This window comes from Stigmatopora argus, chromosome 6 (assembly GCF_051989625.1).
Source record: "Stigmatopora argus isolate UIUO_Sarg chromosome 6, RoL_Sarg_1.0, whole genome shotgun sequence".
Lineage (NCBI taxonomy): Eukaryota > Metazoa > Chordata > Actinopteri > Syngnathiformes > Syngnathidae > Stigmatopora > Stigmatopora argus.
Genome location: NC_135392.1, coordinates 7,755,305 through 7,870,877, shown reverse-complemented (window position 1 = coordinate 7,870,877; position 115,573 = coordinate 7,755,305). Strand labels below are relative to the sequence as shown.

Sequence of the window (115,573 nt, the reverse complement as noted above, 5' to 3'; positions counted from 1 at the left end):
TGGCTTGGCAATAATGGGAGCGTTTTAATGATAGGTGTGTTTCATGGTCTGCGCACACACACAAGTACAGCGCACACCTACACACATGCGCGCACACAGCCAAAAGCTGTCCCTAGCATGTCTACTTTGGTTTGACTCCAGATTGCCTTTCTTTATATTTTGCCATTTCTCTTCATGTATATCTCTCATTTAATTCAATTAAAACTTTTAAACAATCTAATTGGAAACAACTGCCAGGAAAAATTAAATTACATAAACAAAACTATCCTGACAGATTACGTCTAATATTAAGCATCTGGGCCTTATTAGGCAGCAGTAATAATAGTGTCAGCCTGCAGGGAGGACAGGGAGCAAACAATTTTCTGCTATATTAGCTTTGAGTGACCATGCAAGTAGAAGGTAACCTCTTTGCCTATGTGTATGTGCACGTCCCGCTATAGGGACTATGCAGCCCACAACAGGGCAGTGTTTATTTATTCTCTATTAGGGCAGGGGCAGACATTAAACCCAAGCAGGCCCAGAATAGCACCCTCCCCTTCCCATGTAGACTTTTCCCCCCCTTCAAACCTCCCTCTGGCCCACCCGATTAAGAACATATGGAAATGGGGCACAATAGAGGTCAACATGTGAAGCACAGGTTTGTGTAGAAAGGTCCACAAATTTATTTTAGCGACTCTGCCATAATGTTTAGGGAAAATATTCATCTTACAATTAAGAATTAGACCAATACTCACATATTTTCTGCTGCCATTAATGGCATCAATTGAGAATTCAAGTAGTAAAGTTATAATTTGGTGAGTTGGCATTTTTTCCCTGGCCCGGCGACCAAGTGGTTAGCGCGTCGGCCTCACAATTCTGTGGGTGAGGGTTCGATCTGATGTGGGACCTCACTGTTTGGAGCTTGCATGTTCTCCCCGGGCTTGCGTGGGTTTTCTCCCAGTACTTTGGTATACTACCACATCCCAAAAACATGCAGGGTAGACCCGTTGAATACTCTGAATTGGTCCTGGATATGAGTGTGAGTGCGAATGTTTGTCCATCTGCTTGTGCCTGGCTGATCACTGATTCAGGGTGTACGTAGTTAGCTGGGATAGGTTCCAGCACCCCCCGCGACACTTGTGAGGATAAGCGATTCAGAAAATGAATTAATGAGAATGTCCTCGCCGTTTCCATGTTCACTTTAAGTTGGAATGAGTGTATAATAGTGTAAAAGTGAATAATATTACACAGTGACTCTCTCAGTCAACTGTTGTTATTTTGTCTTTGAGGTAAGACTTATGAGAAAATGTTGTGTAGTCATTAGATAGCTTCGTCATCAAACTCTGGCGTGATACATTATTTGCTGCATCCACCAGACTTTTGATTAGCTCGGTAATATCCATGTGAGCTGAGCCGGCAAATTGTTTTCATGCATATTGGTTAAATATTGGTTCTTGGCTGTACTTCCGTCTGAAAGGGACTTAATTTTAAAAGGACAGAGTCTCCAATGTGTTACTGACCTCCAGTAAGCATTGAGTGGGCACCTACACGGCATATGCCCACAGTCCAGTGTGGAACAACACTGCCAAGGTCAAACCTATTTCTCAAATCTTCTCCCCTCAAAAACGTTGTTTCCTCTGATCTCTGCCTGACCCTGGATCAGCCTCTTGCTGCGTGTCTTTTTCCCCCCCTACCATTCCTATGTGTCTCTCCCTTTCTCCCCTGCTGCGGTTTCAACCCATGTCATCACATCAGAGTCGACAGCTCTAATCACTGTGTAGCCTGTAAAACATGGCAGGGACTGACAGCCAGGCTCAACGTGTGCACGGCAACACACACACACACCTTTCCCCTTTCTTAACACACACACACACACACACACAAACAATTGGCGATGCAGACATTCATTGGTGGGCGCACCATTTGAGTGCCACAAATTTCTACTAATGCGGACGTGTGGAAAACATATTCAAGGAGACCTCATCTTTTATAACACGCGCTCCATATTGTCACATTAGTTACCTGTCTGTGTTCTTGTGCAACTCCAAACATGGTGTTCTTGGAGGTGGAGGAACAAAGGAAGACCTGCCAGTCAATGTCTGATCCACCTAATCCTGAGGTAAGACAAGAGCTTTACTATGTAAGACTGTCACAGGCCAAACAGAGGAAAACAGGTGAGCCAGTGTCCCAGCACAGTAACTCTTTTGTTAAAGTTACATTTACATTTGATGAATTACAAGTAATAAATAGAGGTTCTAAAAAGTCACGTTCATGGTAAAGACATCTTGACTGCTCGAGATGGAACAAACAACACCAAACAAAACCAAACAAAGAGAAACTAGGGAGACATTAGATGCATTTGTATTATTACTTTTGACGTGTCATTGGTAGTTTTAGAAAGCAAGTTATAATCCTGATACATTATTTAGAACACTGAAAACCTAAGGTGGCTGAATTAATTGCCTGAATTCTCCTGTAAAGGAGCATGTCACCAACACGGATTGAAATGGTAAATAGAGAGGACCAATATAAGCGCGAACAAGAGATATGAAAGCAGGGGCAGTAAAAAATAAAAAATAAATTACATTTTGTAAAAATTGGAGGTGCGGGTATTTGTGAGTTTTAGCAGTGAAAGCTAGAAAATCTGCAAGTTTTTTGTAGTCAAAATAATTTGAGTCAGCTCCAAGGAGGAGAAAGGACCAGTACCCTTCAAGGTTAGACTGTTTATAACTGAAGTGGGACTGGTGTCCTTGTGCGGTTCAATCTGTGTATTCTTTTTCCCCCCTCAATTCTTTGTGTTTGTAAAGCTATGTGCGTGTTGATGCATTATTGTTTGCATGTGTGTCCACGTCCATTAATAGAAAGGGAAAAAATGTTTTTTTGTATTGACAGCCACTGTGCACCTGATACAAATGAATCAGATTTCAGTGTTGGTAATTTATTAAGGACCTTTGTGAATTCATCATAGTCACAAGATCACATCCTCAATGAGGGATGTATGCTTGAAAGGTTTAAAAGGTTTTATTCACACAAACTCTGATAAGAAACATAAAAAAGGTTCAAGGCAAGTGACAATGTTGTCAAATTAAATCTCTGAATACAAATGGTCACCCAGCATATGCAGACCTTTCTCCTTAATTATGCAAAAATTATTTCTGAGGAGAAAAAAAACAAAGAATAACCATTGACAAAGAAGTCCTCTCAGATTGTTTGCCCTTGAGTTTTATTGTAATAACAAATACATCAATACACCGCCTTAAAAATATTGCCACAAGGAAAGATTGAGATCTTTTAAACACCTGAGCTCAAGACAGAATTTCACCAGTCAGTGAAAATACCTCAAACTTCCATTCAAGGAGAACAATGTGGAATGTCTGTGTGGTGCGGGTGATAAAGGAGCAAGGCTATATTTTTAAAAAGTTCCAAATACTGTGAATTGACAGCATCAGGATGTTTACTGTTAGGGTTGGTGAGCGGAGGGATTGCAGAGCAGACACACGGGACTGTAACTGGTGATACGTCAATTACTTAGTAATAGAGTCATGCGGGAGTGAAGCCAGGCGTAGTCGAAAGGGTTGGGTGTGGCGTGAAATGTTTTGGAAGGACTCAGGCCTGATGGTTGGAGGAGTGATGTGGGGTCTTGGAATCACAGGTCTTGGAAGAAGTGTAAATATCATAGGTGGGGAATAATAACAGGCCAGAAAGCCATATACACTCATCAAAAGAGCCACATATGGCTCCCGAGCCATAGGTTCCCTACCCCTGCACTAACAGTTTACTTCACCGAGTGTCCTTTAGGTGATTTAACGCATTGGTTTTATAGGAGAAAGATGGATTCCAATGATCTACCTCTAGTTTACATGAACTGAAATCTACAAGTATATGAAATAAATAGTTTCTTTACTTGTCTTCAAAACACAATATTTATCCTGTAAGATAAGGCACATTGCAGGCAGTGTAATTGATGCCCGTATCCTTTTCAATGAGGCCCTGAAGGCTGTGTGTCTGTGAGTGCGTGTGTCAAGAAACAGGATGGCTTCAGAAAATTTATCCCTGCTTGATCAGGTTGCAAATGAGTTACTGCCATCACCTTACACTCTGTCCCCCTCGGCCCAGGGGCTAGAGAGGTATGTCATCTTCTTGACACAAACACATACACAAGCATGCTTATGCACGCAAATGGTAAGCAGATTTTAGTTGCTCTGTGATGGTTTGCCCATCATCTTGCCATTAGACAGTAATAGCCACCAGGGTAGTGTAGGGTTTCCCTGTGGGCTCTATACAAGAGCATTTATTAGACACAACATACGCACCATCCTGCCTCTGTCATTCAGTGAATACACAGAGGAGGATGACGAGGCAGTGCAAACCTGCGGGGGGAATAGGAGGGGTTGTGTTGGGGCGGACAGATCATGTCAAAAGTTCAACTGCGTAGGCCATCGTCATTTATCTACAGTTGCAGGGGTGTATCCATTTTTTTCCCTCTGAGGGTCACTTGATTTCAGGGCCACTTTATTGTTTAACCTCAATTATTTAACATTTAAAACAACTTCATCAAGCAAAGACATCATTCATAATTTCTATATCACTTATCCTCACAAGGGTCACGAGGGGTCCTGGACCCTTTCCCAGCCAACTATAGACACCAAGCAGGGGATACCCTGAATTGGCGGCCAGCCAATCGCAGGGCACAAGGAGACAGACAACCATTCGCGCACACACTCATACCTAGGGGCCATTTAGACACAAACTCAAAACTTTATTGGAATTTAGGATGTAAATAAGTAGATCGTTCCTGAAGATATGTGTTGAGTTTCAAACGTTACGACCACTGTACCCCAAATGCCAAAGGGTTGATTTGTAGGTGTGGTCTGCACAGGTGTTGTGAGGAATGTTAATGATGTTCTATTCAAGGGTGTCAGTAAGCCATGACAGGGTGCCTGTCAGCCACCACAATGAAACCACAGTAGCAAAGTGGAATCCAGTCTTATATCATGGCAGTTGCTTCTGTCCTGTTTAGACACATTGCCTATGTTCATCTTATTTGCTGCACCTTCACAGCAAGTATTATATTTAGGGAAAATATGGGAAACCTTCAGATGGACACTAGAATCAAATACTATACACATACGTACAAATTCAAAAGAAAATGAGTGCTCCCATCCGGAATTTGAGATGGCATATAGAGCAATTTCATCACAAACTATAACAACACGACTGTGATAAATATCTCCGAAACCAACAGACCTGCTCAAAGCAAGGTAAAATAAGACCTTGCAACTACTTTATCTAAAAGAAAAAGAAAACCAGTCACTGAATGTTCAGTATTTACTGCTTCTAAAAAGTACTGTTAGAAAACTATGTGCTGACATGCACAAAAATGAGAACAATCCATTGTTATCATGCTGGTGACCCAAACAAAAAAAATGAAATTAAAAATAAAGAAATTAAATAAAAGTGACAGGAATGTTCCAACATCTGTACTGGCAGTTTGCAAGTAAAATAATTGATTTTATTGCAAAAACAGTGATTAGTCAACAACCAGCGTACCACGACTAGGTAAAATGGCCTCAGGTACCAGATTCACTGGTACTACTTTCTGCCCTTTTCCTTAAATGTTTTAGTTGCTATCCCTACACACTCAGTGGTTAAGATGCACATTGCCAATTTTCTGGGCCATTTTTTTTCTTTGTTTTCCATATTTAACTCTGAATCTATCTATGTATACAGTGAAGCTGTCATAGTGTTTTGTCTTAGGGTTATTTAAATGAAGCAGCTCCATGATGCTCCTGCAATTGCCCTAAATTGGAGAAGAGATCTAAAGTTCATTGGTGTAGTAAATGAAATTAAACGAAACAAATCTGTGAAATCATGAAACATAGCAGGTCTGATATCACATAATAGATTTCTTGTTCAAATTCTGCTGGTGAGCTTCTCCTATCCCCCCACTTCTCCTTTATCATGCAGGGACACCAGGACATACATTATGTCAGTTTCACACAAAATATATGTGAATGGGCTGTAATTCTGCCACTTTAAGTCCCTTATTTCCATTTTGTCATGTCTGAGCGCCTGTCATGCTTTTGAACAAACATTGACATCATTAAAATGCAAATGCAGTTTGGACGGTGGAGCGAGATCTACGGTTTGATATGCACACACGAAACACACGCACACACACAAGCAACTGCTAGTCGATATAGCAAACATTCACAAAGGTTTGAGGAAGCGATTGAGTACAGTGTGGGTGAATTTTTGTTCTCTGATTGTCTGAGCTTTGTGAATACTGCATGTCTCCTGTCCTTTATTAAGAAAGGGGTGTGGAGTAGGGGCCTTCACTCCTGCGCCCTGGCAGATGCCCAAGGAGTGGGTAAGTGGGTTAACCCAGAGGCCCAGTCAAAGTCTGTGGAATGGATAAGTGGGTCACCCACCCTCAACTCAACACTCCAAGGGTCCACTCTGACTCCTCTCTCTTTTTAATAGATGCGCTCTAATGTACAAGGGAGCCTCAGGAAGGAGCTTGGCACTCAACTCCAAAAGAATGTGGGAATATTGCCACCATGAGCACGGGTATGTACAGTATATTGTCCTATTAAAGAAAGGACATGTTAATTATCCCTTGAATATTGCTAATGTGTTGCTACAGTGGCTTATTTGGTCTAATATAAGAACAGTTCAACATACAGGAGAGGAATTCCAAACTCATAAAACTGGAATTCATTCATTTTCCATGCGGTTTATCCTCACGAGGGTCGCAGGGGTATTGGAGTCTATCTCTGTTAAGGGGGGTTACACCCTGAATTTGTTGCCAGCCACTCGCCAAACACAAGGAGACAAATAATGATTCATGCACACACTCATATCTATGGACAATATAGTGTTCAAAGGTGTCCACCTGACATGCATAATTTGGGATGTGGGAGGGAAAGTGGAGTACCCAGAGAAAACCCAAGCAGGCATGAAAAAATGTGCTAATTTCACCCTGGAAGGCCAGACCTCAGGATTGAACTGTTGATCTCAGAACTGTGAGGCGGACGTTTCCCCACACCGTGCCATGTGGTTTTAATATGCCCCTAATTGCATTTGCAGAGGGATCTTACGCCAAAATATCTTCTTTTCACAAGATACCTTGCTACGTGTGAACAAGGCCTTGGTCAAAGAGGGCAAATCATTGATGGTGAGGTCAAGTCCTTTTCTATTAAACCTGTTTATTTATTTATTTCTAAGGTTTGAATTATCTGTTCCTCAGACGTTCAGGGTCAGATTTATAAATATAAAATATGGTGAAATATTTGAATTGTATTTTCTTCTGAACTGGAAAATAAATCCTGATAATCACGGTTTGACTTGTCTTGTATTTAATCATTAGTCCAAAATATTTTATCCGAGGTTATTTAAATTTGTGATCTCTATTCCAAACAAATAGAAAAGAACATTTGAAATAATGTTACCAACCACCAGAATTAACATTGAATACACACAATACACATTTTTATATGTGAAAGGAAAGGACACCCCGTGAGGGTTGGATGCACCAGTCATTTAACAGGACTAGGTGAGGGAGGAAAAATACAGGGCTTGACAAGACAAAGTTAAGTCTGTCCTAAAGATGTACGAAAGTAAAGTTCTACTTACTTAGTCCCTCTCTCATTCTCCCTTGCTTCTGGAGCAACATTATTGTCCACAACCCTGTAAAATCCAAGGCGTTGATGTTATAATGCAGCCTACACAATTTTTAGTAGACCAAGAAAATGCAAAAAATACCAAATTTTGGCCAAAGTGTACCACATTATACTTGTATGGGAGACCAACTGTGCCCACAGGCATAAGTCTCCCCACTCCTGATATCAGTATTAGACTTTATCCACTAATAGGCAAAGTCCACAATACATCTGCAAACAAAGACACATGGCCTCTTGTGTCATAAAAAACACCTAAATTTCATATACATTTTCACGATGATCAGAATAATTATTTTTAACACAATAATGCTATGAGTTAGTAACTGTACAAATAATGGAATTTTCATTCTGAGTGGCACGCAACGTGGACAAATGCTTCCATGAAAACAAACAGTGCATCTTTCAATTCCACAGCACAACACTGCAGCACAGATGAACGGTCCCTGGGGTAGAATCAAAATAAAGCTCTTATTACTTAGTCTCTCTCTCTCATTCTCTCTCGCTCCTCAGCGCACACACAGTGGCCTGTCAGATGCTAGACCCTGACGTCTCCTTTCATGTCGGCCAGGCCTCCGAGAGGAGCTGAGAGATGCTGAGGGGCGCGCCAAGCAAGCCTCCCAGGGCTTTGAGCGGCGTTTGATTCCTGCTAGATAATAGCTGGTTCACTGTCAGCCTCCAGGATGATCAGTTAAAACCTTAATCACTGCCTGTCCACTTGCATGACAGTTATTTTGGGGCTCTTTTTTTCTGGACATTCTCTTTCCTGTCCTCACCCGCTGAGAAAAATATTCCCATGAGAGAAGCAACATGCAGCGGAAAAAAATAATAAAAATCATGTTGTTGAAGGAATCTGTGGTAGAGTGACAGCAAAAGGCAGGCAGATTTGGATGCAGCTGTATTTTGAACTGTGTTGTACAGTATGTGAAGCTTAGAAAAGACTTGGAAGTTTGTCAGCCTACTTTTGACTGTCAGCAATGCAAGAAGAAGGTTGACCGCTCTAGTTGGCTTCAACCTGTTTGAGGATATTCAAAGCTACTAAGAAGAAAATGGTAAAGCCATCATCTGTCAGCCTGTCCTGTAGACATGTGACAGGCAAAGTAGCATTGGGAGATGAGCGTTCCATGCCACGCGGACTTGATCAAGGCTGCTCCGAAGTAAGGTGCTGCCACAGCTGACAGCCTCTCAACCCCGACTGCCGCCTCCTCTCAGATGGGGGGGAAATGTCAATTCAAAAAAGATTTTTGGGCCTGTGTCTTATTGTTCAGTTCTTGAAGTAAAATTCAGGTTCAGAGAGTGTCAAATGAAGTTTTGGACACTTGGACATGAATGACTTTTGTCATAAATTATCTTTTAAGTTTTCATAAATTAAATACTGAACTTGAGTTGGCTGAGATGAAAAAAGTCACGATAATCATGGACCGGGGCACCTGTCAGATCTTTTCTTAAGCTTTTGGTTACACGTGGAGAAAAAGTTTGCTAATGATGAATCCATTCTCAAATGTTTTTGACACAACATGTATACTATCATTACAGAAATAGAAAATATTTCAAATTGCTTCCAATAATGATGCTACCTTATGGAATTCTCCTAAAAGTCATTATATTTAAAAAAAAAAAGAACATCACAAAAACATCGTGATGGGGACCTCGTCTTCATAATTTACTGAGCATTGATACATTATTTTAATAATTAAAAATCCAGTCTTATGCTATTTCTATGTGCATTATTACAACAATAGTTTCCTGGAGTTTGTTGCTACATGTTGCTGGAAATAAGACGTCTTCAAATATAGGGTTGACTTTTCATGGGATATCCTACTAAATTCTTTTGAGAACCCATGGGCTTACAAAGCTTACTTATTTTGCCTCCTGCTTGTACTTGTGCATCCCTCTCCTCCATCATCTGTTTCTCACAAGTGCCACCACGCACACAGAAAGATGCTATTGTGGGTTTGCTGTAAAAGACACCCCATACTCAATCGCCTCATTTCCACATCTTGACCTTTGGCTGCTGGATTCTAGCTAGCGGCACTCAGCTGCAAGGCACAGGGATTCATTCAGCCAATAGAATCAGAGCGCAGCTGAAGGTCAGAGGGCCACTGTCGAACTGTGTATGGAATTCCATAGAGCCGAAAGGTCAGGGATCACGTTCAATCACAGAGCGAAGAAAACATGACTCCTAAAGCCGCAACACAATGCCACGCACAACAAACAGCGATATATATACATGTATATATGTATATATATATATATATATATATATATATATATATATATATATATATATATATATATATATATATATATGTATATATGTATATATATGTATATATATATATACATACACATTTATATATATATAAATGAATGAATAAAAGAGGAATTTTAATTAATTTTTCTAGTCCTCATTATCACGGGAAGACCTTCAGCCAAAGTGAGCTCACTTTGAAAATCCAAAGAGTTAAAGAACATTAATAACATAAATACATGAATGTTTGGAACAGCTTTTATGAATGTTTTCCAGTGTAAACCAATATCCTTTATGTTCGCTCATGACCCATTAGGTCAACAACATTGCTATGCAGATATTCTTTTACAAAATAAGCATGGATATGTTTGTGCGCACAAGTGCATGTGTCAGTCATAAAGTCTCCAAGGTGCCATCTATAAATCTATGGAAAATTCTTCAAGAGACTACCAATCTGCGTGCGCAAATGTGCGTATGTGTGTGTTCGCGTGCCTCTCTGGGAGCATGCAGGCCACGTCTGCTGCTTAACACTTCCTTTCATCACGCACGCACTCAGAAGTGACAGTCCCCATCTACAAAGAGATTTAGAACATCACCAAGAGACCTGCCTGCTTTTTTCCCCTTGCTCTCTTACACACATGCAAACACACAAACATAGAGAAATACCCGCACTAAGCTTGCAACAAAAGACCCGATGATGTCACCCAGAGACATTTTAGTTCCACATAATTTCCCATTATTCCTCCTAATGAACAAGACTGAAGTTGTTAAATGACTCTTCTTTCCCAACACTCTCCCATAACCCTCCACATCCTCACTCCCTGCCATCCCTGCTAAATCTCCCCAGCACCCCGGTCCCTATCGGCGTATAGCCCCAGAACGAACCAGCAAACACAAGGCTGCCTACAAAAGGCCTCAGTTAACAACCGTTACACAAAAACACAACAACAAAGCAGTTGTTGTCAAGTTGTTAAATCCTTGCCACTGCATCCAAGGGTCGGGGAGACGGCAAGCAGACAGTTTCAGGGAGAATGGGATGAGATGGGTTTTAGAGAATAAAAGCCGGCTAATCCTCGCATTTGGATATGGGGAAACGCAGGCCCGCAGGAGAACGCATCAAAGCCGGAGCTAAATTAGCCTCCATCCAGTGAGGCAGAGGAGGAGAGAAGAGGCAGAGTGAGAGGAGCACGGAGAGCTTGTCTCCTATGGGCCCAGATTATCAACACACACTCATTCTTCTACAGCATTGCACACAAACACACATGGACACTGCCATGCCCACAGATTAGAAACATACACTCATTATTCTGTCTCAGTGGGACACTAAACCCCAAAATCCAGCACGCTTTCTGGGAGCACTTACACAGAGACCAGCTAACGGAATATCAGGGCCCATCACAACCTTTTGGCGCATTGTTAGCCATGCTGGGTTCTAGCAACTCAACTGAAGTATCTAAAGTGGGTGTATGTTTATGTGTGATATTTTTTTGTCAAGTTATACGCAGAAACTCTGCTCCTCAAATCAAGTAAAGACAAAGTTGTCTTCAAGATGCCACTGAATGCACTTCAACATTCCATTTGCTTTGCAAAAATCTTAATTAAAGAAAAATGAAAAGAATGTTCAAAACTTCAAAATCATTATTTTGTCTAATGTAACAAAATGTCTCTTGATTCTTGACAACTTTCACAAAGTGTGGCACAAAACAGTTATTATTTTTTTATACGTGGCATCAAAGTCACACAAAGTGTCATCATGCATAATAATAAGCATTCAACATGAATTCTCAGTCTGCTTGCAAGAGCTCAGTTCAGCGAAAGACTAACTGGGTGTCTGTTTTGTGCACTTTCACTTTTTGTGGCTTTTCCCAATAGGAAGAATGTGCAAGAAGTAAAAGCAGCACAGCGAAACAATGGCGAGTACTTCTACCTCACAGTTGAGAGGGTCTAAGTGCATTCACAACTTCGGCATTCCAGTGTGTTTGCAAGTTCTCTGCATGCTTGAGTGGCTTTTCTCTAGGTACTCAATAGATGTGAATGTGAACAATATTGTCTAAAAGTGCCTGACGATTAACTGCCAAGCGGTCCCATGTGAACCCCGCCTCTCGCCCAAAGTCAGTAGGCGTAGGTAACTCCCTTTGACCCTAATTAATAATTTCACATTTTACATTGTTTACTAATGTTCACAGTTTTAGGACAAGATTTAAAATGACATTTCTGGAAGCATTTGATGGAATCATGAGACAAGAATCAGGGTCTGATTCGCTAAGATCCCAAATAGCGAACATTAAAATGCCTTTTTACTCACTTTATAAAAGACAGCTTGTAGTATTTATTGATTTATAATTTTGGTCATATTTTTTAACAGGACACTACAATACAAATGGATGATAGAGTTTTCTTAGTTGTAGAATTTAATTGACACTTAATGGCTGAGTGTAATAGGATTTCAGCCGACACGCCTACAATGTTGGCTTATTTTACACCATTTGAAGCCTTTGATTTGGGAAAAATAGTTTTCAAACCGACCATTAAAAGTGTGCTTGAGGAGTGTCCCAAAATGGATTGTGTTTGACCTCCGAGGTTCTACTGAAACTTTAAATCATAAAACAGACAAAAACAACCATAGCGGTCTGTGGAGAGAGCTGCTATGTTACCAAGCAAGTCATTTGGCTCTGACTCACACACTCACACACACACACACACACACACACACACACACACACACACACACACACACACACACACACACACACACGTATACACCCACAAGCACACACAGTAGCAATTATGGCAATCAGCAAGCCGACCCAATTAGTGTTTCCTGCTTGTTAAGCCCTAGGGGTTGGCTGCTCGACCACCTCACTTTGCATAACTTAATCTGCAATGACAGGGTGTGACACCCAGACTTCTGACCCTAACTAGCTGCCTCAGTGTGTGTGTATGTGTGTGTGTGTGTGTATTTGTGTGGGTGTATATGTATGGGTGTTGATTTTACAGGACAATTTCCGTATCATAAAGGACTTTTGTAGGTCCTCAAAATGTCACACGGACATAGCAATTACAAATTGGTCCAGATTGGGAAAGTGTGATCTAGGTTTTAGTTTTTTGGGTATTAAGAAATGCTTCTTAGTGAGACCGTCAGCGTGTGAGTTTGCACACATACACAGTTGTCCGACCTATGTGTGGTTACAATTTACAATCGGCAAATTGCTCCCAGGCTGAGGAAGACGTGCAAGTTCACAGATCCAGGAGAGGACGACTCGATCTGGGCCAGCTTCTGCGGATACCTCCCCTTATCTCTCATGGGGTCTTTCCCCTCCCTCTTCTGCCCGTGCTACTTACAGGCTGATGGACAAGTCAGTTAATATGCAGCACGTGAGGCCAGGCAAAATAAAGTATTTTCTGCACATTGGCTGCACATGTCCCAAAACCTTCCACTCCCAATTGTGTCTTGGAAGGGACTGGAAGCTTTAAAGTTAGCTCACCTCTACGACACAAGTGCTATGATTGTTAAAATTAGTTTCATGGTTAAACACTTGTGCCGTTACAGAGTGAATGTGAGGCCCTCCCCTTTTTGGTGAGTGGTTGCCCCGTGACACATGTTGCCAGGCATTAAAGCTGACAGAAACCATGGTTACTGAAAACAAAAGACTTATTGTGGAGATGTGTTTGATCTTAGTGTGCATGCGTGCCCATGTGTGTGTGTGTTTGAACTCAGTGTGAACTGCATAGAGTCTACGGAAGCAGGAACAAAAGCACAGCAGCGCGCGAGAGTGTGGCCATCACCCTGATTGCAAAGAAAAGACGGAAAACAACAACTTGTATCTCCTTTGGCTCTCAACTTCCTCTGCTTTCTGTACTTTGAAAGTCTCCATTTTGTATTCATCCATTCCTTTAATTTTTTTTTTTAATGTTGTTTCTTTTTTGTCTCCTCCCTAGCTCCAAAGCGGGGAAAGCATAGCGGGAAGTGTTTTCTACAAGTATCTCTCTGGTGCCAATTCCATTAAAGGCAGGCTGATAAACAGGCTAGGATAATTAAAGGGGAGTGATAAATAGTGCTGCCTTAATTAAAGGGGAGTGATGAGGACACGTGTCGAAATGTTTTGTTAACAGGCCAACGGACAGATGAAGGAGGAGAGTAATTGCTTTGGATTAATTATTTGGATATGGGCAGCGAGAGGGTACACACATCTCTTGAGGGCTCTTTCAGTATGTTGGGATGCAGGGAAAGGAGGGGTGGCAGAAGGAAGCCGAATAGCTAGGTATCTAGGAAAAAAACTGGCTTGTATCACTTTTAGCCTTTAACACCTTACTGCTGTTCAGTGAAAACCCTACAGGAGCTGACCCTTAAAATATATATATATATATATATATATATATATATATATATATATATATATATATATATATATATATATATATATATATATATATATATATATATATATATATATATATATATATATATACACATATATATATATATGTATATATATATATATATATTTTTTTTTTTTTTCAATGCACCCCCTGAAACCCTGGTGAGGATAAGCTGTTCAAGAATGAATGGAAGAAAAATATTCAAAGTGTCATCTCATCTCATTAATCTGAACCGCTTTATCCTTATTAGGGTCGCGGGGGTGGTCGCGGGGGTGCTGGAGCCTATCCCAGCTGACTCCGGGCCAGAGGCGAGGGACACCCTGAATGGGTGGCCAGCCGATCGCAGGACACAAAGAGATGGACAACCATGCACACTCACACCCATACCCAGGGGCAATTTAGAGTGTCCAACCAGCCTACCATGCATGTTTTTGGTGTGTGGGAGTAAACTGGAGTTCCCAGAGGAAACCCACGCAGGCCCTCGGAAAACATGCAAACTCTACACAGGTGGACCGACCTGGATTTGAACCCAGGACCCCAGAGCTGTGAGGCCGACGCGCTAACCACTCGCCCCACCGTGCCGCTCAAACTGTCATTATATACTTAAATTGGGTATCATCACCTTAGAATTAAAAAACAATTGTAAAACAACTGGTATTTGATTATTAAATATCATTAATAATTCATTCATTTTCTGAACTGCTTAATCCTCATTAGAGTCGCGGGGGTTGCTGGAGCCTATCCCAGAACATGCAACATCCACACAAGTGGACCGACCTGGATTTGAACCCAGGACCCCAGAACTGTGAGGCTGACGCGCTAACCACTATCTTTTTCTTATTTGTTCAACTTTTTTTTCTTTACCACTTTAGAGCTACTAACAATTACAACAGCAAGCTATAACTCCTCCGATGCACTCATAAATGTTAACTCTCTACAGCAAGGAACGATTTACAACCCATTTACAGTAAGGAGCACACACAAAGACACAATTTGTGACCCACAAAACACATGCCTCACCTCTCCATCCTTGTGCTTGTGTTTGAGCAGGTAGAACCATCTGTGGCATAGATCACAGACAGATGTGCACAGCTGCGCCACCGTGCCAGATCAACTTACATAAATACTTTTACCATGTGAGGGATTCATTTGGCCGCATTAATTGACGGTAAACTTGCTCGGTAACGACGGCCCCACACTAATGCAAGCTCACACACGCATGCACAGCCCCCACACACACTAACATAGTCCTGCCTCACAGGTGGCTTCCTTCACTCACAGGGGCAATGAGTGGGTAACCGGTGGTAACTGGATGCTGATCAAAAGGAAGATTGACATAAATAAAGAGCCTGCAGGAATGCATTGTGCAAACAAAATATGAGCCGGGCCCCAAACATTCCCTGGAGGGTAGGGCCGAGGAGGGGTCGGCGAGGGGGTGAAAGAGGGGGGGTGGGGTTCAAAACTTCTCTTTCGCTCTCTTCACTCTTGTACTCCTGTCTTTCATTTGCCGCATGAGTTTTCATAGATAGAAGAAGAGGACTGCAGCAAAGTAACAGGAAAAAGAGGCAAAATGGGATTGATTCTCCTTTTTTGGCAGCCATCGTATTTAAGCAAGATATGAAAACAGAAGTTTTTAGGGCATATTGGTTTAGATTCCACCCCTCCAGTGACTGTCTAATGTTCTGCCACCTTTTGTTGTAACTTCCAAACCAGAGGTAACTATGGCAGGCTTGATATTTAATCCTCACTCAATGAACCTTTGATATGATAGCCGTCACCCGTAGGCCCCTGAGGTTTGTGTACACACCACATAGACAGAAAACTACCCCAGGGAGCTTCCATGTATCTTTTGGGTGCCTATTTGTCTCCATGTAAGGCTTTAAATCTCTAGAGGAAAACAAAGTGGCATAGTCCATGTAGCCACACACACGCACACACGTGAATGACCATAACACTACCATATGAGGAGTTTGCTGTTGGCACTGCATGATCAACCAGAACTAGGACATTTTTAGTTTTTCTTTCCAAAACAGAACCAAACAAAGCATTACTAATACTAGAAAGGGAGTTGCAAGTAGACCTCCACAAAGGTAATCTGTGTGTACATCAACAGAAAAAAACCCTAAAAAAATCTCTTCTTTAAACTTAGTAGTGTAAAGTGAGGGTTAGTAGATCTCCATAAAAGTGAGTATTAAAAAAAAGGTATTATTACGCAAAAAGTGCAAAGTAGTATAACCAAAAACAAAAGGGATAGCAAGGTGAGTACAACACTAGCACCTACAGGTATAATACCCCTATTTCTCTGATCATGCCCTTGGCAAAAAAGTAGAAAAATAAAGGACTATTAAGATTAGCAACCAACAAATATGCAAAATGGAAGTGCCTCTGAGGAAGATAACGAATTTAACTTTTTGAGACATTATAATTTATACTTGGACGGTCTAAACCCATTGGGGAACAACTGGTGAGAGGAAGGAAGGGATTTTGAAGGAGTTGATAAAAGACAATAAAAAAAAAATCAACTGAAAGTCTACAGGGATAACACACGTCTTTATCTCTCGACACACTGTCAGCAAGGGACCAACAAAAAAAAACTGTCAAGCACCTGTTCACCTTGGATTCTGTTTACTTGTGTTTGGCTGTTTGGGTGTGTGATTGCCCTGGAGCAAGGTATGGCACCCCCCCTAGGAAAGGGTGGGAAGCCCCTCAGGTGGCTATGGCAGTCTTGAGAGGCAGCAGAGCAGGGGGTAAATCCCTACAGGGGGTCTCTCTGTTTTAAAACAACTGAATATAATGCGCAGTATCTCTGGGGTGACTGGACACAGGGGATAGATGAAAAATGAAAACAAAGATATAAATCAAAAATTGAGGGGAGTCTGGGATTCTCACCTTATTCCCTCTCTTGCACATTGCACACATAGAGGTGGAAGAAAAAAACAGCTCTGATGAAGGAAGAGAAGGCAAAAGGTAGAAAAGAACTTGGAAGAGAGTGAAGAAAAACAAGGAAAGGTAAATCTAATTACAGGGGCCAGATATGGCAGCAACGTCAGTTAACACTGAGACAATAAACAACTGCCAGGCAAGCACGTTGTGTCTGTTCACGTGTGTTTGTTCTTGTGTACGTGTGTGTGTGTGTGTGTGTGTGTGTGTGTGTGTGTACGTGTGTGTACGTGTGTGTACGTGTGTGTGTGTGTGCAACAGGCACGGGAGGAGGGCAGGAGGGAAAGACGAGCCCATGTTTGTTTGTACTTGACTGTTTCTCAGGCCCTGAACGCTGGCATTCCAGAGCCACACAAAACACTCACAAGCGCTGAAATTTCATCATAAGTGAGGTACGGTCTCACCACACGCCGTGTGGCAAATATACAGTACTTCACCCATGTGCCACATTTAAAATGAAACATCTAGCAATAAAGTGCTCAGTTCTAAGGGCATTCAACACACCTATGTGACCTTATGTCTGAGTAATAATTTATGTTGACCTCTCTGGTAGAATATAGCAAAATCTGAATTCAAATTCTGCTCAAACAATTTGAAACTAGTACTCAAAATGTGTGTTTTCTCAGGCATTTTTGAATGTTATTTTGTGGTCTGGTTTTGTTACAGTATATGAAAGTTGACTAAACAATAAAACAATACTATTGGCGTTCACACATTGTGACACAACCACTGGCTATAAACACAGGCAAAAAAAATTGTTTTTTAATAGTAATTTTCGCAATATTTTACACTTAGTCCATTTTGTGTTTACGTTATCCGCCACAGTCATGCTTTCTGAGCCAAAACTGCAAGTGCATTTTCATGAAATAATTTGTGTATACAAACAGTAAAGGGGTATACATTAATCCAAATTCTGAATCATTACCTCTACTCTCTCAATGTACATGATATCAGGTTAAATAGAAGAAATCGCTAGTCCTGGCATCCAACTCAACCAACCAGGACACTCAGCAATAACATTCAAGATGAAGTAGTTGAAGTAGTAAAAAGAGGACCCACATGAGAAGATTTCCATGCAAAGTCAAACAACTTGGTTGTGTTTTCTAAAATGTACATTTACACTGACCCTAAAATCTGGTTCATGTAACGATTGAGGAGCCAAAGCAGCAAAATAAATAAAGCGTGGATGTTGTCTTCACTTCATCAATAGCGCTTTAAATGACATGACATTTCATTCTATGTCATTCTTCCTTTCGTAATTCTAGTTCCAACTGTAGGTTTCACTTGTTTGCACCCGCCTGTTTTGCATGCAGCAGTAGTGGGTCAGTGTATCCTAATAAGAGGAGCTTTTTACAGAGCAGGCACTCAAAACAAAATGCTACTCGTGCCACTCTCTATTGGTGAATTGTGAGGATTGCTCTTTGCTGAAACTAAATGCTTTGTAGAAAACAATACAGTCTGTGCACATACACACTTAGTCCATTCCAGTGGGTCAGATTTAAGAAAGGGCAGGTGGGAAACATGATGTCATATTAGAGAGCTTTCAGCATGGATGAAAAATGGCCTTAAAAGGAAAAAACATCACGCTCAGAAAATCTTACTGTAAACAAGCGGCAAGGAAGTGGAAAGGGTGAGCGATGCCATCTGCAAAGATGAAGGGAAAAAAAGAGAGCAAGGAAGGGCGAATATGACTGGACTGACATTGAGTGTTCATATATGTTTATTTGAACATAGTGGCGCTTTTGACATACAAAGTCAATATTAGAAATTTCTAACAAACTGATTTTTTTCATCACCACGCAGTGGATGTGGTAAGTGGTTAAGCACGTGGTCTCTTAGCGAGGCTTGATTTCCCCAAAGGCACAAGGTTACGTCTGGCGCATCCAACTGCCATTCGTGTCCCGTAAACATTGAGTCCAAATTCTCTCAATAATAGTGCTTTATTATTTTAGAATCTAATTTGATTAATGTGGCAAATTGAAGCTTTAGAGCACATGTGTCAAAGTGGCGGCCCGGGGGCCAAATCTGGCCCGCCCCATCATTTTGTGTGGCCCGGGAAAGTAAATCATGAGTGCCGACTTTCTGTTTTAGGATCAAATTAAAATGAAGAGTATATTTCCTGATTTTCCCCCTTTTAAATCAATAATTGTAATTTTTCAATCAATTTTTTCTGTGTTTTTAGTTCAAAAATCATTTTGTAAAATAAAAAAATATATATATAAAAAAAGGTAAAATAAACTTTGTTTTAGATCTATAAAAACTGAATATTTAGGGCTTTTAATCCAGTTCTTTTGATCCATTTATACAAAAAATATCTAAATATTATATCTAAAATGGTCCGGCCCACGTGAAACCCAGTTGACGTTAAAGCGGCCCGTGAACCAACCCGAGTCTGACACCCTTGCTTTAGAGGATCGAGAGAAGACCAGAAATTTACAAATAGGTGAGGAACCAAATGTTTAATTCATTTATACCTATTTTATTATCGTTAGGCTTTCTAAGAAGGCACCAATGAAAAATGTGATAACTACTGTATAAGAGGAATTAGAACTTGCTGAACTGTAGCAGAAGCTTAGTAGTACTGGTAATGCACGTCGGTTTTGGCAGCAACCACAACACATGGTTGAAAGTCAGCTGTATAGTTAGTTGCGTATATACACAACATACGTCAATGATGGCAGAGGCCTGCTGTTTGCTGATGTATCGCTAATATACGAATGCTTTTAAGTTTTTTATTTTCTTTTTCCTTCTTAATTTTATTCCTGTTCACACAGCGTAATTGGACTGGACTAGTAAAGCATACAGAGAGGTTGCATGTGCATGCACACGCACACAAACTATTACAATGCATAGTGGAAAAAAATGAGTCAGGCCGGTACTACGTGTAAAAGTAGACATCTACCAATGAAGAGAGTAAACCACAGCAAATGAAGAGATGCATCAGGATAGAGAAGTACAAAAGGAGGCAGAAATGCAAAAGGTGGGTGTGATTTGTGTAATCCCATTGTGGAAATAGTCTTTTAAGTGCAATATTCAATTTACTGCTCTCATGGAAAAAGACGCTTGAGGGTTTATCTGTTTTATTTACTTAATGAGAATAACAAAATAATGTACTTGAGATGTAAAAGAAAATCGAGGAGTGCAGAGCTTTCTGAGGCATACAAACAAAGTCTGGCAGGCTTCACTAACAAGCATAAGAGTTTTACTTACAACTTTGTATTTCAGGTGGAGACTTGCTGAATGGGAAGAGGAACCCAATGTAATGTTAATGTGCAGGGGACTATTTTGTATTTAAAACAAGAGAATTATACAGTAGCTGTTTTGCATCCAATTCAAGGTTACTCTCGGTTGATAGAGGAAACACCAAGATGTATATAAGATGAAATCATTCTAGACTTCTAGAAATGTATTTGACTATTAAAGCAATTAAATAATGACAATTGTATTGTAGACGAGTGTTGAAGTGTTAATTTCATTCATCATGCTTTTCCCATTTCTAAGTGCCCTTGCCATAACTGACATGGTGACAAACATGGAAGCATGTGCCTGGGAGGTACATATATTCATAAGAAGACAAAAAAGCATGATAACAAATGCACTATCATTTTTTTAAATTGTTGTCTCTTTATATTTGCTGTAGTTGTATTGTACGAGCATCTAGCAAGCACAACGATGCTTGTTCAGCTTTCTCAAATTTCAATACTAAATGAGGCAAAATCATCTCACAAGGTATTTCTGTATTTACAGGTGCTTTCCAAACGTTCAAATTTTAAGGTTCTTTTGTAGGTTCTTTACAGGCCAAAGACGTGCACAATAAGCAAACCGTTTAGCATGCATCTCCTATCATCTGCTGAAAAGAAGAATTTAATATTCATAGGACCAAAGCAAAGGTAACGGGGTCACAGGTCCAGATTTTGTTATTTTTTTCTTTAGTTCTCCATTGAAACTAAGTGCTAGTTCCCAAGCCTGTTAATGGATAGTACAAAATCAGTGTGTATATGTTGTCATTAACTGTGAAAAATTTACTTTTTACACGATACTGCAATCACATTAAGTAAAGTAATTAGATTTGGACAATGTGTTGTTTTTGCATGTAAAAAGACTGAAAAGATATATGTTTTGAATTAAATAAGATTTGAACTGAATGTTTAAACTTAAGAGAAGCACAAAATGCATAAAAATGATTGCTTTAGAAGCAGTTGGCAAAGTAAATACTAGAGTACCCGGAGGAAACCCACGCAGGCCGCGAGAACATGCAAACTCCACACAGGTGGACCAACATGGATTTGAACCCAGGACCCCAGAGCTGTGAGGCCGACTCCACTTTTAAAACATTAAGCAGTCACTATTACAGAACAGATACGATGTTCTCAGAGTTGGATTCTATTGAGAATTTGTAATCATATTCACATACAGTTAATAATGATGAATAAATAACAATTTCATCATGATATAGTTCACCACACCTGGCTGTGTACTCTAAATGAACCCCACATTTTCAGCACGTGTATTTTTTCTCCTAGCAGCTGTGACTCTACTTGCAAATAATTCAAGTTACAAAACCACTTCTGGAACGAATTACTTCATTGATCCACAAAAGATTTTAGTGTCAACCTCCATGGATGAAAATAATGCACCTTTCAAATTCAAATGTCGCTAAGAGAATTGGGAAAAGCTACTCCAAAAGCTACTCCAAAAGTTACTCCAAAAGCATCCCCAAACTGGTGTTTGACTTTTCACTTTTACTTTTAGTTATGTGATTAATACAAACGCATTTTCCTGCTATATCTGAAAATTGAGATTTTTAATACATTATTGAAAACAATACATTTACAGGTGGTGTATATTAAGGAAGCGTTTTGATTCAATTTATTCCAGACTGAAATTGAAATAAAATGATGTAATAGCAAAAACATGATGTGTTTCTAAGTAAAATTCTTGAAAATACACCTCCTGATCTCTATATATTTTTTTACTTTTCTGTCCAAAAGCTGCGTAACAAATATTTCTTAAATATATGGCTTCCTGATGTTTCAGGGCTTACACTGAAATACAGGTGCATTTTGGGCTGCAACCACACATGCCTGTGCACACACACACACACACAGTCCCAGAGCACCAGTACAATCAGCATGTTTACATAAAATGTCACAAAAAGCTGGCTCGTCCTGACAAAAAACACCGGGTAAAATGAGGAATTCCAGAACGATGCACTAAATGATGTTAATCTCATCATCCTCCTCCTCTAAATTACACACGTACGTACAGCATTGTCCTTCACTAGTCACTGACGACGACTGATGATAGAGCGAGCGGAGACGAGGACAGAGGAGTCAAACAAAGAGGAGAAATATTAAGACAGGAGGAAAGTGAGAGCCAAAATAAGCGAGGAGGAAGCAGAGCGATAGCGCACAGGATGAAACTGACACATATTAGAACAACCAGGACACACAGAAAGAGCTTTCCCTTCCTGAGAGCTCATATACAGAGATTAGTGTGGGCGGGAGAGAAAAATGAAGTGTTGCCTTAAAAAAAAAACTTTATAAACCCCCAAACCTTTCTTATCATTCAGGCTTCACCCATAAATTTACATTACATTATTAACTTACAAGATGTGACTGAAATGCAATATTTTGCTGGTTATTGGTGTGTCTCATTTTAAAGGGTTTAAATATTATTTGGACTAGTGTCTCACTGAGAGTTTGAAAGATCACTGTGTGCCCTACCAGTTCAAATGGTCTAATATCAGATCCAACAAGTCTGTGCCAACCAATGAGCACATTTAGGCATATAGTTAGTTTAAGACAAGGGAAATCTTTCAGGTACTGATCCTGGATTGACTGGATGTACCAATAGGAAGTCAGTCTTGAATAAGCTAAAATTGCTCACTATTTATGATTGCAAATCAGACAACAGCATATTACTCACACTTACATGATAATGACAAATATTCTTATGTCTGTGCACTCTTCGTGAGGCTATGACATTACTAGGCACTGTTCATGCAAATGACATAAACTCACACACATTTTTGCTTGAGCAAATTGGAACTGTCATCCTTAAAAGAGGTGTCCTTCTTCCTCCTAGTTGCCTTTCTTATGTTCACATTTTTCAGTTCGCCTGACCGCAGTGTTTAACTTGCACACATCCACAACGAAAGACTTTCAAGGCTTTGGCCAAAATAGTTCTGGTATTTAAAAAATGTCTGTTAACAGCAAATTTGTCTATTGTCTGGAAATATTGTCTTTTATCTGCCTTTTTCTGCAATAAAAACACAGCAGATTCAGGTTGTTTTTGTTTTTTTCATATTGTTAAACAAGATTCTTTCAGTTTGCCTTGCATTTTTCTCTCGCTTTAAGAATCACATAGAATTTCAGGAGGGCCTTTACAACACATGCCCAGGTACTAGAAATGTGTCATTTTACATTTGACGAATGTTTACGCTTTGGCAGAGGTCGACAATGTCCGCTTTACTTTCCACCATCCCCTATTTCCCTCTTCGGCTGTGAAAACGTGTGATTTATTGAGTGTGGATTTTATTTTAAGATGCTATAACCATTTAAACAAGCAACATTTAAACTGCTGTGAAAACAAGGCCACTCTCACCTTACCTTCTGCTCAGAAATAGAAGTGTAATTGATGTGCAGTCAGCTCCCAGTTCGACATTTTGTTTTATGCTTCGCTGGAACATTGTGACATTGGAATCTCACTGAATATTTTTGTGAAGCTCCTGTGGGATTGAAAGAAAATTTTAGACAAACAGAATAATGTATTTTCTTTTTTCAGTCCATGCGCACAAAGCACTATGTCGTTAGTAGGTGTGCGTGATTTAGTTCTGGGGTGTTTTAAGGTGATGGAAAGTAATATTTCTCCTGAGAAAGATTGATGTGATCTGTTCACAACTGCCATTGTTTGCGAATGATTTGAAGGAACAGGCTGCTTTCAAAAGACATGTCTAGTGGTCTGCACGTCTGATGTGTGTGTAGGTGTATGCGAGTGTGTCAACAGCAGAGCATGAACATCAAGGAAAGAAATTGCTCTATTATTTTAGCGATTGCAACAAATCAGTCACTTCACCTTTGTCCCTCTCACTTGCTGGAGCGAACACGGACAAACGACGCCGGCGCACATGGGAGCGGCTGCTCGTTCGTGCACTGCATAAGCCCGCCAGAGTGAATAGACCCTTTCACATCCACAGATAAAGGAATGAAGGGCAATAAACTGTGTATACTTTAGACACTAATACACTTGAGCTGTCCTTTCATGCTATTCACCCAAAGCATCTCTAAAGGGAAACATGGTCACACACTACTGAATATGAATAGGAAATAAATTGTTAGAAATGTTTATTTAGTGATGCTACTTTCCAAATGGACATCCACGAGCTCATCATGCATGGCCAGTACTGTTAATGTTTCTCTGAGTGTCAACATTATTGTGAAATACAATGTAACCTCCAAAGTAGAACATGACCCATTCTGTAACAATTGTTGCTATGTAAAATGTTCATTAGACTTTGTCCACCTTACACTTGCACATTTCAAAGTACCCTTTGTTTTTTGGCCAGCAACCTGTGCAATATTCATGCTGTCTAATCAGCATCTTGATACCCAAAACCTGTGAGAATGGACAAATGCTCACTCATGCTACGTTCACATTGTATATCTGTTTTTTTTTCATTTGTTGAACAGTCAAATTCAAATCTGACCTGGGTTTATTCATATGTTGACATAAATCTGACATATCTGCAGTAGTAAATTGAACTGTATGAATCCATCCTATGTCACCACTGTTTGACAACATTTAAAAAAAAAACAGACACAGACGAGAAATGTTATTTGAGCGAAAATGACTGATTGAGTGTGTAAGAACTTTTAGATGTTCTAGACCAGTTCACAAAAAATGGCAGCAAAACAAAAGTGTTATATTCATGTTTCTGTTCAGTGTAATATATAGCTGAATGCTTAAAAATGTAAATTTCCAATGGACCATATTGTTGTATGTGCATGAGCACTAGAGGAGGACGCCAAAACAGCGTTCAGTAGCTTAGCAGGTTGCATTTCGGAGAAGAAGCAGAAACATATGGCATCACATCTGTTCGCCAGCAAATTAGGTTGGCTGAAGCACATTTGAATGAGACAGATGCTTGCAAGAGAGTTGCTTCTGGCACAAAACTCCAAAGGGTTTAGATGTTTCAAGATAATTAAAGATGATGTGTGACTACAGTGCAGGATTATATCAACATATTAAAGGTTTGATCATTTTATTCTTTTAAATTTGATATTCATAAGAGTTATATCCAAATCTGTCAGGAATCTGACCAAGCATATTGCATGTATCATATGAAATGTACATCAGTAAAGAATTGTGGTGGTAGCGTGGACATTATTTGGCTACCCAAGTAACTGGTTCCCTTGTGTTTTTTTTATTACTATATGACTGTTGAAAAAAGCAGGAAGCTGAATTATTAAGTTTCTTTTGGCAATAATATCTGTTCATATTCAGAAATCATACAATCAACAATTGCACAGTTGGACAATGACTCGTAGCACACTACAAAAACAACTAATTTGTCTTCTAATGCAAAAACAATAATAATAAAGTTAAGTGTTATGCTCTGGCTGAGTTAATTACCTGACTTGAATCTGATTAAGCATGCATCTCACTTACTTGGGAAGATTGGCGGTAAAGATAAAAAAAGCAGGAACGGAAGTTGTGTTGCGGGCACAGAGCAGGTACAAAATTCCAGCATCAGTTGATTTCTGTGTTCCAGAATTCAGGCTGTAATTGAGGGAAAAAAATTGAAGAGATGATCAGGATAGAGATTTTTAAAACAGCACTTTTATTTCAATAATATACAAAGATAGTTATGTATGTATGTATTGATTTTTCTTTTGCCTGGGGGTAGATATGTGTTACGGACACTGTGGAATAGGAAAATAACTAATTTAATATCGAACAAAAAGCAAGCGTCATTTTTCCTTAGATGCTGCATTTTGTTTGTTTCTGCTCCTTTTCTTTCCCAGTAAAAAGGGGACGCATTTATCTTTGTCTCTCTATTCTATCAAAGCACATTGCGTGTGATCACAATGGTCTCTGTGGCACCCCCACTGAATGAGAAAGAACCATATAAAAGCTTCATTAACTCCAAACAATTAATAGAACATTCATTTAACAAATCAGTAATCAAGGCTTGTGATAAGACAGGGACTAATACAATGTGGCACACATCACCTTGGCTGCATTGACTTCAAAATGTATTCACACAGGCAAAGTACAATGCTTGGTCTTTTAATACCCGCTATTTCATTTGCATGGGATAATGTAAGTTAACTAACCATCTAACTAGCTCATCTCTATCAATTTAATACTAAATACTATTAAGAACACAAAGCATTTAGGAAATATACAAAACGTGTGACCTGAGTCTTGCCACAAAATGATTAAACATAAATAAATCAATCAATAAATAAATAAATAAAGAAAGATTACCAAGTGATAAGCAAGGTGTTCATTACAAGTTCATCTTAAGGAAGTTAGCACTTTTTTTACCTCCCCAAATGGAGCAACGATTGATCGTTTGTCTCTCTGTGTGCCCTACGGCTGACTGGCAACTAGTCTAGAGTGTACTCTGACTTTCGCCCGAAGTTGGCTGGGATGTGCGGTTATAGAAAATGAATGAATGGTTGTTGAATGCTTGATCCTGGTCTATAAATTCCCCAAATTGGTAACATTCACTTTACAGTGCAGCATCATCTATCATGTGACAAATAGGTGGTGGCCTAATAGATTTGTCAATGGCTGCAGATTTACATAAACTTTTGCTTAGTCCAACACAGGCATTTTTACAAAGAAATTTAACCTTTAGATCAGATTATGATGATCTTCTAAAAAACAAAAAAAGGAAGATGGTAGTTTGGAAGTGTTAAATTAATGATGAGGTTTAAGGACTGTGCAGACTTCAGATAAACATAATATATGTGAGAAATGCCCCTTTTTTTACACTTGGAAGGTCAAACATCTGAAAGAGTTATTAGTTAAGAGAAAACCTGCCTGAAGTTGAAAGAGAATGTTAAACATTTGATCGGAGTGGTAACTTCTTCTTCATAAGTAACCTAGCATTTGCTAGAACTTACAAAGCAATCTTAAAAGTGAGAGTGTCACTTCAAGTAATGTCTTCATGAATTGCTCTTACAATTTTTCATTAGGCTTGATAGGCCGCACTTGGAGAAAAGTGTTGGTACTTTGTTCTTTTTCTTCTTTTTTCTTTTTCAGATGTGTCACCATAATTAGAAGTGTCAGGTTCCATCAAGCAGAGGGGGCCCGGTCCACATTACAGATGCATACATCACTGCCCTCATTTCAATGTAATAACACCTGTCAAGCCTGATGAGGACTACCCGTGATGGCTTAGTCCCAGACCCACGTGTGCCCTCTCACATCACACACCTGCGTGCACATGATTATCAAATCAACAAAACATATGTATCGTGCAACGTGGAAAAAGCAAAACAAATTGCCGTAAATATGCTTTGATATTTAGGTGAGATCATTTGACGTTTACAAGGTTTTTAAGGCGCATTGTATTCACAAACATTTGTTTAAACTCCAATTTGGGGAGTTAGTTGCATTAGTATAAACATTTGACTAAAATAGTCATTCTTTTCACTGAATATTGCTTCACACACCCACACACATTTCCAAAGTCATTTTTTTTCTTTTGTTGTGTTAAATTCCCCCACAAATCACTTATTTTTTAAACATATAACCTCAACTTTATTACTAAGACATGGTATCTTGCTGTGTGCCGTTCAACAGTGGAGAAAGGAATAAAATAAGCTTGTTCGCTAATGGATTTCATAGTGAGCTCTGTACATTCACAAGACAATTGATGTTGGCTGCTGTCACCAGCTTTTTACATTTAACCAGCAATTGGACGTAGAAAGTCTTTCATTCACATCAGAAAACAGGAGAACATGTTACAGTATGCGCTGGAGCGATTGTCTTGATAGGGAGAGGCACACATACTTACACACAAGAGCAGGAGCAGTAGAACAAGGCATTACCATAAATTCATTAGAGTGGTTGGGCAGAATTTATAAACATGTAGAAATGTTGTTTACAATGTGTGACTGGATGGATTACACAAGTACACAGACTAGTGAGGGGAGCACTCCCATATATACACACTGTTTACACTGAATGAGGAGGAGGGAGAGTGGGTTTGGAGCACATTGCTGCACAAAAAGTCCCAGAGTGGCATGTTTTACACAGCGAAATAAACATTCAATAAAATAAACACCACTCCATTGAGTTGGGTCGTCATGCGCACTGCGTATGCTCACATGAGCTTGCTTGCAGGCAGAGATGCTCCAACACATCCTTATGAAACTCCAATAGTAATGACATTTAGATCAGGGTCTCTGACGTCAGCCACCACTCTGTATTTGCTGTTGGGTTTAGGCTCCCAAAAAATAAACATGCTTGTTTTAGAGACAGGGAAAAAAGCAACAAGGAAGCTAGGTTGCCACAGTTACGATAATAACAGTAGCTAAAAACAAAAGGAACTTGCTGTTTTAGATTGTTGTGATTAAACATGTACAGAAATAAAGCAGGTTGAGTAGTGGAAGGCAGTATGTAAACAAACAGTGGTCATGTGAGTTGGACCTCATTGTTTAAATATAAGAAAATGTAATATATTAAAGGGGCGACCCTTTGGAGAGAGGGGTTAGCGCGTCGGCCTCACAGCTCTGGGGTCCTGGGTTCAAATCCAGGTCGGTCCACCTGTGTGGCGCTTGCATGTTCTTCCCGGGCCTGTATGGGTTTTCTCCGGGTACTCCGGTTTCCTCCCACATTCCAAAAACATGCATGGTAGGCTGATTGGACACTCTAAATTGCCCCAAGGTATGAGTGTGAGTGTGAATGGCTATTTGTCTCCTTGTGCCCTGCGATTGGCTGGCCACCAATTCAGGGTGTCCCCCGCCTCTGGCCCAGAGACAGCTAGGATTGGCCCTAGCACCCCCTCGGCCCTAATGTGAATAAAGCGGTTCAGAAAATGAGATGAGAGAATATATTAAAGGTTGCAAATTTAGTAACCTAAAGTGCAAGTGAAAACTTATAAATATAAATATAAATCCCACTCATTCATTCATTTTCCGACCCGCAAATCCGCACAAGGGTCGTGTAGGGTGAATCAATCATCAAACATGTGCAGCAATGATTGCAAGATCCACAGTGTCTCACATTTTAACGCAAATGTGCTACCAAAAAACAAACTAAAAAGTTAAACTATCACAATACAGGCCAGCCAGAGTAAGAAATTTAAAAAAGCAATTATGGATCCAAGTCACACTGGTGGAAGATAACATTGCATTGAAAAAAGTTTGTTATTTTTTAAATAGTTTATGGTGGAGGTCTACAATGTTCTAAAAATATATAAATAGTTTTATCTATTATTTTATTGTACTGGATTAAGATTGTGTTGCTATGCTTAATGTTTTGGCAAGTGAATTTCCACGGGGAATCTTTAGGTGATTTAATGCCATAACCTATCGTTGCCTTTGGGAGGACAAGCTTCCCTCTGAGGGACTTAAATACAACCATTTTATTTGAATTACTGGTGGTGGCGGCTTTGACATTAAGCATATGAGGTTGAAGAGAGGATGTGCAGAAAAGGTGACAGGTGTTGATACAAAAGAAAGACAAAGAGATTCAGAGAAGAGGATGAATTTATTGCTCCTTGGAGAAGTGAATCTTGACGTGATGTGAAGAGGAGGAAGAGGAGCAAGGGCAATCAGACAGGTTGGACAAGGAGAGCACACACAGACGCGTCCTGTTTAATGTCTCGCTGACATTTGTGCTCTCCATCGCCTTCCCCGCCGACCTGTTCCCGATGGAGACGAATGATCCGAGGGGAAAAGGCAGAGCAGAGGGCGGGGCAGATGGAGTCGCACCTCTCTGCCTTGTGCTTCACTCAAGGTCACAAGTCCCAGACAAGGTCACAGGTCAAGGTTCATAGTAAGGCCGGCCTATCAGGTGGTGAGTATTTCTAGGCGGGAGCAGTCTTCAGATCTTTGATATTTTCTAATGCGTGTGCGCATTTTGTTGTATTTAGGGTTGATACGTCTAGTATCGTGCTTCATATATTGAGCTGGGTTAAAGATGGTTTAAAGATTTCTAAATCTTGAGAATGCTCTTAGTAGTTTAGAAGCTACCTTGTACTTTCCTGCCTAAGTCTTCGAGTAAAATTCCTTCTGGATGCCGTCACTCCGTCAACCCATGCTGCCTGGTTGTGTGCGTGCGCGTGTGTAGTGAGGCTCACACTGTCACTGTTCTGTGTCTGTTACTGATTTCAATGCACTAAACCAAACCATATGCATGTTCATGTGAATTTTTGCAAACACACACACACACACACACTCCTCACACGCTCCTCACGCCTCATCTATTGACCTCTAAATACCGGTGTCCATATCAGCTGGTGAAAGATGTTAGCTACCAGCTTCTTCAACGACCCTCATTCCGCACATTAGCTTCAAACTGTTACTTATCCCTGTAAATGGCTGAAGTTAAAAGGCTGTTCTTCACCATCTGGAAAGGCACGATTGATGATGTTTTTAAGATGAACTGCATTGGAACTATAAATCAAATTTTTACAGTAAGAGCACATGGGCCAAAGTACTATGTACCAGATATGTACAATTTAATATCTATTTTTTAAATTGACATTGTAATTGACATTACACAGCGTGGCGGCTTAAAAGCTAAAAAAAAGAATTGTGCATTTGAATCTATCACAGTTACTCTAGTGTGGGGGGTTAACACATTCTCCGTTTTTGTGTTTACATTTTTTTAGAGGTAAGATAGCCCAGAGAGCTAAAGAGATTCAAAAGTGATTTAAGATTTCTCCGCAACAGTTAAGTTTATAATTGTTATACTAACACTACTAAGGATAAATCATACTATTAATGTAGCAGCTATAACTCACATCATCTCGACTATGACCACCACGTACTTCCATAATTTGGTGCCATTATAATTGACTGTGTTTTAAAATTAAGTTACGTAATGTACGTAAATGGATGACTTGTCTTTAGTCAGTGTCGCAAGGTAGGGATGGACTAGTGAAGTGAAGCAACACTGAAGTACTGTAAGTAAACTAAAAGAGGATGTCCGATATCTGTGCTATCTCATATATAAGATCTGTGAAATGCAAAGATGAATTGATCGAGCCTTTTTAAAAGCATTTTCCTTCTTGCAGGGGTGAGCGGAAGCCAAACCCACACAAGCCTACAACATGCAACTCCACACAGGAAGTAAAAAGCTCGCTTTGATCGCTGTACCTCAGGACTGTGAGAAACATGTGGATCACTAGTCCACCATGATGGATAATGTGTGACTTCAATCAACAAATGTCCTTCATAAGAAAGAGCCCAGCTTCATGGATCCATGAAGGTGCAGAATTTGGTGTTGATTCAAACATTGGGCCTCGATAGGGTTCTACTCTCCACTGAGCGTCATCTGAGCTTTCCCCTTCCCATTGAGTCACCAGTTGTCCAGAAGCTGCCGTGAGCGACAGAGACAACAGGCAGCGCTGAGCCTGAGAACACTTCACTAACCCGAGTGGTACCAAGACAAATAGAACGGTGATTGCTTCCCTGTGGCCCATCTGGCTTCTTTTAAAGGGAGCCGAGGAGAGAAACGGGTGGGTGTAGCATGTGTGCGAACGTTTTAAAGACTGCCACTTTACGTGGGGTAGTTCAAATACGTCGCTGACTTGCCGACCAATTACAGTCAATCGCCACTGTCGACCCTACTGCCTTTGCCCGTCAATAAAAAAAACATTTTGTTTGGGATCGTTTAGGCCTCACTTGGATGGAAGCCCAGCAGCTCAGTGGAATAAAGATCAGGGTGATTCAACAGAGGAAACTAAAGGGGTGAGTTTAGTCACCGGGGAGGGGGACACAGTCTGACCCTTTGAGTATGACTGTGTGTAGACACGTAAGGATGTTTTCCATCGCGTGGGCGTATTACTTTCCTATAGCATGGCATTTATTTTAAGTGTTTGGACGAGATCCCGAGTGAAACCTTGAGGCCGCCACCTCGGAGCTAAAACCCAAGCACTCAGGACCGCAGATTTATTTCAACTCCAGTGGAACAGACAGGAAGTCCACTGCTTCGCATTTGGGGGCAAGCATGGGTCAAATAAAGGGCCTGCACTGTGATCGCTTTGCTGACGCATCTCCACCTGCTGGATTCCTGGTGAACCACACCATAAGCATATTTAGTCAGACTTCAATTCATTTTGTACTCAAAACAAACATGCCGCTCACTTCCTGTACGTTCGCATCTCTGTTTTTAATCCTGGGCAGTGATCAGAGTTGCTCCTGGCAGGGAGCAGGCCAACAACGGGGAAATAATAACTTAGTTGTCACCAGAGATACACACACTTTTATTACTGCCAAAGTACAATCACTTGGCATCTGGCTTCTGTTAAGTGTAGCCCAGCATTCCAGTTGTGTTTGCAGTAAATCACTAGAAAATGAATGTAAGTCACTTTATATCTACGCAAACAAATGGATGCACTCTTTAAAGATAGTGGCCTTTGCATTACATATGGAAAATATATTTAATTTAGCAACACACACTTTTCAAAGATTTTATATTTCAGTGTCATTCAATTGTTGTTGTGAATGCAGTGTGGGATGCCCCTCCCAGCTAGAATGCACGGGGCCCAGCCCGGGGGCTTTCGAGAGGGGCCGTGTTTGTGTGTGTGGGGGGGTTATGGTTATGAGGGCGTATGTGTGCGTGCACGCTGGGGGAGGGGTTGAAAGAGCCTGGTAGAAAAACTCTAATCCGGGTGCTGTCAGGTCCAAACCTGGCTTGATGTCCCATTGATGTGGAACAGAACAAAACAGAGTGGGCCCCTTACTAAGCTCTCTTGGTTGCTCTCTCTCGCTAGCACACACACACAGACACACACACGTGTGCATACGTACAAACACACTCCACACACAAGGAATGGTCAGAAACAGATAATCCTAACTTGAGTGCTAAATTGTAATTTGCGAGAGGCTCCAAGCAGAGGGACAGTCGTTCTAAATAACGATGATGTGTGTATGTGTGTATTATCTTCCCCCAATCCTTTCCTCAAAATGTTTTTCAACCATAAATGACACCAGTAAAATTCTCAACAACTTGAGTAATAAACTTTTAGGGATATAACTTATTTTTTCAATTAAAATCAAACATACTGTGCATAGCAGAAGGAATTCAGAAGTTCACAATATGAAGTAATGACCAATTAACATTTTTTTAGAATTCTGATTATACTTTTTTTTCTTGTGAATGAGGATTTTAATGTAATGACATTTTTCTTTCAGATTTGGTAGACCATTATTGACGTGTATCCCTCCTCATCAACATTAAAAGACTGGAATAATTGTGGTTTAAATGTGTGGTCCACATATGTGGGAGTATTTGGTTGGATAGAATGCCGTAGAAAATATTGATTCTGAACAGAAACTCAAGGTTTTCCAACAAACCTGCTGCTTTTATATTGAGCACATTATTCTGATAAGTAATGAAATACTGGAGCCTATTCTGCATCACCCTGAGGGTCGGAATTTATATTTGGACTCATATGTCGGTCAGAAATGAACCATATCATCCTTTGTATGACATCAATAATGAAAATAATTTTAAGTCAATACTTCTAAGAAAGATTTAAAAAGAACTGCTGATTATAAAAAAAATGTGGTTATAATCTCGAGACTTTCGGGTCATGCTTGTTTATTGGATATTAATCGATTTTGCAGGGAAATCAATTGCTGATTACTGAAGGCTAACAAGATATGCGTCTCTATTCTATTCTACTCTATTTTATTCTATTCTATTCTATTTTATTACATTCTGTTAACTTAATACTAAAAATGTGATAAAGTAACGATTGCTTACATGAGTATGAACTCGTTTTAATACCTACTGTATATCAATTAGATAAAATTAGATTGAATTTTTATATTAACATTGAAGGCAGTGAACGGAAATGCTGCAATCCTTTAAATTGTCTGACATCACATTAAAGCCATATTGCGCAAATGGAGTGCTTGAGGTCTTTTTGATACACAAAGCACAGGATTTTCATATGGAATAACTATAGGGGCTTTTTGTTGGGGGGAGTAAACTCGTTGGAACTGTTCCCTTGTGAATGTACACATGCAACAGTTCATACCTCAACTGGACCTTCAGCTGACAACAACCGCGTTTGATGCCGACTACTGTTGGCCTGTGAAGTTCCCACTGAAGCAATCCCCTCTTCCCCTCCTCTGTCGGTCTGGGCTTTGGGGAACACATCCATGTCGGCTCCCTCTGGTTCCCCCATGACTTAATTAGAGCTCTCTGATTCTGCACATTAGTTTACTGTATAGGAACAACTTTTATCCCTTGCTGTAATCAGCTTGCCCAAAAGAAAAGACCACAATAAAAAGAAGCTTGTTTGAAGTTTTCTTTTGTGTGATCTTGAGCACTTGAGCAACAAAAGCCCAGTGTAGCAGATTTCACATTGGCATGTGGCATGGACGAGTAGGCACAGAACCAGCAACCCTAATGTAATACCTGTATGATTTTGTTGCCACGGTACTCACTCATACACGCTTCATTCAAAGTGGTCATATTCCACATGAAATTCATGTGGATACATTATTTAAAACATGTCTCCCTGATGAAGTGTGTCCCTAAAGGGAGAAAATCTAGTCATTTATTACCATTTGCCCTCCTCACCCATTGTAAAAAGATTTTTGTGATGAATTCTTGAGGTGTCATTAATATGCATAATCAGGCAATAGCAGACATTAGCCCTTTTAGGTCTATTATCAGGAGATGGCCATGACAGACTGCCTCATTTTTATGAACCTCCTTGTGTTTCTTGTGTGAAGTATATTCTCTTCTGTTTAATAGTCAAGGTGACCTCCAAACTGATGGCTAGCCAACACGATCTGCCCACAAGGAAGTCGTTTATGGAAGCGTTTTCTATATTAATGTCAAAACTTTAAATACCAATTATAAAAAGAATATGCTCATGATTTTTGGAGGGGAAATAAATATTAATAAAACTATTTTTTTAAACATATTGAACACAAAAAAATAGATATACTTAAACTTATTAAAAAGGACACTGTGGCGGTCTTTACTTTTGACAAACGGATTCTGTAGTTTTCACACACGTATGTCATTTGGCTCTCTTTCCCTCTACCTCTAGTATTCTGGTAAGGCTTCTGGTTGCTTACATTTATGGTACGACCCCACCACCTACTGTCAGAAGACAAAGACACATTTACCCAACCTTGCTCACTTGCAAATTTATAAATGTATTTGTTTTATTTCCCACAAATTATGGGGTTTTGTTTGTTTGTTTGTTTTCTTTGTCTATAATGCACCAATGTAGTTCCTGATCATTGATATTTTTTCTGTTTCTGGACATATACATATATATTTGAAGCAGATGTTAATCATATTATGTTCAAAGAACTTCTAAAATGATGATAGACAATGTCTACTATATATACATCATGGGTAATAACAAGATTAACTCACAGTTTCTGTCTCTACAGTTCCAATTGGCTAGATCTCGTCAGAACAAATGGTTATTAAACAAGCAAAAATAAAATAGAGGCATGAAATGATAAGACGGGAAGGACTGGTGTAATAATATTCTGTTGGTAGGTCACACGAAAATGTTTTTTTAAAGCATTATTTAGTTTTGAAAGAAATCACTACAAATTTGCATTTTACTTTGCAATTATTTTGCCACTGAATTAATTCCCAATTTTTAAAGTTCTATTAAAATGCAGTAAACACAAATTGAGTATGTGTTTTGGCCCAAGGCCATTAAGTGTTTTGTAGACCTGCAGTAGGATTACAGTACTATAGTGTAAGAAAGTGCAGTGATTTCATGACTAATGCAATATGGTCCATTTGTCTCATCTTTGTGAGGACTCTGGCAGCAGTGCGAATAATTAGCTGCCACATCCTCATTAATGTCGCCACTTCAATACAATCTGCTAAATATGAATACATGGATAAACTTATCTACAGTTGTACCTCTACTTAAGAAATTAATTGGTTCCAGAACTTTTCTCATAAATTGAAAAATCCATAAGTAGAGCAGTATTTTATATGTGAATACTCTAATTCATTCCACAGTCCCCACAAAACTAACAAAATTCATCCAAGTGTCCCAATTTTGTAGGAAAAGTGTGAAGGCACACAAAATGAGAGAAAATGATCGTAAAATTATTTAATAAGCTATGAAAATGAATAAATATGCAAAATCTATTCGTGTTGGAGACAAAAATGAACATTGTTTTCCTGCAATTAGCTTTTAAACTCTCAATTTTTTGGGCCAAAAATAAACATTAATGTTTTTTCATGCATTTAGCTGGAGAAAGGTTTGATGCATCCATCCATCGGTTTCAGGAATGTATTTATTCAATGACACGGACACAGAACTAATGTAGTCATAAGGGGAAACTGAAAGCTATATATGTATATGTTGAATATAAACAGAAAAAGTATGGACCCTTGAATAACCCGAAATTATTTTGGTCTAGTATTCAGATTTATGGTTTGCAATGGACAGAAAGAAATCTCGACTTTGTAAATAAGATTTGATTTACTGAAGCAGTGTCAGTGGGTCATATCCACTGTTCCAGTCTGTTGAATATGTTATGATGAAATGTGTCACATGTGGCACTGAGATCACACCTTAGTGTAGGAATCAGTGAATCACTCTTTCTGTAATTGCAAATTGCCACTGTTGTAGACTGTAGACTTGACAGGTGTGCAGGCCACTCAATGTCATAAAAAATCTGACAGAGCTGGTTTCTGCTTAATGCATGTCTGGAGATATAATGCTTCAACTTTGCACCAAAGTTTTGCAGGGAGGCTTGGTTGTTTACTGCCATTGGCTTAAACAGTTCCCATTACATTTTGGTGGTGTTTCTTGGCATTCTGTAAGGCTGTTCGCACTCACTTTTGGGGGGAAATCAGAGGAGTAAATGAACATTTATCTCCATATCCATTTCAATCAGGTGAATGTGTTTCCAATATTGCTGTCTATTGGACCACATAGCAGATGGCAATGAGAAAATGAAAAATGAGATGAAAAATCCAAGACTTTCTGATTAAAAGACTGAGGCAGGAGGAGCAAGCTAAGAGACATTTGTACACTAGAAGCATTGGATAGCTTCACAAATAAATTAAACTCTGAAGACTATTAATGTGCTTCATGTCTTTATTCAATAATGTTTTCAAATGATGCTTATTAAAAAAATCAGACTATAATACATGCTGAAGAACACAAATGCGTTTGAAATAAGACACATTCCTGAGAACTGTTGAGACCCATTTAGATGAAATGCACCAACTTTATAATTAACTATTGCTTTAAGACTTCCAATTTTAAAGATTGTCCCTTTACTATGTTGTTGAAATACTTTGCAATTCAGGTCCAAGATTTATTTGTCAGGGGATGCTCGCTTCAGCTTCACTTGTATAAATTGACTTTATCCAGAAGAGGGCAGCAGAACTTTGAGAAAAGGATTAGGGCGTAAAGCAATTGCTTTGACGCCTTAATACAATACAGGTACACTAATCTTGGATGCACAGCCAGGCCTCTAAACGATCAGAAAGGTCCGTTGGTATGTTGACCATTGGTTAAGCTGTTTGTCCAATAAGCAGTGGAGGTGCTGGAGCCTTATCCCAACCAACCATGAGCAGGAGGCAGGGTACACCATGGACAGGTTACCAACCAATGGTGGCGCACATATAGACACTCGATAACATTCATTCGAATCTATAGAAAACTCATGTTTTGGGGAGGAAACTGGATAACCCTGAGAACCAGTCCACATAAGGGGAATTATGCACATTTCACACAGGTGCCTGGGAATTAACCCTTCTTCTTAGAACTGTGAGACAGATATGCTAAGCACTTATCCATGAAGTCAAACTGTGACATGAGGCGACTCAACTTATTTTTACTTGGAAAAACTTGTCACTTGGCAAACTTGTCCCTTGACAAACTTGTCACTTGACAAACTTGTGACTGGGATTGACTTGATGCAACAATCTTGTGACATGACCTGACTGGGCTTGGCAAACTTGTGACTTGGCTTTTCTTGACATAACCTAGTGACCCCGACACATGAGGAAAAACTTGGAACTTGCTTGAGACTCAAACCAAAGGACTTCCAGAACGATTGTGACTGTAGTCAGAGCCACCCACACGCAATTGTCTGGTAGACTCTCACAAGGTGTTTAGGTCTACCAGGTCCAATACAAAATAGCATTTGATTTCTTGTCAGGTGATAGTGCCCCTTCTAATAGCAGATGTATTTAAAAAGAAATACGAAATGTAATGAGCTATCTAGAAAAAGTTTATTCATAATTTAACACGCATACAAAACAACAATCATCATTTTCAAACTGGAAATAGTGCAATTTCAAAATATATATTTTCAGCAGGGCAAGTCAGTTATTCATTCTTTTTTTTTTTAATTATCATGTTATTTTTGTCCAAACCAGGGGAAGTGATACCTTCTTGTGGTAAAACTATACAATACCAACCATTAAAACATAAATAAAAAATAATGCACAAAGTATATATAGAATGCAATAAAGCCTACATATTTATATGTAAACAAAAATTGTAAACAAACATTAAATGTGGTTGAACATATTTCGTTTGAGAAGTTCGGGTAATAAACTCTCATATGCCCATATCAGAGAAGGCAAACCATTGCTCTTTTCTGCTTTACTATTAACTGAAGTTCCCAGTTGGTAAATATAGTACATAGGGAGAAGCAACCCTAAAATCTGGGTGTTCTGTCAAGTTGGGTGTGTGGGCATTCTTTCACACACTTAAGCGCCGCTGCACTTTCTGACATTTGTGCAAATTTCAAGTATTCTTTTTTTTTTACTTCAAGAAAACTCAAAGTTCTCTAATTCCAGCCATTCTTAGAATCCAATTGAGTTACACCATGTTGTTTATAGGGCAAAAAGTCCCAGATAACACACTGTGGGTGTCTCACAAGTCTGGATTCAGAAAAATGAACGCAGATGAAACTGTACAAGACAGGCATGTTTATAAAAGTTTTTAAAAACAGTGATTTAGGTGCAAACGAGAGAATATGGGCCTCAATAACAGTTTTTGTGGTTTTCTACCAACAATGGCATGACAGTTATAAGGATGTATTGCCTTCCCACACTCCAAACATACTAAAACAACTGCAGAACAACATTCTTGCATTTGCATTAATACAGACAGAGGACACGGAGGACGCTAAGTTTAGCATGGTTTCAGGGTCCAAAAGACCATTAAAGGTGTAAAAAAACTAAAAATGTAAACATCACAATAAGTCGGAATTACAAAACATCTTTCATCATAAATAAAATTAATTCCAAATTCTAGCTGCTGAATGGTCAGTTTTTGCAAGGGAAAATTGGTTCATTATTTTAACACAATTACTACAATACACCAGTAGTTGAGGGAGAAAAAGGATGCACACACGTGACAGTTTCATTATACTCTCTACAGTCATTAGTGTGTTATTGTTTATATATTAGTAGTAAATGTCAACATGGTAATGTTAAAGGGTTCAAATGTTACCATTAGTCAAAGGTTTAGTTATGATGACAATTTTGTTTTGTTTTGTTAGCTAAAACTGGAGTATGTTAAAATCTTACTTGCCACTAAATTAATGAATTATATCCCCAACATATCCTATGAGAAATCCTGTGAAATTCTTTCTGAATTCAGCCTTTAAGAGCTTTACCAGTATGATATTTCACATGCATAATTAAAAAAATATGTATATTGTCCACCCTTCACGTTCAAGTGAGCTGCTACATTACAAAAAGAAAAAAGAAAACAAAAACAGGCCACTTCCAAATGTGCTAGATAGTTCAGGCAGTGTCACAGCATTACATATCCAGTGATACATTGGGCATATATATATGTGTACATTTATCAATGCATCACACAGTCTATAATATCACCTAGTGTAGGTATCGATTGCCCTTTAAGGCAACTGTGCTATTTTTAATCTCAAATAAACACACTTGGTTAGCTGCAGTGCCATTCTCAAAAATGTCAAAGTTGATGCTCACACCCACACTATGTTTGGTTTAATTATGTAAGAAAGCCAGGCTTAATGTAAGCACAGTATACCACATGAGGAGTGGTTGAAATAGTTGATAAGGGTGTACCTCTGTTTGAGAGCAGATGCTGGTTATGCTAATGACAGCATGGTTTAGTCAGAATATATTAGAATAGTCAATCTGCCTTTTTGTTTTTTAAAGAATCATATTGTGAATCCAGTACCACCATTGAACTGATGGCTACTGCAAACCCTCTTTGCCCGTCCATGTTAATCGCTACCTGATGCACTCCACCACCGAAGGACTTTCTAGCTCGTCGTCACTGTCATCCAGTTCGGGTAGATCTCCCCACAGAAGCAAATTAAGACCTGCACAAATGATGGACCAGGTTAGGTTCCAACAACTAATGTTTCTAGGCGGTGTGAAATTCTGGGAGGAAAAGACTGCAGAGGGTCATCAACACAGCCCAAAAGATCATCAGTTCCCCTACCTACCCTGACCTGCATCTACAAATCCCAGTGCTGAAGAAGGACAGAGAGCATCATAAAAGACAACACACATCCCGGTTGACCAATCACTCATAAACGGCAGAACCAATCAATGAGCATGTGAGTGATCTAAACAGTCTTCAACTTTAATGGCTGTTTCTGCTTGGTCATAGTGCCTAACGTATCTCTGTTTGATATAAGCTAACATCGTTTTTGGACATTAAACACCGCATTTTTTAAAAAGTACATGTAAAAGACATGTCCAGTTCAGGGTGTCCTCAGCCTGGTGCCTGTAGTTAGCTGGGATAGGCTCCGGCACCCCCCGCGACCCTTATGAGGATAAAACGATCATTGTTTTTAATTCATGTATAGTTTGACTGAAGCATGTTAAACATGATGTTGACATGTGCAAACTTTTAAATTGTGAACAAACTACTTGTATCCCATGATACAAGTACTGTATTGAGACTACAATATCACAACCTTTTCTTTCATATTAACATTCAATTTGAACCATACTGTGCCAACAGACCTGTTGAATCCAATCTGTTCAGAGTGGAAACAGCATCACTGTTGAACATCCAGAAGTGTCCGTTATTACAGGAGAGCAGGCAGGGTTTACATGGAGCCACAACATGATATCCTACCACATTACCACTGTGATGGGAAACAAAGCAGAAACATAAGTCAGCATTTTAATGATGAGCACAACTAAAAAGTGCAAACTCCACTATCGTCAGTGAGGCACATGTTTGTTTTCATCCTGCATCCAACAACAAAGGAAAGGCACACAAAAGAAAACACATGATTTGTCAATGTAACACTACTCTTTGTAAAAGAGAATGTTTTTTACTGCAATAGTTGAAAATATTGAATGCATACACACACCAAGCATTATCAGAAGATGCGTACCTGCTGTCTGTTATTGGATGCAAATATTTCATTTGAATAAAACGAAGATGTACAACAGGAAGAAAAAAAAATACCTACCAGTTAAGACATGCAATGTCTCTCAATTTGCACTTGCAGCTTTCAGTCGAGTAGCAGCTGGCCACAAAGTCAACAGTTCTGTTAATAAATAACATTTTTTTAGAGATCAGGCACCCATTCAAACACCATTTTATTGATCATCCAGCCGGATGTTGGAGGGACCAAACAAGTTATTGTCAGGGACACAGTGTTATGGCAACAATTGCATTATGTAAACAAACACTAGCTGCATTGCTAACTTGACTAGCACTTACCTATTTGGAGGTATATCAGTCGAAAACAGCTCAACCTCAGTGTCTGCAAGAAGCACTGCTTTCATGCCTCTCATGCAGAGCACGCTGCCACAAAATATGCAGTTGACTTGGGCGACACATTTGTTTTTAAAATTAGCGTTGGACGTTGACATCGTGGTCCTGTTTTGAAGTGACGCGATGGAGTTCGCGATCCACGCCGTGTTGTTGAATTACAACAGATCCCACAATCTAGAATAATGTCGTCTTCTCTGCATTCAAGCAAATGACGGGAGTGCCTTTTTTAAATTCTGTTTACAGGCGACAGTGATCCTATTTTACGTTATCGGGGAAACGCAGATAATGTTAGCTTTTCAACTCGGTACACACTCGATGATATATTGAAATTAATATCTTAACGTTTAAAAAAAAACACCGACAAAACACGATTGTTTACACAAGAAGTTCGGCGTCCGTACAGCGGCAGTAGACAGCTAAATGAATAGCTGACGGCTTTGTTTATAACTTCCTGGTATTAAAAACTACTTCCTGAAACAATCTTTGAAAAGAATGTATGCTCGGCTCCGATTGGACGAAAAACGCAGTGATTGTGACAATTGGTCAGGCTTTATCATCAAGTCTAAGTTTAATTGGCTATTTCTTCCACGAGGTTTCAGACATCTGCTACGCTGATTGGTTCTTTCTATGTCATTTTTGAGCACTGCAGCCAACTGCCGTGTGTAAACCCACTGCTTTGTGTTCCATAAAATTAGGCGGGGCTTGCATTACTGTGTAAAAAGTTTTTTTCCATTACCAGAAATATTCAGCAATACTTTGGTTTTAGTTCACTATTTACATACTGCGTTTGTTAGTGAAATTCAGACTACTCGTGGCGGAACGTATCCGATAGATGATTTTTATGCCGTCTTTTTCATGTTGTTTAATAGTTGAACAGCATTGCATGCACTACTTCCGGTTAGTTCCAGTGCGCAAGTAGTGCTAGTGCGTGCCACATTGTTATATTTCTCATTTATAGATTAAAAAATATATATACAAATACATATGGATGCCAACAAGCGGTAAGAACGTGAATTACTGTTATGATAAGAAAATGGAAATCCACGTTGTATTGCCCTTTTACGACTTTGAGACACAGAATCACAAGTTGACGTGTTAAACTAAACAATACATTTAAAAAATAGTGTTAGTTGTACTCATTTGCTGTTAAAAAGCTTAAAAGAACATCGTGCAATCCGTGCATCCTCATGTGTGTCCTGCGCAGTGGGATCGACCAAAATCCAGCCCCTCCACCGGTTCCTCCTCTCTCACTTCACCGCAGGGTGAGCAGTCACTTCAGATAGCACCAAAGACGCGAATGGACGTTTTTTTTTTGATTGCATACTAACTATTATCGCTGGTTTTAAATGAGGATGCATCCCCCTTTTGACTCCAAAGTGCTCACATCTCAGCCGCTTGGTCGGAGGAGGCGCGCATGAAAATTGTGCAGCGGCAAACTCGCAATGCGCCCCGAGTGAAAACACACAGGGAGACAATACGGACCCGCGGACTCACCAAGCGAGGATCAACATATTCTCATCTGGATCCCCCTTTTTTTTCAATCCTCTTTTCATTCCCATTGAATCTAGCCGCAGCGTGGACACTCCAAAGCTCAGCAAGCTTGATCTATTGTCGAATTGAGAGCAGATTGACTTCGCAGCCAAGTGGTTCGATCTGAAAACTCCAGCCATGACGTCTCCGGCCAAATTCCGTAAGGACAAGGAGATCGTAGCCGAATATGAAACTCAAGTAAAAGGTAAAACTTTTTTTAAATGTTTTTTTAATCACCAAACGAAAAAAAAAATCATAATTGATGATATGCATTTTTTTCATGGTTATCGCGGGCTTACGCCACCATCTCCTGTTTGAATGTCGGCTATAATTGGCAATTCGCCGTGTTATCTCATTATTTATGTGGAATCAATGGTCATCGCTCTATGACCCGGCATCGGTCGCCTTCAACGTTGTGCGCTAATCACGATCAAACACGAAAAGGGGGGCAAAACGCCTATGCCTCAGTGTCAGTAACCTCCGACAGCTTGCACGAGGTGTTAAAACACACGCTTTCTCGTCGTGTGTCCGCAATGTGCCACAAGCAAAAGGCTTGCCGTGTCGACATGAACAAGGCAGGGCGTTTTCTCTTCCCCGATGCCTCCCGCATGTTTGCTGCAGGCTGTGGAGCTCTGCATACCGCCCGAGTTTAGTGCCCAAAAACAGAAGCATTAGGACTAAACGCGTATTGTTTCTGATCGTCCACTATAATGTTTTTAACATTTTTCTTCTTCCTATTTGCATGCGATGCAGTGAAGTGAGTTAAGGCCTGATTGGTTGCATTTGTGGATGCATCTGTCGTCAGGCAGGCAGCCACACTGGTCGTGGCTGCTGTCATGAGCCATTTAAAAAGGTACACCTGCACCACCATCTGTTGAGGGTGACATAAGAACTAAAGATGATCAAAATTACCACTTAGTGTAAAGCCTTTATATTGGAGTGGGCCATTGGGAGGAGCTGAGATGTGTTTGAGTATTTTGGGGAGCTCATAAAAACAAAGGAGGGAAAAGTGAAAACAAACTTCTTAAAGGCCCTACTTTATCAAGATGGTCCATCTCCAGTAGCTTGCCATCAGTGCAATGCAGTTAAACTGACCCAAAAACTTGGTAACCTGAATCCTTGTTCTGATAATCTGCTGTATTTTTCAAACCAGCATTACATTATTGAGGTTGTTCTCTATTGGTTACCAATATTTTGGGTGACAGTGACATCCAAGTCAGCAGCTCTCCAGTTGTTGAGCATGTGATGAGGCATCTATGCCATCCCCAGTTAGATCGTGTGATGCTATTCATTCCAGTATGTCTCTATTTGCCCCTATAGTTATTGCACGTTACAGGAATGTACTGTTTTCCAGTGGTTGGAGATGTTGCCCGAGATGGTTCTTCCGGTGAATTTGTCTCAAAGTAAATTCATTTAAATGGGGGTTAAGAAAATCCCCAAATATTTTAAACTAAAGTATGGTAAGTAGTTTGGTGAAAGTGATGCAGGGGTCATTCAGGCAAGAGGATAAAGAGAAGATATGACTACTGCTGCAAATAGTCTTGATCACAAAATAAAATGGGTTATCACCATCTTCTCTGTCACACTGGCTTTTCCATGTTCCCATTTTGAGTAAAGGTTAATGCTATTGTCCTCCGAAATTCATCTCTTCCCTTTTGTTGTATTGAGAACAAACCAAAATATGGTCACAAGAAAAAAATGCATTCCTCTGATCAATAGAACCATCCACAGGAAGATACCCTGGCTATTGTGTTTTCACCATAGTATGGCATTAAGCTGCCTTGCAAAAAACTCCTCTTCGGACATATTTGTCCATCGACCAACCCTGTCGGATACTTTAGAACTACACAGTAAATGGTGGCGGTGGTTTTTCCAGATCAAACCTATAATTATACCCATGCATGATTGCTTTGATGATTTTGGTGTCTGCAAATAGTGCAACGTTCCCGGAATTTTCACAAAAGTGTGTGCTCGCACACACACGGTCTGTCATTATCTTGCAAGCTGTTAATGAAGAGCGCTGGGATGCTTCCTTGAATATGTGATAACATGAGTATGCTCACTTCCCATATCTGGAATCAGTCAAATTATGTCTGCCTGTAAATTTGGGAGCAAAAATAATCTTTTTTTGTGCCACATCATGAAAGGTAAATAAATGTAAATCCTACCACATGGCTTAACTTGATAAGGCTCAGCAGCATGATGGTGAATGACCTTGCACACACAGACAGGGAATACATCAACTAATTCGAAAAGTCCCAATTTTCACTAGGCCAAATTTTCAAATATTTCTGTCCTAAAACACAACGAGGCTCGCAGTGTTAAAGCATACTCGGTTAAAAAAGTGGGGACGGAAGAGCAAGCCTTCAGGATACTGGACGTGGCAAGAATGTTCCCTGCACAGATGCAAATGGTTATACATGGAGTTTAGGAATGAGCTTATCATCTCACGTTAGGACTGCGTGGAGCATTTATTTGGAATTGAATCCAGAGGTTGACTTGCTTTTCAGAGGGGATGTGGATCGCTTGGGATTTTGGTACAGTGGCAGTCTCCATGTGACTGCTTTTATTCAGCCAGAGTAGGGCTCCTGGTTTACCAATCAGCCAACACGCCGCAGTATTAAAAAGAAAAGAACAGGAAGCATTTTAGTCCACATGATAGCCCTTCAGAATATTTAGTACATTTTAAAAAGATTTCTTTGGCCCTCCATCTGTTGCTGTTCCACGAAGCCTATTAATAAGCGTCTGCCCCTCTGACCGAAATTCCCACCACCACAACCATTAATAAACCCTATTGATTTGGGGGGTTTTGTAGTCTGTCTGAGACACACTTAGAAATATTAACAGCTGGCCGATCTGATGTTGTGCTTGAATAACCCTTATTGATCGTTTACCCAGAACAATATATAGATGGCCCAAAGAGGCATTTGGGAGCAGCATCTGTTATAATTTCGGAGCAGCAGTTATGATGACCTTTTACCCTTAAAGGGGACGCGTGTCTCTTCATGCCACGAGTTATCAACTGAAATTCTGTCTGCACATTAGTCAGTTGCATGCTTGCTTGGCAACCAGTGAAACATGATTTGGGTTAAATAGCTGCTTTCACTAACTCACAATAGGAAAGGTGTTGACACAGCAGTGGGTTTGTCTGCAAACAGGCGTTTGTGTATGTCCATGTATTGGAATTAGTATGGGCCCATTTAAGTTGTATTTGATTGATGTATTGTTGATTGAGACTGTGCAGAAGAATGACAAATTCCCACAATGCTTAGTTTTCTGTGTTATGGCAAAAGAGATAGAATAGAGGCCTTGTTAGAGTATGCCCATTTAGACAACACTCATCACTCTTATATTTGACTGTGAGAAAATGTGAAGTTTGATGAGTGACACATTTGAAGGTGTATTTATTTGTTGGTTAAATGTTTTGGCATCTGACTATGATTTGAAAACCAGGTCTTTTGATGCCGTTAAACAGTAAAAAGTCATCCATCACACTTGGATGAAAGGGCTCATATGATCCTGCTTTATATGGATATATGTAGAGGTTTAATAGATTTGACTATTACAGAAGTGATCATTTAGAGTGAGGAAAAGTGTGCATGTGCATGTGTGTATTCGTTTTGGTCCAAATTGAGAGTTTGCTGACACTGCTTAAAATAATCAGGTGGGAAGGATGTTAGTGTGGAGTTAGGCTTGAATACACACTGATTGTGCTGGGACGCTTCCGAGCAGTGGACACACACATGTGCACACACAAACACAATTTAACTCTGCATTTGAGCAGCACCATTGGAGATTTTCTGATATCTTGTACTTTAACAAGTCCATTCAATATTTTCCTCTTGTTAAATACCAACAACACCAGCTACACCACCTTTGGGTCAGGCACATTTGTAATCTGCTCAGTTGGCAAAATAACCTAGCATGGGAGAAAAAATGATTTTCACTATCACTTGTCCTATCTCCTACTTCCTCATTCTTCAATAGTGGGAATTGTATAATTGTTCACTACAGAGTTGAACAGTGTGTTGTAAAAATGTGTGTGTTACTTGTAGATGTAAATGACAGCCACAAATAGCTTAATCTAACTGCAGGTGCTCTTTCCTCCAGAATGCTTTTGCAAAATGCGATTATATGAGGAATGTCCGCCATCAGGGCGACACCGTACGACACGGTATGTCAAAGAAGCTGTACAGGTGAGTGACAACATCTGGCATATCAGATGCTATACACGGTTGCCTGATTCCTTTTGGCACCAGTAATGGATCTGGAGGAATAGTCAGTTGAAATGAGAGAGAGAAATAAACACGTTGAGAAGAAAAATGCACACAGCCGAGTCAACCCGGTAAGGTCGGAGTTCAACTGCGAGATGACTGCTGTTCATTTGTGCCAGATGTTCCCCATGCTCTGATTGGGTGACAGATGTTCAACCTACACTGGTTGGCTGATGTGATTCCACTCTCCCTCCATTTCAGGTGTTCTGGCTTTGACTTCGAAAGTATGAGGATCCATCACAGTTACAAATTACTTTTGGTAGAGAATTTTGTGCTTCTGTTTTGGATGATGTCCACTGAGAGATAGCCTTGTTTTACCCATTACCTTAAAAGGAGACATCTGTTTCGGTTCCTTTTCATATCTTCATTCTGGTAGTCCTTGCTCGTACTGCAAAGTGATGTTAAAGAAGTGTCCCCCCTAATTTATAATTATTATTTTTTATTGTAAACTAAATAATTTAAGGTCAAATCATAAAAAAAGACTTGATCCCCTTCACCCACTGCAACAGCACAACAACCAGTCAGCATGGACAAGAATGTGAAAAGCTGTCGATCCCTTCCTCCCTCTTGTTCAATTTCAATCTTTTTCTTTCTCTCAGCCCACATTCAGTGAACAATCGCATCATTGTTAAATGAACCATTGGTTCTCCACTTATACTTTTGTTTTTCTCCCCCTCCCTTGCTCCTCCACCCCCTTTCTGTCACGTTGTCTCTGACCTATCCACTCTTCATGTTTGACAGCAGTGATGTATGACACACACTCCTGTAGTCCAAACTAGCCATTGCGTTTCTGTAGTCTCAACATGTGCCAACCACATTGGTGGCGCACAACCTGATGTGGATGTGTGTGAGTTGATGCGAGTATCTTTAAGAACAGATGAATCTATCTAAGGACCGTGGAGCAAGTGATGAAGACTGATTCTATCCTCTATAAAACAATCAGTATTGGAGCAGGCCGCTGTAAATAAATCCGAAAGTGGCCAAGCAAGGTAGCAGTTAAAACAAGTGCAAAAAAGGCTGGACAAATGTTTCCGCAGGACACAGGTTTTATTTGACCAGCCCTTGTACATGGCCAAAAACAAAGAGGTAGCAAGGAAAGAGCAGGACTATGCAAACTTGGAGATGAAGGAAAAACCTGTGGGGGAAAAAACTCGAAGAACGAAATGGAGACCTGAATTAAGTGTACGTTTTTTGCCTATGAAAGTGGAGAGAAGAAATGTTGCCTTCAATATTGATTGCACATTTTTTCAACCCACTTATTAATTGGATGAGAGTGGGAATGATTTTAACACACACACAGGAGTGGTAAGTTTTGCATGTCGTAAATTCCCAACAGTCTTAAGTAACTGCAGAACAGACAAAATGAAGACAGGCATTCTTTTTTACCACAGTTAGCATCAGGCAACTGTAGGCGTCTGCATTCACTCTTGTCATGATGATGCACTTACCATGTTAAACATTTGAATGTTCAGTTCAATAGAATTCTATTGCCAATCAATAAAATCATTCCCCCATCTGTGATTAATGTGTGTATATATATGGGTAAATCTATTTTCATGTTTATGTCTGTGTTAATAATGCACTGAATAATATCAAAGATGAAAAAACCCTAAATCTGTGGAACCCCTGGTGTATGCATTTGTTTTAGGTCTTTTGCTCATTATCTCTGTCTCCCCCACTTGGTCCCGCCTTTCCTCTCTATCAGCAGACTCTCTATGCACGTAGGCACACTTGGTTGCTAGGGTTACTGAATTGCCCCCATTTTCCTGGGTTTGGAAGGTGCAAGGAGAAAAATGCGAAAGAATAATGTAAATGTTTCTTCCCCGTAGGTTTTCTGACTAATCAGGGTGGCCACTGAGACTGCATGCCCAATTCTAGTTTGAACCCTCTAGGTTAGAGTTCTTTCATCTTTCCAGACCCGAGTTGAAACATATTTCATGTTGAGATAAATATTAAGCTTGATTGTACAGCTATTAAAGAGAGAATGTCTGTATTGAGCTGTTTATATGCTGTGAAAGTAAGCTAATCACTGCACCCCCACTATTCACCTCACCTCTTTTAATACTGTTTTAATGAAGCCATTCATCAGCTCGTCTTAGTTGAATCTGTATTGCACACACACTGCCTTGTACTTTCCTCTTTTCTTCTGCATAAAGTGAGGACACAGTGTTCTCCCACTGGTTGCCATGTGGATGCACCAGTTCTGCTGTTCCCAGCATCCATGCTACTCTAAAGGGAGTATGAGTCTTTCCCTCTACTCTGTTTTTGCCACACATGCAGTTTTTTTTAATGTACTGAGAACAAGATTTGCTACTAACCCTATTTATATATTAGAATCATGTTGTAGTTTTCTTTCCCAGAAGCTTTACAATTGCACGTCTGTTCATAAGTGACATTTGTGTGCATCATTTTCGTAATATTTTGAAGGGAATACAACAGCAAACAGCCCATCGATACTTAAAGTCAGGTTGGAGGCGGGGCAAACAGAGCCAACCCGGCCGGAAGAATGGTATAAAAATGTAAAACAAAATTAGAATTAAGTTAAGTGTAAGGTTAGATTAAACTTATTTTTGAGTGTGTCTGTATTGTAATCCAAGCTCATTTAATTTTGTTTATGTTATATTACGATTCACTGGTGCAAAAAGTTAGGGTAGGGTAGGATATGTGATATTAAATATTACTTTATCTTTGTTCATGCCATTTCTTCCATAACTGTTGAATGAATGTGGTCAAACACGCTTGCAGAGGAAGCATTTCATGTGCACACTTGTCGTGGCTTTCATGTTTTACTATGGGTGTGTTAAGCATGTTTTACCAGGGTTTGTTTGTTGTTGTAGCTCATCAGTGCAGTTGTTAGGAGTACTGTCAAAGAACTCACACTACACATACCTGTGGCCTGATATTTATCTTGCTGAATTTGCAGATGCTTGTTTGCATCTGTTCTCTCTTGTTCTCTCTGCTTTCTTGCAAATTTTGCCATGAGCGAAAGGTGTGTATGTGTCTAATTTGTGAAGGACATATTGAGAAATTCTGTTGTTCTCATACATGTTTAAATGCTTCCTGAGGCAGTGAAATATGTTCTGACAAAGTCTTTGGGTGAATTTTCGGTGTGATACTCATCATCCCTAATAAAAAAATGCTAACTATATTTAATAAGGGGCGGCTCGGTGGAGGGAGTGGTTAGCGCGGCGGAGCGAGTGGTTAGCGTGGCGGCCTCGTAGCTCTGGGGTCCTGGGTTCAAATCCAGGTCATGTCCATCTGTGTGGAGTTTGCATTTTCTCCCCGGGCCTGCGTGGGTTTCCTCCAGGGACTCCGGTTTCCTCCCACATTCCAAAAACATGCACGATAGGCTGATTGGATACTCTAAATTGCTCCTAGGTATGGGTTTGAGTGTGCATGGTTGTCCGTCTCCTTGTGCCCTGCAATTGGCTGGCCACAGATTCAGGGTGTCCCCCGTCTCCGGCCCGGAGACAGCTGGGATTGGCACCAGCACCCCCATGACCCTAATGAGGATAAAGCGGTTCAGAAAATGAGATGAGAGAGATATTTATTTAATAAGGCCAACCCACCAGGTCTCAGACTTAATGTTTTATGTGGCCTGTGAACCACAGTGAGTTTGACATAGCGATATCATTTCATGTATTACAACCCAATCAAGTCTGAAGTCACTTTTTGTCCATACCGCTTCTCACAGCAGGAGCTTTTAAATATAATAACCTCTTCTCTTGCCGGTTCATTAGATACACCTGAACAACTTGAGCGTTAGAACAAATGTTGTGTCCATATCATTCTTAGATCAAACCAGTCAAATGACCTACATAGCTCTTTTGCATGATGTAATTAGTCTGGTATTTGTGCAGGGATACCTTTCTACCAAATCTTTTCAACTTTTTATGTTGCAAATATTTAAAAATGCTTTAGACTGAGTTCCTCAGTGCCTGTAAAACCACTACCAACTGAATTTCGGAGACACTCCTTACTTAACTGCATTTAATCTCTTTAATCTCTGCTTCTATCATAAACTATGCATAACTGATATTCATTAGCCCAGAGTCGTTTGAAGTTGGTAAATACTGCATCATGTGTTGCTGTGCCTCATTCAGCCCTCGCAGATTTTGATTACGTGACATTTGGTCATCTTTAAAGCGATACAAACCATTTACGCTGCTACAAATTTGGATACAACTTTATTTACATATATTATGTGTACATAATGAACGAAAAGCCCCCAAAAAATCTTTCATTTTGTGTGAAAATTTTATCATTTGCTGTGGAAGTTTTGTGTAACTGTGTTAAATCTCATTTTAATTACATTGTTATGAACAGATCTGTCACAATAAAACAAAGAAATTACTTTAAATGCATATGAATTCAATAATACTGCACATGTACAGTGAAACAATCTGCCCCCTATTCCATCATCCCTAACAGCGGAATTATGTTGTTTACACGAATAATTGTGCTCTGAATCCTAATAGCTAGACCAAATGATACCAGTATGTCATCATTATATTATGTATCGGGGAAAACTGTTTGCACTATTCATCAACCCCACTGTGTTGGGTAGGGACCATGTGCCTGCTCATGCTGTGGGACTCCCCTCTCGAGTTACGGTGATCGCCTCTCCCATCACTCTCCCTCTGGTGCCGACCCAACCCCCCCAATGCACACACACTGTTCCCTTTTCCATTCCAACTCAATCCCTGTGCTTCAAACAGAGTGGAAATGGGAACATCCCTCCCCTTTATACATGCACTCACACATGCTCATTCCTTCTGTGCAGTGGCCCATGCAGGGCAGGAGTTGAATGAGCTATAGGTGACATAGTGTCTAACTCATTGGGCAATAGAACACTGCAGTTATAACTAATGCTTCAACATTTTCTATTTAATTAAATTTCATGCATTTCCAAGTGAAGGTGGGTAATAAAGTGCACTGCACACTTTGGACCAATCCAAATTAGGGTTGTTGGAGCTTGGAAGACAACTGTTTTTTTTTTCATTGTCTTGTTTAATGACATATACTCTATTTGTATTGGATCTCTTGGTGAAATATTCAAAAGTACAGTTGCTTCATTTCAGGTGTCCTTTCTAGCAGTGACTTGACTACTAGAATGAAAGGAGCACTTGGTTTCAGAAGGGCTGCCATAAAAAAAATGTTGCCATCAATCACTTCGTTTCATTTATTTTGGCAGAATTCAGAGGTGAAATTTTTTTACTAGATTTGTCAATAATCGCAATCAAGATAGATGTGCTGTTTTTAAATTATGGAGTAATGTAATTACATTTAAAGGATATTATTGGGGGGAAAAGACCATATGGCATGACTTTTTATTATATATAATGAGAGGTCTTTGTCTGCCTGGAGTAAAAGGCATGAAATTCTTTTGTAATGTTTTTTTCGTTCATGTTCCGTATTGAATTGACCAAAAATATAATCGTTGAAAAGTGCCGACATATTGGTTTTGTTTATACAATCTCTGGATTCTACAATAATTCCAAAACAAGTTTTAAATTGATGAGTTTGCATGTCAAAACATTGCTGTTAAAGTCAATGAGAAACTAATTAAACTTTTAACACTTTTCTAATTCACAGTTTAAGGCATACGTAATGCTGCAATTGTTTAGCTGTACAACACGCTGACGCTTACTGCCTATTGTTTCCCATGTCTTTGTCAGCTCTAATGGTCATGGGGGCTTACAATATGTGTGAGTCATGTCCATGCCTGTATCCCTCTCCATTGTATCCCATTGTGGTGGACAATGATGGCTACTATCCCCATGGTGTCATAGCTCACAAATTACATGGTTCATATGCACACAGCATACAGTAGCTGCCATCAGTCCAACTTGTACAGCAACGAGGCCATTTTGAGTTCATTTTGTATCTGATCTTGTTACAAGAGAGAGAATGTGTTCCGTTTTCAGCAGCGGGAGGGACTAAAGGGAAAGAATAGGATGATGGGTTGTTTTTTGTGGGCAGGGGGGCTACTTTGCGATTGAAAAATAAAAGAGGCAAGCTTTTGCCTGAAGTGAGAGAGTGTATGCCTGATGTCTGTGAGCTTGGAGAGGAGGAACAGCAGGAGTTTCCAAGATCAAACAGGCTTCCTCTGTGTATAACAAAGAATGCTTGGCTAACTAAGAGTGGAAAAAAACACTGGCTGCAGAGAAATAAAGCAAAATAACATAAGAGCCCTTTCAAGTCTCTCGCTGTTTAACAATAAATTCTACTAATGACTGACTAATTTATCCCCTCTACCTTCTTTTTGTCTGTAATAATGGCATTTTGAGGTATCTTTGAACAGGTGTTAGCCACATGTCTCACTCGGTCTGCGAATTTAAACTTTGACCTCATTAATCCCAGCTTCGAACAGACTGACTGTGGTCAGAAACATGCTACATTCTCATTTATTAAGTGTGACACAGTGTCTCCCTAAATGAACTCCAAAAAGCATTTCATTACTCCTCTGTTACTATTTTTATTTGTTTGACTGAAAGGTTATGAAATAAGTTAACCGCACACTTAAAATTACTATTCCTTCTATTCTAATTCAATATCAAATTCTTATTCCTGACTAATGGGCAGATCCCCCCCCAAAAATTGGTACGTATATTTTTGGGTTGTGCATGAATTGATCAATTTTTTTTTATCTGAGAGCAAATTAGATGAATTGCGGAATTAAAATTGATACTTTTTCGTTATTCGTGGAGAGATTACAATGAAATGTGTCAGTGAGCGGCCAAGCCAGGGACCTGACCACACATTGGTTGCACACTGTTGATCTATCTCTGGATCTTTTTTCCTCATTTGTTGGGTGAATTCCAATTTTTTCAACGTAAGAGCTATTTCCCAGTCCACATTCTCCACTAGTCTGCAGTGGTCTGTTTTCCTCCTTCCCTGTCACCTGGTGAATTAAATGTGTCTCCTGCTTAGCAAACTGCCATATGTAATAAGTAATTACCATATAAATATATACCTTTTTGATCGATGTTTTAAGTGTCCCATGATTTCCACAGTTTTCAACTGCACTAATTTGAAGTGGAAATCTGTTTTATAGGCATGTCAGGTTGAGCTGTGTCAAACCTTTACTATTCTGTACAATAGCAGCATACTGTACCTAGATTTATAAAATTAGTCATATGGGTAATGGAAACCCGCAAATTGTCATCAGCCTATGCAATAATCTTGTTTTTGTAAGCATGAGACAGTTAAATAACTATCTGTATATGCATTGTTTTGATGCTGAAACTACCCCATGCTTATAAAATTCCTTTCTCACCTCCACTGATCCAACTTTAATAATTTACACCCACATTGCCGAACGCAAACCAACAGACATGTTTTCCATTCTTTCCCTCGGTATGTATCTGCCCCATTTTCCCATCTGCTTGTCTGATATCTCAGCTGCCTGTCCAGAATCTGTCACACCTCTCAGCCTTTCTCGCACTTCCTGTATTCTTAAGACTCATGCTCTGTTTTTATAAGGATTTCATTCCCCGTGTCCACTATCCCCTCCCTCTTTTTTTGTTTTTAAGTCTCTTCAGGGTCAGTCAGAGTCTTGCATTTAAAGGGTGTGGCAGCCCATGATAGAGCACCCAATTGTGTTCTTGCGATTGAGATGTGTCCTGTCTTTGATACAGCACACACATTACTTACTGTTTCACTCGTTTCTCTGCTAGATAGATTTTGTGGTATCAAACTGTCCATGACTGAGCGTTTGAAAGGGAGGGGACTCAAGATTGAGCTTCTGTTTCAAATGGATAAAACTTGTCACAAAGTTTTCACTGGGTTGACCGTTTGTTTATTATCAAGGAGGTTGGACTCAGGATGAGTGCAGCAGTTGAAATGAATACAAACGGATGTCTTGCTGGTGTAGTATAATCCAGGACCCACTTGGATGACACATCCGTGAGCTGCTATGATGAGCAGAAGTCAGAAAAAAGTGGTCAAGCAGGTTATACTTAATTTACGGAAAAATGTTAAACACAATATGATCGACTTATGTTGAATGACACATCTAATTGATCAATGCATTTGTCAGTCTAGTGCTAATCTTATAATTTATCTTGCATCTTAACTCTTTTAAAAAGTCAGCACTTCTCATTTGGAAGTGCCTTTTCCGCTTACTATGACTTTCCCCGAAACTAGGTTTTTAAAGATATTGTGTAAATGGATGAGTTTAGTGTAGGACAGAGTTCTGACCTCAACTATCTGATCATACAACTTTTCTTCTGGTGTTATTTCCATAAATATTTTCCTAAAGGCCAGCGATGATAACCATTTTCTGTTTCCATAAGTGTAATGTCTATAAGCTACAAGTTCCACAATTTTTGCATTTGGCTCTGCAAAGCATTGATTTGCCACTAGGCCATTATACACATTTTAATTGAACAGCAATATGTCTTTCTGAGTCGGGCAACTCAACAAAAAGGTGGCATGCTGTTATGCATGATGAGTCACAACATTAGCACAGATATGTTTGTGCAAATTATGTTTTCTCTGTGCAAGGTCATTGTCATAATCACCAGAGGTGAGTGTTAGTCAACCTGCATCAGTTTACAAACCTATTAATAGTGGGAGAAAGATTTATTTATGTCTCCTCATTAGCATTGGACTACTTTCTAAGCAAGGGGAGATGTTGCTCACAGCTAATTTATGTCATGTATGTCGTGGAAATCTGAGTAGTGCAGAAAGCTCAAAATTGATGACTTTATTTATGCGTATGTGATCATAGTATTAACACAGCATTATTTTAATGCTATGAAAATTCCCCAGAAAAAAAGGAAGAAATCCCAGCCGGGCTTTTGTCCGATACTTCTGTTGCAGCGCTTGTTTTTGCTGAGGTGTAGAGTTCTCATCTTTTCTCAGAGCCTCTTCATGCAGCTTGGCCCACTTTCTCTTTCCCCTATCAATGCACCACTTCGAAAGATGCTCGGGTGGAACTGGGGAAAAAAGAAGCATTTAAGATTTATATATTTTATCAAAATGCTAAATGTGATAATCATCAAAGTACTTTAAAAAAATCTTTATCTCTTAGCAAAATCAAGTATATACTGTAACAGCCAGATTTTGATGATTGCTCCAATAGTCATTCTATTTTTTCCTCCTTCTTTAAAATGCAAAGGGAACAATTTCTCCCTCATATGCCACGCCTATGCCAGTGTCTGTAAAGGAATTTGTAACAGAAGGAAGCTGTGATATGTTCTGTGTCAGAGCAGATTCCCTTCCCTTATTGTCTTCCCATGGCATGCAGGATACGAATCCCCACTTGACAGCCATCAGCAGAAATGACCCTTTGGGTCACTTTGCCTCACACACCATCGTCTATACCCATTTCCAGCCTCACTTCCCCTGGAATGCCGCACTAAGATTTCACCCATATGAGTACAGTGCATGATGTTTTCTATTTGATTAAAAAGATTCTTCACAAATGTCTAATTATCGATGTAGATGTGTAGTTTTGTATTTATACAGCTATTAATGTCATTTAGGAGATTGTTGCTGACAAATCAATTTCTGGGGGGAAAATAAGAACATGACAAATTTATATTTAATCTCCAGCCTAGATGTTGCACGCATTCAGCAAAAATATGACAAATATTAAACAGTATATGGAAAAAGGACTGAGCCTTTGCCAGTCAGACGATACCTCTCCACTTGATAGGTGTCTGCTCTCGCCCTTCACTACTGTCATTTAGTACCATCTCTTGCCAGATCAACACTGTCATGCTTGATTTCACAAAAAAGTTAAGCTTGACACACACAGAGACAGGCAGACACCCTCAGTAAGCTTCTTCACATGCTTGTGTTGTGGATTAGTCAAATCCCGTGACTGGCTGTTAAGATGATTAAGGAAAGTGTTATGCACTAGCCATTTGGAAACACTGTAAAGAGTGTATACATCAACATTCACATGCACGCACACACAGTAAGACAGCTCCGCTTAAATATTTTCTGCCATGCTGATCCAGGATATAATACATTTAAGTAGGTTTCATTAGGTTTTGATACTTGGTCGAACATTCTTTGACAGATGGCGCAGATCACTGCATGATTTAGGTTTGCAGCCCTTCCGAAAAGTGTGTGCGTGATTGTGAGTTAGCATGACTGAGATGGCCCCCGTTGGAAAGAAATTGAAGCCCAGATGGCTGTGTTCATCAGAGAGTGTAAATAGAGGTGACACCAGGTGGAAGGTCATCCAAACAAAATGGAAAATCATTATGGTGCTCTATTATGACGAACCTAAACTATACTCAATACCATGATAACAGCTGTTTTACTGTATTTTCTTGAAGTTGTTTTCCTATAAGGCAATAATTGCTGTTGATTGTAGTACTTGACAACTTTGGCCATGTCTACAAATTGATGACAGCAGAGACTCAATAAGTTGGCAGGTTGCCCTAAATTAATTTTGGAATAGAGTGAGGCCAAAATCAAGACTTACCCAATCATGCTCTGGCACAAATTAAGCCTTGGTGATAGCACAACAAAAATGGTTCACTAGACAATTCTAGTATTATTTCCATATATCTGTGAGTATCTCTGAATGAACAGTATGTGATCTGGTTGCACACTATTTTGCGTTTTTTTCCTTTTTCTCTCATTTGCTTGTAAATGTGTTCATGCAATCTGTTACACAGATTCTTATCAATCATTGTTTGGCACATTCCTAATTACAGCCAGTTTCGCCAACATAATTGTGAGAAGGTGGGCATATTTATTTGAATTCCTATCTTAGTCTTTTTGTGTCAGATGCACCACTCGACTCTAAAACCCAAATCTCAGAATAGGTTAGTGGAGCAGACATGCACTGTAAGTGGGTGAGGGGTTCCTTAACATTTTATAAGCAATCCTTTTTCATTATGTATAGAAAACCCCCAATCCCAACCCCTTTCTGCTACTGTAAAGGGAGAATCAGAGCGTGCAACAGCATAGAGGAGAAGAGTATGCATCCAGTAAGTTGCACTACTACTGCCTGGGTTGAAAGTGATCTGAAATTAATTTCCTTTGTCCCTAAGTTTTTGTACAAGTTGGTTGACATGGTAGACTATCCCCTCTCTTAGTAGCACTGCGACCTCTGAGCCCCTGACCTGTCATCCGATCTGGGGATTGGGGTAGGGAACCACGGCTGGGAGCCAATCGGACTCCTAGCTTGGCCTGCGGAAGCATCAGCACTTCCTAGTGCAAACATCTCATCTTCCACTCTGCTGACTAAACCTTGTGGTCTTTAAAAGATTTAATGACTTCCGTTACTGGTCACTAAGGTGAAGAGAAGTGTAGAGGAATTTACTCCTATTGATAGTGCACTCCTTTCTCTCTTTTACTCTATCCTCATGATCTCATCCAGTTGCTCACTCTGCCCTTTAAATGTTGTTCTTATTTGATCATCAAAGTCTTGTAATTTGATCAACATTTACAGTTGAATGGCTGCAAGACTGAAATTGTGTTCCATCACCATTATTTTTCATTGCCCTCGGTCATCAGCGGTGTAATTATTGCATAGGGGTGATTGTTTATGAGTCAGACCTTTGTTTCCGTAAGTGGCCAAAACAAAGCCTCTTCATTCCCAGTTCTCCATTTCAACAAATTCTAAATAACAAAAGCACCAAAAAGTACAAATTCTTACATTCTCCTCTTATAGTTATTTTTTTGGTCTTGGCACATACAAAAAATTCCCATTTCTTCGTTGTCCACATCTGCTTCGCACACACTTGTCAGGTTTGCTCTGGTTTTGATACTTTGGCAAGTTGTCCATGTCTAGAAATCACTTGACTTGGTAACTTGCCTTATTAAGACAACATTGCGTTTTCTAAATTTGCTGGGATTTTGGTGACACATAGCCTTTCACCCGTTGGGTGGATGTCCAGGTGTGTGTATTTTTGAAGGAAATCAGTACGACCAATAAAGATAGGTTGGAATCTTTCCATTCCAACAATACTTTCCACCTCTAACACTTGCTATACTGAAATTCTATCTTTTCTTCTACTCCCCCTCCATACATACTGTGTGTGGATCTAAAATGAAGTAGTATTAGTAAGGCATGTCTGGAACTAATAGATTCCACCCTGCTTAAGAATCCTTTTAGAAAATTCTACCTGCAACCTGAGACTACTGACCCATTCAGATTTCTTTAAATCACACCCCATAGGCTAACCAAGCACTCATCCCGAATAAACAATATAATATAGACTAACCAGAAAACCTCAAGTTAAGTTGCTGTTTTTTACCTCCCCTAAAAGTGACGAACACCACAGTTGCCTCCATTACATTATCTTTTTCATTTAAACCTACACATGGCTCCGGCCTCTTTGTACAGGCTTCCTGTAGTTGTTTTAGTATAAACCTTGCATGTGTTCCCTATGGGCTATGAACTGCTCCTGACTTCCTGTCTCTCTTTCGTCGCTTCCTGAACATAGAGGACCGAATTAACTTTTTTTCTCCATTGTCAAAGCATTTGAGGCTTTAATTTGCTTTGACCAACTGAGATATGTTGATTCAGTATGAGCTCCGATTGTTTTCTGTCTAAAAAAGTCCAACATAATGTCAGCATTTGGAAGTTGGCTACAGGCAATTCCTCCAGGCATCACTGCTCTGCACAATATGACACGCCAGCCATCTATAGTCCATTAAATCTGTGTACATGACATTTATTGCTGCCATAACCTGGTCTGTCGTCCACTTGTTGTATGTCAACACCACTTTGCATAAACTACGGAAATTGTCACTCAAGGTGCTTATTTGGAAAGCGGCTCACAGTCGTGCATGATTACAAGAATATTATACTGTATCGTTTTGATGTCATGATAGTGAACTAGGATACGAAAACGTCCTGAGCAATCTCGTTGGGCAGCAAGTCACCCATTTTCCTTCACATTTTCATCATCTGTATGTTGAATGTGTCACACTGTTAAACATCTGAAGGAAAAAAAACTACATCATATGGCTGCAGGAAATCAATGTTTTAAAACCCACTCACACAGAGTCGAAATTGGCCCAGAGGTAGTGTCGCATTGCTGTTGGAGAGTGTGTGTGTGTGTGTGTGTGTGTGTGTGTGTGTGTGTGTGTGTGTGTGTGTGTGTGTGTGTGTGTGTGTGTGTGTGTGTTTAGTCCAAGCCCAGGTTGTCTTCAGGAATCCTTGAGGCAGTAAATGTGTGTCTTATGTTTGTGCCAGCTCGGGACATCCATCACATTGCTGCAGTCTCAAAATTAAATTCAGTTTCCCTAAAACAAGCATTTCTATTATGAAATACATGTTCGTTCAGTGTGATCCTTTTTTTTTGTACCACAGAAATGAATAAAGCCCTGGACTGGAAAATATGGTGGACAAATTGGTCATCAATGATGAGAAGCCTTTTTCTAAATCCGTGTCATATAAAGAATAATCACCACTCTGAGCTCCACCCAGACAGAGTCTATGCGACATGCCCTTTGGCAGTGCCTTTATTTCTTCAAAATCTCTCACTGTGTGCTTGCATGCGGCATGTCTGATTGATTTGTGGTACCAGCCTCAAGTCATAGACCATAGCTACTAGTAAATTTCCACGAAGTACAATACACATCTTTGAACTCCATGCATTTGCTCAAAAGATAAAAAGGTCATTGTTGTGCCCTGATAGCAATAAATGACAATTTTATATATATTTTTTATCTCTTGCTGAATCAAACTTTCAACAAATGCACCAAACTCCCGACTATTTTTAAAATACATTTACTGGGCCACAACTTATCAATAATGTACGGTTATTTCAGTCACGTTTTTGAGTGAAAAGATTGCACTGTGTATTTTGAATGAATGAAAGATTTGTTGGTTATGGCTTATACTCAAGTGTGCCTGAGAGTCTGTAATATATGATAATGTCCTCTTACAGACTCCCAGTTAAATGTATATTTTAGGGGAAGAAATGGCCTAAACAAAATTTTCAATATTTTCTCACCAACAGATTTTTTTTCAGATAGTTTTTTTTCCCTTTAACATACTTTTTTAAAGGACATGATGAAAACAAAAAATGGAGAAATCTCAAAAATTAGTACCGAGTCCCCAGTAACTAGAGGAGATAGTGAATCAAAGGAAATGCAATGAACATCAGTAAAGCAAAATTCCAGATCTAGTTTGCAAGACTTGCTCTCATCTGTCTGGAAAATGTGACTGGACTTTCTGGAAGGGTGGAAGTAACACATTCCAATTCACATCCCACTTCTTTCTGGCTAAGGAGATGATGACCATTACAGAGGGGAGGCATCGACCTGCACATAGAGCGCCTCGCCTTTACTCTTTTGTAAGAGACCTCTCTTACAAAAATTATTTAAAAACAATTTAAATATATATATTGGACTTTTTACACATCTTTTATTAATAAATCTTATTTATCTCGGTGGATAAGTGCTGCCATGGTGTTGCAGCCTGGTTGTCTGACTACAAACACGGATTTCCAGCTGCTGTGTTTATCCAGTATGGTATGTGTTGTTTTTGTCCTATGACAGTTAATTACAAGGCTGTCACCTTGTGGTTTTCTGGTCTCAGTCATACTAGGCAGGACGCTGACTTATTACCCATCATTGACAGCATTTCACTGTGTGCAAATTGGTCACAAGTATGCACAAATGCACACACTGTAACATATGTTGGCAGAGCCAAATGCCCCAACGTGTCATTGGCTCAGGCACTGACTGTGTTTATATATTTCGGCTGTGTATTCGTGTTTGAGCATTCACTGGTTGGTGACACTGCGTTAGGACAGTGCAGGAGAGCGGGACTGCAGATATCATGTGCTTGGGTATTTTTAAAGATAGCACTTCTCTTTGTTTCAATGAGGAACTGCACTCTCAGCTATAAAGCACAAAAGCAGAATCAAGCGTCTCTTGGCTCAACTAAGTAGTCTAGTCTGTCCTTGTGTGTCACGGAACTTGATGCTGAACAGGAGCCAGGATGGAGGGCAGAGCACGTTGCTTCCTCTTCAGCCAGCAATGTCGAGGTAGGGACAGCTGTAATCAATAGCCCAACTTGTGTGTATGCCAGGGGAGGGGGTCTTATTTTATTATAAGGATGCACGTGCAGCACGCATTCAAACTGTTGGCAGGCGGCTCGGAGAGCAAAGCATTATTTTGACAGCTGTCAGCACGGATCCATTTATCATTGATGTGTGTTTGTGTGTGCACATTGAATCTTCCTGTACAAAGCTGCATTATACACCCCTCCCTGTCCATGGGAGTTTTCTGTGTGATCGGATACATAAACTGATTGCACCCTATTAATTAGAATCCAGACTTGGCATTGAATGAAAGATAAGGTAGTCAGGAGGGAGAGGGGAAATGGAAAGTGATGAGTTACGATGAACGGCCGCCTATAGAAATGCAGCTATCTAGTAGATGATAATAGCTATATTTGGTTCAAGTACTATATCAGGTTTTAAATGACAACCCATTCTTAACTTTAATGAGAAATAATGTTTTATTGTGAAATTATCGTGCATTACAATTTTAACATGCTATCTTGACAAATACTCTAAATCACAGGTGTCAAAGTGGCGGCCCGGAGGCCAAATCTGGCCCGCCGCATCATTTTGTGTGGCCCGGGAAAGTAAATCATGAGTGCTGACTTTCTGTTTTAGGATCAAATTAAAATGAAGAGTATAGATGTATATTAAATTTCCTGATTTTCCCCCTTTTAAATCAATAATTGTAATTTTTTAATAATTGTTTTCTGTTTTTAGTTCAAAAATCCTTTTGTGAAATCTAAAAATATATTTAAAAAAAAAAGCTAAAATAAACATTGTTTTAGATCTATAAAAAATAAATATTCAGGGCTTTTAATCCAGTTCTTTTAATCCATTTATTTAAAAAAATTCTAAATATTATATCTAAAATGGTCCGGCCCACATGAAATCGAGTTGACGTTAATGCGGCTCGCGAACCAACCCGAGTTTGACACCCTTGCTCTAAATCATTTATTCATAACTGAATTTTGGGGGAAAAAAACCGATTTGCTTGTCATGTATTGATCATCTTAAAAATGTCGACCAACTTGTCTCTCCCTTTCACAGAGATTCGTGCCCAGCTGGTGGAGCAGCTGAAGTGTCTGGACCAGCAGTGTGAGCTGCGAGTGCAGCTGCTCCAGGACCTGCAGGATTTCTTCAGGAAGAAGGCGGAGATTGAGATGGACTACAGCCGCAACATGGAAAAGCTGGCAGAGCGCTTCCTGACCAAGACACGCAGTACCAAGGACCATCTGCTGAAGTACGAAACAGCTACACACTTATCTTAAAGACTACGATTAAAATGGAGTCATTCTGTGTTTAAACAAATTACACCGACAAAATGGGTATTTGCTAAAAATGAGTGACGCTACGATGTTCTGAAGGTTGTAATTATCATGCTCTGACTAATCCCAAATGACTTGGAAGCAAACTAGCTTTCCCCATATATATATTTGAGCTACTATCTTATGACCAGTTTCAAACCTTGGCTTAATAGTTTACATTTCCACCCTCATTTGTTATCAAGTTAATTTTTCCGAACTGTACCAATTTGTGGTTTGTTTCTAAACTTCCCCCTAACCATGAAACACACTTTCTCTTGTAGGTGGGCAGATATTGGCAGTAAATTTACTGTAGCTGGCTGTTTCATTTTATTGCGATCATGTGGAGTTCAGTTCCTATCAGGAAATGACATGCTTTTTTAACTATATATTTTTTTTTAAAGTCTACACACGCAGACTTCCTATCAAACATTCCCGCCCCCTAAGTCATGTGAGTTTCCTCTTCTGTCTTCCTTTTTTTTTTTTTGTTGTTCTTTTGCTTTCCACTTTTCATTGTTCTCATTGTTCACTTTTTAATATCTCCCTCCATCACACACCTGGTATTCTTTAGTAAATGAACACACACAAACAACCCCATAGAGCAATTCTGCCCACATTCTGTCAATTAAAAGGCGTAAAACTTTGAGTAAACTGACACCAAATCAAATTAGTTGTGCAATGAAGGAATGATTTCTCAAATTGTCAGTCTATCAGTTCAGACAAAGTCTAACTATAATATTCAGTGGGTGGGTGAGGGTGTAGAAAGTCAGTCTTTTCACAGATTTTTTATAGTCCTTGTAATGCTTTAATTATGTTTGTACTGGTTAACATATTTGCCCTCATTTCATGTTGATTTACTCCTTCAACATTTCACATTTTCCACACAGCTGCTGGTGTCGTTTTGACTGAATGCCTAGGTGGAATTTCAACTATTTTCCGGCTAAATGCGCTTCTTTTATTTTATTTTTTTTCCTTACTCCAAAATTGTGTCATTTTGTAATGACCATTGGCGTTCACAAACTTAGCTGTAGGTTTTGAAGAGGCGTTAGAGTTATCAAACAATATTTTTAACTGCTTCTGGACAAGCCAGATGAGTGATGCCAACATTTGAAACATTCAACAGGAAATGGGAAAAAAAACCTTTGTTATGTATTTTTGCTGCCTGAAGAAGGGCGTCCGGTTTCCCATAGTACAGTGCAGTATGGTTGGAGGCTGACTGTTTCAGTTCGCTGTCTTCTGCCAGGTTTCCACATTTTTTCCTTGACCTTAAAAATAGCATCATTGACTGCATGCTGCCTACTACTTGGGCTTCAAGTGATGTTTTCCATAGAACATAAAAAGAGATGATTCACATGTAAAAGAATATAAATTAATATGTAACGTAGCCCTTTTAAAAATATAAATCAAATCAATAAGATAAGAACATCCTACAATTGAGGCAGCCCGGTGTTGAGTGGTTGGCATTTCACCCTCACAATTCTGGGGTTGAGGGTTCGATCCCATGAGGTATGGTAGGCTGGATGAACATGGTTTAAGAAAACTATTCTGATTGTGTTTCTATCCAGGGAATGACAGTATAGAATGATTAAAAGCTCAAAAAAGTGAAATTTAAAGTCTTTTTTCTCTGAATTTTCAGGAAACACAAAAATAGCCTTTTTTATTTTGATTTTTACAAAACATTTTAATCTCAATTTTTGTAAACAATTTGAATTTAGTCAATTAGTTTGAGAGGGTGACATTATTTCAAGTCAATCTTCTGTGGAAGTACTGTAATCTTTATTTCAGATTTATGGTTTATGTGAGCATGGCTAGTCAGATAGAAATTATTTTTGGTTGAAGTCATACAGAAAAAAGTGCCAGCAGCAAATGCTCCATCTAATGCTATGCGTTTTGACCCTGACTGTAAATGACCATTTCGCATTTCCTTTTCATATGACTCACTGTCATCACCTGACCTGAACCCTCGCAATGATCCACAAAGTGCACCATGTGACCTTCGAAAGAAGGCAGTGACATTTTAGTATTTACATTGTAATAACCAACCCGCTTCAAAGAGCTGCTGTTACACCCTTAGTGCTACACTGCCATGGTGATTAGGAATTAGTTCAGGTTGCCATGATGTGGCGCAAGAAGGCTTAGCCTTAGCAAATAGTGAAACTGGTTTTGTGCAAGAAAATGTTACAAAATGTGGAAAGTCTGAATACCCAAAAGTGAACAGATTTTATCAAGACTTTCTATCCAAGACGAACTCAAGAATTTAAGATTGTTCTGAAAAAGTATGTCATTAGAATTCTGCAGATGACACTATACCACATCACATTACAAGTATTTATTCTTTTGACCAGTGACAGTTGGTACCAGCATATCACATCACTGTCTATGACTCAACTCACTGACAACATTCCCACTCACGGCCTCTGTCAAAGATTTCCTGTGTCAGAGTGACTAAGTTCATGCTGTGACCCTTTTGTTTTCATCATTGTGTCTGCTATTTTCCTTGGAATTTTTACTGCTCCTCTTCACCCTCAAATCTTTTCCATCATCCACTTAAATTATTTAATCAATGTTTCCTTTTAGAATCCTCATTGATCATTTAACCCCCAGGCTGCATTGGTAATCACACACATACTCTTTGAGATTGGCCTTTAACTTTAGATGCACTGGAATTTTACAGCACCGCAAACTACAAGTGCACTATTGTAATCCTCATCACAAGGAGTCATTTTTAAAGGGCTAGATTTATTGTAGACAAATTTTTTGAGGCGAAATTGGGGCTCTGGGCAAACATGTTTAATTTTAGAGATTTTATTTCACTTAGGCACGATTGCTGGAATAAGTGAAGTTTTATGCTGATGTATAAGAATCATTTAAGGAGTATTAAAATACCTCAAAAGAGGCAACAAATTAAATTGTTTAATGCTATCTTAATGTTTTTTAAATTTGACTTAACATGACAGAGGCAGAAAATATGGTAAAATATTTTTTTTGACTGCATCTACTGATTGGGATTTTGTAAAGTAAAATGTGTAAAGTAGCCCATTCAGCTCTTTGGACTTTTCGAAATAGGCTTAATCAGGAAAAATCAGTGCAAAAACTTCATTTTAAAGGCAGATGAGTATGAAAGGAACTTCCGACTCTTTTTCTCATCTCATTCTCACTTTTTTTTTCTTTTTTTTTCTAATGAGTGCTTTCTTCGCAGTAACAGCTGTGCTTTTGGGGGAGCCTTACCACTTCCTGCTGGGTTTTGTACCCTGGCTGAATCCCCTGTTTGGGTTGGCAAACTGACCCGCTCTGTGTGTGTGTGCGTATGTGGGTAATCGTATAAGTGTATGTGTGGAATAGACAGAGGGTGGCTGTTTTCTGTATAAATCTGACTGGGCGTTCTCTCCCTCCATGCCTGTTATTTCAGTGTTTCATCTTGATGTAAAACAGTGTGCTGTACGGTGAACTTGCTTCTACCTTTTAACCAGCAGTGTTGCTGCATATGCATCCATCAAATAGAATAAAAAAGGAATCAAAAGAAAGAAAAAAAGATAAAAGACAATGCTTGCTTATCCGAATTATGCTTCCAGAGTGCCTTAATTAAATTGTTAAGGGCAATTTTTCCATTCTTGTTATCATGTGCAGGAAGGAGCAAAGCATCTTATCACCAGTGAACTGTTGGAACCTGTTGCTGCTTCAAGTGAAGAGGGAAAGCCGTGACCACGCCACACTGTCTGACCTCTACCTCAACAATATCATTCCCCGTTTCGCCCAGATCAGCGAGGACTCTGGACGTCTTTTCAAAAAGGCAATGCTCACTCACACATGCAGACAATGTGTCACATTAGGCTGTAAACACGCACCATGGCAGCTGCATTTAATATTTTTTTTATTCATTTTTAGATTCCATCACTGCACTACATAAGTTTTTAATGTGTTGGAATCAGCAACAAATTAACAATAATATAGAGGCCTTCTTTAACCTTTTGGTTGAATTTTGTTAATTCACACAAAGCAAATATCTAAGCTTTAAGAAAGGATTCCTGAATCTTCACCAAAAAAATGTAACATTTAAAAATACTATCTGTCTGAAGGTCACTCTCTTTTTTTCGAAACTTTGAGTCACATTTCAACCTCATGTTTTCGCCTCTACTTTTTCCATTGTTGAAAAAGGGAACCTTCTTGTGTCTTGATTTTAACCAAAATTCTCTGTTTCAGTGTAAGAGCTTTTGTGTGTTCAAATTTTAGAATTGTATACTCTTCAGCTTAGACATCCAATTAACCTTAAAAATTCCAAATATTGACAGAATTTTCCCCGTCTTAGAGATTTTAGGGTGGAGCCATTCAAATTGCACTTTCAAAGTCAGTTCCACAGAGTTTCAAATTACAAAAGAAAAAACATTGCGATAGTTTCGAGGGGTTGACAATCTGGGTGAGGGATCAAAGTGGAGCAGGGTTGATGAACTGGCTTTCGTAAAAGAATGTCGCATCTAGAAAGGCATTTGCAAAGTAGAGTGAAACATTCTGTATGTCAGTTACCACCTGATAGAAAACTGGATACTTCCCCACACTAATTTAACTGCCCACAGGGTGTGCGTCCTGATCTGACTTCATTTGTCTCAACTCCTAATGAAGTGTTAATACTTTAACCAAGGCCATTTAAAAAAGTGAACTCGGATGGGGTTCAGTTATTTTATCTCAGGTGTGAAAACTGCACATGTTGAACTAAGACACTGTCAGTCGCATGGATGTGTGGGAGAAAACTCCAACGATTTCCATCAAGACACAAGTTGTCTTACTGTTTTTTTGTCCTGATCTTACCGAGGCAGACAGGCGAGCTGGGGAAAAGTTCATGGGTCAAGATTCACAGTTGACAGATAGGACGGCTCAGCCATGGCTGATTGCTTTTAGATTGCTGTAGTCCGGTTCTTGAGCACTTTAAAGCCAGAAGGCGGGGCAACCTCGCTTGTCCCGTTACCTCGTTTGTCTGCTGAATAACCCTAAATCTTGTCCCAGTCGCTTACTTTCACCACACACATTCATCCCTCTCATCCTTATCCTGACCTTTTAACTGTCTGGGATTTTATGTTCCCCTCTCATTTGATTTTTCTTAGGCTGGATTTAGATTGCGAGATTGTTTGTCAATTTAATGCTCATACCCAATCCAAATCTGTTTCCAAATGACATCGGGTATGTATGTAGAGAGTAGGCACCAGATCATATGATTTTCTGAAGATCAGAATCAGGTGAAAAAGATCTTTTAGTTTTATTTCTACATTTGAAGGGTGACAAGGCAAAAAAGCAGAAGTATACTCGTCAGAAGGCAGATATTTGGATAGCTGTCAGGGGAAGCTAATGCTAAGACAAGAATGAACATGTCTAGAGTAGGGAAATATTTAACATTGGATACCCTTTTCCCCCTTCAGTGATTTTGGGTCAGGAATCGGTATTTCCAGATCCTCAAAAGTGAGGTGCAAAACTATGTGATTTTTAACTGTGTTATTTACTGTATGTCCGGCAACACCTTCTAATAATGTTTATCTTAAATGTTGCCATTCCTATATTATTAACCGAGTAATGGACCTAAAATATGGCCCCAAAACAGTATACGGGTGTCCTACACTGCAAACAACAATGGAAAAACTGTTTCTACATCAGGTCCATCAAGTTCACTAAGGTATATGGGACTATAATTATGAATCTTTTCTATTATGCTTCCTTGATACTTTAGTTTAGACTAGACGGCTGAGGCGCAAGCTGTTTCTCAACATCAAGGCTATGTTGCCTTGAAGGTTTACCAGATAGACAATATATTATGACTGCACATTATCTTCCTAATGCCAGGAGGATAATTGTTAAGATCTTTGTTTAGTGACTGTTTAATGTCTCATTTCTTTAGAGCAAAGAGGTTGGCGTGCAGCTGCAAGAGGACTTGATGAAGGTCCTGAATGAGCTTTATTCGGTAAGACAAATCACTGGTTTGCACCTTACGGCTGAAAAATGGACCAGTAGTGCTGATCATTTCTACCTAAAATGTAAAGCTAGTAAATCTGACTAAATTGCAGACTTGTCACTTTGTTTCAATGAGCATGTTTACAATCAGTCATTTTAGCAGTCACGAAAGGAGCAATACAACCTTTGTTTTTTTATGTCAGCCAAATTTCTCTTGGATGTTTGTGTGCGCAACCAATGTTGTGCTCTAGCTCAAGCCATCAATTACACTTTGGAGTTATAAATAAATTTGGTTTAAATGACATGCACATTTCATCTTATAAACAAACTGGTGACTCTGAAGTGCTGGGTGCTCAACTAAGCCTGACCTAGCTTGACGGAACAACACTTTCATGTTTTGACAACTAACGGAGTTGTGACTCCTTTTATGAAAAACGGAGGAATCCCTCGTCATTTTTTTAATGCCACAAAGTGGAAAAACTTTCTGAAAACTGTGTCGTGCTTTCTAGGTGATGAAGACGTACCACATGTACAACACGGACAGCATCAACGCAGAGTCCAAGCTGAAAGAGGCCGAAAAGCAAGAGGAGAAACAGATGGGGCGCTCCGGTCGCCAAGACGACCGCCAGACGCCTCGCTCGCCAGACACCCTTGCTAGCATTAAGGCTGAGGACAAACCCATCCGTCGCTCCAGTGTGAAAAAAATTGAGAAAATGAAAGAGAAGGTGAGTAGGCAAACTAGACAAGACAATACATTATGTGAACCTTTCTCATCTAAGATTTATAAGAAGTCTTTGTGTTAACATTCATCACATGACTCTTGTTCTTTCCTTGTCCCATCTTGTTTTCAGAGACAAGCTAAGTACACAGAAAGCAAGCTAAAGGCCATTAAGGCTAGAAATGAATACCTCCTTGCTCTTGAAGCTACCAATGGCTGCGTCTTCAAGTATTACATCCATGATCTCTCTGACATTATTGATGTGAGTATGAAAACTCTGATTTGCTGAAAGTTTGTGCATGTAACCTCAGCAAATCTGAAAGCAATTCTACTACCAGTTATCAACAATTCAATCTGGAGGTCTTTTTTTTCTTTTCATGATTGTTGTATAGCTATGTTATGTCATGTCACTTAACAATTACAGAAGACTCCAAGCTTAAAATTGAACCTATAGGTAGAGTTGCGAGGTTGAGGGACAGTGGTGCAATTACCATGGGTAGTAGTGTTGGAAACGGACAGAATACCACATTAAAAAATGATGCAATCATTATTTCAGCATCTACATGTACTGTTATTCTTTTGTAATGAGTTGAACCTTTTTTCTTGCCGCCCTGTTACCTATCTGGCCCAATGGAGCACACAGCCATGAATACCATCTGTTCCACTGAACACAATTTAAGATCACTGCTTGGGATCCTAGTCAACCAAGCATTTGGGCTAAATTGACACTGCAAGGATTTTTTAAATATGATGTTTTCCTCTTCCTATTCACATAAACTCAAAGTGTCTGCCAAGTGGCACATGCTGTCTAAATTGGCAAACAAAAATACAAGTTGCATTAAATGGTTTCTTTCAACTCAAGTTTATATCTCCAAAATGGTTACTAATTAAAGCATATTTATGTATAAATGCAGTGCTGTGACCTTGGCTACCATGCCAGCCTCCACCGAGCCCTGAGGACCTACTTGTCAGCGGAACAGAATGTAGAAGTGTCTAAGCACACTGGTCTGGAGACAATGGAGGGTGCCGCTGAAATTCTTGAGCCCAATGGAGACAAACAGAAGCTAATGGAGACTTACAACAACGTCTTTTGCCCCCCTGCACGCTTTGACTTCCAGTCACACATGGGAGACACGGTACAATGTTTGATTATATGTCACTGGCTGAAATTGTAACTAAATATGGCAACCATTATTATATATATTTTTTAAACACTTTTCAGTAATATGTAGGGCAGTTCTACACCGCCTGAAGTGACAACCTGTGTATATGTGGGTGTGTGTCTAGATGGGAGTTGTGTGCGCTCAGCAGCCACTGGAAGGTGAACTTCTCCAGAGGTGTCAGCAGCTTCAGTCACGCCTCTCCACACTGAAGATAGAGAACGAAGAGGTTCAGAGATGTTACGTCTTATTTTCCCTCCGATAATTGTAATCAATATCTTGCTTGACATGCCTCTTTTTTTATTTTGTCGGTCTTCAGGTAAAAAAGACCATGGAAGCCACTCTCTCCACCATCCAGGACATGGTGACAATGGAAGACTACGACGTGTCCGAGTGCTTCCACCACAGCAACAGCATGGAATCTGTCAAGTCGACATTCAGTGAGTCTTATCTCAGCAAGCCCAGCCTCGCCAAGAGGCGGGCCAATCAACAGGAAACAGAACAGTTTTACTTTACGGTCAGTGGCAGGTTTGAATAATCGATTACCATATTAAGGGTGAATTCCAAGAGCATTGGGATTTACTGAACATGTTCGTATACCTTCACGACACTTTCTGATACTATGTGTTGTGTAGAAACTGAAGGAGTTTCTTGAAGGAAGGAATCTGATCACCAAGCTCGAGGCCAAGCATGACCTAATTCAAAAGACCATAGGAGAGAGTGAGTGTCCTTCACACCTTTTAGATATGTGTATGTGAAGGTCACAGTGACTGCGACCATATGTGGACACAGATGTCCTGGTGTGAGCTGTAATGTGGGTGAGGGGGTTGATTGGGGGTCTTCCTCAGGAAATGTCAGCATTTCCTCTACTGAGCAGGAAAGACTTTGTATGTGCACGCTGACATTTTATCCCACTTTTTTTCTACTATACGTATTACTGACACCCCCACCCTTGTCCTGTCTCTTCTCCTTTTAGGTCAGAAGACCGACTGTTGCCTTGCCAGGTATGTTTGGTGAAGGAAGTACACACACGTACACTATCCCGGCCGGATACATATGCCAAAGTAGGGTTTTCTTAATTTCTTGGCTCTCAGGGGTATCATTTTCCTTGTCGCCATTTAAAGATATTCTCAACATATGTGTCTATTTGCGCAAATAGAGCGTTACCAGACTTGTATGAACATAAATAGTCACTCTGTTTTGACTTAATAACAGAGCACTGTTTCTCTCTTTCTTTCTCTGTACATAGTGGACGGCGAAACTCTGCATTACGGAAACAGGTAATTATCTGGTGTGTGTATGAGCATTTGCAGTTTTGCTTTTAATATATTTTCCTACTGTTGCCACCCATAACGTGCAAGGGCACATAGGAAGCGCATACGCTTGGACAGATGTGTACTTACTGTGGAATTGGTGCAATCCAATGAGCTAACTAGTGCATTAAGACAGACTCAAACATGGGCCCTTATGTGTGAGGTGCCCTCTTGTGGAAATGTATAATCTTCACCGTAATCATTCAATAGTGCAGGGATTTCTAACAAAGGTGTCATGAAAGATAACCGGAATGTTTTGTAAAATGTAAAAAAAAAAAACCAATTTGAGTCAAAATGGTTGTATTTAAATCGTTCATGCAAGCACCATATACTGGGAGGCAGAAAAATCAAAGGTGCTGGGATTAAAAGGTAAAATAAACGCAGATATACAACAAAATAAATCATGGCTTCCTGCAAGTAGTTCACCTTTGTGTTCAACTAAATGAACCCAAAGTTCGGGCTATGTGACTACATTGAGATAATGTCATTTTATATATGTATACTCTTTGTGACGTTTGTGAGATTTTCCCAACTTAAATTTTAGAAGTGAAAATTTACTAGAAATGTATACTTATTTAAAATAACTATCGATTTTCTTTTTATTTAGTGACTAAATGAATCCCTATGATTCCAATGTTAATTTGCTAGAAAAGCCAAAACAAAGGGGAAAATGTAGTCTCCTAGCAACAGCAGTCCCTCCCCTCCATATCTGCCACTCGTTCCTCCTGAATGTGTAGCAAGCATGTGAAGGGGGAAGTCCTAATAACCTGGTTACCATTGTTTTATATCCTTATCAGTTTCTATTTGTCATCTAAAATGTAATTATTGTAATATTTTAGGACGCAGGTGAAGCCATTCCTCTGATCGTTGAGAGCTGCATCCGTTTCATCAGTCGCCATGGTGAGAAATATCTTCCGTCAAGTGATAGGTTTAACACCAGCCCTGGCTTAGCCCTGATTGGTTGCATTGTTGTCATGTGAGGCATTCTGAATGAACTAACTCAATATCCACTATACCAAACATCTCCATCTATGGAATCCTGTGAATGAAATACAAATGTAATAAATGCAACTCTGTGGTTTTGTTTTATTTTTAGGTCTGCAACATGAGGGCATTTTCCGAGTGTCCGGCTCCCAAGTAGAGGTTAACGACATTAAGAATGCATTTGAGCGAGGTAGCACTACCATGTACTGAAAATTTGACGCATTTTTCCACCACATTTGACCACTTAGTTTTTTTCCCATCATCTCTGGTCCCAGGCGAAGACCCGCTGGCAGGAGACCAAAATGACCATGACATGGACTCAATTGCTGGTGTTCTCAAGCTTTACTTCAGAGGATTGGACCATGCCCTTTTTCCAAAGGAAGTGTTCCATGATCTCATATCCTGTGTCTGTAAGAATCACCTCCACCATCACTTTGTGCGCTCAGTTTTTTTTTTCAAACTCACTATTGTGTGACTAATCTCCTGGGTGTATTTACATTTAAGCAATGGAGAGCCTCCAGGAGCGCGCTGTTCACATCAAGAAAGTGCTGCAATCTTTGCCAAGCAAAACCCTCATCATCATGAGATACCTGTTTGCCTTTCTACATCAGTAAGTAGCAGGGCGCACTACACGCAGTCACACGATAGGGGTGTACTGATATTTTTGTTGTTATGGGATTTTATGCTTATCGTTGAGGATTTTCTTCACAAGTCTATTTACTAAATAAACAATCTCATATAACAGACCTAAGAAATATGCCTTGTTTAAAACTATCAAGTATCCACAAATTAAACACTACTTATGACACTTGGTAACTATTCCAGGGTTTACCTCCCCTTTCACTCAGTAGATAATAGATGGATAATGCCCCATGAAATTATTCTAATAGAGGTTTATTCAATTGAATCAATGCCTCATTTCTTTTCATCCAGTTTGTCCCAGTACAGCGAGGACAACATGATGGATCCGTATAACCTCGCCATCTGCTTTGGCCCCACCCTGATGTCTGTACCGGAGGGTCACGACCAGGTCTCCTGCCAGGCTCATGTCAACGAACTCATTAAAACTATCATTATCCACCATGACACCATCTTCCCAAGACTGCAGGACTTGCAGGGTCCAATCTACACGATCCCTGGAGCCGGTGATGAATTCTGGTAAGGCCGGAGGAGGGGCTACATACTTAAGCAGTTTGGGTTACATGAAATTGTAAATGACAAGAGGAAGCTCTGTGATAATAATGAGGCCAGAAAGAGGTCATTGGTAGATTTCAGAGCTGACGAGGAATGATTTAGGGAGGACGCCTCAGTTTTTCTTAGTTGTTCGAGGTCATGGGGCCATGAGGATCAGCTTACTCACCATCACAGGACTTAGGCTGGAGCCTAACTACACCTCACCTCACATGCACACAACGTAGACACATAGTTATACTGTAAGTTTCAACATTTTTCAGTCTGACGCAGCCTCTTCTATGTACTTTCTCCATTCATTCCAGTGACATTCCACACTGTGAGCTCCCCCTTGTGCAAGAGCCAGCCCCTGACACTGGATCCGTCAGCCGCAACAGCGAAGATGGTGTGTAACCAACACGTTAAATATTGCAGGAATGTTCTCAAAGCACAATTCATCCTTACTAGAACCCCTCTAGCTCTTCACGGCTGAAATCGTTTCATCCTGCTGCCTGATTGCGCTGCATTGTCACGAATTGTGTAATGTTTGTGCTATCATCAAACATGGCACCACTAACTTGCTCTTCATCTCTCTGGCTTCCCTTGTCTCCTCTCTTGTTTCGCACCACCTACTCTGCCGCTTCCTGTGTCTGTCAATCATCCTCCCAACATCAGGCACCTTGGCTGTTTCAGAGTCTGACCCAGTTGAAGCCATTGCTCGGTTCGACTATTCTGGCCGGACCAGTCGTGAGTTGTCATTCAAGAAGGGTGCCTCATTGCTTCTGTATCAGCGAGCATCTGATGACTGGTGGGAGGGGCGACACAATGGAATGGATGGATTGGTGCCACATCAGTATATTGTTGTCCAAGACATGTAAGATGCGTACACTCACTATGCTTATGTTTACTCACTGTCCTATGGAAATCCCCTAATGCTCTATCAGGCAGGAAATGAGCATTACAGTTCAACATCTGGTTACATATTCATGCAGCCGTGGTGGTATGTTTTTATTTGTGTTGGGTTGTCAGAGTTAACCTTCATGTTGAGCAAGTGGTAGTGTATAACATTTACTGTGTTGACAGTTTATTTTTCAGGGAGATTCCACTTGTGGCTAGTTGCTGACAACCTAGTACTCAGTGAACTTTCCAGGGAAAATATTCATGAGTCAGCCCTTAATTAAACAAAATGCCCATCATAATCAATCCTATAAAGAAGATTGTTGCACAGAGCATACAAAGATTGTCATTCCTCTTGATTAAATTTGGGGTTAAATATGCTAGAGTTAATGATAAAATTAATAAGATGAGAAGCATAATTTCCTGTTACTGCCTATCAATCATTTCATCTCCCATTCAAAGAGCAAAGCTAGTTTTTCCCAAGTTGTATTTTTTTCTAGGCTATTGAAGTTGGTCAATTTTTACATTACATTAATAATGCAAGTAAAAGAGGGAGGTTTGTCTTGAATGTACTTTTTTTATTTGTTAGGAGAAAACTTCTAAAGTAAAAAAGCATTTTTTTAGGGCTGATAGTGGTCGTGGGAGCCCAAAATCTGATGTGGATACCAGGGACCAGCTTGAGGAGAGGGTCTCAACGAGAGGCAGTGCTGCATCTCCTACAGGCGCTCATGTGGCTGACATTTACCTGGCCAACCTCAACAAGTGAGTCTAGATATTTACACACAAAATCGATGTCGCAACAATACGCTCTGATTCGGCTGATGTCTCCCGAACGCTTGTTAGTACAGTGAACCATATCAATATGAGCAGGAGCCTTGAAAGAATAAATTTAAAAACAAATAAATACATTGATTAAAGAATCAAAGGGATTTTGATTAATGTTGTAGTGATTTCTTTTATTTTTAGTGTTTTGAGAGACATCCCAAAAAGTCAAATACTGTTTTGCCATCTACACTATGTATGATACTCTAATGTTGACCATCACCTTTACCATTCTGTCTTCAAGTAGTCATTTTTTGGCAGTTTGAGGCTTACGAACTTTGGATGTTCGCACTCGCATACCAAAGGAATCGCCCCGACAGATTTTGTTTTAACTGCACCTAACATGACATGACATGTGAACACATCCATATTAAACCAAAAAAGCCACTCATTATTTCTCTCATTCAGGATGAGGAAACGCCCAGAGTCTGGGAGCATCAGAAGAACATTCCGTAGCTCAGACAGTGATAGTCCAGGAGCAAGTGGAGGCGGCGTGGGATCAGTGAGAACTGCGTCGCTTCCTGTGGGTAGCGTTCTGGTGAAGGAGTCTACAGACAAACGGCCGGTTAGCGCTCATAGTATCCTCAACTCTATTACGCGCCACTCCTCGCTAAAGACCAAGGTACTGTGACTTTAAGGCTTTGAGAAACGAATGTTTTCTTTCACTGAAATGTTAAATGGATATTTCATTTTTGAATACATAGGTGGAAAGCCCCCAGCTGCGAAAGTCAACTCCGGCAGGACGTTCCAAGAGCTTCAGCAACCATAAACCTCTGGAACCCGAGGTCATAGCCCACGTGGATCATAGTTCACAGGCAAGCAATACTGAAGAGAAAGGAATGAATAAATATAAGTTAATATCAATTGTCAATTGTATTATGTTACGAATACTGTATGACACTCATGGTTAATCATTTGTTTGTAATTTGGGGGGTTAGGTTAGGATAGGCAAAGGGGTGCATAAATTGAGCTGTTCCCATTTAAAAAAATGTAATCTTTCTTTCCTCTTTGTGTTGCAGGACATCGAAGCAGCAATGAGCTGTGCTCTAAATGAGCTGAGAGAGTTGGAGCGACAGAGCACCTCAAAGCATACTCCTGATGTAGTGCTCGACACTCTAGAGCAGCTGAAAGGCGTGAGTGGTGGCGGTGGAGGAGGGGCGTCGGAACCTTCCAGTCCCCTCCACTCCCGACTGTTGCGGGACAGCGAGGGGGGTTCCTCACAAGCCCACCCACTTCAGCGCAGCGCCTCGTCGGCCAGCGACGTGCCCTCCTCCTTCCGAGCAACCAAAAGCCAGCCCAGGAGTCCCCTCCCTTCTGCCACGTCACCTTCCTTGTCCTCTTCTTCGCTGTCCTCGTCGGTTCCTTCCTTCAGAGAGCTGCGTCCGCCGGCGACGAGGCCAAAGCCAGTGGTTTTCCCCAAGGGCGGCGGAGGGAACGGCAGTCCCGCCACCGGGTCCCCGACCTCCACCGTGCCCCCGACACCTCCGCTTCCACCTACAGGGCATACACAGTCCCTCCCTCACGCGCCTCCTCCACCTCCTTCATCCCAGTCCAATGACAAATCCTGCCCGGCTTAGCACCTGCTCACGCCAACGCAAGCCCAGTTCAAATCTGATCCCAATGCTTAAACCAGAAGATCCTCAAGCAGGTGTTGGAAGCAATTAGTTTGTTATATATATACAGTACATACTTTCAATCACACACATTACACACTGTAGCATTAAGATATCACAATTCGTCTTAGAGTGTTACACTGTTGCACTGCAGGCAACTTTTCAATGATCACAGCATGGAAAGGATTTTCAAGTCTTTCACAAGTGAACAGGTCAGGCATGCTGGCCAATGGGCACTTGCAGCTTTTATACACTTGCTATTTTTAGGGGCTGGGCCAAAGTGTTTATCTTCATTCACAGATTTACATGAGGAAGACACGATTTTTTTTCCTTGAATAATTTTTAAGACCATGCAACGATCACAAGTTTGATTCCTGAGACTGTGAAACATTTTAAGCTCTCAAGAAATGAAACACTGTCTTGCTGCTTCACAGGTTGAAGACTGGAGATGAACATATGTATTTAGAAAATGGGCCAAGTATCACTACGAGTGATTGAGAGCTCTCTCTCTCTTTTTTTTCTTCTTATCAATAATGTTCAGGATTTTGATCCAATAAAATGTGGCCAAAAGAAATTGTGAATTAGGGGTGGAAAAGAGAAAGAAACGGCATTTTATTTTGGAAAACAAATAAATTAAACCTCAATTTCAACTTTAAAAAATCTCTTAAACATTGAAATTGTGAGTATAAATAATCATTTATTTAAATCTTACATCATATTGTTCTATGAAGTTAATGTGGCTATCAGAGATGACCCCTAATTACTCTCAAGGTTCCTTATCCCTAAAACGGAGCAATAAGATTAACGGAACGCTGGTAGTTTGAGGCATTATGCTGCTTTTCTCCTGCAGCTCTTTTATGTGTAGGGGACCACTGAAAGCCAGCATCTTTCTTTGTAATGTTGGACTGCACACACATACATTCTCCACAGATGTGTGGTGGGTTTTGTTGTTGTTGTTGTTGTTGTTTTTTGGGGGCAGCTAAACACCTTTCAGGTTGCATGCTGTGGCTATTTGACAACAGCTTACAGTTTCTAGATGGCTTGACAATATTCTTTTATGTACTATCTACAATAACTGAAAGGGTAACTACAAAAAAAATGAAAGCTTGCTCATGTAATTATACTTCACATTTTGCAGTAAAAAAAAAGTTGAAATATTCTAATGGTGTTTATATATGTTTAATATTCATCAAGGTTAAGGTAACTGGAAGCATGCCGCTGAGGGTCTTGTGTGTTTAGAGCACAAACAACCACCTCATCTAATCAAGTTTTCAACACCCCTTTATTCTGGCTTTTTCACTGTTACTATTAAGGTCAAATGTGGCTACGTGTAGCCGTATGATTGTGTGCATGTGCGGTATGTGAGCATGCCTGGATCAGGGGATGGATGACCATTGCAAGGGCATGGCCAAGTTATGATAAGGAAAACGCCTGTTATCAGCTTCACCCATGTCCTTTTATTTACAGGATTTTGCAATAACGCTTTAAAACCTTTAGTCGATCGATCAAAACCACAAAAGTGGCCAAAGAAGTAGTAGTATCCGTACAGGGAGGAGCTCATTTTAATGTTCAAAGTTCTCCCACAAGGATGTAAAGGAATAATAATAATAATATACATTTTCAAAAGGGGGGAAATATGGCATCTCATATCAGACAGTGCTTCACATGCTAATTTTTGTGGATTTTCTTTATCTCTGTATTATGATTGTGTATTACGGTGTATTTTTGTTGCTCTTACCTCATCAACAGCAACTGGAGGGGTGGTGACTTTGTGTTTGAGTACACAGAAGCATTGGTGTCGGTGGTTGGTGCATTTGATCTCAAATCAATCATCTTGCACTTGAACAAAGTTTGCTTTTTGTGTGAACTAACTGTGCGGGTGACTTATCAGATTTTTCAAATATGCATTTGTGTCCATTTGGAGAAAAAAAAAGCAAGAGACTGTAATGTCAAATTTATTTATAGTCTTTGTATTACTGGAGAATCCTGTGTTCAGATGTACTATGTATATACAATGTTGTACATTACAGAGGTACACTCTTCTTTTTGGTACAATATTGTACAGTAATATCAATAGTGGTTTAATCGAATAGGCCTTATATAATTCTATGTGTAGTTCTTGTTGTAGATTTTTCTTTTTTAATAAACATTGCTTGCTCTGTATTTTGACTTGTCATCTTTCTGCCAAACTGATACATGATCTCGGAACAGCTCAAATGTAGAGAAAAGTGAAAAGTAAATTTCTACAGTACACAATGGTAGTTACAACCCCTTTGTTTTTAATTTGAATATGTCAAATTCAATCTTTAAATTGATTTGCAGAAATGGAACAACCTTTTAAGGATATTCTGAGTAATACTAGATATTTCTTTTGAGATTTTTCTCATTTCTAAAATACAAAGTCACTTTGATTCATTTTGAATTATATGAAGTGTATATATACTACAACAGGCAGATGAATCAGTCATGACTACAACTCCCACAAACCACCTTCGCACCGATTTGGACATCTTGGCACTTCCTTTTCAAATGTATAATAATTACTTTGTAAATAAAGTATTTATGAGTAGGTGTTTTAGGCTATTATTATACTTTTTTTTCTTTTATATATATATACGCTCGATATAAGTAGACGCGCAGTACTTGATCACGTGATCGGCTTGAAAATAGTTACTATATTTACCGAATCAAATAAACATCTCTAATTATTCCGTCTAAACCCCCCATAAGATGACAATGAGCAAAACATAACCATTCCCCTTGAAAAAAACATTACTATCGGTATTAGTATCAAATGAACTGCTGACGATCGCACATTTTGCTGTCGTTTCCGCAATCAAAATCCAGTAACAGCAGCGACCAAACTTTTCTTTCATTAGTCGAAATTCTCCAGTGTTGTTGCTCCGAGACCTTAAAATATGTTGTTTTTGGCTCCCCAAACCGAAGAAAAATAACCATAAACATTCAACGTCAGGTTTGGCTTATTTTGCTACTATTTTTTTAATGAGGATGTAAATCATTTCATTTCCTAAAAAGGAGTTTGAACTACGCCTGACTCGTGTTCAACCTGCCAACTTTATTCGTTCGTCACGCGGTTGTTGAACTTTTACTTTAACGAGAAGAAAGTAAGATTCTTGAATTAATTTGGATCTGCCGTAATGTCAGAGATGACGGCGAGTACCCCGAGCTACCTGTGGTCCTTACAGGATGTTCTGGGTCAGGGGGCTACTGCTTGTGTCTACAAGGGTCGAAATAAGGTAACATAACCCTCCCTACTCAAAAATGTCAGTCCATATGCTGACATCTTGCTTTTTTGTGTGTATCTGACGTTTAGAGATCAGGTGAGTTGGTCGCTGTCAAGGTGTTCAACCTGGCAAGCTACAACCGCACTCATGAGGTGCAGATGAGGGAGTTTGACATGCTGAGGAAGCTCAACCATAAGAATATTGTGGAACTTTTCGACGTGGAGGAAGTAAGGCTCCACTTCCATTGACACTGAGAGACATCAAATCCATTTTCACTGGCGTTTAATGGTAAAATGAGTCGAACGTCTATGGCCGTCAATGGCAGCCACTAAGTGAATTTATGAAGTAACATCAAAATCGTTTGAACTGGAGGAAATGTGTTCCTATGTTTCCTTAATTTTAGTGGTGCACGTGTTAAAAACGTTAAAGGTGTGGTCACAATGTAAAAACAGTATATTTTAGTGTTTTCTGCATCTCTATAAATCAATGAGTTCTCATGACTTAAATCCCTATAATGTGCACCACATTGAAGATAGTAAACTGAATTATTTATCAAATGCCTTTGTTTGAGTAAATAAGCATATTAATATTTCCCTTTTGCAGCTGCCTTCTAAGCAGAAAGTGCTTGTCATGGAATTTTGTTCAGGAGGAAGTTTGCTCAATCTGCTTGAACAGCCAGAAAATGCTTTTGGCTTGGCCGAAACAGAGTTTCTCACTGTATTGCAATGTGTTGGTATGTTCAAGTTCAATCTTTAATCTTTTATAGGGCAAGTGACAATTTTTGGTAACTTAACGTAATACATTTTGGTATACAAGTGTGGCTTACATGACCCAAAATGTGATGCCCACATATGTGCATGCCAGGTCTCAATTATATGCTATATTTTATTATTAATTGTATTTTATGTTGTTTGTATACAATTTTGTATAAATTAATTTCTAAAGCTTAATGAAAACAAAATGTATAATATTTAAAACTGAATAACATTATGAAGGTCATGGAGGTGCTGGAGCCTTGATTAAAAATAATAATAATAATTGTATTATTTAACCCATTGCCTGTCATTAACAGCAATAGATGTCCAATTTACTTAATGGAGCAACAATGAATACTTAACAGGTCAAAGCGTGTAGTTTCTCTGAATAATCTCAATTGTGTAATGGTGCATTTGGGGATAACAATATTTAAAAAGAAAACTAAACCATGAGTGCCGACTTTCTGTTTTAGGATCAAATTAAAATGAAGAGTATAGATGTATATTAAATTTCCTGATTTTCCCCCTTTTAAATCAATAATTGTAATTTTTTAATCATTTTTTTCTGTTTTTGTTTGTTTTTAGTTCAAAAATCATTTTGTAAAATCTAAAAATATATTTAAAAAAACTAAAATAAACATTGTTTTAGATCTATAAAAAATGAATATTCAGGGATTTTAATCCAGTTCTTTTAATCCATTTATTTAAAAAAAATCTAAATATTATATCTAAAATGGTCAATCGAATCAAGTTGACGTTAATGCGGCCCGCGAATCAACCCGAGTGTGACACCCCTGAACTAAGCAGTCTCATGATGATACCCTCAGTTAATAAAAGATTGCCAACTTAAGTTTCCTGCTTATTGCAGTAACCACAATTAGTTCTTCCCATTCCATTCTATTTCAGTACAGGGAATGAACCACCTACGAGAGAACGGTGTAGTTCACCGCGACATCAAGCCAGGCAACATAATGAGGCAGATGGGCGAGGACGGCAGGTCCATTTACAAGCTGACTGACTTTGGAGCAGCCAGAGAGTTGGAGGATGACGAGAAGTTTATGTCCATCTACGGAACTGAAGAATATCTGGTAAAATATTTTGTCAACCCAGAATGTTATTATTAATCCTAAAGGAACAATTAATTAATCTTCCCTTCCACTTATCCTCACAAGAGTTTTCTTTATTATTTAGATTTTCATTATTGACTTTGAGCAGACTATTGGCCTCACATTTCTGGGGTCAAGGGTTCTTTTGTTAATATATATTTTTGGGTCAGATCATCCAGTTTATGCTTCCCAGTCATTTTATGGACAGTGTCCATATTAAAGGTGTATTCAGATTGATGTATTTTTGTATAGCACCCCGACATGTATGAGCGTGTGATGCTCCGGAAGCCTCAGCAGAAGTCCTATGGGGTGAGTGTGGACTTGTGGAGCGTTGGGGTGACATTTTACCACACTGCCACGGGCTCCCTTCCCTTCATGCCATTCAGAGGGCCCCGCAAGGATAAGCAGACTATGTAATTCATCAAACTTTATATAAACATAGCAACATCAATACATGTTTATTGTCGTTATCGTCTCTATTTACATGTGTTTTGATCTTCAGGTACAAAATTACCACAGAGAAACCAGCGGGGGCAATTTGTGGATTACAGCGCGTTGCTAACGGACCAATCGAGTGGAGCACTTACCTGCCTGACAGCTGCCAACTGTCACAGTAAGTGTCTGCGCACTGGAGTATTCTCCCTCAAAAGGTGGTCTTGAGACCGCTCTTGACAGTTCTAACACTAAGATAAGGAAATATACATCTTGTATTGGAATTGTCATATTTGATTGTCTCGTTAGGGGTCTCCAGATGCATCTAGTGCCTGTACTTGCCGGCATACTTGAAGCAGATCAGGAGAGGTGTTGGGGTTTCGAGCAGTTTTTCACAGCCACAACAGACATCTTGCAACGGCAGCCAGTGCACTTGTTTGCTCTCCAGCAAGCCATGGCACACTCTATATACATACATCATTACAGCACGTGAGCGGCATTTTTTTTTAAACAGCATTTGCTTCGTATCACCAGATATTTCATTTTTTTCCTTATCTGCCAAGGGTGTCTGTCTTCTTTGAGGAGGTGGCGATGCAGACAGGAATTGATGTGCAGCACCAACAGCTGCTATACTTGGGCCATGAACTCCCACTAGAGGGCAGCATGAAGGTGGTTAACCTTCCTCACACGACAGCTTCCCGGCCTCTCATCCTGCTGAGTCACAGACCAGAAACAAACAACAGCCTACCCGTCCGAGAACGTAAGGAACATTGTAATTTAACATGTGTAATATCATATATTTTCCGCTGCACATAGGGAGTTACAAAATCTGACTCCCATGACAGCGACTTACAAAGTGACAGTCCCACCGTGAAACAGTCGATCACATGATAGACATGGCACAATATTATATTGGCCATCAAGTGCCCTGTGAGTCTAACACCCATATGTCACATTTGTAGCAGAGACCCCAATTATGCCAGCGAAGTTTGATGTATTCGCAGACTACAACTTTACCAAGGTACTTGTGATTTATGTCATTCTTGCTGCATGAGAAAAGGAAACTCGCATCATTATTACTTTTCTCATTTTGTTGTCATTGCAGATTGTGGTGGGAGTTGTCCACCAGTATCAGAGAATAGTACAACTTCTGCATCTGCACAGAGAGCTGTTACTGGAAGGATATTACAGTTACATGTGAGGAGCATCGTTGTGTTGTTATTTTCCCTGCAGACTTGAAGTCTACCAAAGAATCAAATGGCTATCCTTTTTAATAATTTCTTGCGATTTCCATACACGTGAAAGTTTTTTTTTTCTCTCTGATGTTTTACAGGATGATCTTGCACAGGGCATGTGGGGAAGCTATGGACAGTATTGCTCGGATCAGCATTAGACTCAAGGCCTGCCTCAGCTTACAACACAGGATATTCACTCTGTGAGTCCGGTTGCTCTTATTCCGAGTAAAATATACTGAATTTTAGAAATACCCTCATCCTAAATGTTTCCTCCCATGTCAATTACATTAAGAAGAGGTCGCCATGCTTCAGAAAATCAGGGTGCAGCGGATAAAAATGACAGGTTGCAGCAGGTAAGTGATGACTTTGTTTTTGCAGAACTGAAAACATTGGCATGCATTCTGTATATAATTCAAATTGGCTCGCTGGAAATGTTTTACTAAAAATCAGCAAATATGGGTTCAATTAGTATAACCTCTTTTGGTTTAGCTTGCAAGGAATAGATTATTAAATGCAACCGCACTTGAGCCTCCCGCCTTCTGGTGCTTTTGTTAATGATAGTGGTCATCAGAAACATTTGTCCGTGCAGGTCACTGAGCACCTACCTGGGTACACTGCAGCGATTCAAGAATTTCAGAACCGCCTTGATCACTTGCAGATAGAGCAGGCCAAGCTAGCAGAGATACTGCCTAGTGACAAAAGGTAGAAGGCAGGAAGATCCCAATTCCTGGTCATATGGTTTCTGATCTCTTGTTCTCTTCCAGCTGTCAAAAAATGCAAATGCTCCTTCAAAAGATTGTAGCGATTCATCAACTTTACCATAAAGACAGACTCTTGGGCAGTATGTGTGCATAACTTTACATTTATAGTTGCTATTGCCTTATCTAACGTCTTCTTTTCTTCGTAGAATTGTCATATAATGACGAACAAATCCACAAGTTTGAAAAGTATGTGTCCCACTTATTGGCTGGGCTGTTATCGCAGCCTTAAAAGTTATCTCATTCTGTTTGTTTGTTTTTTCTTCATGTTTCGTAGAATACACCTGTCCTCACACATCAAACGGGTCAAATCTCTTATCCGAGAAAACTGCATGCAAAAGTACAAAGATCTTCTGGACACCACTAGGACATGGAGCAGGTCTGAGCATGTTTAAATCACTAAAAAGTAAATCATTTCAGACAAAACCCTATAGTAGATACACATTTGTGAAGGTTATCTCCCCTCAACTAAGCAACTCCACATACAACAGTTCTCAGTCTTTGCACATTTGTTTTACAATTCTCTTCAAAATTGTATCATGTTTAGGCAAACACATTTCAAAATTTACTTCACAGAGTTTTGGTTTAGAAAATAGCAGAGTTAACAAAATGTCTCTACTGTACCTCAGAATTTTACTAGAGATGCAGAACCATATGCAAGACTTCAATTCCTTCTCTACGGGCTTGTTGGCTGACCTTGAAATGTCTGAGCAACATCAAAACAAAGTAAGATAGTGTTTGTTGCTCTTAGTCATTCTAAAAAGAAACAATTTTGTTAGGCATGTCTTAACTCTATTTTAATTGGTATTTTGGCAGATCTGCTTTGCGTGTTCATACTGAGGGTTACTAGGGCCACACTGAAAATATAGATTAAATCCATAGAGAGTTCATGTTTATTATTATTTTTCTTGACAAATGAAAACCTTTGTTTAAAAGCCAAAAAAACGTCCAGTAAAATGTTCGTCCGGATTCGTCTTTTGTTTACATTTGGCCGACTGTTTTTCATAGGCTGCTAACTTCACAACACATTTTTGCATCTAGTGCATTTTTCCTATTTAGGCCTGTCATGCGACTGTTTTAAAATTCCCAAAAATGTGCTTTAGGCGGTCAAAGGGTTAAACAGCCTATATTATTGGAATATATTGATGCTTTTTGTTGATTTTGTTTTTTGTGCAACTTGAACTAAAACCTTGCAAACAAATGCGGATACATTTTTACAAGTGAAACAGTAACTTTGTTCTTGTAATGCTATTTATCTATGCATTTATGCATCCATTATATAGTACATTATATTAAATTAAACTTTATTCATCCTGTACTATTTTTTTACCAAATCTGATTTCAATGGAACATGTTATCTACCCAACTCAGGCTCTGGACAGAATCTTAGTCACACTGCAACCAAGCGGAGCAGGACAGCAGCACGGGGAAATAGAACTTAGGGACAAAGAGCTTATGTTGTCTAGGTTTGTGTTGGTGTATCTTCTTGTCCACATTGAAAAGTCAAACAATTGTCATGTTAGAGTATGCCTTTCTATATTGTAGGATGTATCATTTAAAGGAAGAAATGGAAATTCTGGGACAAGAACTACAGTGTAGTAACAGCATTATAGAGAGGTGTGTACGTTCAAATTGACTGTTTTTCATAATCTTGGCATGACACTAAATCAACCGATTGATTTTACTGTTCTGCATACCCTTATTTTCCTGCAGTCTCGAAGCAGTCCATTCTGCAGTGGCTGTGAGGCCAAGCATGGCGCGGCCCGCCACACTGTGATAGGTGCATCGTTTTAATTGCCTGCTGTACACTTCCTGGACAACCACTGTGTTGCTGTCAAAGACTGCTTGCTGCAAGAGTGATTTGAAAACAGCAGATTGTGAACCAATTAAGAGATAAGACTCACAGTAGGAGACAAAACATCACTGAGGGATTTGTGTAAGGTTCGGCAGCGAGATCCTCAATGCTAACCTCAACAATACATTTTATCTATCTATATTGTATACTGTTCACCCTATTCCAGGTTTTGGGAAGGTGAAATTTTGCAACCAATAGAATTTAGCAGCTGTCAAAAGGCAGACTGCATCCTAAACTGCATGTACATTTGTCTAATACAGAGCATCATGGATTTTGCGTTTGTCTAACAGACTCATTTTCTTGTCATAGTGGTGCCTCTGCTTACGAAATTAATTGCTTCCTGAGCTTGTTTCGTAGCTTGGATTTTTCGTAAGTAGAGCAGTACTTTATGTGCAAATTCTAATTCGTTCCACAGTCGGATACAGGAAGGGTGTTCGATTTAGAACTGCGGAGTTGTATATCATCACAGATTTAGCTGGACTCGGCACCACACTGAGGTTTTCTAAAGTCCTTGTTAACCTTTTTTTACCATATCCTTAAGGTCTCCCATGAAATGTTGTTTACTTCAGACACAGTGATTAAACTGATCAAAGGCCCCTCATCACAGTATGTTTTGAAACTATCTGCACTTGATGAACACAGTCCAACTCCACAATACAAGTTGTACTGAGGTGGGGAAATTCCACTGTTGTTTTTATCTAGTGGTTTCAAAAAGATAAGCAATAAGGCACTTTCAAATGTTACACTTATTGTATAATTGCTTGACCTTCAACTTTTTTTTTGGTTCACTGTGGTGACCTGTGAAGGGATAAGCCAAAAATGTTAATTCCATTCTGTTTAAGGAAGGAATGCTTTTATCGCAAATAATTGCAAAAGTGAAAGTAAAAGGTTACATTATGAACCCAAACCACCCAAGTTTCCAGAAACAATGCATCTGTGTAAATGACTCATTTCTGAGTTGTTAAGCTTAAAAAATGTTGGCGTGGTGGTTTGTACTACAGGAAAATGTCACGAGTTTCACACTAGGTCTATAATTATTATGTAAATATCCTAACTATACGTCACTGTATTGCTTTTGTGAGTTTGTCAGTTTGGAGATGGAGAAAAATATAATATACTAACCATTATGTAGGGTATAATGGAAAAACTGCACATGTTTGATAGTAAAGAATAGATGTAGATAGTCAATTTATTTTATTTGTATTGGTACAAAATTTTCTTGTTTCTAAAAACTCAAAGGCCATGGATAGGAAATATTTTGCTTCACTAAATTTGTTGAATTAGTCGTTAATGCTTCCTGGTTTATGTTCATCCATGCCTTAACTGTTCCTGCATTTCCACATTCCTAGAACTGTGTACATTTATAATCAACATTTAAATCGCTGTTTACTATGACTCATAATTATATTTTAACGATGTGTCATTGGATGACAAAGACCCAAAACAACGGGTTTAATAAAGTATGGAGTAGAAAGTACAATGCTTTGAAATTTTAGGGAGAAATAAACATAATTCAGAGGGGGGAATAATAAATTACACTTATATAAGGCTCCCTATGAAGTATACTTAATTTTAACTTTATTTGGCACTCTTTGACTGCCTTTGATGATGCTAGATACCCAATACATTTTGACTGGGAGGGACTGGCAGTAAATGATCTCTGAAGTTTGAAATAATAATAAAACCACAACATATTAATTGATGTTTGGTTCTCTCATATGTTGATATCACTCTATACCAGATTGCCTTCATGAGTTCGAAGTATTTGGACACCTGGTCTTTATGGGTGAGGTTTTTGTTAAATCACCAAATTCGTCACTTTCCCTAAAAAGGGTTAATTATAACATCAATGACATCAGAGGCAACTGTCACTCATCGTCGGTGCGTGAGAAGCATCCAGGTCCTACACACATTCAGTTCTTTACCCTGCGGCGATGTTTCATTCGAATTGTGTTTATTAATGATGTCGAGTATAATGTACGGCTGGTAGTTCGTTTGGATTTTCTTTTGGGTTCAGGATCCGAGCGCGTTCACGTCGCTTTGAAGCGAGCGTGCCCGCGGGTTTCCAAGCATGTTGACGTCACAATGGCACGCCGGTGTCAGCCGCGAGTTGAGTTGACATTCAAGGCACGGAGGGAAGCACGCACAACACAGCAGACACTAGCACCGCGAGCAGATCGGCGCCCCGGGTCAGGACGCGATGGCTTCTGCGAGTGTTGTGGGCCAACACCCGGTCCAGCACGGGATGGACTCCGAACCGCTGCTGCGGGTCTTCAAACCGGCCGCCGCCAGGAAGAAAATCACCCTTCCGAGGAAGTCCTCCTGGGAGAAAATGATGTTGAGGAGATGCGGTTCCGTCAGCACTCCGAGTCCGAACCGAGCCGGGACGTGCCATTTGCCTGCAAGCCCTGCGGACGATACGACAATTGCAAAAGGTGGGTGCCGAGGAGCCTCGTCTACCCCCGCTTCGCCACGTAGCCCGGAGCGTTCCAGGCAACAGGCAAGCGGGCGCTCGGAGTGGCGCTCGGAGTGGCGCTCCCCGGCCGGGGGGAGAACGGACTGCACCGTGGAGACTGCGCTCCCGAGTCCCCCTGCCCATGTCACGAACGATACCCCGCATTCACTCAATGGAAGGGACTCAAACAACAAAAGCGTGGGGCACCAGAGCTTTTTTAGATCGGTTTCCCCTCGGGACCGGGACCGGGGCAGGGGTCTGCCTCTGGAGCGTCTCACGCAGGGCAGGACCGGAGTGGTGAAGTTGAGCCGCGCAGAGCCTCCCCGCCGTGAGGCCTGGGCCATCTTCCCACCTCGGGGGGCAGAACACCGGCTGACGTCTGACAAGGGTGCGGGACACCGGTTCGAGACCAAGGCCGTTACGCAAGACTGGTGTGATGCTTGCAGCCATCAAATCACCGCACAAGCCCTCCAGTGCCAAAGTGAGTACAGTATATATCCAATTACTACCATGCTGTGTGTCACCAATACAGTAGTATTGATGGTAAGAAATGGTCAACTAGTGCACTCTTTTGCTTCTAAAACAGGGGTGGCGAATAAGTTAAAAACAAAGCTCAAATATTCTAAACTGTGAGGATTAAAGCAATAACTTGCCAAAACAGACACATAACACACACACACACACACACACACACACACACACACACACACAAAACACAATCAAAACCATATTATTCAACATAACACTTTCTCCCCCTCACAAAACAACACTGTGTTCATTTCAAGGTAAGTGTCCACCCTCAACGCACACATCAAATGCAAATTAGCCAGAGTTAACACATCAACTACGAGGCAAAGAGCCACAGTATAAACAAAATATGATAGATAAGAAGCAAAGAGCGTGTTCCATTCGGAAACCAAAGTTGTCTATCTTGTGAGGACAAACAGTACCATACCACCACACTACATGTGCTTGTAGCTGGAAATGGTGGCACTTCAACCTTGTTCTGTGGTCTATGCATTTTGAAGTCAAGTAAGATCCAAAATACCAATGATATGCCCTAATTACTACGAGTTGGCCAAACGAGGCACTAACGGTGAAAAATAGGCGTGCTATAGTTGGTACTCTAGTCACTAGAATATTACACTTAACAAATACAGTGCAACGCACTAGAATTTAGTGTATTCTATTGTATTTGTGATTATGTGTAGTAGTAGCCAACCCTCCACCAGGATGTGAAGAATATTGGTAGTCTATATTTTCAAATGGCTTTCCATATACTGCACCAGTATAGTGTTGGGAGTGCAAGACAATGCAATTGCTTTGCTAGCACTTCTGGTAATTCCACTCCTGTGCTGAATTGTTTTTGCAAAGGAGGATTACTAAATGTTTACTAATACGTGAACCATAAACTGGATTTTTAAAATACAAAATAAATGGTAACATTCTTTTTCCATGATACCACTTGGCATTAGAGTGATCTAAATATGTGTTAATAGTTCCCCTTATGTGCCAGGTCATTGCTGAACTTAGCCAAAGTCAGCTGGGCTGGTTACAAACGTACTGTTGCTTCAAGGGGTAATAGATTTTTGATGAATTGACGAATGACGAATTTAGCAACACAATATTCAATGTCTGCTGGAATAGCCTCAAATCCCATGAATGGAATACAAAAAGTCAGTTGTTGTTTTGCTTGCTGACATTTTGCTCCATAGATGCTGCCAACATTTACCCACGGAAATGTCATTATCTTGTCCTTACAGCTTTGCCTCCTTGTTTTCTCTCTGGGATTTACAGCCCGTGTGTAAAGAGAAAGGGGGGAAAATGCTGGTTTTGGTTTGTGATCTTGTACGATGTGCTCTCCTTTGAATTCCAGAAACAACAATTTAAAGTTGGCATATTTATTTTCAGTCCAGCACAGATGCTCAAAGCTCTTTGGTGGGGTCACGTGATTACGGGTGCTTAATGACATCACAAACACCTGTACTTCCTTGGTCACGCAAAAAGGGTCAGTTTCTGTATGTGTAGAGGCAGACTGCTTTGGTTAGTGCATCACTAGCACAGTAATAGTAATCATAGATTGAGATTGGGAACGAAGGACATGGCTTTAAAATGTATCCAGATGTGCTCATGTTACGCAGGCTCTATGCTTTGGTAGCATTATGGTTGTAGCGGAAGAGACAAAAAAGGAAATGAAGACAAAGAAGATATAAGATATGATGACTAGAAGTCGTGAGAGATGCGATTGGGAAGTGATGCAATATAAAGGGCCAGTAAAACCTAGCAAGAGAACTGCGCAGCACTGCAGGGCTGTCTGATTTAATGTCCTATCAGTAAGTGGCCGCCCAGTGAAGCGAGAGCAAAGATTACAGTCGTCATGTATTTCTTTCGAATACAAAAAAAAGTTCTCTTTCGTACCTTTGAAGTGATCATATTTGAAATCCCAACTGCTGAGTCAAACAATACATTTAGCCAACTGTGAACTGTTCTTCCAAAATACATCAGATGTGTAGGTGGAAAAACATGGCAGAGCATCGAATGTAGGCATTTCTGTGTCTTTTTGTGGTTTTAAGGAACCAAAATAGAAATTGTCCATGCATGCACATAATCCAGTTCCAACTGCACCCATGAAATAACAGGGATCAACTCGACACGTCTTACTACCAAAAACAATCATTTTGCAACGTCCATATGTCAGACATTGTTTTTGTTTTTTTCATTATTATTGCAGCCTGCCCTTGTTCTGCCTGTATTCAATTTAAATACTCCCATCCATGCATTGCAGTATGTTTGGTTTCACAGCAGTTTCTTATCAATTGCTACCTAAACTATTCTTTAAATTGCATTCCCCTGCATACACAAAAGGTAGTCATTTGTTTTTAACATAAGTTCAAAGTGTATCTGTACATGTGGTGGGGGAAATAGGGGGTTGGCAGCCAGTTTAATCCCTCCTATGTGCCTGGGATTATGTCTGATAGATGGAGAGGCTGGGATTACAGGCATGGCAGACGAGTCAGATGTCACGTTTGTATTTAATTAATTCTTTGCGAGGGCCATGCTGTCGTGCACCATGTAGCACCTGTAATTCTTAATTAACCGTAAATACACACTAACAACCTGTAGTCAACGCATTTCCTGACAGCTGTCCGAAGGTTATACTGTATATTCATCAACATGATACTGATATGCACAGGAACGCGAACACAAAAGTCTATAATATTTTCTTTTTTACAAATCTACCTTCTCAATATTCCATTCTCATCACACACAAAAGTATTGTACTCCATGGCCATGATTGTATTCATATGTATCCATAACCATGTGGCGCCCCTCACAGTCTTTTTAGTTGGTTCCCGACATAAACCCCACTGCCCCACAAGGTGAATGCCCTGGTGAGCACTTGCCTGAACTGACTGTTAATAAGCACAATGAACTCTGGCCTGTAAATGTTGGTTCTCATTCACAAGCGCTTACAATGGGAAATTGAATTAGTTCTTGAAAAAAAAAAAATTGGAAATACAAATTGAACTACTATTGCGTTGTTGAGCTGCCATATTATGAAACATTAACTTGAAAAGGTCGATTCGTTCTTTATGGAGTATCTGAAATATTGTTGGAGTTCTCTCCATTTTCTGTCCATCTCTGTCTTGGTCTCTCCTGGTCTAACAGTAGGGGCCTTGTGTTCGTCAAGCCTCTCATCTGTTCCATATTGGGTTCTCCACAATATGCCATTCACTGTGAATGAAACCCCCAAATGGGTCTTGTTTTCAATGGCTCACAAACGTCTTGTCCCAATGTATTGCTGCCAAGCGTGTGATGAAATGTTCTTTTTAAAAAGATTCTGCTTGAAGTGACGGGTTTTGAGTCGGAAAGAAAACACTGAATACAGACGCAATGTATCTTGTGTTTTTTTGCCAATGTTAAACACTACGTGTGAAGAATTTCTATCATGCAATAACAATTGGTGACAAGTTGAAGTTAGATTTGTTATATGGAAAAAGACATGAAAGCCATTCAGGCATTCTATCTTTAAATTGCCCTTGGTGGTTGGCTACTGGGACAGTGGAAGGACAAGGAAAAGCCACTCCTGAAAAGGAGTACTATAATTAATGCTTTGTGATTAATATAAACAGTAATTCACAAACAAATTAGCATACAATAGAACCTCTAATGCTTAAAACATGATTCCACACAATTTTTCTACTTTGAGAGATTGTCAGGTTTGTTGTAATAATTAATGCTCTGGCACGTATTTGCTCCTATTTGCGCCTTGTTGTTCAATTAAAGAGGTTGAGATTACACATATCCGTCCCGTGATTGGCTAACAATTAGTCTTTGATACAGCACACTTGTACAACTACTAAAAAAGATAGTTGAACGGAGGATGTTGAAAAGTAAGATTGACTTCTATTATCATTCATAACTGCTTGCTTGGTATGACTCTGAAAAGATCCAGGACAAACACTCCAGCTGATGCATGTTATGAATTCATATAGGAGACGAGATTGTCATTCATAAATTTTTAAAAAAAATAATAAATAAATAAAGAAGGAATGACGAAGGTGACGTCTCCTGCTGGAAGGAGAGAGCTGCTATATGCAACGACGTTGCTATCAGATGTGGGGGTCTGTCTCTTTAAGCTGTCTGCACAGCACTGCAGAGAGTGGGTGCTGCAGTACAGACCGGGAGAGGGCTAGAGAAGCATTGATATCACCGCAATCGGACCATGGAGGGAAAAGTAGCACGTCGGGATTGGAGGTCTGAGCAAAGTGAGAGTTTAACATAGCATCAGAAAAGTGTGGAGTACCGGCGGAGGGGTGGCAGAGCGAGCGCAGAAGGGGCTCCTCTTTCGAAGCGTGGCACCGGTGGCAGAGTGGCTGCGCTGGGATGGCAGAGGAGGGCCATGGGGGGGTTGGCGTTGGGGCAGCCCCCTGGGGGACAGGGCCAGGCGGGGGCATCAGAGAAGGGCCAGCGAGGGTTACGGGACCATGCCCTCCAGATGGTGCCACCGTGCTCCATCCATGGCACAGATAACACCTGGGCAAGAAAGAGAGGGAGCGGAGACAGCAGTAGAGGGCAGGGCTAGGAATGGGGAAGGTGTCGCGGTGGGCACAACGTTCCTCAATCAGGTGTCTGTACGTCTGGAAGAGGTGCGGGGGGACTCGGAGAAGGAGGCGAACAGTGCCTGCTTCGGGCAGGTATCGCGCCGGCTGGGACGACTTTTAAAGAGGTTGCCCAAGTCTCGATCATGGAGTGACGGCCTGAGGATCCTTCGACGATCGGCCTCCAACGGGTCGCTACTCCCCACCTCAGGTATGATGACGACAGACAGAAACAGCAGAAAGCTGGGAGTAAAATGCAGTGTAAATCGAAGGCCGGTGTTGTTGCGATGAAGAGATGTATCGCTCCGTATTTTGTTTCCCAAAGGGGGAAAGTGATGAGTGGACACATTTAGCTTGTCAGGCTGAAAGGGAGGCTTCAGGTCATAATACTTGGATATTGTGTGGATAGATCTATCTGTGGAGTGTGAACATTGCTACTGTTCACTGTCTGCTGCTCACTTTCTGTGCACCATCATGTGTGAACAGGCTGTACAAAGACTAGAAATGTGCTTGACTCAGCGAGTTGTCCAGTAAACAACAAATGAATGTCGATGGGTGTATAATAAACACAATATAGAGAAAACTTGCTAAAATCATGTTGCAAAAGTCAATTCAGCAATTGAATTTCATGTTTTTACAGGATGATTTAATGGAACTGATATTTTCCCTTGTTTCCAAAACTAACTCAAATGATGTAGCTTGATTGATGAATGCCTAATGTAATTCTAGCACAAACTGTGACCAGGGTGGAAAAAATGCTGGCCGCTGCAATTTTATTGATTGGCTTCCGCAGGAAGAGACTGACAGCTCAAATTCAAAATTGAAAAAAAAAATCCAATATGTTGCGACATACTTTCATAGAGACCCACCTCCTACTGTGCAAACCTGATAACATCTCAACTCAAACGGGATTCGCCTAAGTGATGTCATGATGTACTCACAAAAGGCTTCACAAAGAGGATCAATAGCACAAGCAACCACAGGAAGATAATGGATATTTTTAGATGGCGCTCCCGTTAAGGAATCCCAGTTAATCCTCACTCCCTCCTTCTTTGCTATCCTATAATTATCATCTGCCACACACACATACAAACACACCGCCATACACACAGTCTTGCTTGGTCCTACTAAGGAAATATTCTCAAATGCTACGATTGAAGTTAGTGACTTTAGTGGTCAGACATAATGACTCGGCAGAAATGTCTTCTCTGGGTTGCCGTGGGGATGGCTCAGTTGCCATCGTATGATCTGGGTCTAAAATAGAGAAACAAAATAGGTTGATAGAGTTATAATGGAACATGGTTATAGGCAGAGCGCCCGCCTTTAATGTGAACGTGATATAGTTGCCAAAGCCTGTAATTATAAGGATGGTGTTACCGCATGAAGCATTGGCCTACATGACTTTTCCCTTAAGACCTAACATCTGTAACACAGAGAACTGGTTGAAAAGATTGTCTTCTCCTTTGGGAGCTGAGCTGAATTAACATTATTTTTAGTCCCCATTATTTGCCAAAGGATTTTGATCTCTAATTTAAATTAGAGATTAGTTCAATTAGCATAAACTCATTTCTTAATCTTTGAACATTAAGTTAGCAGCGTTTTTTTTACTTTATCACTAATTGTAAAGGATACCAAAGTGCATTAGGCTATACCGCTATTTGGCTGTTGGGTTGCAAATCAGACAACAAGTTAAGAGGAATTGGATTTTGTTGTACTATATTGAAGTCATTGGCGTAATTATGTCATAATATAGCCCACCCACACTCCCCCATTTGTGCAAAGATAGGACAGATGAGGCTTTAAAATTGGGAACTGACACAAACAATGTGTTTTTGCTACATTTTTACTGCAAATCGTCCAGTGTTATTTTTCAAGGGCATTTCAATCACAGGTTGAATGCTTGTAAGGCGATCCAGGTTCTGTTTTTACTGACATTGGATGAACACATTTCTGTTTAGGCGAGATTATCAAAGCAGAAAAGTGTCCGACAGCCTCGATTAATTTACTCGCGATGAAACCTTTTCATTATTGCTGTCTGAAGTTACACGGTGAAATTAACAAGAAAAGTAATGGTGTGTGATCACACCACTCCCACCCCTGAACGTACCACTCTGAGCCTTCAGCTGCATTCGTCTACAGCTCTGGTGGCAAAAATCCTTTCCCAAACAAACACACTTAAATTCTCAGCTTGTTTGTTTTTATAAAGTCTGCATCTGTTGGCAGACATGTCAGCATTGACAGGGAGGAAAACGATACACTAGTGAGCCACAGAGTACCAGTTAACTAAAGAATGTTAAATCCGCACAGAAGGTTTGTTACCTCATGCTTAGTGGGTGAGCTCCTTTTAAAACAGCAAGCAACTAAGTGTAAGTGCATCCGTTTAATTGATTCCTTCTGATATAGCGAGGGATGGGATGCATTAGCTCCGCCGAGTTATGGATGGCACTTACAAATGAGCTACGGTGGGATCAGACTGGTTAAAAGCTGCTCTTAATTCCTTCATAATGCTCTTTTTGGGTTCATTAGAGACTGTTTTAATAGCATCGCCCACGATTTAGAGTTGCTTAACCTAGGATTCACCCCTCCCTCCTCACCCCGATATGGTGAAACAACAAGGCGACCCCATCGTGCAGTTATCTGGTGCCATACAGACATCCTCCATGACCCCAAGAACTGGGCTTAATCTCCATCATTCCCCACCCGTCCGTGCCTGTCTCACACTTACTGTAGTGTTTTAAAAAGAAACCCTCACAAGTTATTCACACTCTTTCTGTTCCTCCTTTTTAAATACGTCATCTGACATGATTTAAGATTTGGCCGATCGGAAAACATTCCGACTCGTCAGTCTACCAAAAAGAATCTTGAGTAGAGTTTGCGAAACCAGAGATAATATGTACAGTATGTCTTCAAATGTCGCTCTTAACATGCCTATATAAAGATTAGCTGAGCAATCCGTGTACGCACACACCCATTGGGTGTGTTACAAACTCAAGAGCAGCAATGGAAAATATTGTTTAAAAACAGAAATAATAAATACAAGGTTGAGGGGAGATGTGGCATATTTAAATGTGTGGTGTGAACTTAGGTTCCTAAAAGTCTTCCTCATGGTTGTGTTCCAGAGCATAATTTGTTTGTAATTAACTTTCCTTGTCAATATTCTTCATAAATTCAAATTGAAAGTAAACATACCTTTTTATTTGGATTAAATACATTGGAATTCTTGCACTACCTTGTCAACAAATCTACCCTTTCATTTGTTTACTGTCAATCAAAGGGTGGCTCTTAAACAACAGGTCAATAATAAAACTGCAATGCATTTTCAGACTGTAATAATTGTCCTTCTGGCTGTCGTCCTCGGCAACGTTACTTTTATCTCTCTAACATTATTGCCTACACCCTTCCCCTTCACCACACACAATCCTTGTTCACTCCCTCGTTGCTTCCTTAGTCAGTTATGGAAATTCTTGAAGTCCCACATAGAGCATTCCATGATTTAATATTGATTTGTTTCTTTATTTTTTAGAATCCATCATCATTGCTAGCAACTTTTCCATGAATAATATCACTTTCAAACAATTCATTCCTAAATCCATTGTCTAAAATACCACAGACATTAACATACTGAAACAGAGAATGCATTTCCGTGTTAGGCAACTATGCAATTCTCTCCATTGCATCATTCTCTAGTGTAGCTTGATGAACTGAATACATCACATTATTACTGTGACTGTCAGTGTACTTATTTTTTGTAGCCCAATGGATTTTGCAGGTATTGTGGTCCTACCACACCCTCATCTTCTCAATGCGTTGTTTGTGTTTCATTGTTAAACTACATCATCACTTTTCTCTGTCCAAAGGGAGTGTCCATTTAAAAGTGGTCTGACTGGAATGGATGAGTGAGGGACGTGTGTGGTGGGGTAAGAATGGCTATGTGGTGGTTGTGGTTGGGGGTGGGTTTTTTTGCTTAGGAGGACCAGCCGAGGTCTGTGTAATATAGCAACACACTACATGAACTTATACATGCAATAAAAAAAAGACAAACATCTCACAAATATAAAAAAGCAGAAGGCAAATGAAAATTGATATTTTGTTGAGATGGTCTTTTTCAACCTGTACTTTTTTCTCTTATATAAACACAAAGATAAATACTGGCAGTTTAATAATATCAGTAAGATTGCTAAGAAATCTGTGGATCCACCCTGTAACAGTTGTTGATGAGTTTTGGGGAAAAAACTGTCAAGTGAAACTGAAACTTGAAACTTGACCACAGCAAAGTTGAACAGAGCTGGTCTTTTGTCACCTTAATGCCAGATTTCTATGTTTGTGTGTCAACAGTGTTTTCCCCCCATATTCTCACACTATGACTTAAAAATTAACAACATAGTCAAAGAAAGTGGGAATAATAGTACATTAACCACCATTATCCGTTATCCAAAAATCTGAGTTTGGGACAGTAATATTTTTTCTTTGACTTACATTCTCTGAGTGGTATTAATACATCTGTCTATTATTATAATTCTGTTGCATTTTTAATATTGTGGTTACCCCATTTGGTTTCACAAGTATGACTCAAATCTGTTGGTGGGAATCCACACACTGAGTCCCATAGACATTACTGACATTAAAAGAAAAATGCACATTTCTTTATTCAATCTGGTCCCAAATTGTCATTTGATGTTATTTATTTATCACTGTAATTTCATTTGAATGCTAAAAGATTAGATTTATTACACTCTTTATAGTGTAGTTGTTGTTTATTGTAAGCCAAACCCACAACCTGCATGTCTTTAACTTGTAGCCATGGAAATATTGTGGTTGATTGGTGAACCGTGACATGGTGGCAGAAGCATTATCCTTTCTTTGTGGGCGCGTCGAAGAAAAAATTCCACCTCTCCGAGTGATCCTGGCATTTTCCTCACACGTCACTCAACACTGTCTAAGACAGTTAAAAGCTCCTCCCAAGGTTGTAGATGAGCCAGCCAACAATAACGCTCAATCTGAAGTTGAATGCCACTATGCCAATTTCTGACTCTGTACCTACTTGGGGATGAGTCATTATATTTTTCAAATAAGATTACGCATCATGAAAGTCACTTAAGGGAGACAGGAAAGGAGTTTCTCTATTCCTTTCCTCTTTGTATTTCCCTTCTCTGCTCTTTCTGCAGTGACCTCCAAACAGAGGTGAGCACAACACAATTGCTTATGTGAGAGCTCGCTTTCCCCCCCGACATTTTCCCGCTGTCAGCAAGACGCTGCATCCCTGAGCCATCAATCCTGGTTCTCCATCACTCGCATCCTCTATCACACATATCCACTCCTCACACCAGACCCCTAAACTGTATGTACTCTATATGAGCCCTTCTTTCGTCACACAGGACAATGCAACGCCCAAAAGGTCGTATGATTATTGCGTACTGTGTCATCTCCCACTTTCCAGCACCCTTTCCCCCAAATTGTGGTAGTAATGTGTTTACGTACGTGCCAATGAAATGTAATGAAATTTAAAACTATGGAGAAATGAAGAGAGCATAACACTGGACACACATCTGAGAAACTGCCTATGTATTTTGGTGCGGCTGCTGTGGTTTGGCAACCGATTTCAAAGGGGATTGGCAGCTGAATTTGTACATCAATAACTCATTCTAACACCGTATACACACTATAAGACTGATGGACTCTATTTAGGAAAATGTCACCCTACAACGCTTGTTCCTGCGGTTCTAGTGCTGAGTCACTGTTCTGTCTCTCAGAAATGTGCAGTGTTCTATTCCAAAAGTTTTGCTTATATATATATATATACATATATATATATATATATATATATATATATATATATATATATACATTCATACATATATATACACACACATATATATACACATATATACACATTTATACACATATATACACATATATACACATATATACATATATATATATACATATATATATATATATATATATAATATTTCCCCTTCCTACAGGTTATTGAATCTCTGATATGTGCAAAAATGAGAAGATAAGGAATCATTGTTGTCGCAATCCTGTCGTTGCCTGCTTTACTTTCTTTTTCTGTGTGACCAAAGGCAAGATGCAAGACTCCGAGTTTATGCAAAGCCTCAGCCACAGCAAATGTATTTTGGGGAAGTTTTAGGAGCTGCTCATTTTGAACCAAGCAGTAAGAGATAGTTAACTGTGCCAGTGCTGCTACTCTGGTACATTGGGTATGAAAGTGAATTTTCAGTGTTCTAGGGTACAGCTGTCTATGTACATAAAATCTGGTTAAACAGAACAGAATAATACATTTTTTAAATGGATCTAATCACACTAACATTTGGTTGGTATTGTAAAAGGTTCACTAATATGTTTTTCATGTTCCTCATCCTGCTGCTTTTAATAAACCTTGGCTTTAGGTGCGAGTTTGAATTTAGCCACTAGATAGAGCTGCTGTCACCAGTATGCATTTCTGAAGGGTTTTTTGTGTAAATGTGGGACAGTAAGCCCCTGCTGAAAAAGAACCCCAGTTAAATCATGCAGTTCAAAGAATATTACAGTGACGTGAACATGAACATTTTCCGTACTAAATAAACGCAATATTTTCCCCAATTTACACTCACTATAATTATAATTGTGACTATGTACAGTACTTTTTGCAGTACCATACAGCTTTAGCATGACTCTTTTATTTTTGTATTTATCAGACTGCTCCTACACCTGTCATTTGGAATGTGAAAGACAGGTGCAACTTGACTGCAACCGAAGGGATGACAAGATTAAAGAAACCCACTTTCCCCACAACGACTGTCGCACCACTAAACACAAAGTGAGTATTTTTAATCTAAAATTCAAATGCATTTCATGTTGAGTTTATTTACGTGGCATATTTTGTTGATCAAGGGTTATCTAGTTTAGTTATATAAATCATTCTCCAGGTACTTTTATCTTATTTTGTGCTAAGCATGCACAATGTTCTTGGCCTCCCAGCTCCCAGCTGCAGTCACCCACACAGTTATGGTTCAACACACACACGTTTTACTTATACACACAAGCACACTTCACGCAAACACACAGACTGGCAGGAGATTGTAGCCAGGCAGTGGGCAGATGAGACCAAATTAGAACTCTGGTCGTAAATTAGTTCGTACTCCACTTTGAGAGCGCATGAACAAACCCTTTCCCCACTCCCGGTCTGTTTAAAAATGTAATCTGTTTAAAAATAAAATTGAGAAATACACTATGGCAACCACAAGGACATGAACAGCTGTAATAAAGCTGAATGTGACCCACAGGGAGAACCTGTCGTATACATCATTGCTAAAGTACTTTCTGACCCCGAATTACACAAAGAGAAAATATATACGCATGGCGATGTAATGTGTATTCATGTATTCAATGTAGTACTGTTTGGGGAATTGATTTGGAGCATGGACTCACTGGTAGTTAAATGGTCGGATTGAGGTTAAAGGTCAGTTTAATCTTCGGTAATCATTTACTATATGGTAATAGCATTTTTAGTACCTCAAGATCATATAATACACAAGCCAAAGGCGACACAATAGAGTATTTGTACATATCCTTTATGAAATCCTGGCACAGAATTAGCAATATCCATTCTATTTAGATATTTTGTAACATTGTAAACCCTCTATTTAAACATTTGGATTACTTTGTGCTGCCATTTTCAGCAATATTGCTACAAAGTCAGAGGAATGTATGTTCCAGGTTTAAAATGTTTAGATGTCCATTTAGCATGGGAAAAATTCATTACCTTCTTGAAACAGAAAATAAATGAGAAGCGCTGGTCCACTGGTTTTTATGTATTGCAGTCATTGCTCGATGGTACTGAAAACACGCTACCACCACTGAATCAAATCGAATCTTGTGACAAATTCTAATGCTGTCCGATACTGCAAAAATAGTCGTATCGGGCGGCGATACCGATTCTGAGTATCTGATCGGGTCATCATTAGTCTTCCATGGCGGTGAAGTGGTTAGACTTGAAGTTGGCAAAAAAAATTAAAAATTTAGGAATCAACCTATCTACAAGAAACTATTTGGACAACATTATATTCAACCAGATAGTTACTTCCTGGTAAAATGGTACTGCATTATGAGTGAATCACTATGACAGGAGGATCTTGCTTGTTAGGATAGACTGGGTTAGAACAGCCGATTGCAATTCACAATTTACATTATTAGTGGCTTGTATAATTTTATTATATTTGTCCATTTATTCACATTATATGCATTTATCCTGGTTATTAAGATCTGGAGTCCATCCTCTCTGAACTCTTAGACCAGTTAAAAATTGACTTTTACTTGAACCAGGTTTTGGATAACCCTGTTTCAGTTGTTTATTAATAGAGTACTGCATGTGTTCTTGGGATCCCTGTTGGTTTCTATTGTGGAGTTTTACAGTAACAAGAAATACTAGGTACATAACAAATAACAGTGATCTGTGTCATAATCTGGTGTCATTGTGGTCGTGTCTTCCCGTCCCTACAGTTCAGTTGTGGTGCTCGCAGTATGTAGAATAGGAGCTCACTCATTGACATTTCCCTCTTTTGCTCTCAGTTAGAGGAAATGGTATTGCACTGCAGAGCGATGTAGAAGGGGGAGGGTGCACTCGGGCTGATAACCACAGATGGTCGACCAAAGAGAGTGAGCAAGAAAAGCGGGTGCACAGAAAGAGGAGGAGAGGGAAGCATCAGTCTCTTGGATCGCATTGCCAAAGCAACAAATAAAAGAAGAATGCACGTGGAGGTGCCGGTTTCACACACCATTGCTACAATTTGGAGATCGATCCATCTTGAAGCTGGATATACTCGTCAGCGTCACTGAGATGCGTCTTGAGAAGACAACAGGATGTGGTATCATGTTTGTGACTGTTAGCCTGCTTGTGTAGCAAGAACCTGTCAGGTGGGTTAACTTGACACGCAGCTGTAAAGTGACTCTAGGACACCAGAGCCAGGCAAGGCAGGGCTGCATGTTTCAACTTGTATGGATATATGGTGTCAGAACAGCAAACAGTTGGAGAAGTGACACATTTGCCCTAGTTGTAAAGTTTCCTTCTCTTCCCCCTGCGATCGCCTTTTCGGTGGGATTTTGTACACTCGGGGGACTCTCGTTAGGTCTGCTAGACCCCTCCATGACTGTCAACACAGAGCCAACCGCCTCCATGACCAGCAGTAACAGCATGAGTAGCGGGTACTGCAGTCTGGACGATGAGAGTGAAGACTTCACTTTTTTCACAGCGAAGACGTCGTTCTTCCGCAAACCCAGACAGTCCATTAAGGTATGGAACTTTTTGGGTTATCCATGATGGGTCGCTGATTTCTTTTTCATAGGTAAAAAACCATTTGTATGAGAAACCTGAAGGAAAAAGCAGAAGTATGAAGAGGAAGTGGTTAGGTCACTGTAGGCAGCCTCTTGCTATGCGTACAGATGAGAAGTCCTCCATTATTTAGCAACATTGATCACGTCAACTTTGCCCATCAACCTTTATGCCTCATACTACTGTATTCATCATATGTATGGTGTGCATGGGATTTACCATTGAGGCATGCATGCGCTATGAAGTCCTCAGTATATATATTTTTCACTGAGATAATAATGTCAACCTCCCCAATGCGTGGGAGAGGTTTCCGTAGAAACTAAGCTGATACTCCAGCACTTGACTAATGGTGTGCGTGCATGTGTCAGTTATTGTTTAACTGTGACAAGTCCTTTTTTTGTAGTTCCCATGGCAACAGTTTTTTTTAAATCAGCCTGTACATACAGTAAGTACATAAACCACACATTAGACTTTTTGGCATTATCACAATATTTTTCATCAAAATAAATTGAAGCATGTTTAGGGCTGTTTTGCTTGCCTGAAGTATTTTTGAAGACAAGCTTTTGTAGGTTGGAAATGGTGGAGGGAATAATGAACAGTTTGGAGTTGCGCAAAAAAATCGGGTTTTCGTCTAGTAGGTGAATATTCAAAAGATCAGGCAGATAATAATACAAGCACCAAATGTTATATGCTGAATGCCTACTGTTTCGTATTAATTATTACCTCTAGACAAAAAGCATTGAGGAACAAAGTAAACATCATTTGGGTTCATCAGTTCAGACACTATAAACAGTGGCAGTTGTATGCTGACTCCATTTAACTAACATGATTTGTTCATCAATCGTGAGTTAAATTCTAAGTGTCCAACCACATCATTTGATTTGTCTTTACCTTTTTTTAGATACAGGACAACAACTAAATGAATTTGAAATGAGAAGACATGAAAAATACTATCGAGCAGATAGAGTCCTATTAATCAATTATTCAGTTTATATGATTGATTTATATTTATTTTAAATATATTTTGGCATAGATTTTAAGCCATGTGTATTGCAAAAACATTATTTAAAAAACACTATTTACTTTTTAATTCACAGAAAATGATGACTTAGACGCATGTGCTTTATATCGTTTCCTTAGTATAAAGTTCCACAAGATAACTAGAAATTAAAAGGCAAATGCTCATCCAGTTTTACCCCCACGCCATCTGACCTGGCGATACCTTCTGTGTCTGATTTGGCCAAGGTACAATCCCTAAATAATTGACCAGCTGTGTAGTCAGCATGTGCGCTTAGCTTGAGACGTAATGCTGTCACGGCTTAGCCCGACCGACTCTGCTGCCAGCATCACTGTTGTCAGCTGGTGAAGCATGTTATCTCAAACAGCCCGAGGAAGGTGGTTGGAAACGACATTATAGCACCGGACCACAGGAGGGAGGGTCTACCCTAGATTACTCTACTCTCTACTGTACAGCAAGTGAAAGCATGTCCTCTTTTTCATGGGTTTGAAAAGGTGATTATGCAAAAGGATGTGAGTGGCAAACTGTGAAAGTCAGCGATTGTCTTTGCTGCATAAACACAAGGACACGGATACATTTATCAACCGAAGGCTTTCAGGTCCTCTTTTCATTTGGAATCATTTCCAGTCTTTGGTATGGCTTTTTGAATGAGGAATGATTGACCTGGGTATAGATGAAAATATGGAGGTTAGCCTAAATATTTCCAAATAAATATGAATATATAATGAGTGAGAATGACATTTCTTAATGTCTTACATTTTATAAGCATTTTGTTATTTCCCCTTCAAACACTTTGGGGCTGTAATAACAAGTTGTGAATCACTGGTAAAAGCATTTCCTTAGAAACATAATGTGGTCTTACATAAAATGGCACATCTGAACATTGTATTTTGTGTGCACTGTGAGCGGGTGCAGGTGTTGTGGTTACTGCTTCCGTCGCTTTGCATTTATGTTCATTGGCATGCCTTATTAAAATACATAATCACAACACACACGGAATATCAGAGGCGACCGTTCAAGCAGTTGTGTGACCTCTCTTGTCTAGTCTTATTAAAATGAGGACATCAACACATCCTTCTCTCACCCTGGGGTGTGTGTTTGTGTCTTCTTATGTAACAGCTCAGCCTATTTTGCACATTTAGGCTGACTTCAATCTCCAGTACTACTACAATAGCATAACATAAATCCACTAAAGGGAAATCAGCCTCCCAATAACAGTTGTTTTCTGGTCTACACGGTGGCTCGATGACTCAGATGACAATTAAGAGGTTAAATAGATTTTTAGTATATATGTGGAGGGAGAGAGGGCCCCACAAATTGAAAGCTATTGTTTTATGAAATGCTGTTTCTGGTATGCAGAGGCTAGTCATTGCCTGTGATGCACTTTGAGTCTCACACAAACGCAGGAATTCCTGCGAGGTTCTTTTCAATGTGTTTGCCTTTGACATGGGAGAGCCTTTTTAGATGCATATCATGCATATTTCTCAGATGCTTACCCCCCAATTGTTCTGTTCATTTTGTTACATAAGCATCTGACAAACTCTCATAATAGTAAACCCATTCTGGATATGTTTTATTTTATAAAATGTATGTCTTCAGGTACCAAGTGACAACAAATATCCTTAAAATAAAAACAATTGCTAATAATAAACCAACATTCTACTTTCTAGGGCTCGTATTAAGGAACAAAAGTGTCAGATGAATGTACTAATATTAATGTGAAGTTCTAAAAACACTAGACTCAGAGCCTGATTTGCTGAACCAGAAAGAACTTGAGAAATGCCAGAAGAAAAATGGAAGTGACAGGTCAAAACAACACAATTTGGAGTTCCGGAATGATCTCTTATCTATTATTTACGGCATCACTTACGACAAAACTCTTTTTAACTTTCAATTTCCTTGCGTCCAGGTTCATTTCAGCATGCTTCGACAAATGGGCACTTCCAGAGGAGTTTTTCACGGCTGCTGTTGAGTTTTAAACAGCGTTAAGCATGATTGGCAGACATCCTGTTGTCAAAATACAGTCAGAATTATATCAGTTGCTGTCTTCCTCTAATTTTTTTTCTCTCTTTAGCACAGTAATATGTCTTACCTCTCACATAATTAAAAATAACAAACAATGCATCTGTTATATTGAGTGAAAAGACAATTTGTGGTCTCAGTGAATCAGAATCTATCGAGAGATCTGCAACGTTCCCTGAAACAAGACAGTGAGGCTTTAGCAAGTAATCACTGTAATAGACAGCACATTTGCATTGAAAATTGATTCAACGTGATCTTTTATATTTGATATTACATTAATCCTCACTGTGTGGAGTTTGCATATTCTCCCAGGCTTGCATGGTTTTTCTCTGGGAACTCTGGTGTCCTCCCACATCCCTAAAAACCTGCAGACTAGGCTGTTTAAACACTCTAAATTGCCCCTATGTAAGAGTGTGAGCGTAAATGGTTGCCCATCTCCTTGTGCACTGTGATTGGCTTGCTACAGATTCAAGGTGTCACCCGCCTAGTGCCCGTTGTTAGCTGGGATAGGCTGTAGCACCCTCTGCAAGCCTTCTGGGGATAAGCAGTTCAGAAAATGAAAATATAAGAGATAATAAGAGATTCCAGAACACAACCTGAGGACTTCCCTTTCGGAAGTCGTTCCTGACCTGCATTCCTCTCTCACTTTCTTTCATAAAGTGTCTCGCTCTCTCTCTCTGCCCCAGATCATGCAAAGGAACAGAGGAAGGAAAAAAATATATAATATAAGATAGAGAGGACGCTTCCTTGTGTACTATAAATAACCCGGTGAAACTCTGTTGCTAAGGCTTGCTCAGCAGCTTCCCTTTCATCATTTCTTACTCGCTCTCTCTTTCCACCCCCCGCTCACACCTCCACTTCACCCCCTGATTCTGCTGTTATTGCTGCTTCCATTGCTTCCAACCTCCTCCTTTTCGTCATAATGAGTGAGAAACATTACATGGTGTTGATATTCTGGTGCCATGGTACTGAGTCATTTTCTCAACTCAATTGGTATCTTTTCCTGTTTTCCCTTTCAGCTCTCAGCCCGGAAGAGCAGCATAAGTACAAATATATAAGCGTTACCATGCATCCTAATCTGCTGCAGTCAGGGTGGGGAGTTGGCAAAGATGGAGGATATTAATTTTAGTAATAAGCGACCGTTAAATGCAGCTACAAGATGGGGATGCTTTAGGCACAGCCCCTCATCCACCTCCTTATTTTTGATTATGGTAAAACCCTCTTTGCTCAGTTAGTTTCTTCGTATTAGAAACTGATGCCAGGCACCACCATCTTGTGGATACATTGAGCGTTGCATGAGTTAATCCTTTTTTTCTGTCTGAACAATAGACTCGTGAGGCAAAGGAGGAGGAGGGGGATGCAAATGATGTTAAAGAACTTCCAGAAGAGGAGGTGCGCACCAGGATAGAAGAATATAACTCCCGGGTGTCAGAGAATGGCATGAAATTGGTGAGTCGACTTGGGCGTACAATGAATGAACAACAATTGGATACATCAAAACGGCAAACACATTTGGAAAATGTATCGTGCATGCACCAAAATTGTCAGTAATTTTTTTCATAAAACTCCAAGCTAGTCTTTCAAACTTTTATTTTCAGTAAAAAGGTAGTAAAAACAGCACAAGTAGGGGAGAGAAAAACATCATACTTAAGAGGTTTTGAACTTTCTCTAAATGATTTGATAATGATTATGATGATTTATTAACTTAGTTTTGAGCTTCTTTGGTTTTTTTATTGTCTCCTTCACTCATTGGCTGCCATTGATGGTACTAGGCATTCATTCCTAGTTGAAAAGGATTGGATGGCTACCTGTGGCAAATTTATTTCAATTCCCCGCGAAAAGAGACACATGATTGAACTTGTATTAGTGGCAAAAGCAGGTTGTAAAATGTAAAGGGGGCATGGGGGGAAAAGTTCAGTACAAACCGTGAATCAAATATTTGTTCATTTACTTTTAGACCCTATTGTCCTAGTTTCACTGTCCTTGTCATTTTCGAGCTTTGAACACCTTTGAAGCGGTATCATGTGCTTAAGGGCATCCTTTTTTATATGATTTTGCCGTAGGCTTCAGATGGCTCCTACACAGGTTTCATCAAAGTTCACCTGAGGCTGAGTCGACCCGTCACGCTGCCGGCCATGGAGACGCCGGTCCCGGGAGGTTCCGATGGAGCGCCGTCTGGGAGCCAAGACTGTGAGCAGAGTGAGAACAGAAGCTCCTTCTACCTCCCATGTGACTGTGTCAAGCAACTACACATCAGTTCCACGACGACCACCAGAGAGGTGATCCAGGGCTTGCTGAAGAAGTTCATGGTGTTGGACAATCCTCGCAAGTTTGCCTTGTACAGACAGACGCACCGTGATGGACAAGGTGAAAAAGGCGTAACATGTCGAAAATGTCATTTGAAAAACTCAACATTTTCCTATTGATGTACGTATTTTTTGTTTTGGGGGCAGATTTGTTCCAGAAACTTCCACTGTGTGAGCGTCCTCTTCTTCTTAGACTGGTCACGGGGCCTGACCCCCAGCAGCTCAGTTTTGTTCTCAAGGAAAACGAGACTGGAGAAGTGGAGGTAAGAAAACAAAAACATTTTTTTTATTTTTCACACTATAAGGTGCATTGGCGGATAAGGAGGATAGATGGATCAAACTGTTTCCATCTATAGGGGGCACCGCATTTATTAGGCATGGTAGATGTAGTGGTTGGGGGTTGTGTTATGCATCCACTAGGTGGCTCAGCGCTAAAGGGAATGTCACACCAATATTAATCCATATGTAAGGCGCACTGTCGTATTTTGAGAAAATAGACGCCTTTTGGGTACGCCTTATTCTGCAGAAAATACGGCAATATTTATTATTTTATATCATTGGTTTGGATCATTTGGTGAACTGAACTGAATAGAATTAGACCACATTCGCTCAAAGTGCAATCAGGGAACGTGCATTTTCCGCAAATTTTCATAACTTGAATCAAGTATCTTCTGAATTATTCGACACTCGCAATTTCCAGGCCACATTTGCAAGGCTAAACAAGTGAAAATCCATATAAGTGATCTACCTACCTGAGAAAACCAACAATGTATGTTTTGTCAACAGTGGCATGCCTTCTCTGTCCCGGAGCTCCAAAACTTCCTGGTTATTTTGGACAAGGAAGAGGCGGAGCGTGTGCGAGCTGTGGAGTCGAAATACACCGTATACAGACGCAAATTGCAGCAAGCTCTACAACCACTTGACCCGTGACCCCTTCACCTGCTACTATGTGACCTCAAAGCAGGGAGAGATTTAACCCTTTCAACACTGAAAGTCCATCTACCACTCCTCCAGAGACCTATATAATCCAATCGGAGCTCAGAGACCTGACTGAATTCATCCACACTTGTACACGGACAACACAATGCTTTTCTCAGGACACATAATACCCCTCCATACTCACGCACACCACCTTCCCGGAGCTCCGGAGACTTAAGGGGTGTCAGGATTTGAGCGAAAACCTGCTGGGACCGCAACCTGTTCCGTTGCATTTAAAAATGACCCGTTCTCTTCTTGGTCTACTCCTGCTGTTGCTGCTGCTACTTGCAAAGTGTTACTTATGCATGAGTTTCTCTCAGATCACCCACCCATACACATGTTCCTGGCACCCATTTAGATTGATAAATAGATGGCATGATTACCTTTGCAGCATCTCTTTGGAATGAAAAGACAATCATACAAAGTGTGTGTTTTTCTTTCATTGAAATGTTGGCTTGAAGTGCAAGATTCAAGAGTTTGTTTTGTTGCTTGCAAAGATGTGGACTTTTGAGGGAGTTATGAGAAAGGTGGGGCCTTGCTGAACAAAGAACGGAGCTTTAAAAACAATCTAATAAATCCTAGCGTTCTGGAATAATACTTCGGCAAGTCGGTGAGGAGTCCCCTTTCAATGGTGAATGTCTGAGCTCTGCAAGTGAAGCCATTTTGTGACTCAAAAACATTGTTTGTGTGTACTTGATGATCGTATGTTTGCGGCAAACTCAGAGGGACACATGCAGCATGGTGATTTTAAAATACGGGAAACACATTTGTGTACTTTTTCAATAGAGACACCGACTGGCCACAACATTAGCTAAACATAATGGATACTCAATATGAGAACTGTATCAAAGTGTCAAATGACGTTATCAAATATTGTGTCATAATCAGCTTCAATTCAGCTTAATTTTTGGAGCTAAAAACATCAAAATGAGGCAACATATAAAATAACGTCCTCTTGTATTTATATATTTCATTCAAGAGGACATTTTGAACAGCAAAAATATAAACCACTGCAGTAAAGTAAATACTGAATAGTACTGGATAATACTGCAGCATCAGAAAAAAAGCCTACAAAAATACGGATTAGTACCCTATTGTATCCTCTACTATTACTAGCTTGCAACTTTTATTAGTGGAAATATGTCTCTAGTAGAGTAGTTCCATATAGATTGTTACCCTTTTTTTGGAAATGGAGAAAATTACCAAAATGTTATGGTCGGTCAGTTTCTCACCTGCTAAATGCCATATGAATTCAAAAAAGAACATTTTTTAAGGTTATTGTGTACCAATGATGGGTTTGTGATGCTTACAGTATGTGATATGAGAGGTAGACACTGGAAAATGGTTTGTTGTTATGATGAATATTCTTCTTTCAGCATCCTTGTGTGTGAGTGTGTGTTTGTGTGTGTGTGGAGAGAGATAATGTGAAAACTGTACTGTAATCTTTCTTTCACATACATATGAGGCTCACTGATTATCAAAAGGTGCATGACTCCCATCTCATACTTATAGCATGGATGATACATCTGACTTGAATGATTTTTTTTCCATCAAGTCCAATCAATTGAATGAATCTTTTTAATCCTTTCTTATTCATTAGAACCAAAGACTAATCAATTTTTTACATTGTGTTAAGTCAATTTTAAATATAACAGATGAGGCCAGAGTAGCCCTATGTCAAACTGATAACTTAGTGCCATAGGTTATAGTTGAGCGTTATTAGGAAGTATGAAACGGGCAGAAAATTTAACACTTAAGACTCCAGGTGCCTTGATTCAACCTTAGCTGATGACTATAACCTGGATGACAAAGTACCGAGACATAATTTCTTTCCAAATGCTTTGACTGATTGATTTTTGGACTAATTTAAAATGACAGGCGGTTTTGCCACTAGGCTAACGACATACTTCTTTGTTAATGTCTTGTATTAAAGCAGAGCATCCCACAGGCAGTGCCTTTGGTTTCCTGTGTCAGTGTAACTGTACATATCTTGTACACGGGTGCCTCAATGTTTGGATACTTGCTTTTGTCTGCAGATACATATTTGTTTTTGTTTTGAGGGTTCACATTTGTTACTTTTTTTCACCCACAAAGTTCTTCCACTCATTTATCATTCCAACAAACCGTGTGTAAGTGTGTCTGACTGTTATTTATGTAATTACTGTATATGTCCGAGGGTTGCGGCATTATGCTTTTTTTTCCAACTTATTTTGTTTGACTTGAACAAGTGTGTGATAATTATATCAATAGAGTTGTACAGACTATCAGACTTAAATAAAACAAAACAAGATTATCCTTTCATGGAAATCATTGCAATATCTTTGTGTTTGTTGTATGCGGTGTGATTTTGGGGAACACGTTGAGGATACTTCTCTGTTTCATATTTGACTTTTTTCTCGTACAACGTGGCTCTTCGTGTATACTCTACTCCAAAGTTGCGTACACGTTACTTCATCCGTTTTCAACCAGATGTCTGGGATCACATGCTCTTGTCTGGCCAATCCCAGATTGAATTTTGAAGCATGCCACAATCCCATTGTCAATCAGGATGGGTGAGAACTACATCACTTTTGTCCAAAATCATTGGAATGAATGCTGAAAATCTAAAAGTTAGTCAATAATATTTCTGCACGAGTACCCTAAAATTGCACCCATCCACCAGATGATGAATCTGACTTTTGCCAAGAGGCAGATGACACCCTGGACCAGCCATCAGTAATAACTAACGAGATATAATTGTGACATTGACACTCATTAGTATTAAGTTAGTGCAATATAGTGGTCATACATTAAGGTGCTATTCAACCCTCACATGGACAGGTTTCACTAAAAAGTATAATTTGGCCAGGTACCTCAACACATTGTCAGCTTTGAACCAATCAGCGGCAGTAATAACACAGTGAGTTTGGCAGTAAAGTAGTATGCAAATATACAATTTGCAAAATACTTCATGTGCAGATAGGCGTGACACTGACATTCCACCCCTTTCCTTTTGGTGCATTAAAAAGTGATTCAAGTTCAACAGGTGTTATTCCTAACCAAATACAGCAAAGGCTCTTCTGCAGCTGGTTCCATCTCTTAGTTGTAAAATAAATAAAAAATAGCTCTGTGATCCTCACGCTTACACCTTGACCGCTTCACATTATCGATTAGTGGGAATTGTCACAAGCACAGGGGCTAAGAATAAATCAAATGAGCTTCAAATGGTTGGAGGGCATCGTAAAAGTGTGTCAATATGCTTATTTATGGCGGTGAATATAGGCAGGCCCTTTTTCTCACCTCTGAGAATGCTCTTAGTTTAGCAGCAGCGCCTGTTCAGCATGTATCACCAACTTAATTTAGAACTAAGCTCTTCTCACGCCGTTCCCTTCTCCCCATCTGTCCTCTGCGATGCCACTCACTAAATCCAGAACCTCTATAGTTTCTACAAGTTTTTGTTTTGTTTTGTTTTTTTAAACACAGGTAAACAAACACAAATGACCTTGGTGTCACCGCCCATCTGCTGAAGTGGCTCATGATTATGCAGTTCATCATTTCTTTGTATTTATCACTTCATCCCATGTCATCAGTTATGTAATAAAGTCACACAATGATGACATGGCCTTTGATCCCCGCCTACCAGAACAAAAAAAAAGGCATTGTGGACCATCAGGTAGTGGCGGAGAAAGAGGGATGCTTTCATTTTAATGGAGAATGAAAATGAACTAAAATGAGAAACAAGCAAGAACAGGCAAAAGACAGTCCAGGTAACAACAACAAACTGAATACAGTAAAAATATTCACAAATACACCAAAAGGGCAAGGAATACGACAAACAAAGACTGAAAATTGACTATATGGGTGGTATTCGCCTCATAGTATTTTTTTATTTTATTTTAAATTCATGTTATAGTTTTGTGGTTGACATTTGAAGTTGTGTAGATCTCAAATGAAACACTGAGAACTGTTTCTAGTATGATCTGCCACAGCAATGTTACATTACTACAGACACTACAACATTTAATAATAAACATTACAATGGTTTCGCCGTGGCAACCCTCAGGGGATAAACCGAAAGCTGACCACCACATTCTAAGACAAATCCATTC

At 39.8% G+C, this 115,573-nt stretch overlaps 4 protein-coding genes across 10 annotated transcripts; 3 read left to right on the top strand and 1 right to left on the bottom strand.

Moving 5' to 3' along the window:
- Positions 1-38,645: 38,645 nt before the first annotated feature.
- Positions 38,646-42,936, bottom strand: LOC144075379 (protein FAM72A). Its single transcript, XM_077602336.1, has 4 exons — positions 42,122-42,936; positions 41,868-41,945; positions 41,410-41,534; positions 38,646-40,757 (listed from the first exon to the last, which is right to left on the bottom strand). The coding sequence occupies exons 1-4, from the start codon at positions 42,271-42,273 to the stop codon at positions 40,666-40,668; spliced, it is 447 nt and encodes a 148-aa protein (XP_077458462.1). The 5' UTR covers positions 42,274-42,936; the 3' UTR covers positions 38,646-40,665.
- Positions 42,937-42,960: 24 nt separating this feature from the next.
- srgap2 (SLIT-ROBO Rho GTPase activating protein 2) lies at positions 42,961-81,047 on the top strand. Of its 3 annotated transcripts, none has more exons than XM_077602334.1 (23): positions 42,961-43,910; positions 64,020-64,212; positions 67,901-68,063; positions 70,155-70,217; positions 70,717-70,932; positions 71,059-71,187; positions 71,840-72,061; positions 72,213-72,314; positions 72,405-72,602; positions 72,721-72,805; positions 73,062-73,089; positions 73,335-73,365; positions 74,238-74,298; positions 74,495-74,572; positions 74,658-74,792; positions 74,887-74,992; positions 75,316-75,540; positions 75,879-75,958; positions 76,246-76,426; positions 77,074-77,211; positions 77,680-77,893; positions 77,976-78,086; positions 78,291-81,047. In XM_077602334.1, exons 1-23 carry the CDS (start codon positions 43,844-43,846, stop codon positions 78,846-78,848), a joined length of 3,384 nt encoding a protein of 1,127 aa, XP_077458460.1. In that variant the 5' UTR covers positions 42,961-43,843; the 3' UTR covers positions 78,849-81,047. The 3 variants fall into 3 exon arrangements, with proteins under 3 accessions (XP_077458460.1, XP_077458459.1, XP_077458461.1); XM_077602333.1 differs by having other exon boundaries at positions 42,962-43,910; positions 76,228-76,426; XM_077602335.1 differs by lacking the exon at positions 42,961-43,910 and adding an exon at positions 62,840-62,951 and having other exon boundaries at positions 76,228-76,426.
- Positions 81,048-81,605: 558 nt separating this feature from the next.
- Positions 81,606-89,750, top strand: ikbke (inhibitor of nuclear factor kappa B kinase subunit epsilon). Of its 3 annotated transcripts, XM_077602442.1 has the most exons (21): positions 81,606-81,858; positions 82,050-82,141; positions 82,219-82,356; positions 82,733-82,862; positions 83,791-83,972; positions 84,243-84,403; positions 84,493-84,603; positions 84,732-84,911; positions 84,986-85,182; positions 85,385-85,443; positions 85,528-85,619; positions 85,756-85,857; positions 85,950-86,010; positions 86,247-86,359; positions 86,422-86,498; positions 86,565-86,604; positions 86,693-86,794; positions 87,045-87,141; positions 87,787-87,881; positions 87,961-88,032; positions 88,129-89,750. In XM_077602442.1, the coding sequence occupies exons 2-21, from the start codon at positions 82,052-82,054 to the stop codon at positions 88,190-88,192; spliced, it is 2,163 nt and encodes a 720-aa protein (XP_077458568.1). In that variant the 5' UTR covers positions 81,606-81,858; positions 82,050-82,051; the 3' UTR covers positions 88,193-89,750. The 3 variants fall into 3 exon arrangements, with proteins under 3 accessions (XP_077458568.1, XP_077458567.1, XP_077458566.1); XM_077602441.1 differs by having other exon boundaries at positions 81,606-82,141; positions 85,953-86,010; XM_077602440.1 differs by having other exon boundaries at positions 81,606-82,141.
- Positions 89,751-90,181: 431 nt separating this feature from the next.
- Positions 90,182-113,801, top strand: rassf5 (Ras association domain family member 5). Of its 3 annotated transcripts, none has more exons than XM_077602443.1 (6): positions 90,182-91,206; positions 102,529-102,650; positions 109,531-109,650; positions 110,265-110,568; positions 110,655-110,770; positions 111,294-113,801. In XM_077602443.1, exons 1-6 carry the CDS (start codon positions 90,471-90,473, stop codon positions 111,435-111,437), a joined length of 1,542 nt encoding a protein of 513 aa, XP_077458569.1. In that variant the 5' UTR covers positions 90,182-90,470; the 3' UTR covers positions 111,438-113,801. The 3 variants fall into 3 exon arrangements, with proteins under 3 accessions (XP_077458569.1, XP_077458570.1, XP_077458571.1); XM_077602444.1 differs by lacking the exon at positions 90,182-91,206 and adding an exon at positions 95,384-96,038; XM_077602445.1 differs by lacking the exons at positions 90,182-91,206; positions 102,529-102,650 and adding an exon at positions 104,191-105,122.
- The last annotated feature ends 1,772 nt before the right edge of the window (positions 113,802-115,573 follow it).

Coding starts and splice junctions, on each gene's coding strand:
- LOC144075379 (XM_077602336.1), bottom strand. CDS start 42,273: ATGTCAACGTCCAACGCTAATTTTAAAAACAAATGTGTCGCCCAAGTC. Junction 41,946..42,121: donor ACTGATATACCTCCAAATAG/GTAAGTGCTAGT, acceptor ATTTATTAACAG/AACTGTTGACTTTGTGGCCA. Junction 40,758..41,409: donor GAACAGATTGGATTCAACAG/GTCTGTTGGCAC, acceptor TCATTTGTGCAG/GTCTTAATTTGCTTCTGTGG.
- srgap2 (XM_077602333.1), top strand. CDS start 43,844: ATGACGTCTCCGGCCAAATTCCGTAAGGACAAGGAGATCGTAGCCGAA. Junction 72,062..72,212: donor AGTCACACATGGGAGACACG/GTACAATGTTTG, acceptor GTGTGTGTCTAG/ATGGGAGTTGTGTGCGCTCA. Junction 74,299..74,494: donor CCGTTTCATCAGTCGCCATG/GTGAGAAATATC, acceptor TTTTATTTTTAG/GTCTGCAACATGAGGGCATT.
- ikbke (XM_077602440.1), top strand. CDS start 82,043: ATGTCAGAGATGACGGCGAGTACCCCGAGCTACCTGTGGTCCTTACAG. Junction 84,912..84,985: donor TACATACATCATTACAGCAC/GTGAGCGGCATT, acceptor TTATCTGCCAAG/GGTGTCTGTCTTCTTTGAGG. Junction 86,795..87,044: donor ACCACTAGGACATGGAGCAG/GTCTGAGCATGT, acceptor ACTGTACCTCAG/AATTTTACTAGAGATGCAGA.
- rassf5 (XM_077602443.1), top strand. CDS start 90,471: ATGGCTTCTGCGAGTGTTGTGGGCCAACACCCGGTCCAGCACGGGATG. Junction 110,569..110,654: donor GACGCACCGTGATGGACAAG/GTGAAAAAGGCG, acceptor TTTTGGGGGCAG/ATTTGTTCCAGAAACTTCCA. Junction 110,771..111,293: donor ACGAGACTGGAGAAGTGGAG/GTAAGAAAACAA, acceptor TTTTGTCAACAG/TGGCATGCCTTCTCTGTCCC.